The following is a 135,063-nucleotide window of genomic DNA, read 5'->3' as shown; positions in this document are numbered from 1 at the left end:
GATTTTGGATGGTAGATATGATATAGAGGAAACACCTATTAGAAAAATTTTGAGCGAAGGAATGACTTGATAAAAAAGAAAAAAAAAATAACAGCAGTTATATGGGATGTGTTAAGACAGGAAAAAGATGTAGATCAGGCATAGCTTTATTATGTGGAAGGTGAAAAGTGCTTACAGAGTAGAATGGAAAAAATCCAGGCACATTTAGGAGGAAAAATATACAGCTTTTCTAGTTTTTAATGGTTAAGAGTCTAAACACTTAAAGTCAGTCAGATACTATTCTTTGTTGGTGAATTCCTGAATTAGTGATGAGGAGATAGAAAGAAAAATAAGTTAGAGATAGTTCTTGGTTTTACTGTCTTTGATGATTGCTCTAAATAACAGTAGGTCTTAATGACAGATGAGAAAGAAATGTTATTTCAATAAATCAAGTTACCTATGGCTTTAGATTTAGTCGAACCTAACCATACCCGCTCAGAACAAGCTTTTTTTTTTTTTTTAATTCTTTTATGTTTATTTATTTTTGAGAGAGAGACAGAGTGTGAGTGGGGGAGGAGCAGAGAGAGAGGGAGACACAAAATCCGAAGCAGGCTCCAGACTCTGAGCTGTCAGCACAGAGCCCAGTGCAGGGCCTGAACCCACAAACCGTGAAATCATGACCTGAGCCGGAGTCGGATGCTTAACTGACTGAGCCACCCAGGCGCCCCAGAACAAGTATTTTTAAAACATGTTTAAGCCAGATTGTATGATGTAGCAAAGACATAGCAAACAGCTACAGAGTAGACTTAAATTTAAAGTGAAAGTAGGACACTTAGAACAGGTGAAGAAGTGATTTGGGAAGAGATTAGAGTCAAGAAAAAAGACTTGATTGATCCCTTCCAATACTTTGGATACTTCTCATGAAATTAACAGTTTAATTATAAAAAGAAGCTGGTCAGATTGGGATGACTAATTTACAGTCATTTGGGAAAGTAAAGCAAGTCTCATCTTTCTGATCCAAAATCATCTACTAACAACCATTATGTGTAATTTCAGGCAGTCTGAGAACAGAACCCTCACTTTTTACATTTTAAAAGTGAAACTGTACCACAGAGGAAGAAATAAGAATAAATTCAAAGAGAACAATCGGAATTAGAATTCAAATCCACATTTGCAATTCCTTAAGTACACAGTTAAGTTTTGTCGTCATCATAATAATGTTTTTTGGGGTTCCTGGGTGGCTCAGTTGGTTAGGTGCCCCCTCTTGATTTTGGCTCAGGTCATGATCCCAGGGTCAGGGGATTGAGCCCTGCTTAAGATTCTGTCTCTCCCTCTCCTTGTGCCCTTCCCTCACGCACACTCTCCCTCTCCCTCTTTCTCTTTCACTCCCAAAAAAAAGAAAAATGTTTTTTGTCTGTCTTATAATGTGGTTTCAACATTCATAAAGTCTGATATTAGATTTGTGGATAAACCTTTAAAAATATTAATCAAGTTTTAGTTAATTATAAATATTTGGATTAATTAGATATTAATTAATAAATAAAAATGAATAAATAAACATGGGTTTATGTAAGTAATGAATAAATACTTAGAGAATTTGTTCAAGATTAATAAATTGATTGGGCCTGACCAGCTCAGTCAGTGGAACGTGTGACTCTTGACTTCAGGGTCAAGGTTCAGCCCCAAGTTGGGTGTAGAGATTACTTAAAAATAAAATCTTTAAAAAGGAAAGATTAATAAATTGACTATAGAACAGCATAGATAATGGTGTATATTCATCTTGATAATATAATGTTATACATTTACATATTATACATTTTATATATGACACATATGCATATGTATAATACGTGTGTGTGTATATATATATGTATATACATGCACTTCGTATATTAGTACATGAATGTTATTGAAATTCTCACCTATCTTAACACAAAAAAAGGGAAGTGAGGAAGTGGAATGGTTTTCTGGGGAAAGACTGTTTTGAAAAATGAGTTTGCTTTTATTCATGTAGGTTGTAATTAGGAAAGATATATCCAGTGGGCAGCAGAGAAAGAGAATATAGGTTAGGGAAGAAAATAGGATGAGATGGTACTATGTGAATGGTTGAAACATAAAAATAGATTAGTTTTTAAGGTTGTAAATAAAGAGAGAATAGCACCAGAAACTGTCACTTCTTAGAACCTAGAAAGAAATGATTATGGTAATGTCTCAGGATTCTAGATTATAGGTAACAAGAAAACCTAATCTAAATTGTCTTGAGAAAAAATAAATTGGCTTCCATAATCGAAAAATCAGGTGAGTGTCACTGGATTTAGTGTTCAAATAAAGACACAGGATTTCTCTGCTCTGCTTTGCATTCCGTTGTCTTGGCATTACTTTCATATAGTGGTCTCTGGCACCTACAGGCCCTTCCCTTGGTGTGGTAAGATGGCTATGGTAACTCCAGCCTCAAATCTTCTAAAATTAAAGACCAGGGGTAAGGAGAGTTTTTCTTCCCCATCATTTATTTGAATAAAAGTCCTGGGCCACCTGTGAAACAGTCTCTGTGCAAAGGGAATGGAATGTTCTAATTGGCTTTAGTCTCTCTCATGCTGGCTTCACTGAAGCCACATGGGCTAAAAGTGGGGTAGTGGAGAAAAATTCTTTGTAGCTAGGAAAACAGTGAATATATGTAGAGTGACAAAAACCAATTTTCACTATGAATAGCTAATAATTATTTAGTTCTTACTATGTTCCAGGCACTTTACTGGATATTTTATATACATTTAATCATAACCAACCTGTGAAGTAGGTATTGTTAGCCCTATTTTATATAAGGAAGAAAACAGAATACAGTATCTGGAAGATCAGTAGGTAAAAGTTTCAATAAGAGGGTCAAATACAGTAGAGACTTTAAAGAGAATGAGAATGGTGATCCTATGAAAAAAAATTATTAGTTTTTTTTTCAAATGCAGAAATGCGTAAAGAAAACCGGGCCATCATCCAATCAGATAATCCTATGCCAAATATATAAGTGTATAGACATATAAAATACTATGAACATGGTAAAAACTTTAAACAGTACGGAAACATAAAATGATCATTAAAAGCCTCCCTTCTCATCCCAATGTCACTACCCTCACAGAGGTCTCCTTTGTCTTGCTCCTCTTCCTAGAAAAATGTTTTAAAATACACGAGCTTAAACATATATCCCTTTTTATTTATACAAAAAAGTGTGTGTTATATAATACTGCTAACTTTGCTTTTGTCATTAAACATTATAGACATCTTTCTGTATCAATACATACAGATTCAATACACACAGATTCATTTCATTTTTTAAATAGTTGCACAGCACTTTAGCATATTGCTGACTGCGGTTCTTTTATGCTAGGTGATGAATTAAACGGATGAACGAAAGATGACTACTTATTCCAGATTTGAGAATCACATGGTTTATAGGCTAGAATTTATCAGGTCACCCTGCAAAAGGATTATAAATATAGCAAACAAGAATAATAAAAGTCTGGTTGGCAAGAGCTAGGTATAATCATAGCTAGAATTGCAGGGAAATGTAAGTACCACAGCAGACACATATACTTTAGCAAATGCATACAGGAATTGGAGTGGGATGGGGTTGGAGGTCTTCAGTAATTGAACTCTATGGCCTTTCACAAGCCTGCTTCCTTTGCTTGTTATGACTTTGAATCTGTCCCTGGAAATGATGAGCCTGCTTCTCTCTTCCCTGCCAGGCAAGAAATCTTAGCTCTAGTCTGCAAGTGATTTTTTTTTTTAAAGTATTTATTTTGAGAGAGAGAGAGAGAGCAAGCAGGGGAGGGGCAGAGAGAGAAGGAGAGAGAGAATCCTGCAAGCTCCTCACTGTCAGTGCAGAGCTGGATGCCAGACTGGATCTCACCAACTGTGAGATCATGACCTGAGCCGAAATCAAGAGTTGGAAGCTTCACTGACTTGGCCACCCAGGCGCCCCAAGTCTGCAAGTATTTTTACGGTGGGACAAACCTGAGTAAAAGATCTGCCTCTCTCTCCCTCCTTGCTTTCCTGGGAAAGAGTCACAGGAGTCTGATCAGAGCTATCAATTTAGAAAACTGTTCATAAAAATTGCGCTTTTAAAAATAGGGACTTGGGTATTAGTTTTAATATCAATACCCAAGGGTTAGCCAGTATGCAAATGACCCAAACAGAACTTGGTATGATCTAGCTCTTGTGCTTTATCTATTCTTCACATTCCTGTTCACTACTGAGGCTTGTCTATTTCTTATCTATAAGTTGATAAATTATGCCTTCCCTCTTTCCTGCCTAAAATTTTTCTCATTTTGTTAGTGATTCTACCTCTTAGTTTTAATTCTTAAATCTAATTCTTTTTTTCCATTTTTTGTAAACCATTTAACCATTTTTAAGTGTATAGTTCAGTGGCATTAAGTACATTTATATTATTATACTACTATCACTTCCATCTATCCACAGAACTCTTCTCATCTTGAAGAACTGAAACTCTGTACCCATTAAATAATAACTTCTCATTCTTCTTCTCCCCTGCTCCCAGCCCCTGGCAACCACCACTCTACTTTCTGTCCCTATGAATTTGACTACTCTAGGTACTTCATGTAAGTGAAACATATATTATCTGTTCTTTTGTGACTGGATTATTTCAATTAGCACAATGTTAAATCTAATTCTTAACATTAATTCTTAGTTCTAGTTTCTTGGTTCTAACCCTGTTTCACATTATAAGTACATATATCCACAACATGAGTGTGTGATTTGTCGTAAACATTTTAATTTCATTTTTGATAGAACTATACAGAGTTCTGTAATAAACAGGCTTATGTAGTTGCATAGATATCTTGGTGTACATTTGTATGTATATGATAAATTCCCGTGACTAGGAATTATTCCCGAGGTAGATTCCTTATATGATACTTCCATTGAATCAGTAGCTTCTAACCCAAAATAAAGCACAGATGTGTCAGATTGGCGGAGTCTAGGCTACTTGCCTGTGTCCTAGCTGTAAGGAAGGCTAGAGAGGTAATAATTTTTTTTTTTATAATGGGGAAAAAACTCATAGCAGTCAAAGGTTTTGGAGTGGAGAGCAAAAGAATGAATGACAATTAGCACTAATTTACCTGCCCTTCAGTAATGTATGGGAGTATTTTATTTCTCCATACACCAGCCCTGGATTCTGGGTATTTTGCACTTGACCACTCTGATAACAGAAATATGGTATCTAGTTGTTTTAGTTTTCATTTCTTTAATTATAACTGAGGCTTGTTTCATGTTTTTGATTGCCTTCTGATGGTCTGTATATATATTTCTGTGAACTGTTCATTTATGTGTTTATCAGTGTCCATGATCAAATGACTTCATGGGGGACCATGCTGTCTTAGTTATCCTCTACTTCTGTTGTATTGCCAATCTTTCTCTCTCCACTGGTACTTCCTCCTTTGCTCCCAAACATACTGAGGTCTATCCTAGTTTAAAAGGCCTTTATAGCTACTATTCTGTTTCTTCCTTTAGCCTCTACACTTAAATATCATTATATGTACACTCATATACCTTTAACTTCTACACTTATGAGCTATGCCTGCTGATTCCATTTTATTGTATGCAAGGATGGTTTTAGTTGCAGAGGATATAGGAATGAACTAAATACAAAAATTCTTACACTTAAGGAGCTTACATTTTAGAAGGGGAAACGGTAAGTAAAATGCATAATATGGCAAATGGCCTTAAATAGGGTATACAGAGAAGGCTTTACTGAGGTGACTTTGGGGGAAAGATGTAAATGAGGGTAGAGGAGTAAACCACGCAGCTATGGGGGAGGGGCAGGGATTTCAGACAAAGAATACAAGTACAAAGGTCCCAAGGCAGGAGCATGCTTAGTATGTTAGAAGAAAAACAGAGGTTCATGTGGTTGGAGCAATTTGAGTGAAAAGAGTGAGGAAACAGGTGAGGTCAAAGAAATAATGGGTATATTAGGGCTCTCCAGAGAAAGAAGAGTTGACGTTGTAGTCTTGAGTCCAAAGGCTGGAAACTCAGACAAATGTTCTGTGTTGCAGTCTGGAGGCAGAATTCCTTCTTTAGCAAACTATGGTCTTTGCTCATAAGGCCTTCAACTGATTAGATGGAGCCCACTCACAGTATGCAGGGTAATCTGCTTTACTGTAAGTTGACTGATGTAACTGTTAACCACTTCTAAAAAATACATTTACAGCAACATTTAGACTAGCATTTGCCCAAATAGCTGGGCACCATTGTGTAGCCAGGTTGACACATAAAATTAACCATTAGAGGAATTAGATTAATAAAAGCATTGAACACCATTGTAAGAACTTTGTTTTAACTCTGAGTAAGATAGGAAGCCATTAGAGTATTTTCAGCAGAGAAATGCTGTGATCTATTTTAAAGCAGTCACTTTGGCTGCCATGGTGAGTACAGATCATGAGGGGTTAGAGGCCAACTAGGAGGTTATTATAATTTAGGTTAACAAATGGTAGCACCTTGAACTGGAGTCATAGCATTGGGAGTGGTGAAAATCAGATATTCTGAAGACAAAGTGTAAAAGCTTTCATTTTTAAAAATTGGATTTGGATGTAAGAGTCAGTGGTAATTCTAAAGTTTTTGGCCTGTGCAAGTGGAAGAAAGGAATTACCATTTACTGAGATGGGTAAGGCTGTGGAAGGACTGAAGTTGGAGGAAAGATCAGGAGTTTTATTTGGATCTCGAGTTTGAGATGTCTGTTAGACATTCAGATAAGTTGTCAAATAATCAGTTAGATATAAAAGTCAGGTTCAGTGGAGAGGTCTGAACTGGAGATAAGAAATTGTAAGTTGTCACTATGTAGTCAATATATTTGACTTTATAGTAAGCCATGAAACTAGGTGATATCACCATAGTGATGAGTGTAGTTATAGAGGAGGTACAGAGACTGAGCCCACAGTTTAAGGTTGGGAAAATTAGGAGAAAAGGCTGGTGAAATTTATTTATTCTATAATTCTGCAATTCCTTTCCTTCCCTAAACTGCCCATGGAAGTTGATCCTGACAGATTGAAAAGGAATCCCACAGAGTTCCATGTGCTCTTAGGAAGGTTGCTTCTTCCTCCCTTACAAAATGCTGCATCAAACTACAAACTGCCTAAGAGGCCAGTTCCAGAAAGAAGGCAACCATTTAAATTGCCTATCCACCTTCCCTTGAAAGACCATTGGAACTATTCCAGCATACCTTACATCCGTGTATACGTCAGTCTCCACATTTATGATTCTTAATTCCCTGTGTTAGTTCATTATTAGGTTTAGCCATTGATGATGGTAACTTACACGTGATAAAACTTTATTCTCTATCTGTGAATAGGTGATACAAGGCTGATATGACTCTCCACAAGGTCAAGAATCTTGGTTCCTTCTATCTTGTTGCTGCTTTGTGATACATGGCCTTGATAACATGGCTTGAGAGTATTACTCTTTTTATTTTTTTAATGTCTTTATTTTTGATGGGTGCCTGGGTGGCTCAGTTGGTTAAGCATTGGGCTCTTGGTTTCGGCTCAGGTTGTGATCTCGTGGCTCATGAGATGAGCCATGTGTGGGGCTCCATGCTGACAGTGTGGAGCCTGCTTGGGATTCTCTCTCCCTCTCTCTCTGCTCCTCCCCTCTTCTCGCTCTCTCTCTCAAAATAAACTATTGTTTATTTATTTATTTTGAGAGAGAGAGAGAGCACACGTGAGGACAGGGTAGGGGCAGAAAGAGAGGGAGACAGAAGGTTCAAAGCAGGCTCTGCGCTGACAGCAGAGAGCCTGATGCAGGGCTCAAACCCACAAACCGTAAGATCATGACCTGAGGTGAAGTCAGACGCTCAACTAACTGAGCCACCCAGGCGCCCCAGGAGTATTACTTTTATTTTCCAATTTTTTTTAAAAAATGTTTTTTTAATGTTTATTTATTTTTGAGAGAGAGAGAAAGAGAGATAGAGAGAGTAGGGGAGGGGCAGAGAGAGATGAAGATACAGAATCCCAAGCAGGCTCCAGGCTCTGAGCTGTCAGCCCAGAGTCAGACGCGGGGCTTGAACTCACGAGCTGCAAGATCACAACCTGAGCTGAAGTCGGACACTTAACCAACTGAGCCTCCCATGCACCCCTTATTTTCCAAGTTTTTATTTGTCAGTTATATTGTGATTTATAAAACTTTTATAAGAGTTAATAAAATGGCTTCCTCAAGTAACTCATTTACTTTTCATATTGCTGCTGTGGCTAACCACAACTGTTGGGCATTGTTATCTAACCCCCCAGAGTGTAAATCCCAGATTGGGACACTAAGTTGATGATGCTGTAGTATCTCCATGTGGGTTTCAGAATTGTTAATGCCCTATGTGGCCACACTAGTTTTGAGGGCACTTAGGAAACATAGTTTTACTCTAGGTAGCAAGGTGTACAGCAAAAATTCAGATTCTACTACCACAGAAGCAGGGATGAGTGAATATTGGAGGGGCAGCTGGCCATTTCTACCATTTCCCACCATCTGTCCCAAACTCTTAGTTCCTCCCCATCTAAAACTCAACCTTTTTGAACTCACAGTGTGTCATTGGCCAAATCTGCTTTTACTCTCAACTTTTACCCTCAACTTTTACTCTGAATGATTGCTTTACCTTGTTAGTCTAACCTAAATCTGGCTAAATCTAAGGAAATCTCCTTAAATCTAAGGAAACTGCTTTCCCCCTGGCCTCATCAAGTGGAGGCTGTTTTGCCTCCCAGAATCCTATATGTCAAAGGGCCTTGTTCTTCACTGATGTATCTGGACAATTGAGTCTCTTTCTCTTCCTCTTTAAAATTCCCTAGTCCCTTTAAAAGAAGTCCTACCAGATTAAACCATTCTTTATCCTGTCTTTTTGTAGTCAGCTGTAGGTCTCTTTTCTATTTTTCCTCATTCAATGAATATTTTAGCACCTGGCTAGCTGTCTTTATCCCCCACCACTATTATTATCATTATTCTCAGTGATTTAACATCCACAAATAAATCCATTCCTTTCCCTGGCCTCTTGGTTCCTTGATCTCATACACCCACTTTGACAGTCTTAACCTACCTTATCATTACCAATATCTACATTCTCTCCCCAAATCTGTTTTAAGCATCCCATTGTCTATGTATCTCCACTTATTTTTCTCTGTTTTACTTCCTCTAGAATCTTTTTTTTAAATGTTTATTTATCTTGAGCGGGGAAGGGGCTGAGAGAAAGGGGAGAGAGAGAATCCCAAGCAGGCTGTGTGCTGTCAGCGTAGAGCCTGATGTGGGGCTCTATCTCATGAACCATGAGGTCATGGCCTGAGCTGAAGTCAAGATTCGGGCACTTAACTGACTGAGCCACCCAGGTGCCCCACTTCCTCTTGAATCTTAATGTTGACAATTCTTCAGACTTTCGTAGGACTTCTAGACCATTGAAGCTATCACATTTTTATGTTCTAAGTCTTATCTTACACCGTGGTTTTGAATATGATCTTTGTGCTGATAACCCACAAACTAATATCTCATTGAGATCTCTAGCTCTGACCTCTCCCTTGACTCCAAACTTGGATATCCATTTTCTCCTTGAATTCTCCATTTGGATGTATAATGAACTTAACAAATTCAAGACAGAATTTTTTTTTTTTTTTTTTTTTTTTTTTTTACACAGAGAGACAGAGCATGAACGGGGGAGGGGCAGAGAGAGAGGGAGACACAGAATCGGAAGCAGGCTCCAGGCTCTGAGCCATCAGCCCAGAGCCTGACGCGGGGCTCGAACTCACGGGCTGTGAGATCGTGACCTGAGCCGAAGTCGGACGCCTAGCCAACTGAGCCACCCAGGCGCCCCTCAAGACAGAATTTTTGATATCCTCCTTCCAACCTGTTTCTCACTCCATCTTCCTCATCTCAGTAAATGGCAACTGCATTCTACCTGTTGAAACCTTAGAGTCATTATTTGGCTCTTCTTTCTCTTAAACCCAATACATCAACAAATCCTGTGGAATCGTCTTTCAAAATATTTTCAGAATGTGCCCACTTCATACCATTTGTGCCATTACTACCCTCCTCATTCAAGCCACTTTGATTTCTCTTGTGGATTAGTGAAATCTTAACTGGCCTCTCTGCTTTCAGTCTTGCTCATCCTTGATCTTTTTTTTTTTCATACCATCCATATTGCCACTTTAACAATGTAAGTCAGATCATATCACTTCTTTGCTCATAACCCTCTACTGGCTTCTCCATTCATTCAGAAGAAAAACCAAAGCTTTTATCGTGGTTTTCCAAGCCCTTTCATGATCTGTGTGTCCCTCCTCTTCGTTCCCAATTTCCTGCCACTCCCTTCACTCACTTGTGTCTTAGCCATACTGACTAATACTGGCTGTTGTGATCTGACTTAACCTTAAAAGCATTATGGCTGCTGTACTTAGAAGAATTTGAAGTGGTAAGTGTAGGAGCAGGAAGATTAGTTCTGGGTTTACTGCAGTAATGGATGTAGAAGATGATGATGGCTTTGGACTATGATGGAGGCACAGAGAAGTGACCAGATTTGGAGTATATTTTGGTAGCTGGACTATCAGGGTTTGCTGGGCATATTTTTTCCTCTTAAACCCCATGAATGTTGACCCATACTGGAACAAAAGCAATTTATCAATGATCAATGATTTTTAGTAGCAAAGGCATAGTTGTTCCCATCTGCTTCCCATATAAAGTTGCAAAATAAATCAAGTTAGCTATCCTCTAGAGATTTTCTTACAATTATCTCCCCTACCCCAGCCACTCCCTCTCCCCAAATACTATTGACTGGTCAGATCCTTGGTGACCAGAAAAAAAAGCCTCAGTGCAGTCCTCAGACAGCTTTGCACTTCCCCAAATTGGCTATGCTCGAATACTACTTTTCCATTATTCCTCTCTCCAGTCTCACATCACAATGCACATATCATGCAGATGATCTCAGCAGATGATCTCAGCTAAATAGGATGTATGGGGAAAATCTGTCTGAGCTAGGGAGAATCTTCCCAGTGTTAGAATGCCACCCTCTGATTCCTTGGCACCACGTTTCTGAATGGTTGCAGATACCTTTCTTGTAAACACCAGACTGCCTTTACTATTTATATGGGATTATAATATCTTTGGTAAGGAATTATTCTTAATTGTTATGAATTTCAGCAATTTGAGGTATTTTGATGTAGGATACATCATGTCTTTGCTAAAGATCTTTTAAGTGTCTGAGTGTAATTATATATTCAGATTGTATATATATTTTCTTATCTATTGCGTTGTCATTTCCAGAAGCAACTATTTCTCTGCCTTTATTCTTTTAAAATCCTTATAAGCTTGGCGAATTTGAATTATTGTGAAAAAGCAACATTTTGTAAATGTTTTTGCTCGTTTCCCCTGTAATTAGAGAAGTTCTGATGAAAGGGAGGAAGGAGTTTTGAGAAAAGTACAAAAGGTGCTCCTAAGGACCAAAAAGTAAGCTTGGAAAGAATGCCTAGGAGAAAGTGTGTTCTTGCTCTGGCTACTATACACAGATGCATACTTCTGAAGAACAGAAATCTCCCTAGGTGAACTAGCAGGAGGAGAAAGGTTTCTGACCCCAATAGCATATTGGTTGACCATAAAACTTCAGATTTTTTTCTGTGTTTTTTTTTTTTAACAGTCCCTATTGCTACTCTCACCCCGACCTAGTCTAACAAATTTATGAGCAGAGTAAGTGAAAAAGGTGCTCTGAAATACAGCTGTATTTACTACCTTGCTGATCTAAAAGTCTTCTTGGATTTGGGAGAATGAGAAATTATCTAAGGGAGGCCTACTGAATACTTAATCTATACTCAGCACCTCCTTTAATGTACTTAGCAGTAATTTTCTACTTGGTGAAGGGTGTTTTTTTTTTCCTTTAAATATACTTTCATTTTTTTTCTTTTTAGGTTAGTGATATTACTCAGAATTCTGTCACTATAAATTAGACTCAGACAATTTAGCATTTTCTTAGTTTATACCTTTTGTTTAGTTTTTTTTTATTATTCCAGTATAGTTAACCTACAGTGTTATATTAGTTTCAGGTGTACAGTATAGTGATTCAACAATTCTATACATTACTCAGTGCTCTTCATGGTAAGTGCACTCTTTAATCCCCATCACCTTTTTTACCCATCACCCCTCCCACCTCCTCTCTCATAATCATCAGTTTGTTCTTTATAGTTAAGAGTCTGTTTCTTGGTTTCTCTCCCTCTCTCTCTCATTTTTTCCCCTTTGTTTTATTTCCCACGTTCCACATATGAGTAAGATCATATGGTATTTGTCTTCCTCTGACCAACTTGTTTTGCTTAGCATTATACTTTCAAGACCCATCCATGTTGCTGCAAATAGCAAGATTTCATTCTTTTATGACTGAATAGTGTTCCATTATATATACATATATGTCTCACTTCTTTTTTATCCTTTCATCTATCAATGGACACTTGGGCTCCTAACATAATTTAGCTATTATAAATAATGGTGCAATAAGCATAGGAGTACATATATCCTTTCAAATTAGTGTTTTTGTGTTTTTTGGGTAAATACCCAGTAGTGCGATTACTGGATTATAGGGTAATTCTTTTTTTAATTTTTTGAGGAAGCTCCATTTGATTTATATTGTTTGATGACATGGTTATTTGGGGGAATATTACTCTTCTTTTTCCATATTTTTATTTGGCAATTATATTGTGCTTTTTATGTAACTTTTATAAGAGATTTATTACCTCTTCCTTAAATAACTCACCTACTTTTCCACATTGCCACCATGGCAACCATAACTATTGGGCAGCGTATCTACCTCCAGTAGAATGTACACCTCAGATTGCGGTGCCTGGGTGGCTAAGTTGGTTAAGCTTCTGACTCTTGATTTCAGCTCAGGTCATGATCTCATGGTTTGTGAATTCGAGCCCCATGTTGGGCTCTGCACTGCCAGTGAGAAGCCTGCCTGGGATTCTGTCTCTCCCTCTCTCTCTGCCCCTCCCCTACTCGTGCTCATGCATGCAGGCGTGCGTGTGCGCTCTCTCTCTCTCTCTCAAAATAAGTAAATAAACTAAAAAAAAAAAAAAAAAGAATGTACACTCAGATTAGACCACTAGGTTGTTGATGTCATAATATTTCCATGTGGGGTCCAGAATTAAGGCCATTAAAATTAAGGCCTTGATCCCTTGATCTGACCTTGGAAATTTATTCTAATGTATAAATCATTCAATAGGACCAATATTGATCTGCCATTAAGGGGTTTCCAGTTTACAGAGTCCTTTGATTTGGCCCCAGGACAGCATTTGGAAATTATTTACCTGGTCAGATTTAGTATGTTCAGGCAGGTTGTAGAGGACCTCTGGAGTCCAACCCAAGGCTTCCAGTCACTCCTTGGCAGGATTAGCACACTGATTAGTTTCTTCCTCTTTCCGTGTATTTGATGCCAACAGTATTAAAGGTGTTTCAGTGTCCTTAGAGTGCTAAGATGTTTTGTTTGCTTTTATTTTTTTGTGTACATGTGTTTGTTTTTAATGCAGATTTTATATTTTCCCTTCAACTTTTATTTTTACAGTGAATGCAATCAAGTGGCATTTTAAAATTCTGCTGAAAGTGGAGACATGAGACTGAAGATATCTCTTTTAAAAGAACCAAAACATATCCTTTTGATACTTACAAACCTTATTGTGATCATCTTACTAGAGTATTGTTAAAAGTTTTTTTTTTCTATTTTATATTCTAAAGAGTGGATTTTTAAAAATTCTTTTTAATGGCAATTTAGCTACATTGTTTTTGAAATATTTGAGATCATGTTTTGCAGGTAATTTTCCAAAGCAAACTATTTGCTCTAAATCTTACTTTCAAATTCTTATTGACATTTTTCTTACCCTACTTAAGTACTAAGCTTAAGTACATAAAACACAGTTTTTGTTTAGTCTAGTAGGATCTTGAAGAGCAGCTTTTTTTAAAACCAAATAATTTCTTTGCTAGTGTGATCTCGTATGTTTTCATTGAGCTCTGCTCTGTTTCTTCATACTCATGATAAAGTGGAGGATAAGCTGGGGAAATCTGAGCAGTCAGACCTTTATTATTTCATGTGGGAAGGTAGCAATTATAAATATTTTCTCAAATGCATGACCCTATATTTTGTTAGTAAGAATACCTAAAAATGTGTCAAGAAAATATGACAGGCCTCTCTACCTTCATTCTTAGTTATTTATATCAGTGCTTCTATAAGAATCATCTGTAGACTTTATTGCAGGTCTGTGAAGGGACACGTACAGAAATTAGAAAGTAAGAGGTAAGAAATTTTTGTAGCAATTTGACATTCTCACAACACCCAAATATAAGATCGTTTTTCTAATAATTCATTTATGTTTTATCTTACAAAATGTTTTACAATATATTTGAAATAGAGAAAAATGTGGTCCTTCATCAGAGATAGCAAAGGACTATTTGGACATTTGATCAAACTTTAAAAATTTATATTATCTTATTTTACCTTTAGAGTGAAGATATAATTCCCTTTGTTTTTCCTTAAATCATGTTTACTGTCTTTTCAAAATGTGCCTTCAGGAGTTTATGCTTTATACAATTTTACAGATTTTTGACTGTGTCCATTGTTTGCTTTTACCTTTTCAAGTTGAAGAATGATGAGTTTCTAAACTTTCTGAATCTGTTAGTCCCCTCATTTCTCCCATACTCACATCACTTTATATAAGGGTAAACTTAATGTTTTTTTGTTTTGGAATGGGTGTGTTGTGTGTGTGTGTGTGTGTGTGTGTGTGTGTATGTGCTCACACACACACACACACACATGTGTATTTTCTTCCTTTCTTGGTTTTACCTGACATTGTTTAGGCTATAGCAGTTGTATTGGAACACTTTTTTCAGTAATGATCTAGTGATATTCAGGTCCTTTTATTTAGATTATATTTTGAGTTCTGAATATTACAATGCCACATTATTACCTATTTGTACAAACTGTTAAACTCTTCGTATAATTTCTCTTTTACCTTTTTGGTTATTTTCTTAATCTATCATTTTGAAGTATTAAAAAATCTTAGAATATTCCAGAATAATTATAGCACATTGTCTTTTTTTTTTCCATTGGAGTTTATTGATTGCTCAGATAAACCAATAAAAACCAGTAGTGAGAAGCGATGGAAGTAAAAGGATTATACAATAACAAGAGAAAAAACAACCCAACTAGGAATGATCTGGTAATACAGAAACCTAGATATAAGGAAGAGAAAGGTCCCTCGTAAATGATGAGCTGAAATGCCTTCCCTAGATACACAGTTCTGCCAGGGTAAGCAGCTTGTTCTGATGGAGGAAGAGAGGGCTAAACTTGAACACCTCAATTTGTAGAAATCCTTGTGATAAATCAGAGACTGAACAAATGGGTTAAATAAGGTGGGAATTTTAGGGTTCATATCTATCTAGTGCTATGCACCATGTAGGTGCAGTAAATTATAATTGAATTGTTTCCTGAATTTAATGTAAAAAAATTTGGTAAGATTTTAGTTTTGGCAGTTAGGCTGTAGGTTTTTTCCTAGGTAAATTGTTATTATAATGTGTAAGTTAAGCAGGTATTTTACTGTTAGGTTTCAGTCTTCAACCCTTGATTTTTTAAAACTTACCAAAATAATACATGTTTATTCTAATAAATGATACAGATATATGTAAATTTAAAAATTATAGTTCCCTTTTCTTCTCACCTATCCCCCAACTGTTTAGTGTATATCCTTTCATACCTTTTGATCTGCTAGATGTCTTTGTGTATCATTTGGCTTTATTTATGGAATATTTCATACCACAATTTAAAATTTTTCATGTCACCAGATCTTTCTTTTTTTCCTCTTTTGGCATGCGGATTTCTTGCTTTCCATTCTTCTTACAACTGTTGTGGTAGATACTTATTTTCCTTTTTATGGAGAAAATATGAAAGTCATGAAATGAAAATATATATAGAACCTTGAAACATTTGACCTTATTTTTTCTTATACTCTGCATCTGTGAATTATTTTATTAAGATTTAAAGCTTTTGTGTGTTTTATGTCTCCTTAACACGTTGACACATCAAGAATTAGTCAGCTGTGTGGGCTGGACTACTGCTGAAGAACTGTATTCATGTAGTGATGACCACCAGATAGTGAAGTGGAACTTGTTAACAAGTGAAACAAGTCAGATAGTAAAGCTTCCTGATGATATTTACCCAATAGATCTTCACTGGTTTCCAAAAAGTTTAGGCATAAAGAAGCAAACTCAAGCAGAAAGCTTTGTCCTTACAAGTTCTGATGGTAAGTTTTTGATAAATGTTATATGCTCATCTTTGTATTTAAAAGACATAATATCTTAGTATGACTTATGCTTTTAGTTGTTTTACAAAGCTGATATTTGTAGATCTGCATACCTTCATTTACACATTTAATCCATATTCTGTGAAGTCATTTGGTTTGTGTATAGGCTATAAAACTATTGTCATGAAAGGAAGTGAATTAAACTGGCATATCCTGGGATTTGATCTGAGCTTTCTTTTGCCTTTACTTTTTCTGTGATCTCACAGAAAATAATTGTTAAACTATTATAAGTTTTGGTTCCTAATTTCTTCAAGTTTAACTTTATAACATAACCACACTAAAAAAACATGGGCACAATGCAACATTTAGTAAGCTATTAAATATTGTCTTTATTTTCTAGTACATGTTAATTTCTACTTAACAGAGTTGGAGATTTATTTAATTTGAGTGTAGCTTTATTACTGGTGAGTAAAAAGCATGACTTTTCTACTTTTTGAGGGAATGTTTTTATTTTCATAGAAACAACTTGAACTGTTTTTGTCTGTATTACACTTTACCTACTATGTCAATTAAAAATACATTCATCAAAAGTAATGGAAACTTATGTGGCTAACTTATGCACAGATAGAGTTTTTTGGTTCATCTAACTCCAGGGGTAGATCCTCAAGCACAGCTGCATTAGGCCCCTGTTCTTACCATCTCTTGGATGGGCTCTCCCCACAAGGTGAGCATGATGGCAGCCAGCAGCCCAAGGCTCATCCTAGAAAAGAAATGTCAGCAGAGAGGGTGCTGCTTCCTCATTATCTCTTGCAGGCAAGTGCAAACTTGGGTCATGTGCCCATGAAAGAATCACTTTAGTCAAGGGAATGGGATACTGGTTGACTGAATACAACAGGCCCCAGGCCACCATGGAAAGGGAAAGAGAAAGAGAAGAGAGCTTTTGTAACGAGGACAGGAAGGCATGTAATGACAAACGATCATATCAGATTCCACTTCTTTTACAGACACAACTTATGATAGTTTTTTTTAACCTTATTTTTTCTGAATGTTGATTAAATGAGATATTGTATGAAAGTAATTGGCACTTAGAAGATTAATTCTGAACCACAGCTAGAATTTGGCTTACCTCAGATGATAAAATGAAGGGTTGACTTTTTTAAAAAAAACTTTTAATTTTGATACAATTTCACATTTACAGAAAGGTTGTAAGAATTATACACATAACTCCTGCATATCTTTATCCAAATTCATTTATTGTTAACATTTTGTCCCATATACTTTATCATTGGCTCTCTCCCTCTCTTCTCCCCCACCCCCTATGACACTACACACAAACAAACACACACATGTCTTTTTCCTAAGTATTTAAGGTTATTTTATAGACATGCCCTTTTAACCATAAATACTTCAGTGCATTTCCCAAGAATGAGGATTTCCTGTTATATAACCACAATACAGTGATCAAAATCAGGAAATTTAACATCGATGTTAAATTGAATATATAGTTCATATTCAAATTTTAATAATTGTCCTAATAATATCTTTTATAGAAATTTGTTTTCTTTTCTGGTACAGAGTAACACATTGCTTTTGTCATATTTCTCGAACCTCCTTTAATCTAGAGCCTCCTCAGTCTTTTTTTATGATCTTGACAGTTTTGAAGAATACAGGCTTGTTATTTTTACAGAGTGTCCCTCAGTTTATGTTTGTCTGATATTTCCTCATAATTAGATTCAGTTTACATATTTTTTAGCACCAATAATTAGGGTATCAGATTGAGAGATTTGTGATGCTGGTTTGACCCAGCATTATTATTGGTGATGTTAACTTTGATTACTTTGAAAGGTTGTATTCACTAAATCAAGCCACTGTAAAGTTACCGTTTTTCTGTTTTAATAAATCACTTGCAAGAGGATACTTTCAGACTGCATAAAAGCGTTCTCTTCCTCCTTAAACTTCCTCCCACTATTTAAGCATCTATTGATGATATTTGGCTGAATCATTTATTACTAAGATGGTTGCCAAATGGTGATTCTTTTAAAACTTCATAATTCCTTCCATATTGATTAGTTGGTATTCTGTTGCGAGAAGAGCCTCCCCTCTCTCACCCGTGTTTGTTTACTTATGTCAGATTAGACTCATAATCTTATTTATTTCTTGAGTCTCCTGTTGCTATCATTTTTTAAATTTTAATGTGAAAATTGTCCCAGATTTGGCCAGTGGAGACCCATCAGGCCAGCTCCAATGAATTTTGGGGGGGGTGTGGTAATGTTTCCTCATTTTTTGAGCACTTCTTTGCTGGTACAAAATGTTTCGGGCTCATCTTGTACTTTCTCAATCCCAGTCCCCAAACTGTCCTTTTCTCCAAGGACGCCTGTTCTTTTCTTGGTGCTTATTGGTATTTAAAAACCAAGGTGAGAATGCTAGCAAATATTTCAATGGGGTGTGTTTGCTTCAAGGGCCTCTCAGAGAGCTAAGAAATAGGAATATAAATGTATATTTAAAAATGTACATATCTGGGGTGCCTGGGTGGCTCAATCAGTTGAGTGTCTGACTCTTGCTTCAGCTCAGGTTTCCTAGGGTTCCCAGCTCAGGTTTCTCAGGGTTGTGGTATTGAGCCCTGCGTAGGGTTCCACACTGAGCATGGAGCCTACTTAACATTCTCTCTCTCTCTCTCTCTCTCTCTCTCTCTCTCTCTTCCTCCCTCCTTCCCTCTGCTCCTTTCCCCTCACTGACATGTGCACTCTTTCACTCTAAAACAAGACAAAATAAAACAAAAATCCATACGTATCTATAGCTATTGAATCTATAGCTATTGATTTCTTTCTCCTGCGCTTCTTCCCTTCTTTTTCCTCTTTCCTCTCTTTGTTTTCTTTCCTTCCCTTTCCTCTGTTCCTTCTTTCCTTCCTTCCTTTCTATACTAAAAATCATAAGTTCATTCTGATGCCACCAATTCAACACCACAGGGTTAATTCTAGTCTTTCTTTTTTCTATACTTGGAAACAGTGAGGGAGGCTGGCTCCTGTTATTCTCAATATATTTACTCACTTGCTCAATTCTACAATACACAGTAGATTGTTTCAGAATGGCTAATCTATGCTACTGCAGAAAACTAGAGTTTAATATTTGTTTACTTTCATTTTTATCTTTATACTGAGTATATAGAGTTAAAGTCCTGTGTTCAAAAGTTACTTGCATTTTCCCTTTGTTTAACTGCTGGTATGTTACTCATTTAGAATATAGTTAAATGTATTATTTGTGTCTGTTTTCCATTTAAAGTTTCCTTTCTCCCCCATCTTTGTTGACTTGATTATTTTTTGGATATGTAAAACATTAATATGCATCATTCCACAAAGACAAAACTATATTTAAGAAATATACTCAACAATAAATTACCTAAAAAAAAAAAAAGAAATATACTCAGAGCAATGTCACTACTCCTCCTCACCCTATCCTATACATCCTGTTTCTGTTTACTCCTTGTAGGTAAACAATTTCTTTAGTTCTGGTTTATCCTTCATCCTTCCTGTTTGTCTTCTGGCAAAAGTAAACAGATAGTTCATATTTTCTCCTTTCACCTTTTGTATTACACAGAAGGTAGCATACCATATATTTTCTTTGCATTTTCCCTTTTTTTTTTTAACTCAATAGTATATTAGGATTGACTTTTATCTGGTGAATATGGATAGTAAGTATACTTAGTCTTGATAATTTCTGTTGTCTGAGTGTTTCTCTGAATTTAGATTACTTAATTACACTCAAAGAATAGTTGCTTGGATCTCTATTTCAAATTGGCTTTAATGCTCAACGTCGCTCCTCATCAGGGAAATACAAATCAAAACCACACTCAGATATCACCTCACGCCGGTCAGAGTGGCCAAAATGAACAAATCAGGAGACTATAGATGCTGGCAAGGATGTGGAGTAATGGGAACCCTCTTGCACTGTTGGTGGGAATGCAAATTGGTGCAGCCACTCTGGAAAACAGTGTGGAGGTTCCTCAAAAAATTAAAAATAGACCTACCCTATGACCCAGCAATAGCACTGCTAGGAATTTACCCAAGGGATACAGGAGTACTGATGCATAGGGGCACTTGTACCCCAATGTTTATAGCAGCACTCTCAACAATAGTCAAATTGTGGAAAGAGCCTAAATGTCCATCAACTGATGAATGGATAAAGAAATTGTGGTTTATATACACAATGGAGTACTATGTGGCAATGAGAAAGAATGAAATACGGCCCTTTGTAGCAACGTGGATGGAACTGGAGAGTGTGATGCTAAGTGAAATAAGCCATACAGAGAAAGACAGATACCATATGTTTTCACTCTTATGTGGATCCTGAGGAACTTAACAGAAACCCATGGGAGAGGGGAAGGAAAAAAAAAAAAGAGGTTAGAGTGGGAGAGAGCCAAAGCATAAGAGACTGTTAAAAACTGAGAACAAACTGAGGGTTGATGGGGGGTGGGAGGGAGGGGTGGGTGGGTGATGGGTATTGAGGAGGGCACATTTTGGGATAAGCACTGGGTGTTGTATGGAAACCAATTTGACAATAAATTTCATATATTGAAAAAAAAATTTTTTAATAAAAAAATCAAATTGGCTTTAGATAGAACACTAAAGGGAAAAAATTAAAAATGTAATTTAAAAGATACATTTGCAAAATTTAAATATATAAATATAAGTATATTATGACTTATGAGAAACTAACATTTCATTTTTTTAAGGTTTACTGTATAAAAAAAAAACAAGTAACATAACATGCCACAACTAGATGTGGGAAGAAAAGAGAACCAAAGCAGAGTAGTTGAGTATTTTCTTCTAAGCCAGGATGAGGAATATTTGGGATCTTATGAAAGAGAGGGAAAAGTATGGTAGATCAAAGAAAAGAAATAGAAGGATAAGATAGAAAGGATCATCCATAAATGAAAAAGAAATGTTCAAAAAAGAATAAAGTAGATGCCAATGGGAGGTGGTCAAGGGGTTTTCTGCCAGATAAACACTTGAGGTCATTTTATATATCAGTGCTATATTCTTTGTTGTATGATACTTAAAAAAAATGTTATTCTGGTTAAAAAACCATATAACGTGAGATGTACCCTGTTAACAAATTTTTAAATATGCAGTGTGGTATTGTTAACTATAAGCACAATACTGTACAGCAGATCTCTAGGACTTTTTCATTTTGTATGATGTTAACCCAGTTCTTAAAAAAATTCTTTTTTTCAAAATTTAATTTATTGCTCAGGAGATTCTCTTTTCTGGTTGCCACCAACTTTCTCCCCCAATGTTGGCAGAGAAGGTAGTGTTTTTGAATTTTCTCTTCACTCTTTCAGTGTTCCCTCCCCCTCAGCCCCTCTCTCTTCTTTGTAGTGGTAACATTCCAAAAGAGTTCCCTGAAATTCGCCAGCAGGTCCTGAAATACAGAAGGCGGACTTTTGCCAAGCATTTTATCTTACCAGTAATTCTCTCCCAACATTACTACTTCTTTTTGAATATTTCATGCAGCTGTATACTACTTTTTAGAAGATCTATTTCTATAACAATGTGTTAAAAGATTTACATTTAAAAATAATTGAATTATGTAAAATAGATTTGGGGAGCTGCCATGTAAAGGAATTCTGGTATAAAATCTTTTGTAAAGCTGTTAAACACTTCTTAAATTATATTTACAGAAAGATAATTTTTTTCTTATTTTTAAAATATTTTAAAAGTTTTTAATTAATTTATTTTGAGAGGGAGGGAGAGAGAGAGAGCGAGCGAATGAGAGCGAGCATGAGCGGGGGAGGGGCAGAGAGAGGGAGGGAGAGAACACCAAGCAGGTTCTGCACTGTGAGTGCAGAGCCTGATGTGGGACTTGAACTCACGAACTGTGAGATCGTGACCTGAGCGGAAATAGAGAAGTCAGATGTTTAACCAACTGAGCCACTCAGACCCCCCAACAAAAGATGATTTTTTAATACATTGTATTAGGTATCTTGAAGTAATTCCCATATTTTTTTACTAGTTAATTTGTCCATTTAAAAATCTCACTTGAAAAAGGATTTGTGTGTTCATTTCTTTTTATCATAAGTTGGTGGTTGGTTACAGATCTCTGTGGCTTTTTGCAACCGTCTGCCAAATCATTTCTTCTATTAAGCAATCTGCAAAAGTGCTCATGTGTCCTTTTTCCTAACACCCTATTCCAAGCTCTCTCATGTTTCCATGGACATTTCCTAAGGCATTTCTAACTTTAAGAAATGTGTTTTATATAATTTTAATGTTTCCTCTGTTCTTTTTCTCTTTTATAACATTTCCTTCTTTTTAAAAAGTTTATTTTTTATTTAATGAACAAAAGGTTAATTTTATACCTCAGGATATAAATATCCAAGTTTGTTATCCAAATCCATTTTTTGTTCAATAAATCAGTAAATGAATCATATTGATTATACTCTCTTCTCAACCCTACCCCTAGCAAATAATTGGGAATAAACTGATCTCTAGTTTGGTCTTGCATTTTAAAAAGATTATAGAAAAGTTAGAGAGCAGAACCAAAATAGTTAAATGGATAATCAGGAGTTTAAAAATACAGTATTTAATATGTGGGTGCATCTGGCTGGCCCAATGAGTAGAGCTTGTCACTCTTGATCTCAGGGTCCTGGGTTCAAGCCCCATGTTGGGCATGGAGCCTACTTAAACATTTTTTTTAAATTAAAAAAAATAAAAATATTTTATATATGTAATTTTATATTTATGCTTTATTCTGGGTATGCTATTCAAGCAATTTGTAACCAAACAAAATATTAAGGCCAAAGGTTTATTGAGCGCCAAATCTATGCAAAGAGCTGACCCTAGTTGTCCCAGTGTATGTCTTCTGTAAGGTCATAGGAAGCAAGAATAATTTTTAGCACTTGTCAGAAAGTCCGTATTAGGTATTTTAGGATAAGAAATATCAACGAGCGTACCTGGATGGTTCAGTTGGTTAAGCATCTGACTCTTGATATTGGTTCAGGTCTGCTTGGGATTCTCTCTCTCCCTCTCTCTCTCTCTCTCTCTCTCTCTCTGCCCCTCCTTTCCCCTCTCTCAAAATAAATAAATAAATAAATAAATAAATAAACAAACAAACTTTAAAAAATATCAACGATCTAAATACATAAAATTTTTCAAATATGGAATGGATTGAAAGGAAATTTCTGGATCCTTCATTTCTGGTTTAAGAGTTATTTGGTTAATCTCTTTGGTGATGGATTCATTCATTATATGCAACAGTTGTTTAGTATGTGGATATTCTGTGCTAGGCAGTAAGCTAACTTTTAGTGAGAACAGACCTGGGTAAAGTAAACAATGGCCACAGAAGTAGCTTTCCACTTTGTCATCTTTACAGTTTTCCTCTTTTGAGGCTTTCCCCCCTTGCATATTCTCTGTAAAGCAATGCATTAAAAAGTAAATCCCATATAATTTTGAGTTAGTTCATGAAGAGAATAATGACAGTTGAATTCAAAGTATTTTTATTACATTGAAAAATGTATAGGGAAAAGTAGATGCTGCTAGTGGGTAGTTAGATGAAGGAAAACGGTAGCTTATTGTTAAGGTCCTAGAAAATGAATGATGAGAAAAGAAAGCTATCGGATGGAATGACAAAAAAAAGATGCCAGTCTTTTTTTTTTTTAAGTTAGGAGATGGTTACTGAATTAGTTAAGCTTAACAAATGCTGATTATGTAAATGTATTATTGCAAATAAAAATATGACTAAAATATGGCCTTCTGCCCTGATATGAATCACAGCCCAATAAAAACTGCAACAGAGCTGCAAATAATGTGCACTGTGTGTAAAAAAGAGGGAATGACTTTGTTGGTAAGAATGGGTATGTGGTTAGTGAAATAACCACAGGGTGCTAGGTGTTAAATGTTTCAAAGTCATCTGTATGAGACTTTTTCCAGAGAAATGTTTTAAAGCCATCTTATGCAGCTTAGATATATTTTTAATGAATTGTTAATATTAAGCCAGATTCTTGAAAAGCCTTAAACTAAAAGTAAATTCAAACAAAATAAATTTTTGCAAGCAAAATTTGATTAGATAGCCACATTGATTCTTTGCGAAAAATATATTTTTTGATTTGGGGGAAGTTTCTAATTTCACTGTACTTAATTATATTATTATGAGCTATGTATTACTAGATTTCATGATTATTCAAAACCACACTGATCTTTTCTCAGCTTTCGGTAGTAGTTATTTGTACAGTTGATGTATCCCCTTGACATCTCTTAGATAGTTTGCTTATGTCCTTTAAAGTTGTCAGTTTTTACTTTTTGCCTGTATATGTGTGAACTTTTTGAGGACAGCAACCAAGTAGCCTGCTCCTTTTTGTCTACCTAGTGCCTGGCACAGTGTAAAATCATATAAAGCAAGTATTTTGAAATTTGGAATTATCAATTATTAAATTAGTTAACAACAAGACCATTAAACAGAGATGGCCCTAATGCCTTTGGCTGGCCTGAGCAAACCAAAATCTGTCTGTAAGCACTTTAAAGTTTTGAAATTGAAACCAAAGCACAACCAGTCATAAACAGCCAACTAGGCCTTAGGCTATAGCCAATCAATAATTTCCGTACTTTGCTTCTACCTTTTCCTTATAAAAATCTTTCCCTGAGCTCCTGTTGGTGAAATACTCTTAACCACTTTTGGTTTAAGTGCTGCCCAATTAGAATAGATTTTTGCTCAAATAAACTCTTAAAATTTTTTGTTATGCCTCAGTTTATTGTTTAACACCATTTAACTGTCCTGGCTCCTGTCCTCTACACCTTTACCAGCTTTTTGGTATCTTGCAAACAACAACAATGACAACAACAACAACAAAGACTGCAAAACCCTGCTGAATTAGAAGGCTTTCTTGACATTTCTCTTGGCCCCCTTTGGCCATATCCCAGTGAAGTTTTCTTGTCCCTCTAATCTATCATAATAGCATCATGTACATATTTCTATTACACCACTTGTTTCAAGATTTTCTAATTTTGTTTTCAGGCTTGTTTACCAATAGATTTGTTTGTTCCTTGAAAGTAGGAACAATTGGGGTGCCTGGGTGGTTCAGTCGGTTAAGAGTCGGACTCTTGATTTTGGCTTAAGGTCATGATCTTGTAATTCGTGAGTTCAAGTCTCATATAGAGCTCTGTGCTGACAGTGCGGAACCTGCTTGGGGTTCTTTGTCTCCCTCTCTCTCTGCCTCTCTCTCTCTCTCTCAAAAATAAATAAATAAACATTAAAAAAAGACAGTAGGAACAAGTATTTGAGTAGGAATATTATTTGTCTTTATGTCTCCGGTGCCTAGCACTATGCTAATCTAGCAGTAGGTACTCAACAGATATTTGCTGATTGAGAAAATCCAAATAGATTTCTCAAGTATAATTTCTTTTAGGTAAATTTCATCTGATTTCTAAGTTAGGAAGAGTGGAAAAAAGTGTAGAAGCTCACTGTGGAGCAGTTCTTGCAGGAAGATGGAATTATGAAGGAACAGCATTAGTTACAGGTAAGTTGTCTGCAAAAATGACATTTTAAACGAATTTTTTAAAGGAAAATTTTCTTTGAATCATATTTTCTTTAGTAATAGTGTCTTTCATTGTTTAAGAGCAGATAATTGGCAAAGCATTGAACTAACCTGCTAGATAATGTTATAATTCAGAATGTCATATTAATAATATATGATTTATGGAGAATATTCTGTCAAGACTTTTGAAATGGTCAGTTATGAGATAAATAAAAGTTGTAATTCTTTAAAATTTTAAAATTCAAAATATTCTTATTGAACTGACCTTTACCCCTATTCCATCTCTCTCCCATCTCCTGCTTTACTGCAAGTATTCTCATCTTTGTCTATGGTATTAGTTATCTATTGTCGCCTAACAAATTACCCCAAAAGGTAATGGCTTAAGACAGTAAACATGTAGTATCTTACAATTTCTGTGGGACAAGGAAGATTTAATTTGGTTGGGTAGTTCTGTCTCAGACTCATGTTGTTGGATAGGGCTTTAATAATGTGAAGGCTTGATTGGGGCTGCTTCCAAGATGGCTCACTCACATGCTCTTGGCAAGAGGCCTTAGTTCCTCTCTGACTGTTGGCAGCAGGCCTTACTTCCTCGCCACACGGTCTTCTCCGTAGGGCTGCTTGAGTGTTGTAACAACATGACAGCAGGCTTCATAAGTGAGTGATCCAAGAGAGAGCAAGATGGAAGACACAATATATTTTTTTGAACCACCCTTGGAAGTCATTCTCTATCATTTCTACCACATTCTATGAGAAGAAAGTCACTAAGTATAGCTCACTGTGAAGAAGAGAGAAATTAAGCTCCACCTATTAAAAGGAGGAATAACAAAGAGTTTGTGAATACATAGTAAAACCACCAACCTATTCCCTGGGCTTTCTTTTAGGACTTTTTTCAGTGAGTTGTTCCTTCTCTTGCCTATTTTTTCAACTTGTCCTTTTCCAGGGGTTTCTTTTTCAGCATATAAATGTATTCAGATATTATCCATCTTGAAAATGAGAATAATGAAATAATCCTGCCTTTAACAAATAATTCTGTCTAGATACAACTTCCTCTTTTTTCTTTTAGGCAAGCTGTTCAAAAGAGAAGGCTACTACTTCACTCCATTCTGTCCCCACTTCACTGGAATTTGCCTGCAACTCTTCTTTTGCACTGAAGGCACTTTTCTTAGAATTGTAGGGTAGAGACTTCAGTGAAAATGAAAGTATTATTTGAATAATATTTTCATAAGTCTTCTAAGATTAAAGGAAAAAAAATAAAAATTTTGGGCATGGAAGTTGGGCTTACTCTGATAAAATTGTTTCAGAGTAACTTCAATTAAATTTTATAGTTATGAAGCACTGTCATTTAATGAGTAAATTGTATCCGAATTTTAAATATGTGTTAATATGATATATTGATTTTTATATGCACATTTAATGTTTAAATTTGTTTTATATAGATGAAAATATCAATTATTCTTCTCTCTTTATAGCTGGAGAAGATGGACAAATAAAAATCTGGTCAAAGACTGGGATGCTAAGATCAACTTTAGCTCAGCAAGGTACATATAATAATCAATTAAGATGTCTTAACAGTTTCTTTTAAGAACAGACTATTATAGTTCTTAAGACAGATTTAGGTTGGGTTCAAAACCTGAAATCTCTTATTTCTGTTTACACTTTTTCCTCTTATTTTCCATGTTGCCTGATAGGCCATGATAACTGTATTATTTGAGCCAAGAAATAGAAGAAACACTCAAGGGCTTTTTCTTTTCTTTAAAAAAAATTTTTTTAATGTTTACTTATTTTTGAGAGAGGGAGAGAGAGTGAGATAAAGCACGAGTGGGGGAGGGGCAGAGAGAGAGGGAGACAAAGAATCCAGAGGCAGGCTCCAGGGCTTGAACTCATGGACCGTGAGGTCATGACCTGAGCTGAAGTCGGACGCTTAACCGACTGAGCCACCCTGGTGCCCTAGCTTTTTTAGTCAATCTATATAAATGCAGTTAAAGGCTAATGATTCTTTTAAAAATAATTCTGAGGCCTTATGAGCATATACTACCTGGAATAGGATTGGGTGTCTATTTAAGTAAATAATAGTAATAGAAAACATTGAAAGTATCTCCGTACTTAAAAAGTCCTAATAAGCTCATAATATTATCATCCTTTCTAAATTGTATTCTACATTTGGTGTCTACTCATGGAAGGGAGCAGATACCTTGAAGGTTCAAAACTTGGTAAACTACAAGTACTTAGAGCAACATCTTAGTTTTCTATGTTAATTGGAAAGAAGTGCCCATAAAATCAATCCAGTGGTCATTCCTGTTGGGATTTTGTGTGTGCGTGTGTGTGTGTGTGTGTGTGTGCGCATGTAGCAGATTTATTTTCCTAATTAGATTTTATCTAGTAATAGTAAAGCAGTTTTAATGTTGATCTGAACACATATCAGCTGATCTTTAGAGACAGGTTGTAAATAATTCTTTAGAATTATATGATAAAGTCATATTGTGAGGTATCTCCAGTTAATGACTTCCAAAAATTTCCAGATTTAATTTTTTAAGTCATGTGTACTCTTAGAATAGTGTTAAAATAGTTACATTTCCTTAGCTGCACATTAACCAAATTTTAGCAAAGGGCCACCATAAATAATAGGTAGTAGTTATTTAGGTAATCATAAATACTAGGTAATGGTTATCTCCTGAGGTTAAATATTTGCTACAGATAATCTCCAAATAGAATATTTATCCAAGAATAGAAAATTCAGAGTTCATAGAAACATATATGGGTGAATTTTAGTTAGGAAAAAATGTCAATCCATTCTTACTTTAGCAATAAAATGTACCTCTAGAAAATAAATTTTATTTAGATTTTTTAGTAAGAATGGGGATTTATTTTTGGCTTTATAATTTTTGTTAGGGCTAATTATTTGGCATTCTCACTATATGATGTCTGACTTATAAGCAACTGACAGAATTCTTCTAGAAATTATTGCCCCCTTGGAGCTGGGGCTATGGTTCTTTTCAGCTGTTGCTGCTGCTGAGACACGTCCTTTTTTCCTTTCTTTTCTCTTTTATTAAATTTGTTGTTTACAGAAGCCACAGATCTTTAGAGAAATTCCAGAAGTTTCTTTCACTACCCATTATAGCAACTGGAATTCTTGTCTAAGACCCTTCTTCACTAGTAGCCCTGTAAGGTTACTTATTTGTTTACTTAAATTCTTCCCAATCATCTCCTGCCCTTCTACTGCCCTTGCATTTACCATTTTGGACTTTCTGAAGTCTAAAGTTGAAAGTTAGGATATGTTTTTTAATATAAACAATGTTAATCATGGAGGATAGTTGACATAGTATTATTAGTTCGGTACGATGGTTTACCTGTGTAATGGGTCTGGAAACCAAATTGCCTCTTATTTTACTTTTATGGAGAAATATATTCAGAGTTCCCAAATTTGCAATGGCAATTTGGAAGCATAATATGTTTATAAATTAAGGGCGTTTTATAAATCTGAGGTCACAAACAGGTGGTCTATGGGCTGAATCTGGCACACTAGAATGGTACAGGATCGATATTAAAATCAGGACATTTCACATACAAATTTGGTCTTCTGTCTTGAATTCATGAAGATTTACATCTATATTTTCTTCTAAGAGTTTTATAGTTTTTGTGTTTACATTTAGGTCTATGATCCATTTTGAGTTAGTTTTTGTGTATGATATTTATTTTAGAGAGGGATGGGTAGTACTCCTTTTTTTTTCTTCCTCCAAATAGATGGGTAAATACATTCTCTTAAAAGCTAAATTACTGCTTAGGTCATATAATATAGTATTTATTATATATTCATATAAATAGTGTATAGTATAGTATTTATTATATAGTCATCATATCATGTAATATATTTTCCATTGACATTCCAAATAGCTATAATTTTCTTTCTTTCTTTCTTTCTTTCTTTCTTTCTTTCTTTCTTTCAATATTTTCATTTATTTTTGAGACAGAGAGAGACAGAGCATGAGCAGGGGAGGGGCAGAGAGAGACAGGAGATAAAGAATCTGAAGCAGGCTCCAGGCTATCAGCACAGAGCCCGACATGGGGCTTGAACCCACAGACTGTGAGATCATGACCTGAGCCGAAGTCGGACGCTTAACCGACTGAGCCACCCAGGTGCCCCAGCTATAATTTTCTTAACATCAAATGGCTGTGAAAGGGCTGATCATTTTTATCTTATTTGAATCTTATTTATTTTCCTCACTCAAGGTTTATATTAATTATGAGATTAATTAGCAAAAATAAATTATATAGATTTTCTTATTTTGGTTAACTTATTGGTATTTCAACTGAATAATCATCTTTTTTTTAGATTAAGAATTACAGATTTACTGTAGAACTATGCATCTAATTTTTGAGTTTTTGATCATTGGTGCCACCCACACTTTCCTAATAAGGCATAGACTTTTCCCATTTTATCTCTGGGAAAAATCATTGGAAAAATTAAGTTATAACAACATTGAAGGAAAAATATCAGGTTACTTATAAGGTATATTTGATTTATTAGAGATTACAAGTTTTGAGGGTGATTATAAACCTGAATATGAACTACTGAGAGCTGGATGCTGAAGGCACGAGTAAGGAGGCCAAAGTAGGTGGGGTCAGGGACTCCAGCCTCCTTTTAGGATAAAAATTGGAAATTTTGGTACGAAAATGAAATAACACAAACCTGAATTATCATAAAACTTGGAATTCAGCAAACAATGTTGAAAGCATCTTTGTGATTTTTACTACATGTTTATGTTAATTGTATTTATTTTTGATGAATAGAAAAAATTCTGAATTCATTTCTTAATGACTGGAGCCAGATGTACCCATAGAAAAAGTCGTAGTCATCACCTTTTTCTCTAATACAGAAAAAGCATTAATTCTAAAGGTTTTTTTTTTTTTTTTGAAAAATTTGACTTAGTTTAGAAACAATTCTTACTGGTACGTATAAGGAGTCATTTTTCCTTATTAAAGAAAGATAATGTATGGGCCAATGATAATTATAATTAAACCATATCTTGTGTTACATTGTACATTTTAATTATAGGCTAAAATTGGAATAGAGTAATACTGCACACCTTTGAGGACATTCCTCCTATATTATATTCAAATGGAAGAATGGAATGGCAAAAATGGAATCTATCGACAATGAATTTAGTACAGGAGGTAAACTGGAAATATAAATAACTGTTACACAATGCAGGATGCTGTGAGAGGACAGGAAGACAGAGATGAATGCTTTGGGGAGGAAAGAAAGTATCAGAAAGGCTTCCTGGAAAATATTTCTGGAATATCTTAAAAAACATTTTTTTTCCAATGTTTAGTTTTTTTTATTTTGAGAGAGAGAGAGAGAGAGAGAGAGAGAGTGAGCAAGCAGGGGAGGGGCAGACAGAGAGGGAGGGAGAGAATCCCAAGCAGGCTCCACGCTGTCAGTGTGGAGCCCAACATGGGGCTCAAACTCACAAACTGTGAGATCATGACCTGAGCAGAAACCAAGTGTGGGACGCTTAACCAACTGAGCCACCCAGGTGCCCCTCTGCTTTTTTTAAAGTAGGCTTCACGTTAAGTGTGGAACCCAATGCAGAGCTTGAACTCACAACCCTGAGATCAAGACCTGAGCTATCAAGAGTTGGACACTTAACTGACTGAGTCACACAGGCACCTCTAGAATATATTTTGATTGGGCTTTGAAGGATGAATAAATTAGGGAAGTAAATGGGCTTGTTGGCAATGGAGTGGGGCTGATTTGCCCTAGTGGCCCTCAGAGATGCTCAATTTCTTGTCTGGATTCCATCTGGAAGCCCCAGAATCCCCTCCTCAAGTTTTCTTGGGAGTCTAAGGCAGGTGGATCTCTAAGTCATGGCCAAGTAGTTGGAGCCATAAGACTGGTCTGGCTGATCACGGTCTCAGCTGGTCAGGGCTCCAACCCATCATGCCCACATACCACCTGCCACTGCAGGGGCTTCCTTCGGGTCTGTCTCTGAGCTGCCCCCACCCTTCTGGAGGCTTCCTAGAGCCTCTGCTGGCTGCAGACGTGGGGCACTTGCTGTCTAGAGGAGGAGTGTCTGTGATGGGTCCCCAAATCCATGTTCTGTGTTACCACCATGTTCCGATAAAGCTATCGAAACAGAAAAAAAAAATGGCAATGGAGTGGGGCTGTGGAGGAAGTTAGATGATCAAAGGTATAGAGGCAGAATAGCATAAAGCATGGAAGTCAGGTGAATGTGAACAGACCCCTTGGGCCAGGGGTAGGCTGTATGAGGGATAGTGTTGCTAGAGGGACCAAGACACTGATGGTCTTGGATGCTAAATGAAGCAGTTTTGATCTTATTCTATCAGAATACAAAACCTTAAAAAAATAAGCAAAAGAATAAGAGATAAAGACTATCTGTTAGGAACATAACCTTAGCAGTAATATGTAGGATAAATGAGAGGAAATAGAGATTAAATGGGGTGGCCAGCAAGAGACACATGAAAAGATGCTTCCCATCACTGTCCATTAGGGAAATGCAATTCAAAGCCACAATGGGATATCACCTTACATCTGTCAGAATGGCTAAAATAAAAAAGAAAAGAAACAACAGTGTTGGTGAGGATGTAAGGAACAAGAAATCCTCATGCACTATTGGTGGGAATGTAAGTTAGTATAGCCACTGTGGGAAGCAGTATGGAGGTTCCTCTTAAAAATAGAAATAGGGACACCTGGCTGGCTCCGTCGGTTGAGCATCTGACTGTTGATTTTTGTTCAGGTCATGATCCCAGGGTCGTGGGTTTGAGCCCTGCATCAGGCTCTGTGCTGAGCATGGAGTCTGCTTGAGATTCTCTCTCTCTCTCTCTCTCTCTCTCTCTCTCTCTCTCTCTCCCCCCCACCCCACCCCAACTCCTTGCTCTGTCACTCTCCTCCATTCTTGCTCTCTCTCTCTCGAATAAAAAATAATAATAAGGGCACCTGGGTGGCTCAGTTGCTTGGGTGTTCAACTTCAGCTGAGGTCATGATCTTGCCGTTCGTGGGTTCGAGCCCCGCATCAGGCTCTGTGCTGACAGCTCGGAGCCTGGAGCCTGCTTTGGATTCTGTGTCTCCCTCTCTATCTCTGCCCCTCCCCCACTCAAACACACACACACACACACACACACACACACACACACACACACTCTCTCTCTCTCTCTCTCTCTCAAAAATAAATAAAACATTAAAAAAATTAAAAATAATTAAAAAATAGAAATACCATGTGATGCAGTAGTTCAACTACTGGGTATTTACCCAAGGAAAACAAAAACACTAATTCAGAAAGATATATGCTCCCCTGTGCAGCATCATTTACAATAGCCAAGATACAGAAGCAACCTAAGCGTCCATTGATAGATGAATGGATAAGGAAAATGTGGTATATATGTACAATGGAATATTACACAGCCATAAAAAAGGTGAAGTCTTGTCATTTGAGACAACATGGGTGGACCTAAAGGGTATTATGCTAAGTTGGTTGCTAGAGGGAAGGGGGTGAGGGGATGGGAAAAATGGGGGGAGGGGAGTGGGAGATAATAGGCTTCCCGTTATGGAGTGAATAAGTCACAGGAATAAAAGGCACAATATAGGGAATATAGTCAACGATATTGTAATAGCGTTGTTTGATGACAAATGGCAGCTATGCTTGTGGTGAACATAGCATAACATATAGAGAAATTGAATCACTGTGTTGTACACCTGAAACTAATGTAACACTGTGTCAACTACATTCAGAAAAATTAAAAATAATAATAACCAAAAAATAAAATAAATTGGGGTGACCAGTACGGAGGTTATTGGGATGTTCTGTGCTAGTGTGCAATAAGGCTTGAACAGAGGCAGCGATGATAGTAGTTGAAAAAAGTGAATAGTTCTTAGTGGCTGAGAGGAATGGATATCTTGTTAAAGGGAAAAAATTCAGACAGAAGAATAAATGAGGGGTTAGTGTGGAAGTATGATAGTTTTGAATATGTAGAGTTTGAAGTCTTCAGGGCAAGTGGAAATATTGTGTTAGAGCTCAGAGGTAAAGGCTGAAATATTAAAGTGAGAGTCAGTTACGGAAAGGTGAAAGATGAAGCTATAGGGGAAGTTGCAATCCCCAAGGGAGAGGTGGGTGAGGCTAGAAACTAAAGATGCAAATGCATTCACTTAAACTTTTTCTCTGTACCGACCCAGTGACATATATAACCCAAAAGTTGCTATTGTGTGGAATAAATCCCACTTGATTTATTGTTAGTATATGTCCCTATAAGTAGAATGAAAGAAGAATAATTCTTGGTGTTCTAATTCTTAATGATTTGGCAACCCCAAAACATTGAGTTCTTACTATCATGAACAACACAATAAACAGCTGGTTGTTTATTGTGTTACAAAGTAATTTCTAGTAGTAGTAGCTAACAGATAGTGCTTATATAGTATCAGACTCTGCTCCGAGTACTTTACTTATACCCAATGTAGACCTATATTACATTGAAGGCAAAGATAGCTAATTCTTCAGTGTAGTAGTGAAGAGTTTTTTTCAAAGCATTCTTAAAAACATACAAAAACAACATTTTAGGGGCTACTTTTTAGTATGAGTGTGAAAAACATGGTATATTTGACCATGCACTTCCTTAAAACAATCGAAATACATTTTTGTCTCCTCTTCTGTGGTTTAAAATGCCTTCAACAGGTTGAAAGAATTTAGATAATTTGTTTTACAGAGAGATAAGGGTCTGACATTTAACACAACCCCAGGTGCATGTGGTTTCTTAAAAAATGTCAAAAGGGTCATGTGATCTTAGTGTACAAAGTCAGAAAAACAAGATCTTTTTGAGTGTCTTAACTGAAATGGAGCATAAATGAAAATTCCCAATATAAAAAGCAAGACATTATTTAATTCTTCTGAAACTACTTTTGTTTTTTTGTCCATTTTTTCTGTTAATGTTTGAATTAATAACATCTTATTACATATTTTGCTAAACTTTTTATAGTAAACTTATTCAACCTGAAGGCTATATTTGTTATTTTCATACTGACTTTGCGAAGTGAAGTGTGGCTCTGGGAGTAAGTCAATGCTTTAATAAGGATATTTTTTAAAAAACATTTTAAATATTACAGATTTGTTTGAAGTGCAAGTGGGATAGATTTCATCATAATAGAAACCATAATTTTCTTTATGAAGCTAATTTATCTACTTTCAGTAATAATCTTTATCCGAACTACCCAAATTGGAAATTGTATTGTATGTCTCCTTTCGGGAAAGAAAACTTTCATGAATATACTAGTTTTACACTTAACATTTTATTATAAATATAAGAGCTGAATAAAATGAAGACTTTTCTTAGTTCTTGATGTTATACCCATTTTGAATATTGGTGGTTAAGAAGATTTAACTAATGAGACTTGGCTATTAATCTTACCTATCATAACCCTATATTTGTTTTCTGATTGAACAAATGTGATTAAAAGCCTCATGTATTACAAAGGAATTGCTTAACTTTTCCTCTATAAGCTTATTTTGTTTTATACAATACGTTATTATATCTGTTTTTTAAACAGTATTATTGTTTAAAAAATATTTTTTAAACAGGAAGTGAATAATCACTAAGTTCCAACAGGGAAGATAAGAATTCTGAAGATTTGTAAGATTTATAAGCAAGGAAATGGTGACACAGCTTACTTAATGAGGCCACAGATTCAGTGTTAAAGAGGACAAAAATGTCCATAGCTCCTCATCCTATACCCCAACTTTGCCTTTTACCACAACTAAAGGGCTAGAGTCACATCCTGTATAACTCACTGGGAGTTGTATTTACTGAATTATTTCCTTGAGGATAGATGTTTGTCATAGTTTAGTAAACACCCCAGGAAAGTGTAATTTTACTGAATATATTCATGATGATCTTTAATTAAAACATATTAAGTTACTTTTTTTGAACAATAATTACAACTATAATACTGGGAATAAAGAAGGTACCTATATTTCTCATTGTATCAAATAATCTTTCCGCCCCTATTCCCTTCCAGTAATCATCAAGAACCACATTTGAAATATCTCAAATTTTGATTTACATTTTCTGAGAAATTTATTAGAGAGGAATTCTGTTCATTTGGAGATTTACTTGTGAAGCCCAGCCAGGTCAGCTCCTGGCTACTTCCAGAGAATATTACAAGAGAACATACTTACCAAGTACTGAAGAAGTGCCTTCTGAGGTTGGCCATCTGTAGGTTCCTCTGATAGAGAACAATCCTAGATGTCATAGATTGAATAGCATATTAAGACCCAATATAAAACTCAATAAATAGAAGGCATACTTTATGGTGGTTTTTTTTTGGGGGGGGGATTAGGTCTAAACTAGATTTTCTAAATCCCTTAAACCACTGAGATTTACAGCTGAATTATATTCTGATTAGGAAGAAAATGGCATAAAGGAAGTAGGGTGCCACTTGAACACAAACATTTATCTTACTGAAATTTACTCCCTGTTAATTACTGATTACTCCCTGTTGATTAGCATCAGTTGGGTTTGCATTTAAATAAACAATTAAATCTTATTGATTGCCCATAAATCCTCAGATTCAGATTTCATTTTAGTGAAAATGTAAATTACAGAAAGATTCATTTATTCATTCACAGAAAGCCAACTGCTACAATAGTCTGACTTAGGAGTTCCAGACAATATTTTAAAAGCTTGGCTTTAGAAATATAATAGGATTAATATTTCATAGATTAATTGTATAACCTTCATTCACTTTCCTAATGGATAGGTAACTGGGTCAGAATTTTGTTTTTTATTTTTAAAATTTATATACAAATTAGCATATACTGCAACAATGATTTCAGGAGTAGATTGCTTAATGCCCCTTACCCATTTAGCCCTCCCCCCTCCCACAACCCCTCCAGCAACCCTCAGTTTGTTCTCCATATTTATGAGTCTTTTCTGCTTTGTCCCCCTCCCTGTTTTTATATTATTTTTGTTTCCCTTCCCTTATGTTCATCTCTTTTGTCTCTTAAAGTCCTCATATGAGTGAAGTCATATGATTTTTGTCTTTCTCTGACTGACTAATTTCACTTAGTATAACACTCTCCAGTTCCATCCACGTAGTTGCAAATGGCAAGATTTCATTCTTTTTGATTGCTGAGTAACACTCCATTGTGTATATATACCACATTTTCCTTATCCATTCATCCATCGATGGACATTTGGGCTCTTTCCATACTTTGGCTATTGTTGATAGTGCTGCTATAAACATGGGGGTGCATGTGTCCCTTTGAAACAGCACACCTGTATCCCGTGGATAAATGCCTAGTAGTGCAATTGCTGGGTCGTAGGGTAGGTCTATTTTCAATTTTTTGAGGAACCTCCATACTGTTTTCCAGAGTGGCTGCACCAGCTTGCATTGCTACCAACAATGCAAAAGAGATACTCTTTCTCCACATCCTTGCCAACATCTGTTGTTGCCTAAGTTGTTAATGTTAGCCGTTCTGACAGGTGTAAGGTGGTATCTCATTGTGGTTTTGATTTGTATTTCCCTGATGACAAGTGATGTTGAGCATTTTTTCATGTGTCGGTTGGAAATCTGGATGTCTTCTTTGGAGAAGTGTCTATTTATGTCTTTTGCCCATTTCTTCACTGGATTATTTGGTTTTTGGGTGTTGAGTTTGGTAAATTCTTTATAGATTTTGGATACTAACCCTTTATCTGTTATGTCATTTGCAAATATCTTCTCCCATTCTGTCAGTTGCCTTTTAGTTTTGCTGATTGTTTCCTTTGCTGTGCAGAAGCTTTTTATTTTGATGAGGTCCCAGTAGTTCATTTTTGCTTTTGTTTCTCTTCCCTCTGGAGACGTGTTGAGTAAGAAGTTGCTGCGGCCAAGATCAAAGAGGTTTTTGCCTGCTTTCTCCTCGAGGATTTTGATGGCTTCCTGCTTTACATTGAGGTCGTTCATCCATTTTGAGTTTATTTTTGTGTATGGTGTAAGAAAGTGGTCCAGGTTCATTCTTCTGCATGCCGCTGTCCAGTTTTCCCAGGACCATTTGCTGAAGAGACTGTCTTTATTCCATTGGATATTCTTTCCTGCTTTGTCAAAGATTAGTTGGCCATACGTTTGTGGGTCCATTTCTGGGTTCTCTATTCTGTTCCATTGATCTGAGTGTCTCTTCTTGTGCCAGTACCATACTGTCTTGATGATTACAGCTTGTATGCCTCCTGCTTTGGTTTTCTTTTTCAAGATTGCTTTGGCTATTGGGGGTCTTTTCTGGTTCCATACAAATTTTAGGATTATTTGTTCTAGTTCTGTGAAGAATGCTGGTGTTATTTTGATAGGGATTGCATGGAATATGTAGATTGCTTTGGGTAGTATCGACATTTTAACAGTATTTGTTCTTCCTATCCAGGAGCGTGGACTCTTTTTCTATTTTTTTTTTTTTGTGTCTTCTTCAATTTCTTCCATAAAGTTTCTATAGTTTTCAGTGTGTATTTTCACCTCTTTGGTTAGATTTATTCCTAGGTATTTTATGGTTTTTTGTGCAACTGTAAATGGTATCAATTCCTTGATTTCTCCTTCTATTGCTTCATTGTTGGTGTATAGGAATGCAACCAATTTCTGTGCATTGATTTTATATCCTGCAACTTTGCTGACTTCATGAATCAGTTCTAGCAGTGTTTTGGTGGAATCTTTTGGGTTTTCCATACAGAGTATCATGTCATCTGCGAAGAGTAAAAGTTTGACCTCCTCCTTGCCGATTTGGATGGCTTTTATTTCTTTGTGTTGTCTGATTGCAGAGGCTAAGACTTCCAATACTATGTTGAATAACAGTGGCGAGAGTGGACCTGACCTTAGGGGGAAAGCTGTCAGTTTTTCCCCATTGAGGGTGATATTAGTGTTGGGTCGTTCATTTATGGCTTTTATGATCTCAAGGTATGATCCTTCTATCCCTACTTTCTTGAGGGCTTTTTTTAAGAAAGGATGCTGTATTTTGTCAAATGCTTTCTCTGCATCTGTTGAGAGGAACATATGGTTCTTGTCCTTTCTTTTACTGATGTGATGAATCATGTTAATTGTTTTGCGGATATTGAACCAGCCCTGCATCCCAGGTATAAATCCCACTTGGTTGTGGTAAAGAATTTTTTTAATATATTGTTGGATCCAGTTGGCTAATATCTTGTTGAGGATTTTTGCATCCATATTCTTCAGGGAAATAGGTCTATAGTTCTCCTTTTTAGTGGGGTCTCTCTCTGGTTTTGGAATCAAGGTAATGCTGGCTTCATACGAAGAGTTTGGAAGTTTTCCTTCCATTTCTATTTTTTGGAACACCTTCAAGAAAGTAGGTGTTAACTGTTCCTTAAATGATAGAATTCCCCTGGAAAGCTATCTGGCCCTGGACTCTTGTTTTTTGGCAGATTTTTTATTACTAATTCGATTTCCTTACTGGTTATGGGTCTGTTCAAATTTTCTATTTCTTCCTGTTTCAGTTTTGGTAGTGTATATGTTTCTAGGAAGTTGTCCATTTCTTCCAGATTGCCCATTTTATTGGCATATAATTGGTCATAGTATTCTTTTATTATTGTTTTTATTTCTGCTGTGTTGGTTGTGATCTCTCCTCTATCATTCCTGATTTTATTTATTTGGGTCCTTTCCTTTTTCTTCTTGATCAAACTGGCTAGTGGTTTATCAATTTTGTTAATTCTTTCAAAGAACCAGCTTCTGTTTTCATTGATCTGTTCTACTGTTTTTTTGGTTTCAGTAGCATTAATTTCTGCTCTAATCTTTATTATTTCCTGTCTTCTGCTGGTTTTGGGTTTTATTTGCTGTTCTTTTTCCAGCTCCTTAAGGCGTAAGGTTAGGTTGTGTATCTGAGATCTTTCTTCCCTCTTTAGGAAGGCCTGGATTGCTATATACTTTCCTCTTATGACCGCCTTTGCTGTGTCCCAGAGGTTTTGGATTGTGGTGTTATCATTTTCATTGGCTTCCATATGCTTTTCAATTTTGTCTTTAACTTCTTGGTTAGCCCATTCATTCTTTAGTAGGATGTTCTTCAGTCTCCAAGTATTTGGTACCTTTCCAAATTTTTTCTTGTGGTTGATTTCGAGTTTCATAGCGTTGTGGTCTGAAAATATGCGCTTTTTTGATCCTCTTAACTAGCTCCTTTATTATAAGGCATAATAATGAAAATTTATCAGTTTTTTTTTCTTTTCCTTTTCACAGGAACACCAGTATATTCAGTAGTGTGGGGCCCTGATTCAGAAAAGGTTCTTTACACAGCAGGCAAGCAGCTGATCATTAAACCTCTTCAACCAAATGCTAAAGTTTTACAGGTACTTCTCAGGTATTTGCAAATTGTTATCAGGACCTGCTGGACTGCTAAATAAGAGGTCACTTTCTTAGGAGTCTCTTTCTTCTGGGTGGTCTTTTTATGTCTGACTTTTAAGTGTGTGTTTTTATTAGCCTTTATTACAGAATAGGGGATATCTGGTTATGTTTCTAACAAGGTTCACTTCCTCCTTATCCAATTTACATTATTCTAGCAAATCATAAATGTGTTTAGAGTTACTAAATTGTCTCATGATTTGGCATGCAGGCATCTTTAAATTTAGCACAATCAGCCTCACATGTATAGATTTAAGACAAAACAGGGTGAAATCATAAAACTTTAAAAGTTTAGACTGTGTTTTTTTTATCATTATAACTAGCATCCTCCTCCTCCTCTTCAACATCATCTGTTCAATACACTTAAGCTTTCTCTAAGACCCTTGCATTCTTTGGTATTTTTAGAGTGGAGAGGTCATAAATGTAATGTTTAGAACAAATTAGGTATATATAATTTTACCAGTTATATAGAAGCAAAACAATGGTGGCAGTTAAGGCAAGTCAGAGTAGGACAAATTAATGGGAAACCTTAAGCCTATATTCAGTATTTTGATGTTTGATTTCAGTGTTAAAATGCAGAATCATATTTTATTTTGATAATGACACAGTGTCGTGTTGGTAATAAAAATATAGGCTTTGGAGTTTGTCACATGGTTTTAGGATGTTCACTTATTTATCTAAATGTAACTTTAGGCAAGTTATAAAATATCTTTGATTCTCAGCTTTCTCATCTCTTAGTTGTGATGCTAATACCCACTTAGTAGGATTGTTGTGAAGATTAAATGAATTAAATTGCAAAGTGCATAGGACAGTGTATACAATAAGCATATTGAGTGCATAGAGTAAGCACTCAATATAGAGTACTCATTACTTTAGTTATTATTATGAGTTATTATGTCATCTCTACCTTTTAGTCAGCCCCCAATAAATTAGAGCCAAGGAGGTCAGAAAAAAAAGATGTAGAAATGACTGTGTCTTGAGTAAGGGATTTGGTGTTAGAGACTGACCAACCACAATGGGTATAAAAGTGCTTTAAGAAGCAGCATCAGATTTAATAGCTGAGTAGGTAATAGATTTGGGGAGTAAGGGGATAGAAATGTTATTGAGTTTCCATATTGAGTTTCTACAAATGTATTGAGTTTCTACAACTTCTATGTAGGTTATGTTATATATATTTTATAAAGTCAACATGCATTTAAATTTTTACTGCATGCAGAACACTCTGCTAAGAACTATGCGACAAACAAGAAATAGAAGATACAGGTCCTTGCTCTAAGGCAACTAAGGTAAAAAATTTGGGCAAACAGAAGAAGCTGCAAAAGAGAACTAGTTCTGCCTGCCTTTAGTCAAACTCCTTCCACACCACTCAGACTCCAAAACTCTACTTTGAAATTGTACAGTAAAACAGGCAAGATGAATCTGTAGTTTGTAGTTATGTAATTTATTGAGATACCTGTAATTAGGCTTATATAAATGAAACTCAGGAAGTTAAATTATAGTTTAGTGGTCTAGTAGAACTTATGGGCCAGCATGTAGTGGAGGGAAAGAAAAGTATCCATTGTCAAAATTCAGCTAGAGTGGAAGAAGAGTTGAAGTATAATTAGTAACTTAATGCAAATTTTCTTTTTTTTCTTTTTGGTAAACTAAAGCTGTAGCAGTTTTCCTTGGGCATAAACACATTAAAATTTGTATTGTCCACAAAAGGAACGCCTAATTAATTCTTGCTTGTAGAATACAGTTCAAAAGTAAATACCTGATTTTCCTTTAAAGCTCTAGGGACTCTTCTAGAGACCCAGAAGTTGGTTTTATAGTGAAGAGACTTTTTAAAAATTTATTCAATCAGTGAAAATGTAGTGCATACATACTATATACCAAGCACCATGCCGTGTGTGACATAATGCAAAGTGAAACAGAACAGTTCCTGCCTTCAAGGAGCTTGCTTCTGTTCAAAGGAATTTCACAGATTGTGCAATTCATGGAGATATAATTGAAAACTGTCTATGTCTTATGTATAGTATGTAAGTATATGTAATATATAAACTGATAATCCTAAATCATAGAAGAAAAGTTTAAATCCTATTTTGTTCCTAACTTTTGAATATGCAAAAATTTATTTTTACAGCTTTGAAATGAGACTCTTGAGAATCTGTGTGTGTGTGTGTGTATCTGTATATACCCATATCAGTGTCTATGTTTTGTTGTTTTTGTCCTTGTAGTTTATTTGAGGACATTGTATTAAGTTGGCAGTAAATTGTGTGAATTACTGCTTTTTAAAATATATTATCAATACATTTGTTTTTGAGAGTGCATATTTTTTATATATCTTCAGTAAACAAGCTATGAATTATTGCTTCTTCTTAGAGCTTATTTGACCCTAATTTAATTTTACTCTGTGTACATTAAGAACAATAGGTTGGGAAGGGTCAATAGAGCCTTTAACATTGGTTACTCTTTGATGTGAAGTTAATTGGCTCAGACATTAAAATGTACCTTATGGTCTTCAAGGAAAATTAATTCTTTTTAAGTTGTATTATTCTGCCTAAACATGATAAAAGATAGCTTTTTAATTATGTGTGGTAATAACTAAATGGACACATGGATTGTATTTAAGAAGCAAGAAGGCATCCATGCTTACTTTCTAGATTGCCAATTTCTGGGTGACATACACATATATATATATGTATATATGTAGGCATTCTCTTTCTCTCTCTCTCTATATATATATAATAGAATATGTAAGTATCTGTGGAAAACATCCTTTTGTTATATGGTAAATGCAGTAGCAGTTTCTTATAGAGTTCAGTGACTAGAGACATTCAGGTAAAGAGAATGAAGCTTAGGAAAATATGCAGAGGAGAATGAACAGAGTACTAAAGAAGATGATCATGTAATAAAAGTTAAAAAAAAGAAAATTAGTAAATAAGAATAAAGGCATTATCTTTGATTGGATAAACTGTATAAAAGAAAGCAAGATTTGGATTCATAACACTGTTATCACATACATGTCAAACTTGAAATAGTTCAACAGCAAGAGATTTTCCATCTGGAGTCTAGGCAACTGAAGAGATTTATAAGGATGTAAGCTATATAGTGGATGTCATAGTGCTAAGTGTTTTCATTACTTTAAATTAGAAATCAAACAAGAAAATGAGATTATACATAACAGCTATGAAAGAAAGATAGAAATCTCCAAGGACAGGATGAGAGAATCATTAGGCAAAATGTCCTTTATTTAAAAAAAAGCAAACAACTTTTCTGTGCTCTTGAAGTTATAATTAATATCTTACTTTTTTCTCATAGTGGAAAGCTCATGATGGCATTATTTTAAAAGTAGATTGGAACTCTGTCAATGATCTAATTTTATCTGCTGGTGAGGATTGTAAATATAAGGTATGTAACATTTGAATCTATCACCTGGATGAAAGAATTGAATTTAGGTGAAAAGTATTCAGCATATAAGAATATGCTTTTAGTCCTTCACTTTAGCTACATCTTGTAACTATAATAATTCAACAAATTGATATTTTATAATTTTAAGTGATATTTTAAAGTGTTGACTTTCTCATTGACCTCTCTCATTGACCCATAGAATTTGATTTAATGAGTAGCAACATAAATGCAACTTCTAGTTTTGCTGAATATTTAAATCAACTCAGTTGAAGTTTTAAAAATAATTTTTACTGGCTTATTAAACATTGTTTATTTAGCTTCAGACCAAAATCATTTATAATAAAGAATAAGATTTAATGTAACTGGAATTAGAGGAAATTTAATTGAAATAAATACTTGTAGGGAAAGTTGATAGAGCACTTACTGAGAAAAAAAATTTAAGCAAAAAAACAACATCTCAAAAATTTATTGTTAAATTTAAAAGGACTCAAGGTGTGTAGTTTATATGATTAATCAAAGATGTGGTGAAATTGGAAAATTATTATGTTATCATAAAGTATTTTTTGCGATATATAGGTTTTAAAGAATATAGCTTTTCCCCCTTGTGTGGTAGTAAAGACATTTCATTACTATTATTATAAAGTAATGATTTATGAGTCTTTAATTGATACCTTACTGTAGGACAAACTTGTCTGTAATAATGTGGTGACTGTTATAAAAGATTTTTTAATTTGCTGTTTTAGGTATGGGATAGTTATGGCCGTCCTCTGTACAATTCACATCCTCATGAGCATCCTATTACCTCAGTTGCCTGGGCTCCAGATGGAGAATTATTTGCTGTTGGATCGTTTCATACTTTACGCTTGTGTGATAAAACTGGGGTAAGTTATAATGGTGAACAATCACAGATGTGCTGTCATAAATGTGGTAATGCATAACACACCTGGTTCTCAATCTTTAAAAAATATTTGCAGTGAATGCATTTGACTGCATCTTTCTGATTTGTCTTCTGAATATACTGGTTCAGTCAATTCCAGATTTATGGGACCATACAGTTTGAAGAATGGGTATATTCTTTACTATTTTTCTTTCTGGAAATACTTTAAGCATGGTTATGAAAGATGGAGAAGTAAAGATTTCTACTCAATCAAAAGGGAGAGTTCAATTTTAAACTTTTTTTTTTAAACTGTCAATATGTTTCATATAGAAATTTTGGCATATGTTTGGTATGGAATTGATAGTAAATTTTAAAAATGATCATCTTAAAACCAGAGAAATTGGGTTTTTGTCAAGAATTCATGTTTGAATACATGGGGGACTTGTTCCTCACAAGAGAGTGCTCTTCATCCAAATTCTGTTTAGAAATTAGGCAAACAGTGAAGCTCAAGAGCATTTACCCACTGTAGTTGAATAATGAGTTATTTCATCAAAGTGTTCCAGAAGCATCCGAGTTTGGAGTAGGGTTATTCTGTACTATTCCTAAATAAGAGGAAATCACATAATTGTTCTGTGGCTTATTTTCCTTGAATGCAAAATAAGACAGTTAACTTACAATTATTAAAGCTTTATAAATGATCTATTAAGTTTTCTGGTAATTTGTCTTGTGTCACATAAAATATGAAGTCTTCTGCCTGGCTTTATAAACTGTCTGAACCCTGGTGCCATAAAATCCATTTAGTCTTTTTTCCCCACAGCTCCCTAACTTGTATCTGTGCTCGAATCAGTCTCATGAATCTCCTCTGCCCATCATTAACATCCTTACTTATCTTTCCTTTCGTGGAATGCTCTCACCTCTGTCTTATATTTACTGAATTCTACCCATTTTTTTAAAAAAATTTTTAAATGTTTATTTATTTTTAAAAATTTTTTTAACGTTTATTTATTTTTGAGACAGAGAGAGACAGAGCATGAATGGGGAGGGTCAGAGAGAGAGGGAGACACAGAATCCGAAACAGGCTCCAGGCTCTGAGCGGTCAGCACAGAGCCCGACACAGGGCTCGAACTCACGGACTGCGAGATCATGACGTGAGCTCCGACACTTAACCGACTGAGCCACCCAGGCGCCCCAAATGTTTATTTATTTTTGAGAGAGAGAGAGAGAGAGCAAGTGGGGCAGGGGCAGAGAGAGAGGGAGACATAGAATCTGAAGCAGGCTCGAGACTCTGAGCTGTCAGCACAGAGCCCAACGTGGGGCTCAAACTCACGAACCACGAGATCATGACCTGAGCTGAAGTTGGACACTTAACTGACTGAGCCACCCAGGTACCTCCTACCCATTCTTTAAGGCCCATCTCTTGTTTGACTTCCTTTCCTGATACCTTCCATAGGTATTCATTTTTCTAACTTCCTCTTACCTAAGGTCTCTTATTTTAGCTATAACATCAAGATGTTGTATCAGATAATCTCATTTTTATCTGATTTTTCAGCAATGATTCTAAGTCTATAGAATATATACTCATTTTCACAATGTATTATCTTTTTATATTTTCCATTTTAATTTTATGTATATTATTGTTGACTCCTTAGACAGTTTATAAGATCCCACAGCTCAATGGGTCTTTGTTATCTGTATAACACAGTAGATACCCCATAATTCACCAATAAGTTGATTTAAACATGATTATTTTAAATTGCTATTTTGATGAAAATATTTAAAAATTTTAAAATGTGGGTGTTGAATTGATTTGAATAATTAATGACTTAATTCATTAAATACCAAACCTATTATTAGAATATTAACTATTCTGGAAAATTAAACTTTCTAAAAGGATTTTTTTTTACCTTATTTGACTGAATAGACTGAATATATTGTAATAATATTTTAAGGATTTGAATAGCATTTTAAATATGTTCTTTTATTCAATAGATGTTACTTTTATACTGCTCATTGTATACTGCTCATTGGAGAGTATTTTAGAAACTGGGGATAGGGAGATGTAAAGATTTTCACTCAAGTTGTGACAGTTTAATAGAGAATCGGTATAAGACTCATACTACAGTGTGATAAATGCTATACAAGAGGTTTATTTTGTGCAAGCACTATGAAGGTGTGGCAGAACTTAATTTTGCCTGTGGATATTGATTGGAGAGCTGAGACTTGAAGAATTAGTAGTCCTTCAAGGAGATAAGTTGGGGGAAGAGAGTTGCAGGTAGAAAGAACCTTTCGTATATCCCAGTATGGTGCCTTTTGTGCAATGTCAATAAGATTTTGCTTGGAATAGTACCAGGAGATAAGATACTCTTGGACCCGATCTGTGTTTGCCACGTAAAAGAGTCTGGCTTTTAAAAATCAAATTATTTTCTGTGGAGCACTCTTAGGAGTTGCTGTAGGGTAGAAAAGAGGTGAGGGGGTTGAGCTCCTAGTCTTCTTCTCCAGCCAAAATCAGAAGAGCTCTACATTAATCAGTTTTACTAGTTGAACATCAAAATAAGATTTCCTTTGAACAGCTAAAACAATGAAATTGGAAAAAATGGTGTGTGTCAGTCAGTAGAGAGCCATGGCTGGTGGGTAGTAACATGATAATATTCAAATACTGGAAATATTGCTTTGGTATCAAAGGAGCAGTGGTACAGGAGAGGGAAGAGAACATGCAAAAGCAAGGAATTATAGTCTGTTAGAAAAATTAGAAGCAGTTTGCATTTTATCCTCATGCAGTACTGGGCCACTGTTTCACTTTAAGTAATGACATTATCAGATTTGGCATCTTTAGGGAAGTGTACTCTGAGGTCAGCAGGGAGGATGGATTAGAGGGACAGTAGACTGTAGGCAAGATGGTTAATTAAAGGCTTTTGCAGTAGTACAAGAAAGTGATGTTGTCCTGAATGATAGGGAATAGCAGTGGAGATGGGAAGAAGTGGACAGGTTCAGGAGATGAACTCTTCCTATAAAAAGTGGGAAGAGTCTGGAGCACCAGGGTGGCTCAGTCGGTTAAGCATCTGACTTTGGTTTAGGTCATGATCTTGTGGTTCATGAGTTCAAGCCCCACGTTGGGTTTTGTGCTGACAGCTCAGAGCCTGGAGCCTGCTTTGGATTCTGTATCTCCCTCTCTCTCTCTCTGCCCCTCCCCAGCTCGTGCTCTGTCTCTCTGTCTCTCTCTCTCAAAAATAAAGAAACATTAAAAAAAAACATTAAAGGGATAGTGGGAAGAGTCAAGAATAATTACTGGAGTTTCGATTTGAGTACCTTATTGTCTGGGTGCTGGCCTGAGGATAACACCTTCTTATGGTGTGGTATAATTTGCACTGGGTTTGTGTGACATAATTTTATTAAGATCCCTGTGCAATCATTACAATAATAAAACAAGTTACTTAGATTTTAACATTCATAAGTATCACCTGGGCATTGCTAAAATGCAGCTTCTTGGGCCCCCACTTATAATGTGATGAATCAAAATCTCAGTAGAATGGGGTCCAGGGATTTGTATTTTTAAGAAGTTCCCTGGCTACCTTTGTTAGGTGTTCCTCAGACAACACTTGAAGGAACACTTAAATAAAACATGTGAGATATTTGATTATTTCTTCTGAGTTCTAAAAGTGGTAAAGCTTGCTCCAGTATACAAAAAATGCTTTAGAGATGAAATAGTAAATGGTAATGAAGGTGATACCAAAAAGAGTAGTCTAATTAAAAAGATAAAAAATCTCATGCAGTTTATCCTTCTGATTCTTCCTTAGCATGTGTCTCACTTAAAATTATTTTGAGGATAGGGGTACGTGGGTGACTCAGTCGATTAAGCCTCCAACTCTTGATTTTGGCTTAGGTCATGATCTCACAGTTCGGGAGTTTGAGCCCCACATCAGGCTCCATGCTGTCATGGGTTCTCTTTCTCCCTTTCTCTGCCCCTCCCCTGCTCATGCTCGCGCGCTCTCTCTCTCTCTCTCTCTCTCTCTCTCAAAATAAATAAATAAAACTTAAAAAAAAGGAAAATTATTTTGGGGCTATAATAATTTTGTTTTTCTCATAATTCGTAACTTAAAGTTGTGTAATTAATAGTAGTAATCATTCACCCAGGGGCATATTCTGTGGCCAATGTCTGTCTCTCTCTCAAAATAAACACACTTTTGAAAAAAAAAGAAAAAGAAATAACTACAGGGGCACCTGGGTGGCTCAGCGGGTTAAGCACCTCGCTTTTGATTTTGGCTCGGGTCATGACCTCACAACTGGTGGGTTTGAACCCCGCATTGGCTCCACACTGACAGTGTGCAGCCTGCTTGGGATTCTCTCTCTCCTCTGTCTCTTCCCCTCGCCTGCTTGTGCCTGCACTCTCCCTGTCTCTCAAAATAAATAAATAAACATAAAAAAAAGAAGTACGTGTTCTCTTCAACCTGGAAATGTCACTCTTACCTCCTTATTTCTTTTTTGTTTCTCTCATAATCTGCAACTTAAAGTTTAAATAGTAGTAATCATTTATCCAGAGCCTGGCTTTGTGGAAGAATTTCAATATTAGATATAAGAATCTGGTCCTCAGGAAAGATCTGTACCCTCACATTTGCTACAAATTTATCAGATTTCTATTTTGAGAGCTCTTCACAAATTTTTAGTTGAATGCAGTGTTTCCTAACATTTTATTAAAAATTCTTACCTAGGATTCCTTAACAAAAATTAGTAATTTTACAAAATAAACTTTAAAGAGGGATACCTGGGTGGCTCAGTCAGGTAAGCATCTGACTCTTGATTTTGGCTCAGGGCATGATCTCAGGTTCATGGGATCGATCACCCTGTCATGCTTGTCAGGCTCCATGCTGAGCATGGACCCTGCTTGGGATTCTCTCTCTCCCTCTCTCCCTGCCCCTCTGTCACTTGCTCTCTCTCTCTCTCTCTCTCTCAAAATAAATAAACAAACAAACATTAAAAAAAAAAGCTTCAGGTGTGCCTAGGTGGCTTAGTCATTTCAGCATCTGATTTTGGCTTTAGGCCATGAGCTCACAGTTTGTGGGCATGAGCCCCGCATCAGGCTCTCTGCTGTCAGCACAGAGCCCACTTCAGATCCTGTATCCCCTCTCTCTCTGCCCCTCCCTCGCTTCCATGCTTTCTCTCAAAAATAAATAAAAACATTAAAAAAAAAAGCTTCAAAGAATAAAGGTGATATTAACTTTCAGGTTATCTGTGAAATATTAGGTCTAGAGAAAATGTGGTTTTTGTAAACATTGTCTTTTAATGTTTTTCAAGAAATATTTCTAGTGGAGAGGAAAAAGCTCAACTGCTTGGAGACTGTTAATGACAGATTAGATTTTGGTTTGAATATATTTCTTGCAATACAAGTATGTAACCAGATTGATGACAGGAATATTTGAAAAAGCAGATATTTTAAATTGAAGTATAGTTGACACACGTTACATTAGTTTCAAGCATACAACATAGTGCTTTGGCCACTCTTTGTGTATATACTGTTGTGCTTACTACAAGTGTAGCTACTGTCCCCGTACAATGCTATTACAGTACCATTGACTATATTCCCTACGCTGAAAAAGCAGAAGTTGTTCTATTTTTGTGAATAGGTATACTGCTCTAACTCAGTTGTTATACAATAAATTTAATATTCCCATTAAATTTCACCATAAAATTAGAATTTTTATTTTTAAAAGACACTGACTAAGCTGATATGAAACTCTGGTTTCTATTTACATCTTCTATTTAATCAGGCAGTTACCTATATCGATTCAGAATTCATGTCCTGGCTCACTTTTGTGGACTGTGGTTCAAATATCAGTTTCATTTTTAAAGCCATTGTAGTGCTATTCTGGTCTGCCCTGTTTTTAACCCAGAGGCAAATTTGAAACCTAAGTGGTATTTGCTTCCGCACTGCAGTACAGTTGTCGTAGTGTTACTGTGTTGATTCTAGTGGGTTGCATGTATGGATGGGCTGCTTGATGATGTTGCAAAGCCTTCAGACACAGACTTAATACCTTTCTCTTGCTCCCTCCTCTCCATAATCCTACCCTAACTTGTTGAGAGGAGCTGCCTCTTCGCTATCATTAGTACAAACTGGGGATAGGAGACAGGACCCTACTTGTCAGTCTTCACAGTGCTCATTGGGGAGGGCTGCTGCTTCAGTATTGCAGGGCTGGAATGGTCTAACCAAGATCCACCTCATAGCCTTGGCAGCACCATGTGGGGAGGAGGAGGGATGTCACCTCTGTTCTTTGTGTGCAGAGTGGGAATGTTCCATAGGGTTCCATCCCAATGTCTCTTATGCACACACTGTAGGAGAGTGCCATGGCCTCTTTCATGGTGTGTGCCCAAGTAGGGTAGTTATGTCAAAAGGATTCCATTCTGCAACGCCTCCTTCTGCCTGGTCCCTTACCTAGAGAGAATGGGCATTTCTTGGTGCTTATTTTGCCTCATACACTACTTGGAGTTGATATTATACCATTTTGTGTAAAATATAAGAATCTTGTATCCATATGGCTCCATTTAGCTACTTCTTTATGCTATAGTTGTCATAAGTATCACATTACACAGCATGTTACAATTTTCGCTTTAAAAGTCATAGTCATTTTAAAGAAATTAAGAGAATAAAGATAGTCTTATATTCACCTACATGTTCAACATTTCTGTTTTTTTCACATGTAAGTCATAGTTTCACTTATTTATTTTTAAATTTAATTTATTTATTTTTAGTTTACATTCAAGTTAGTTAGCATATAGTGCAACAATGATTTTAAGAGTAGATTCCTTAATGCCCCTTACCCATTTAGCCAATCCCCCATCCCACAATCCCTCCAGCAACCCTCTGTTCTCCATGTTTAAGAGTCTCTAATGTTTTGTCTCCCTCCCTGTTTTTATATTATTTTTGCTTCCCTTCTCTTATGTTCATCTGTTTTGTATCTTAAAGTCCTCATATGAGTGAAGTCATATGATTTTTGTCTTTCTCTGACTAATTTCACTTAGCATAATACCCTCTAGTTCCATCCACATAGTTGCAAATGGCAAGATTTTTCTTTTTGATTGCCGAATAATACTCCATTATGTGTGTGTGAGTGTGTGTGTGTGTGTGTATACATATATATATATATATACCATATCTTCTTTATTCATTGATCCGTCATTGGACATTTGGGCTCTTTCCACACTTTGGCTATTGTTGATAGTGCTGCTATAAGCATTGGGGTGCATGTGCCCCTTCGAAACAGCACACCTGTATCCCTTGGATAAATACCTAGTAGTGCAATTGCTGGGTCTTAGGGTAGTTCTATTTTTAATTTTTTGAGGAACCTCCATACTGTTTTCCAGAGTGGCTGCACCAGTTTGCATTCCCACCAGCAGTGCAAAAGGGTTCCTCTTTCTCTGCATCCTTACCGACATCTGTCATTACCTGAGTTGTAAATTTTAGCCATTCTGACATGTGTGGGATGGTAGCTCATTGTGGTTTTGATTGTATTTCCCTGATGATGAGTGATATTAAGCATTTTTTCATGTGTCTGTTAGCCATCTGGATATCTTCTTTGGAAAAGTGTCTATTCATGTCTTTTGCCCATTTCTTCACTGGATTATTTGTCTTTTGGGTATTGAGTTTGATAAGTTCTTTATAGATTTTGGATACTAACCCTTTCTGTCATTTGCAAATATCTTCTCGCATTCCATCTGTTGCCTTTTAGTTTTGCTAATTGTTTCCTTTGCTGTGCAGAAGCTTTTTATCTTGATGAGGTCCCAATAGTTTGTTTTTGCTTTTGTTTCCCTTGCTTCCAGAAACATGTCAAGTAAGTGGTGGTGGCTGAGATCAAAGAGACGGTTGCCTGTTTTCTCCTATAGACTTTGATGGCTTCCTGTCTTACCTTTAGGTCTTTCATCCATTTTGAGTTTATTTTTGTGAATGGTGTAAGAAAGTGGTCCAGGTTCATTCTTCTGCATGTCGCTGTCCAGTTTTCCCAGCACCATTTGCTGAAGAGACTGTCTTTTTTCCATTGGATATTATTTCCTGCTTAGTCAAAGATTAGCTGGCCATGCATTTGTGGGTCCATTTCTGGGTTCTCAATTCTGTTGCATTGATCTGAGTGTCTGTTTTTGTGCCAGTACCAAACTGTCTTGATGATTACAGCTTTGTAATGCAACTTAAACTCTGGAATTGTAATGCCTCCTGCTTTGATTTTCTTTTTCAAGATTGCTTTGGCTATTCAGGGTCTTTTCTGGTTCCCTACAAATTTTAGGATTATTTGTTCTAGCTCTGTGAAGAATGCTCGTGTTTCTTTGATAGGGATTGCTTTGAATATGTAGATTGCTTTGGGTAGTATTGACATTTTAACAATATTTGTTCTTCCAATCCTTGAGCATGGAATCTGTTTCCATTTCTTTGTGTCTTCTTCAATTTCTTTCATAAGCTTTCTATAGTTTTTAGTGTATAGATTTTTCACCTCTTTGGTTAGGTTTATTCCTAGGTATGGGGTTTTGGTGCAATTGTAAATGGGATTGATTCCTTGATATCTCTTTCTGCTGCTTCATTATTGGTGTATAGATATGCAACCAATTTCTGTACATTCATTTTATATCCTGCAACTTTGCTGAATTCATGTATCAGTTCTAGCAGCTTTTTGGTAGAGTCTTTGGGTTTTCCACATAGAGTATCATGTCATTTGCAAAGAGTGAAAGTTTGACTTCCTCCTTGTTGATTTGGATGCCTCTCATTTCTTTGTGTTGTCTCATTGTTGAGGCTAGGACTTCCAACACTATGTTGAATAACAATGGTGAGAGTGGACATCTTTGTCATGTTCCTGACCTTAGGGGGAAAGCTCTCAGTTTTTTCCCATTGAGGATGATATTAGCAATGCATCTTTAGTATATGGCCTTTATGATCTTGAGGTATGCTCCTTCTATCCCTACTTTCTTGAGGGTTTTTATCAAGAAAGGATGCTGTGTTTTGTCAAATGCTTTCTCTGCGTCTATTGAGAGGATCATGTGGTTCTTATACTTTGTTTGATGAATGTAATGTGTCACATTGTTTGTTTGGCAGATATTGAACCAGCCCTGCATTCCAAGAATAAATCCTACTTGATTGTGGTGAATAATTATTTTAATGTATTGTTTGATCCAGTTGGCTAGTATCTTGTTCAGAATTTTTTGCATCCATGTTCATCAGGGTAATTGGTCTGTAGTTCTGTTTTGTGGGGTCTTTGTATGGTTTTGTGGGGTCTTTGAACAAGGTAATGCTGCCCTTATAGAATGAGTTTGGAAGTTTTCCTTCCATTTCTATTTTTTGGAACAACTTCAAAAGAATAGGTGTTAACTCTTCTTTAAATGTTTGGTAGAAGTCCTCTGGAAAGCCATCCAGCCCTGGACTCTTGTTTTTTGGGAGATTTTTGATTACTGATTCAATTTCTTTACTGGTTATGGTTCTGTTCAAATTTTCTATTTCTTCCTGTTTCAGTTTTGGTAGTTTCTGTGTTTCTAAGAATTTGTCCATTTCTTCCAGATTGCCCAATTTGTTGGCATATAAATGCCTAAAATATTCTCTTATTATTGTTTTTATTTCTGCAGTGTTGGTTGTGATCTCTCCTCTTTCATTCTAGATTTTATTAATTTGGGTCCTTTCCTTTTTCTTTTTGATCAAACTGGCTAGGGGTTTATCAATTTTGTTAATTCTTTCAAAGAATCAGCTCCTGCTTTCATTGATCAGTTCTACTTTTTTATTATTATTATTTCAATATCATTGATTTCTGCTCTGAACTTTATTATTTCCCTTCTTTTGCTGGTTTTGGGCTCTACTGATCTTTTTCTAGCTCTTTTAGGTGTAAAATTAGGTTGTGTACTTAAGACCTTTCTTCCTTCTTTAGGAAGGCCTGGATTGCTCTTATGGCCACCTTTGCTGCATCCCAGAGGTTTTGGGCTGTTGTGTTTTCATTTTCATTGCCTTCCATGTACGTTTTAATTTCCTCTTTAACTTCTTGGTTAACACAGTCATTCTTTAGTAGAATGTTCTTTAATCTTCAAGTATTTGTTACCTTTCCAAATTTTTTCTTGTGGCTGATTTCGAGTTTCATAGCATTGTGGTCTGAAAATATGCAAGGTGTGATCTTGATCTTTTTGTACTTGTTCAGAGCTGCTTTTCGACCCAGTATGTGATCTTTTCTGGAGAATGTTCCACGTGCTTTCAAGAAGAATGTGTATTCTGCTTTAGGATGAAATGTTCTGAATAAATCTGTTAAGTCCATTTGGTCTAATATGTCATTCAGAGCCATTGTTTCCTTGTTGATTTTCTGCTTACATGATCTGTCCATTGCTGTAAGTGGGGTGTTGAAGTCCCCTACTATTATCAATGAGTTTCTTTATGTTTGTGATTAATTGATTTATATATTTGGGTGCTTTCACGTTGGTGACATAAATATTTACAATTGTTAGATTGTGGTGGATAGACCCCTTAATTATGATATAATGTTCTTCTTCGTCTATTGTTACAGTCTTTATTTTAAAATCTAGTTTGTCTGGGGGCACCTGTGTGGCTTGGTAGGTTAAGAGTCCTACTTCAGCTCAGGTCATATTCTTGCAGGTTTACAAGTTCAAACCCCGTGTTGGGCTCTGTGCTGACAGCTCAGAGCCTGGAGCCTGCTTCAGATTCTGTGTCTCCCTCTCTCTCTGACCCTCCCCTGCTTGTGCTCTGTCTCTCAAAAATAAGTAAACATTAAAAAAAATTTTTTTTAATCTAGTTTTTCTGATATAAGTATGGCTACTCCAGCTTTCATTTGATGACCATTAGCATGGTAGATGGTTTCCTATCCCCTAATTTTGAATCTGTAGGTGTCTTTAGGTCTCAAACGAGTCTCTTGTAAACAGCATATGGATGGGTCTTGTTTTCTTATCCATTCTGATTACCCTGTTCCTTTTGATTGGAGCATTTAGTCCATTGACATTTAGAGTAAGTACTGAAAGATATGAATTTAGTGCCATTGTATTGCCTGTAGAGTTGCTATTTCTGGTGACATTCTCTGGTCCTTTCTAGTCTTTGTTGCTTTAGTCTTTTTTGTTTTGTTTTCTCTTTTCTCTACTCAGAGTCCCCCTTAAAATATCTTGTAGGGCTGGCTTAGTGGTCACGAACTCCTTTAGCTTTTGTTTGTCTGGGAAACTTTTAATCTCTCTTTCCATTTTGAATGACAGCCTTGCTGGATAAAGAATTTTTTTTTAATTTATTTTTTAAAAATGTTTATTTATTTTTGAGACAGAGAGAGACAGAGCATGAATGGGGTTGGGTCAGAGAGAGAGGGAGACACAGAATCCAAAGCAGGCTCCAGGCTCTGAGCTGTCAGCACAGAACCCGACACAGGACTTGAACTCATGAACTGTGAGATCATGACCTGAGCCGAAGCTGGACGTTTAACCAACTGAGCCACCCAGGAACCCCAAGTGTGAACCTTTCTTAATGACAATATATCAATTGTACAGATGCAGTACAGGCCTTTAAAAAGTTCTTCAATAAAAATTAGCAAAGGAGGAGCGATGTTGCAGAAATGGTGGACTAAGGAACTCCAAGAATTGTTCCCTCCACTCAAACAACAATTAACTGGCAAAAATGTCAGAATCAACTTTTTCAGAGCTCTGGAATCTAATTCAAAACTTCCCACAACTAAGGGGAATGTTTAATGAAGGAAGAGGCTGCTAAATTTGTTAAGAAACCATTGTGGCATTTTTGGTTTACCTGCCTACCATCCCCTGTTCCCAGCTTGGCAGTGGCTATGGGGATGACAGCCTGCATTCAGGTGTGGCTTGTTAGTGCCAGGGGGAACAATATGGGCTATGTTTTCAAAAAACTGTGGTTATGCTTTTTGACCTGTCTGGTGGTTCCCTGAGGGGCCAGCACAGAGGAGTGTCTTTGTTTTGCCTCCCTTGGAAATATCTCTGAGCTGCAGTGGCTTCCCAGGTGGCATCTGTTGAAAGCATGCTATCCATGGCTTCTGGGGGCAAGGGATGGTGAATGGTGCAAGTAGCAGATAGACCAAAAAGCTTGGAAAAGAGGAGCCTGAGGAGGAAGGTAAATGGAAAAGTAAGGGTTTTATAGGGCTCTTACAAATACTGGGGATTCTGTAATACAAAACACATGCCCAGGGCCAGATACACACTCAGAAAAAACTTGAGAGGATGCTAGGCTTGTATTATTGGCAGACCTTTGGGCTCTGCACAAGCAGGTGGTGAAGGCAAAGGAAAATTATGGGTGGTCTGGCTAAGTATTGAAGGAGTACCCCAGCTCACAGTCAATTGGCAAAGAGTAGGAGAATATTTTTTCTTTCTTTTTGGCTTTGTCAGATCACTAACTGACTACTTAGATAATGGAATGGAGACTTAGGTGACCATACATGAACGAAATACAGTCTTGCAAAAATAGTTTGAAAAATCACTTAAAAAAAAAAGTGGTGCCTGGGTGGCTCAGTCAGTTGGGCGTCTGACTTCACCTCAGGTCATGATCTCGTGGTGTGTGAGTTTAAGTCCCACTTTGGTCTCTGTGTTGACAGTTCAGAGCCTGTAGCCTGCTTTTTCCAAAGCAGCATTCTGTGTCTCCCTCTCTCTCTGTCCCTCCCCCACTAGCTCTCTCTCTCTCTCAAAAAAAATGAATAACATTAAAAAAAATTTTTTTTTAATAAATAAAATTTTTAAAAATAGTTTGAGAAGTCACTAAATAAGCAAATTAATGTAACCCTTAAAAAGCAGCAACAGCAAATCCTAGGGCGGGAGGAGAGTCTAATTTCCAGAGTTACCACATTATAATATTCAAAACATTCATTTTTCAACAACAAAAAAAAATCACAAGGCATGCAAAAGAGGCAGGAAAGTATGGCCCATTAACAAGGAAAAAAAAAAATAGAAACCATCCCTGAGGAAGCCCAGCACTGGATTAGACAAAAACTTTTTTTTTTTAATTGTTTAACGTTTATTTATTTTTGAGAGAGAGAGAAAGCGTGCACGTGCGCACAAGTGGGGGAGGAGCAGAGAGAGAGACAGACAGACAGACAAAGAATTTGAAGCAGGCTCCAGGCTCTGAGCTATCAGCACAGAGCCTGACGGGGGGGGGGGGGGGGGGGGGGCTTAAAATCCCAAACCGTGAGATCATGACCTGAGCCAAAGTCACACACTCAACTGACTGAGCCACCCAGGCGCCCCTAAACAAAAACTTTAAATGTGCTTAAATTGCTAAAGAAAACCATAAAGAACTAAAAGAAACCAGAGCAAGGTTTGAACAAATAGAAAATATCAATAAGCAGAAATTACAAAAAGTAATCAAATAGAAAATCTTGAACTGAAAAAAAAATGAGTTATAAAAGAATTATATTGTGAACCCAAAAATATGATCAGTCTCTTCAATAATGAGTGTCATACAAATAAATTCACAGTGTAGTAACATTTTTCACTCATCAGAAAATGGGAGCATGGGCCTCAAAAAGCAATAAAGGGAGCAATAAAGGGAGTACAACTTTTCTGAAGTATAATTTGACAGAATCTATTAAGATCTCTGAAACTTTTGACCCTTTCAAGGAAGTTTAAAAATGCATTGTGTATTCATTTGTTCGTTTATTTTCATGTTCATTAATTCCTTCATGAATATATATTGAGAGTCTGTTATATGCCAGCCACTTGTCCTAGGTGTTAAAGAAACAGTAGTAAACAAAATAAATTCCCTGCTTTTGAGAATGTCATACCAGCAGTTGAAAGACTATATACAAACAAATAAAATGAATATTTAATATGTTAAGTGGTAATGCATGCCATAAAAAAATAAGGCTGGGTAAAGAAGATGGGTGAGGTGGTCAGGGAATATCAGACACAAATTAAATATACATTATTGAGGGTTAGTAAAATAAATTATGTTATAAGTAAATTATTTATGGAATAAAAATTAAAAGCCGTAGTAGCATAATTTTTCCCTAGATTTCATAATAAATTTTATTTTTTACCTTTGATTTTGAAGAAATGCATGATTCAAACATGTAAAGTAGAAACTTTCAAATTAAATTAGTTGTTATAAATAAATAATACAGAGTATATTAATGAATTGCATTATATTACATTAAATGGGGCAGAATTCAAGGGAAAAGATCTGAATATATAAGGTACCTTTGGCCAGATTTTTAAATTAACCGATGTTGTTGCTTTTATTAATCAGCAGGTGGTGCTATTGCTTGTGTAGGATAACTTGCCATTCTCATTTTCTCTCTTCTTGAATATTCAGTCATTATAATAAAAAGACTTCCCCTCTGTTCATTCATTCTTCCATTCAATTAAGATAATTGCAATGATTCATCACCTGCAGTAACTGGTCTTACTGCTGTATGTAACTTTTCATTGTCAATTATATATGCCAACATGTGTAATTTAAGATAGCCTGCAATATGCTAATTCCTGGTGTGTGAGAGAGAATATTGATTTTAAAAATCATTAGTGTAACAAAGAAATGTAAGAAAATTTTCATCTGTCTTCTCTTCTACCTAAACTTAATTTGTGAACACACAATTTTATGAATTCATCCAACTTGGCTAAAGATATATGCTTTTGAGAATCCTTTAAACTTAGTAGTATATTTATATAGGAGTAGTAAAGAGAAGGGTGAGGTTGGTACTTTTGTAAGTTATTATAGTCAAGTCATGTTTTTAGTATAAATATCTCTTATTTCCTTGGTGGGAAACTGAATGCCTAAGCAGTTTGACAGAATACAGTGGAAAAAATGGTTTCTTCTCTTAAAGGGATATAACATCCTTTAATAAATAGGTCAATACTTTATAGATGCATTCTCAATTGTTCTCCATATTGTACTGTCCAGTGTGATTGCTTATTTCATTTTAATTTAATTATTGTATTTTATTTTATTTTAATGTGGGAGTAGTATTGGCATAGTTGTAGAGCTCTGGAATTAAGATTCTAGTGGTGAATTCACAAAGTTAAATGGGCTAGGCTAAGTGATTGCCTCTTTCCTTTCAATTCCACCATTCTGTGATACCTCTTCCATGGGCTTTGGACATACTACTTGCTTCCTCTCCTAAGCAGTAGTAGTATGTTGTTTGTTTCTTTGTGTTTTAATATTTATTATACTTAGGTTGTCACATAGGAAGAGGCAGCACTGCACATGGCATACTAGAAGTGGGAAAAACTCAAGCAGTGCTAGAGAAGTATGGCTTATCCTATAACTTCAAACTTACTCTACATTTTATTATAGTTGGATACAAGTAGCAGAAACCATTAACCAAAAAGAAGAATTGGCTAAAAGGTTACAGAGATATCTTCCAAAAGCCAGGTCAAAGAACTGTGCTCCTTTACAGCATGACACTGTTGTCCAGAACTGAGAAATTTACCAAGCAAAACAAAATCAGAGTTCTATTATGGAATTAACTTTTAATCATCTTAAAATCAACACCTAACACGTAGTAGGTGTCCCATAAATGTTGCATTTTAATGGATCATTGTACAAACAAAAGATACTGTTTTGGATTTAATGACTTACATTTACTTAATACAATTAATGTTACTCAATTAATGACTTACATTGGAGCATTTTGACTAGGTCATTACTAGAATTGATCCATTTAATCAGTTTGGTTGATGTTTTTGAGAAGGCTACTTTAAAATTTCTTTTTTAATTTTTTAAAAATGTTTATTTTTGAGAGAGAGAGAGAGAAGGACAGAGTGTGAGCTGGCAGAGAGAGAGGGAGACATAGAATCTGAAGCAGGCTCCAGGCTCCGAGCTGTCAGCACAGAGCCTGAATGGGGCTAGAACTCACAAACCCACTCACTGGAGCCTGCTTCCAATTCTGTGTCTCTCCTCTCTGCCCCTCCCCCACTCACTCTCTGTCTCTCTCTCTCAAAAATAAATAGACGTTAAAAAAAATTTAAAAATTAAAAAAAGAATAACATCCATATCTGTCCTCTAGGAGTAACTCACCCTCTATTGAGAGTACTGATATGTAAACAGATAATTAAATAACATAGTTATTTAATTGCAGAGGTTATCATTATTGTGGAATAGAGAAGGAATAGAATAATGGTAAATTTTTAGATATATCTGTACTTATTTAGGATGAGACTAAACTTGGTTAAAGTAAACATTCTCTCTGATCGAATAACTTAAAGACATTAAAACATCTTTTTTTTTTAATGACTAGAGATTTTTTTTTTTAATTTTTTTTTTAACTTTTATTTATTTTTGAGACAGAGAGAGACAGAGCATGAACGGGGGAGGGGCAGAGAGAGAGGGAGACACAGAATCGGAAGCAGGCTCCAGGCTCTGGGCCATCAGCCCAGAGCCCGACGCGGGGCTCGAACTCACGGACCGTGAGATCGTGACCTGAGCTGAAGTCGGACGCTTAACCGACTGAGCCACCCAGGCGCCCCTAGAGATTTTTTTTTTTAACCAAGAAGCACAAATTTGAATTTGCCTTTTTCTGATTTTGGTACCAAAAAAATCTAAATATAATTACCTACATCTACAAACACAGAAGTTTACTTTTGTTGACAAATGTTCTTTCAATGCACATATGCTCCCATTACGCATGGACCAATCCACGTAAGTATGACTCCTTCTACATAGTATGTCGTTGTTCCTCCACCCTCCATTTGGGGAAGAAGTGGTATAGTTTCCTCTTCTAAAATCTCTCTCATATTATCTTCTACATATATAAATGCCTCATGAACTAAACTCTTAATGTTCACATATTCTGATTAGTCATTGTCAAAGATACCAATCATGTAAAAAATTTTAAATCCTTTATTTTGATTTAAGGAAAGATATTATTTCCTTTTATTAAATCATTTCTGTTAAATTATCTTTCCTTTCTTCCCTCTTTTCCCTTTTAAAGAAATTCTATAGATTTTTCCATACTTTTAGGCCGTGTCTAATTACTTGCAGTAACATCTTTTTTAGGGTCCATAGATTTATAATCTAAAATTGATCCTTAAGGACTTTCCCATCAGGATTCTAAGATGTTCATATTTTCTCTGAATGGGGCACCACAGCCAATGGAATTCAGGTGGCCTCTAGAAGCTACCAATGGCCAGCATGGAAATGAGGACCTCCATTCTACAGCTATAAGAACCTGAATTCTGCTAACACCCTGAATAATCAAGGAAATGGATCTTCCCCTAGAGCCCTCAGAAAGGAATGTAGCCTTGCTAACACCTTGATTTAAAAAAATATTTTTTTAATGTTTACTTATCTTGGAGAGAGAGAGAGAGAGAGAGAGAGAGAGAGAGAGAGAGAGAGAGACTGAGGACTGAGACCCGAGTGGGGGAGGGGCAGAGAGAGAAGGAGATACAAAATCCGAAGCAGGCTCCAGACTCTGAGCTGTCAGCATAGAGCCCAATGCGGGGCTTGAACTCCCAAAATGCAAGATAGTGACCTGAGCTGAAGTCGGACACTTAACTGACTGAGTCACTCAGGTGCCCCAACAATACCTTGGTTTTAGCTCAATAAAACCAGTGTTGGATTTATGATCTATGAAAGGTTCTAAGTTTGTGGTAATTTGTTACAACAGTAATAGAAAACTGTATCTTTGCAACTGCTGTTCCAGGCCAATCTTAGCAATGAGTTATGTGGGTGGAGATGTCCTGGGTAAGGCTTTCGCCACCTTCTTATTGATAACAAAATTTCCCTTAACTTTATTGCTTGACTTAAGAAATTATTATTTCTTAAAAAATATTAGTGTTATAAGAGTAGCACATTAAACCTGTTCTTATCAGGTCCTTTTCTAAGTAATTTGGCCAGTTGAGAGCAGATTTTGGATGAGAAAAGCATAAAATACTACTACCCAGGGAGATGGCCCTTTGTGGGGAGGATTTTGACTGGCCATAGAACATGATCAAAGTTCTGGATATTTGGGGAGGTGCCAGTGATATTTTCCCAAAGCCAAAACCAAACTGGCCAGACTCACAATTTTTCAAGACTGCCTTTAGAAAAAAAAATACATTGCTAAGTCTCTCAAAAGCACACCAGCAATCAATTTTTGTACTCTTGCTCAGTGACATAGTGCTTCTTTATAGGCAACTCAAAATAACATTGATGTTTTACTTGGATATCATATTGTGAATACAGGTCACATTTATGTTCTATAAACTTCTTTTATAATTACTGCTTTTTCTGTTTTTTCTGTTCTTTGCTTATCTTGTTTTTAGAAATTATTTGTACTTAACCAAGCCAAAAGTTATTTTTACTTACCTTTTCACATTCCATATCCTAGAAAACTGTTAGCTGCAATCAATTTATTGCTTTGAATTAGGGAAAAAAAATAGAAAACCTCACAGTATTGTGAAGGCACAAATAGTGATAATATTAAATAGTTCAATTAGATATACAGAAAAGCTTGTATTTTGAAGAAAAAGCAATATAATAAAAATAATGAAAACAAAAAAATAGAAAAAATCATTCCCATAATCATTCCAAAAACATCAAATATTTTCATATTTGTATGTATCTATGTACCTTTCAAATCTTTGAACAGATTTTTTAAAAAAATTTATTTTGGGGCGCCTGGATGGCTCAGTTGGTTAAGCGGCCGACCTCGGCTCAGGTCATGATCTCGCGGTCCGTGAGTTCGAGCCCTGCGTCAGGCTCTGTGCTGACAGCTCAGAGCCTGGAGCCTGTTTCAGGTTCTGTGTCTTCCTCTCTCTGACCCTCCCTTGTTCATGCTCTGTCTCTCCCTGTCTCAAAAATAAATAAAACGTTAAAAAAATTTTTTATTTTGTTAAATAATCTTTACTCCCAACATGGGGCTCAAATTTACAATCCTGAGATCAAGAGTCACATGCTGTGTTCACTGAGCCAGCTAGGCACCCCTGAATGGATGTATTTTTTACATGGTCATGATTACTGTAAATACATTTTTTGTGTGTCCTTTACTTTTGTATACTTATTTTAGCTCAATATTATGTTATGTCTCAAAGTACTCAAACTAAGAAAGCAAAACAGGAGTATAATTTCAATAAAATAGGTTGAAGGGAAAGATAATGATAGAGGCAGCATTTTTAAAACTTGAGGTATAACATATACAGTTTCTTATGTGTACGGTTCAGTAAATTTTTATATATGTAAATATCCAAGAAACCACCACCCATATTGTTATGGAATATTATCAACAACCCAGAAACTTTGTTTGTGCCTCCTCCCAATCAGTTACTCCTCCATTGTAACTACTATTCTCACTGTGTCACCATAGATTAGTTTTATCTGTTTTTGACCTTTATTGTAAGTGGAATCATACAGTATTTTTACTTTTGTCTAATTTTTTTCATTCAACCATATGTCTATGAGATTTATCTATAGGTATAGTGGCAAAATTTTTGAATCCTCTCAACTTCTCTCTCATAAAACAGAGAAAGTAAGAGAATATAACCAAAAACCCACAGGTAGCAACTACAACAAAACTTAGGTGATGCTATATTACTGTAAGCTTCCAAATACAAGTGGTTTTCCAAAATATCATTAACAGGTATACGTGGTATCGGCATCTGTGTGTGAGGAAGCAGAGGAAAATCAGTTGGCTTCTAAGACCATGAAGAAAGAACTCCCAAATCACCAACAAATCCCGAAAAATGAGATGGGCCAATCTGAGAACAGCAGTTGAAATTGGGCAGAAATCTGTAGTATCATAGTCCTAGAACAGGATCATAGTCAAATTACATAATGTTGTGAAAGACAATGAAGGCATACCATAAACAGGCAAGCCCTGCCAAATAATTCAAAACAAGTTGAAGGATATTAAAAACATGACAAAAGTTGTGAAATAACCATGTAAGTCAAAACCAGGAAAATTAATAATTGAAGTGACTGGAGAAAAGGAAATTTTTAAGAGAGATGGCAGAACTCAAAAGAGAATTACAGAAATGGTAAAATTATTACAGAAGTGAAAACAAAACTAGAAGGAATATAAGAGCAAATAAATACAATGGAAAATGCCTTAAGGGATAAATAGAATGGGAAATGGAAGCCAGGAAATGGCAAAAGAGATACAAATTTTGTTAGAAAGTCATAGATACAGAAGGTAAAGATCCAAAGTATATATAATAGGAGTCGTCAAAGGAGAAGCACAAAGTAATGAATAGAACAAATACTAAAAGCTACCATTGAAGAAAGATTTCCTCAAACATAGGAGATTTAAAATTGATATTGAAAAGTCATACTAGATATGTAGGAGAATTGACCCAATACCCTTGTATATGCTAATAAAACTATAGGAGTTACAAGAAAAAGAAAAAAATCTTATGGGCATCCAGGGAAAAGACTAAGTCACTCATAGAAGGAAGAAAATAAAAATGTCATCAGACTTTGATAACAACGCTTTATGCAGGGAGACAGTAGGTTAACATAGGATACTCAAAGAATAGGTGAGCCAAAGATTTTATATCTAGCCATTCTGAACTTTACAGATCATAATAAGCAAGCTGGTATAAACATATGAGAACTCAAGGAATATTGTTCCCGTGAGTGTTTCAAGGAGTCTACTGGAGAATTGGCTTCAGGTTAACAATATGACTAGGCTTATAGTAAAATAAGTACTGATTGTGAGCAGTAGATATAGATTTATCTGTAGAACCAGGACAAAATGTGTCTCTGAAGGATACAGTATTGTATGTATTGGCTCTAGGCATCAACATTACAAAAATGGGGTAGAATGAGAAGTAAATGAAGAGTCAAAGTTGCTCTCTTAATAAAAATATATTACTTAAAATCAGATGTAGGGAAAAGGGAGGGGGGAGGATATCTCCTAATTTTCATGTTGCTTACAGTGGACAACCAACAGAAAAATGCCCCAAAGGTGGCATGAAGATAAAGGGATTTTTACAAAGGTAATTTGTATAAAGGTAATCATAAGATTAAAAATAGAAACCTTCCTGTATACTAGAATATATTCCAAAAAAGGGAGAGCAAATAAAATAGACCCACACCCCTTTCCTAGGTAAAGCTGGTGCACACACACACACTGACAAAGATGTAAGGGATAAAACAAAATAAAAAATAGTCATCTGTGTGGGGAAGAAGAATGGGGGAGAGAAAGGGTAGAAATGAGACTTGTTTGACTTTACCTTGCTCTATAATTTTTTTGGTGAATTGAACTTTGGAACCATGTAAATATTTTACTTAATTACAAAACAAAATGAAATTTAAAAAAAATTTTTATTTATTTATTTTGAGAGAAAGAGAGAGTAGATGCTTGAGAGAGTGTGGGAGAGGGGCAGAGAGAGAGAGAATCCCAAGCCGACTCCTTGCTTTCGGCTCATAGCACAAGTTGGGGCTTAGTCTCATGAACTGTGAGATCATATCCTGAGCCAAATAAAGAGTTGGATGCTTAACCGACTGAGCCACCCACGTACCCCAAAACAAAATGAAATTTTTAGAAAGCAGTTCCTAAAACTCAAAAGGATATTAAACAAGTGGCCCTAATTATGTATTTAGTTGTTTGTATGTCTACCTAGAGAGAAGGTATTACAAATGACTTTAAATGATTTGATTGTTGGCTCCTCGTGCTCACAGTAGATATTCAGACAATTGCCCTGCCTTTGGAAGAGAGTTTGGCAGTTCTCCTAAAGGTCAAAGAGAGTTACAGTAGACACAGCAATTCTCCTAGGTATATACCCAAGAGAAATGAAAACATGTCCACACAAAAACCTATGTTCAGGGCAACAACCTCTTTGACCTCTTACTTGAAATGTCTCTGAAGTCAAGGGAAATAAAAGCATAAATGAATTACTGGGACCTCATCAAGATAAAAAGCTTCTGCACAGCAAAGGAAATAATCAACAAAACTAAAAGGCAACCGATGGAATGGGAGAAGATATTTGCAAATGACATATCTGATAAAGGGTTAGTATCTAAAATCTATAAAGAACTTACCAAACTCAACACCCGAAAAGCAAATAATCTAGTGAAGAAACGGGCAGAACATATGAATAGACACTTTTCCAAAGAACACTTCCAGGTGGCTAACAGACACATGAAAAGATGCTCAACTTTGCTCATCATCAGGGAAATACAAATCACTGAGATACCACCTCACACCGGTCAGAGTGGCTAAAATTAACAACTCAGGAAACAACAGATGTTGGTGAGGCTGTGTAGAAAGGGAAACCCTCTTGCACTGTTGTTGGGAATGCAAACTGGTTCAGCCACTCTGGAAAACAGTATGGAGGTTCCTCAAAATATTTTTAAAAAATTTTTAATGTTTTATTTTTGAGAGAGAGAGAGACAGAGTGTGAGTGGGCAAGGAGTAGAGAGAGAGGGAGACATAGAATCCATAGCAGATTCCAGGCTCCTAGCTGTCAGCCCAGAGCCGATGCGGGGCTCGAACTCACGAACTGCGAGATCATGACCTGAGCTGAAGTTGGACTCTTAACCGAGCAACCCAGGCACCCCCAAATAATTTAAAAATAAAATTATCCTACAACCCAGCAATATCACTACTAGGAATTTATCCAGAGGATACAGGAGTGCTGATTTGTAGGGGCACGTGTACCCCAATGTTTATAGCAGCACTATCAACAATAGCCAAATTATGGAAAGAGCCCAATGTCCATCAACTGATAAATGGATAAAGAAGATATGTGGTATATATACACATATATACATATACATACACATATATACATATATACACATATATACATATACATACAATGGAATACTACTTGGTGATGAAAAAGAATGAAATCTTGTCATTTGCAACAACATGGATGGAATTGGAGGGTATTGTGCTAAGTGAAATAAGTCAGAGAAAGATAGATATCATATGTTTTCACTCATGTGGAATTTGAGAAACTTAACAGGAGACCATAGGGGAAGGGAAGGAAAAATAAGTTAAACACAGAGGGAGGCAAACCATAAGAGACTCTTAAATACAGAGAACAAACTGAGAGTTGATGGGGGTGGGGAGTTGGGGGGCAGGGAAAATGGGTGACGGGCACTGAGGAGGGCAATTGTTGGGATGAGCACTGGGTGTTGTATGTAAGTGATGAATCATGAGAATCTACTCCCAAAGTGAAGACTACACTGTATACACTCACTGTATGTTAGCTAACTTGACAATAAATTATTAAATACATATTAATAAATAAGTAAAATAAAATCTGCAACGTGCAACTTATCCCTAAAAACAAACTTCAAAGAATATATATCATGATACTTAAGTTACATTAAATTTTTATGTTTTCAGGGCCGCTAGGATGGCTCAGTCAGTTAAGCATCTGGATCTTGGTTTTGGCTCAGGTCATGATCTCCTAATTCATGAGTCTGAGCCCCATCTCAGGCTCTGTGCTGATTGTGTGGAACCTGCTTGGGATTCTCTCTATGTCTCTCTGTCCCCAGCCCCACTTGAGCTCTTGCTCTCTCTCAAAATAAAGAAATAAAAAACTAAAAAAAAAAGTGTTAGAAAAATTTTTATGCCTTTATTAAAATTAAGAAGTGATTTATTTAAAAAAATAAAACAAAAAATAAAAATAATAAAATTAAGAAGTGATTTTTTTTTTTTGATGACTCTAGTAACAAAAAAAAATACAAGCAAATCATCAGAACTTGGGTCTTTAATAGTTAAGAAATTTGGGAGGGAGGGTTGGACGATAAGGTTATTTTGTCCATATATAATATATATGTCCACATGTACATACATAATAATTTGTCCATAAATAATAATTTAACAATTATTGATAAGTCAAAAAGATCTGTTTATCATTTGTGCTTTAAAGAGACTTAAAAAAATTTTTTTAATGTTTATTTATTTTTGACAGAGAGAGAGAGAGCAAGAGAGACCGTGCATGAGCGGGGGAGGGGCAGAGAGAGAAGGAGACACAGAATCTGAAGCAGGCTCCAGGTTCTGAGCTGTCAGCACAGAGCCCGATGCAGGGCTCGAACTCACGACTGTGAGATCATGACCTGAGCTGAAAGTCGGACGCTCAACCGACTGAGCCACCCAGGCGCCCCTGAAGAGACTTTTAACACTCTAAGTCTCTTCTTTTCCCCAAATACGCCATGGAATATTAGATTCACATTTGTGTTTCAACCTCTAGAAAGAAATGAGGGAACCTCCTTAGGTGTAATTTAGTGATACTAATAAGAACCTTGAAGATGAATTTTTAAATATCCCTCTCACTTAACACTTATCTCTCTCTTTAACCAAACTATTCCTTACGTTAGGATGTACTCAGGCCAGCAGCATCTATATTGCCTGCTTGTTAGATGAAATTAACGGGCCCCACCCCACCCCATCCTCTTGAACCTGACCCTCTGGGATATGAGGGCCAGGAAATTTACTGAGCTCTTCTGGACATTCTTTTTCTTTTACTTTTCTTTCCTTTTCTTTTTTCTTTTCTTTCCTTTTCTTTTTTCTTTTCTTTCTTTCTTTCTTTCTTTCTCTCTTTCTTTCTTCTTTCTTTTTTGAGAGACAGAGAGTACAAGCATGTGGGGGAAGGGCAGAGAGAGAGGGAGAGAGAGAGAATCTCAATCAGGCTCCACGCTCAGCCCAGAGCTTGACATGGGGGTCGATCTCACGACCTTGAGATCATGACCTGAGCTGAAATCAAGAGTTGTCTGCTCAACGGACTGAGCCACCCAAGCACCCCTCTTCCAGAGATTCTTAAACACTGAAAAGTTACGACACTGGTTCTTAATTCTGTTTGCACATTAGAATCATCTGGGATGCTTTTTTTTTTTTTTAATTTTTTTTTTTTCCAACGTTTATTTATTTTTGGGACAGAGAGAGACAGAGCATGAACGGGGGAGGGGCAGAGAGTGGGATGCTTTTATAAAAGATACCAAAACCCAGGACTCCAACTAATTAAATCCAGAAATTCTTGGGCTGGAATCTGGGTCTATTTTTTAATATTCTCTATATGATTTTAACATACAGTCACTGTTCTATAAGAAAAGCAAAATCTGTGATTTGGTTTAAGACTATCATTAGCAACTGGCTCACTGTTCATTCTCTGCCAATTCATCTGCCAACTCTTGAGAAAAATTACATGACCTGTGCCTTAGCTACTAATCCAGCTTCTTGTAGTTACATTGTAAACTTGGTTTCTTACATTTGTTACCAAGTCCAAGCTTGTTCTGCTCACCACACAACAGGCCAATAAATTGAGAGGCTAGATATTGGGGCAAGGAGAATGACTCTGTTTGGAACGTCAGAAAATCAAGGAGATGGTGGACTATTGTCCCAAAGAGCCATCTCCCCAGAGCATAAGATTTGAGTTGCTTTTATGTTAGGAAGAGGAGAAGTTGAAAGGGGGGTGAAGTTAAAAGGTGACTGACACCATCTGAGAAACGTCACGTAACTTCTTTGTTCTTAGTCAGTTGATCTTTGCGTACAGGAATCCGGTCATCGTGTTTCTGTAAATCTTAAACACCGCAAGTCATTTCTGTTATGTACTTCCTTATCTACTTGGGTGTGGTAGATTTTGGGTAAAAAGCAGTTTCTGCAAACCTTAGCTGTAAAACGCCTAAGTGCGGGGCTAAGCAGAATGTTCTAAGCTATAGGTCACAGTAGCAAGAGAAGGAGAAGCAATATGGAGTCAGACATGCTAAGTTTTTCCCTGTTACACATTCATCAACTTCATTTTTTCCTCATTTCATTTTTATTATTAGTGAATTATTATTTCCTCATTCACTTTTATTATTAGACTTTCAGATAATACAGTAGGAAAATAACATAAAGCACTGGTTTTCAAACTTTAGTGTGCATTAGAATTACCTAGAGTTATTGTTAAAATAGATTGCTGGGCCCCACTCCAGTCTCTCTAATACAGTAGATATAAGGTAGGGCCAAAAATTTTGCATTTTCAATAAGTTCCCAGATGGTGCTTAAGCTTCTGGCCCAGTGATCACTTTTTGAGAATGACTATATAATGAACCTCCATCACCCAGTTTCTAGCAGTTATCAACTAATGACTAATTCTTATCTGTACTACCACCTATTTCTCCATGGCCAGGATTATTTTGAGTAAATCCCTAAGAGCATATCATTTCATCACTAAATATTTCAGTATATATCACTAAGAACACAAAGACTTTTAACCTAAACTCAATACCATTATTAAACCTAAAAACAACAATAATTCCTTAATATTAGCAAATATCCAGTCACTGTTCAAATTTTTCCAATTTTTTTTCAGTTTGTTGAAATTAAGATGCAAATAAGATACAATCATTGTGATTGGCTGATCTGTAAGTTTCCCTTCCACATTTTTTCCCCTTGTAATTTTCTGTAGTTGAAGAAACTGGTCATATCGTATATTTTCCCACAGTCTAGATTTTGCCATCTGAAGTCTCATGGTGTCATCTAACATGTTGCTCTGTGTCCTTTATTTCCTGTAAATTGGTAGTTAGATCTAGAGTCCTGATCAGAATCAGGTTTGATTTTTTTGGCAAGAAAAAAATAAGTAAAAAAACTAAGAAAAAAAAGTAAGAACTTCATAGGTGATATTGTATACTTCCAGCAGGAAGCATTTAATAATGTCTGATTGTCTCTCTTATGTTATTAGCAAATGATGATCATTGTCTAGATCTACTAATTCACTTACAACTGCAAATTGGTAATATTCTTTTTTTTGATGTTTATTTATTTTTCAGAGAGAGAGAGAGACAGAGAGACAGAGAGAAGGAGTTGGGGGGGTGCGCAGAGAGAGAGGGAGACAGAATCCAAAGCAGGCTCCAGGCTCTGGGCTGTCAGCACAGAACCTGACCCAGGGCTTGAACTCACTAACCGTGAGATCATGACCTGAGCCAAAGTTGGACCCTTAACTGACTGAGCCACCCAGGTACCTCATAAAATGGTAATATTCTAATTCTTATGTCTTCATCTAACTGCAGTAGTTCTACAAAAGAAACCTCTCCTTGACTGTTGGTTACCCTGGGGTATAGTTCATATAACAAAGGCAGAATAAATTCCTGATTATTTCTCTTTAACTATTAGTTTCCAAAAATATAAATTTGAACAGTGACTGGGTAATTATTGTTAATTATTGTTTAATGTTGTTGAGGTTAAGTTAAAAAAAGTCTTTGTGTTCATCACTAAATATACTAAAATATTTAGTGATGAAATGATATGCTGTCAGGGACTTGCTCAAAATAATCTAGGCCCTGGAGAAGTAGGTGGTGGTACAGATGAGCTAAGAATGAGCCATTGGTTGGTAACTGCTGGAAACTGGGTAATGGGTAAATGGGGATTTATTACACCAGTAGCCTTGTAGTCTTGTAGTCTCCAAATACAACCAATAAATGTTATTGTTAAGGTCATAAACTCACTAATTTTAACATAATTGGTGTATTCCAATAAATATAATGCTCAAATTAGCCCAATTTTAGCCAGGCTTTTTTTTTTTTTTTGTCAGAATCTTGTAGGCTTTTATCACTTCCCTTGTTTTCTAAGTATGACAAAATGTTCCAAATTCATACTTTATTTTTTCTGACCCACATCTCCTATCAGCTTTTTCTTTAGTGTGCCCAGGTTTATTTTGTGGAAACATGGAAAATGATATTGAGAGAAAACCCTAAAGTGTTAGGGGTGCTCACTGTTACGAAGTTGATCATTGCTTTTCTAGCCCTTTTTAGTGGACAGAGCTAGGAATTTTTTTTCACAAACTCAAACTGATACTTCCAGTTCAAATCCAGAAACTATAGGATTTTATTTACCCTCACCAGTCTTACTTCAGTATCTGCTTTCACCTGGCCAAAATCCTAGTTATTTAAAAACACTAGTGAAAATGCTCAGAATAGCCATACCAACACTACAAAGAGTTTTAAAATTTCTTTTTTACATTCTTTTGTTCGTAAACCTATTTTCTTCTTTTTAAATGACAATTTTATTGAGATATATTTCACATATTGTAAAGTTCACCCTTTTAAAGTGTAGAATTCAGTCATTTTTAGTGCAGAGCTGTGCAACTGACTAATCTAATTTCAGAATTTCAGAACATTTTCATCACCACAAAAACAAACCCATACCCATTAGCAGTCACTCCTATTCCCCTCCCCATGTCTCATGGCAACCACTAATCTTCTTTTATTTTCTCTTGTGGCTATTTCATCTAAATGGAATAATATAGTATGTGGCCTTTTGTGACTGGCTTCTTTCACTTAGCATAATGTTTTCAAGGTTCATCCATGTTGCAGCATGTTTTATTGCTTCATTCCTTTTTTTGAGAGGGAGATCACGTGCATGTGCCTGAGCAGGGGAGGGGCAGAGGGAAAGGGGGAGAGAATCTCAAGCAGGCTCCACACCCAGTGCCGGGCTCAATTCCAGGACTGAGAGATCATGACCTGAGCCAAACTCAAGAATTGGACACTTAACCAACTGAGCCACCCAGGTGCCTCTTTTCATTTTTCTTTTTTTTCTTTTCTTTTCTTTTCTTTTCTTTTCTTTTCTCTTTTCTTTTCTTTTCTTTTCTTTTCTTTTCTTTTCTTTTCTTTTCCTTTTCTTTACTTTTCTTTTTTTGAAGTACGCTCTATGCCAATTCGGGGCTTGAACTCACAATCCCGAGATCAAGAGTCACTCAGCCAGCTAGGCGCCCTATTTCATTCCTCTTTATTGCCAAATAATACTGCCAAACATTATATGAATATAACATTTTGTTTTTCCATTCATCATTTTATGGGCATTTGCATCTTTCAGGTTTTTGGCTATTATAAATAATGTCACTATAAACATTTGGTCATAGGGTTTTGGGTTTTTTTTAATACTTTCTTGTCAAGTTAGCTAATATATAATGTGGTCTTGGCTTCAGGAGTAGATTCCTGTGATTCATTAGTTACATACAACACCCAGTGCTCATCCCAACAAGTGCCCTCCTCAATGTCTATCACTCATTTTCCCCACCTCCCAAACCTCCCACCCCCATCAACCCTCAATCTGTTCTCTGTATTTAAGAGTCTCTTATAGTTTGCCTCTCTCTGTTTGTAACTTATTTTTCCTTCCCTTCCCTGATGGCCTTCTGTTAAGTTTCTCAAATTCCACATATGAGTGAAAACGTATGATGTCTTTCTCTGACTGACTTATTTCACTTAGCATAATACCCTCCAGTTACATCCACATTGTTGCAAATGGCAATATTTCATTCTTTTTATCACCAAGTAGTATTCCATTTTGTGTGTGTGTGTGTATGTATGTATGTTGTATTAATAATACATATATGTACATATATGTATATATTATATAATACAATATATGTAATATATTATACATACAATATAACACACTATAATACAATACAATATGTATTATACATATAATACAATATATGTATATTGTATTAATAATACATATATTATACATACATGTATGTATATATTATATATGTATATTGTATTAATATTATATGTACATTTGTGTATGTGCACATTATATGTACATTATATGTATATGTATATGTACATTATATGTACAATATGTATTATACATGTAATACAATATACATATATTGTATACATACATGTATGTATATGTATAATACATATATAATATATACATATATGTGTATATTATATATACACATTATTACATACTATATAATACATATATATTACATATACATATTATGTATATATTATATATGTATGTTGTATTAATATATGTACATATGTATGTATATATATTGTATTAATAATACATATATGTATACATATATATGTATATACTATATATACATTATATAATACAATATATGTATTGTATTATACTATAATATAATATATAATACAGTATAATACAATATAATATGTATTGTACATATAATATATGTATATTGTATTAATACATATATGTACATATATGTATATATTATATATATTATATAATACAATATAATAATACATATGTTGTATATTGTATTATATTATCCATTCATCAGTTGATGGACATTTGGGCTCTTTCCATAATTTGGCTATTGTTGGTAGCACCGCTATAAACATTGGGATACATGTGCCCCTGCGAATCAGCATTCCTGTATCCTTTGGATAAATTCCTAGTAGTGCTATTACTGGGTCATAGGGTAATTCCATTTTTAATTTTTTGAGAAACCTCCATACTGTTTTCCAGAGTGGCTGTACCAGGTTGCATTCGTAACACCAATGCAAGACGGTTCCCCTTTCTCCACATCCTTGCCAAACATCTATTGTTTCCTGAGTTGTTAATTTTAGCCACTCTGACCGGTCTCAGTGTGGTTTTGATTCATACATTTCCCTGATGATGAGCAAAGTTGAGTATCTTTTGATGTGTCTGTTAACCATCTGGAAGTGTTCTTTGGAAAAGTGTCTATTCTGCCCGTTTCTTCACTGGATTATTTTTTGGGTGTTGAGTTTGGTAAGTTCTTTATAGATTTTAGATACTAACCCTTCATCAGATATGTCATTTGCAAATATATTCTCCCATTCCATTGGTTGCCTTTTAGTTTTGTTGATTATTTCCTTTGCTGTGCAGAAGCTTTTTATCTTGATGAGGTCCCAATAATTCATTTTTGCTTTTATTTCCCTTGCCTTCAGAGATATGTCAAGTAAGAAGTTGCTGTAGCTGAGGTCAAAGAGATTGTTGCCTGTTTTCACCTCTAGAATTTTGATGGTTTCCTATCTCACATTTAGGTCCTTCATCCATTTTGAATTTTTTTTGTGTATGATGTAAGAAAGTGGTCCAGTTTCATTCTTCTGCATGTTGCTGTCCAGTTCTCCCAGCACCATTTGCTGAAGAGACTGTCTTTTTTCCATTGGATACTCTTTCCTGCTTTGTCAAAGATTAGTTGGCCATATATTTGTGGGTCCATTTCTGGGTTCTCTATTCTATTCCACCGGTCAATTTGTCTGTTTTTGTGCCAATATCACAGTGTCTTGATGATTACAGCTTTGTAGCATAGGCTAAAGTCTGGGATTGTGATGCCTCCAGCTTTGGTTTTCTTTTTCAACATTTCTTTGGCTATTCTGGGTCTTTTGTGGTTCCATACAAATTTTATGATTATATGTTTGTTCTAGCTCTGTGAAGAATGCTGGTGCTATTTTGATAGGGGTTTCATTGAATGTGTAGATTCCTTTGTTAGTATTAACGTTTTAACAATATTTATTCTTCCAATCCATGAGCATGGAATGTTTTTCCATTTCTTTGTGTCTTCTTCAGTTTCTTTGATAAGCTTTCTATAGTTTTCAGCATATAGATGTTTTATCTCTTTAGTTAGTTTTATTCCTAGGTATTTTGTGGTTCTTGGTGCAATTATAAATGGTTTATAATTTAATAATAATATAATAATAATTATTTATAAATATAATAAATAATAATTATTATAAATTATTTATGGTTCTTGGTGCAATTATCAATTTTTCTGTTGCTTCGTTATTGGTGTAGGGAAATGCAACTGATTGCTGTACATTAATTTTATATCCTGCAATTTTGCTGAATTCAGGTATCAGTTCTAGCAGTTTTTTGTTGGAGTCTTTCAAGTTTTCCATGTAGAGTATCATGTCATTTGCAAAAAGTGAAAGTTTGACTTCTTCTTTGCCAATTTGGATGCCTTTTATTTCATTTTGTTGTCTGATTGTTGTGGCCAGGACTTCCAACAATATGTTAAACAACAGTGGTGAGAGTGGACGTCCCTGTTGTGCAGATTTTATATTTGTTGTACCTGGAGTATGAAAGACATCAGAGGAATATAGGGTGATGAAAGTATTATCTAAACATCCCTTTCCCTTTTCTCCTCTTAGCTAGGATCAGGCCTCTAGGAGTTCTTAGATACATTTTGTTATGTTTAATTTTAGTAAGATGTTTCTTTCTGGCTGATTTGGTTCTTTTGGTAGTTTAAAATCATACTTTAAAGTAAATAGTTTTAAAATATGAACCTATGGTTTTAAAATACAATTTAAAATAACATCTCTGGGGCATCTGGTTGGCTCAGTCAGTTAAGCATCCAACTCTTGATTTCAGCTCAGGTCATGATCTCATGGTTTGTGAGTTTAAGCCTCACTCCGAGCTCTGTGCTCACAGTGAGCAGCCTGCGTGGGATTGTCTCTCTCTTTCTCTCTCCCTCTGACCCTGTCCCACTTGTGCTGTCTCTCTCTCTCTGTCAAAAATAAATAAATACACATTTTTAAAAAATAAAATAAGATCTCTCTTGCATCTACACCATGAGAATAAATTTAGAATGATAGATGTGCCATAAGCCTAGTCCAATCTATTATTACATATTAATAAATTGAGTTTCATTTGTCTATACGAACCACATAATTTTTATGTAAAATAGTAGTCATGCAGTATGTCATAATTCTGTTTGTCAAACATAAATGAATTTTTTTTATTGCCAGAAGTAGATTGTTTGTATTGTTGATATTGTCTTCACTTATTTTTAAAAAGATGACTTCAACTATTGTATATTTTCCTTTGTTGAACTTACTCTTCTTAATTTCAGAAAAGGAGGTTTTTAACATTTTTATGCTGCTGCTGAAGGGAAAGTTTGTTCATTATCTCCTCCTCGATAACTTTCTTATAGGGCCTTTTACTTAAGCAATAGGTAGAGGTTTGAAGGACAGTTGAAAAAAGTGTCAGTGAGTAGTAAGAGTCATTCAGCATTTTTATTGTATGTATGAACTTTATTGAGAATTTAAAATCTTTTTTGATAGTACTATGAATTAATGAATATTTTTCTATATTTTTTCCATTTTCTCCACATTTTTTGTCATTGAACCCATAGCTAACAATGAATATATTTGAAGCAACAATAATGTACAGCAAAATAAATATGCACTCAAGAACAGCCAAAATATCAACAACAAAAAAATCAAGACTCAATTTGACTTTAAGCTGTAAGGTTGGAAGAATGGAAAGGGAATGTATGCAAATTTAGTCAAATAAATAAATCATCCTTCTAGCAAATACATATTTTGCATCTGAAAAATGAAAGAAAATGCATGTTATGCCATCTTTTAAAAGGCTTTTTCTGACTGTCTTATTCACACACACACACACATATACACACACACACGTACGTCTCCTTTGTCTTAGATGATGCTTCTTGATACCTTTAGATAACTTTCTCAGAGAGATAAGTAGATTCTAGAAGAGGTTATATTACTACATTATGAAAGAAAAAACAAGAAAAAAAAAGGTGCATTAACCTATTCTTTCATGATTTAAAATGTGTGTCAGAGATGTCTTAGTTATATTGTGTCTTCAGTTTCAATTTTTAGTGACATAAAATTATTGATATATTATAATCAGCCTTTCAGTGTAAGGACTATAGAGGTCCTTAAGAACAGTAAGGTGTCTTTTTTTTTTTCTACAGACTTTTTATTTACCAATTCAGCATTATTACTTAAAAGTAGTGATGTGAATGGAAACAGTGTGAGTGTTTTACAGTTCTTGAGAGATTTTATACACTTTTATCATATTATTCTACAGTGTACTTTAAAAATTACATTTGTGTCTTCTGTTCAGTACACAATTATCAAGAAAAAAATTTCTCAATTCTAGGATAAACCACATTCTTTTTTTTTTTTTTTTTTAATTTTTTTTTTTTCAACGTTTATTTATTTTTGGGACAGAGAGAGACAGAGCATTAACGGGGGAGGGGCAGAGAGAGAGGGAGACACAGAATCGGAAACAGGCTCCAGGCTCTGAGCCATCAGCCCAGAGCCTGACGCGGGGCTCGAACTCACTGACCGCGAGATCGTGACCTGGCTGAAGTCGGACGCTTAACCGACTGCGCCACCCAGGCGCCCCAAACCACATTCTTTTAAAAAATTATCTTAAAATGTATGCTCAATTTAAAACTCCTTTAAATTTTTTTTTCCCAGTGAATTGATTTTACTCTCATTCTTTCTTCCCCAGTGGTCATATGCTTTGGAAAAGCCCAACACTGGCAGTATATTTAACATCGCGTGGTCAATTGATGGCACTCAGATCGCTGGAGCCTGTGGAAATGGGCATGTTGTTTTTGCACATGTGGTGGAGCAGCGTTGGGAGTGGAAAAATTTTCAAGTAACATTAACTAAACGAAGGACCATGCAGGTATGATTATGTTCCATGGTTGATTAAACCTGCCTTTTTTCACATTAGCTCACTATACAGAATATGGAGTTATCTTCGCTAATTGTATTTAAACCAAGTTTATAAAAATTCAGTCATATTAAATATATTTCACCAATGCCATTGGTGACTTTTTCATGACATAATATAAGAACCTTTCACTGATACAGAACCTGAGTACCCACAGCTACTGTGGTTATGGGGTTGAGGCAGGGATGGTGAAACTTGAAGCATTTAGGGACTATGTAGATTCAGTTCTGGAAGGAGGGAAGAAGCTGCAACAAGTTAGATTTAACTCCTGGACCTGACCCCATGGCAGGCCTAGCCTGCTAGTCACTGTCAGGGTTACATTATTTTATTAATTTATAATTGTATAAGCTTATTTAACCTGTTTACAAATTTTTTTTTTTTTTCCTTTTAAGAATTACCTAAGGCTAGCCAAAGTAGGAAAACAGTGGGAAATTCTTATTGGGAGGTAGGAAGTGAAAAACAGGTACTTTTGGAGTGAAATAAGATGGGAAGGTTGGGGGGCACCTAGGTGGCTCAGTCGGATGAGTGTCCAACTTCAGCTTAGGTCACGGTCTCACAGTTTGTAGGTTTGATCACCATGTCTGGCTCTATGCTGATGGCTCAGAGCCTGGAGCCTGGAGCCTGGAGCCTGTGTCTTCTCTCTCTGCCCCTCCCCCACTCAAACTCTCTTTCAAAAATAAATAAAGATTAAACAAAAAAATTTTTTTATTTTTATTTTTTTTTTTTAATTTTTTTTTTTCAACGTTTATTTATTTTGGGGACAGAGAGAGACAGAACATGAACGGGGGAGGGGCAGAGAGAGAGGGAGTCACAGAGTCGGAAACAGGCTCCAGGCTCTGAGCCATCAGCCCAGAGCCCGACGCGGGGCTCGAACTCACGGACCGCGAGATCGTAACCTGGCTGAAGTCGGACGCTTAACCGACTGCGCCACCCAGGCGCCCCAAACAAAAAAATTTTTTAAAGGACAGGAAGGTTGGGATGTAGCAGTAGAAAGTTGAGGGAAATGTTGTTCAGGTCAGAGAACTCCAGTAGGGGGGTTATCTATGCACTATAAGCTTCTTAAGTGTACAATACTGTTATTTCACTCAAGCCCAGTGTCTTGCATATAATAAATGCTCAACAAATAAATTTAAAAATTTTTAATTTATTTATTTTAGAGAGAGAGAGTGTAAGTGGGCAAGAGGGGCAGAGGGAGAATGAGAGAATCTTTTTTTTTTAATGTTTATTTATTTTTGAGAGAGAGACAGAGTGAGAGTGGGCGAGGGACAGAGAGAGAGGGAGACACAGAATCTGAAGCAGGCCCCATGCTCTGAGCTGTCAGCACAGAGCCCCACGCAGGGCTTGAACCCATGAACTGCAAGATCGTGACCTGAGCCAAAGTCAGATGCTTAACTGACAGAGCCACCCAGGAGCCCCAGAATGAGAGAATCTTAAGCAGGCTCCATGCTCAGTGCAGAGCCCAACAGGGGGCTCGACCTCACGACTCCGGGATCATGACCTGAGCCAAAAGCAAGAGTCAGATGTTCAACCAACTGCGCCACCCAGGTGCCTGGTCAACAAATATTTTAAAAGTTAGTTGACAAAAGATACGAGGAAGAGGCCAGAGACAATGTACCAATGGCAAACCCTCTGCCAGAGAAAGGAGAACTGTACCTTCTAACTCTTCTTCCTCCTATTGTATCAATTGCCTCTGTCTTCATATTCAGAATTCAGACTATTATAATTATTTGGAAGCATGTATCTTGTAATTTCTAGGTCTACTCAAATATTCTTTAGCCTAAGTATCCAGATTTTTTTATTTGGATAATATGGTCACTAGATTTGTAATAATTAGGTATGTTATAGTTTTTCTTTGTTCTGTTTACTTAGTTTTTAAATTTTAAACATTTTATTATGGAGTATTTTTTTTTAATGTTTGTATTTGAGAGAGAGAGAGAGACAGAGACAGAGACAGAGACAGAGAGTGAGTGGGAAGGGCAGAGAGAGAGAGGAAAACACAGAATCTGAAACAGGTTCCAAGCTCTGAGTTGTCAGTACAGAGCCTGACATGGGGCTTTTATTCACAAATCAGGAGATCATGACCTGAGGTGAAATCGGATGCTTAACCAATTGAGCCATCCAGGTTCCCCTTTTATGGAGAATTTAATACATATGCAGAAGTAGACAGAATAGTGTGATGAATCACTGTGTACTCATCACCCAGCCCTAACAACCAACCCGTGACCAAGCTTGCCCCAGGCATTGTCCATATCTACTTTCCTCCTTCCCCAATTATTTTGAAGCCAATTCAGATATCATATTTTATCTGTGAAATTTTCAATATACAGCTAAGAGAAGGACTCTTTTAACATAACCACAATACCATTATTATACCTTAAAAATAATAATTCCTTAATATTATCAAATATGCAGGAAGAGTTCAAATTTTCAGCTGTTTCCCACGTGTCACATTTTTAAAAGTTTGTTTTGAAATCAGGATCCAAAATGGTTTACATGTTGCAATTGGTTGACATGTCTTTTAAGTTTCCTAATATATAGGTTCCCCTTCCATCTCTGGTTTTACCCCTGCAGTTTATTTGCTGAAGGAACCAAATTGTTTGTCCAGCAGAGTTTACCACAGTCTGGACTTTATTGATTGTGTCCCTATGGTGTGGTTTGACATACTCCTCTATCTTCTGTATTTCCTGTAAATTAGTTATTGGATCTAGGTGATGTTATATATAAGTAGGTATTTCTGTTAATTAACCTGGGAACTAAAGCATTATTTATAGTGTTGTGTATATGACAAAACATGCCTTGTGAGTTCTAATCAATTGATTTGGGGACATAATTATTTTATCCATATAGTGCATGGGGGGCTATTAGCTAATAGTATTGCTAAAATAAATTCTAGCCTTAATTTCACAAATGCCCCAAGATGAGAATATATCTAGAAAGAGGAGTTCTTCTTACATAATAAAAAGGAGTCATCCTAGAGATTAGAGGATTTTTACATGAGATAAAATGAGCAGTGGAGGTGTTTAAATGACTTATCTAATCCAAATTGTTTTTGTACTTACAATAATGTTTGTAAATAATCTTTCAAAATTTTAGAACTAGAACACTGTTTTTATTGTTTTTACTTTCTCAGTGATTATAAAACATTTGTATTGCATTTTTGCTAAATTGGGCCTATTCAGTGGTTTTTCTTAAAATACTTTCATACACTCATTCACTAGATATTTATTGAGTGATCCCTACTTGCCAGGCATTGGACTAGGCAATGGGAAATATAATTGTGATGAGAACAAATTTGGTCCCCCTTTTCATGGAACCTCCTAGTTGAAAATCTCTTTTTTCCCCCCATAAATTCATCTCAAATTGATTTAAGGTAAGCAATGAAGAAAGAAGCTTATTTCTTTATGTGAAGTCAAGAAATGGACTGACTTGAGGAATTACTGAATTCAAAGGCTTAAATAACAAGATTTCATCATTTTTTTTTCCTTGACTTGACTTGCTTTTTCTCTGTATTGGCTTTTTTTTTTTTTTTTTTTTTTTTTACAAAACCTCTCCCTCTTTGGTGGCCTTGATATTTCTATAAACTTAAGATCCATCAAGAAGAGTGCTTTTTCTCCTTCCAGTAATTTCAACAGAAATCTCAGCCTTGGGTCTCATGTGTCAAGTCTAGGTTTAGAGTATTTAGTTGGGAGATGGAGGGGAGGATGAATCAACCCCATCTAAACTTCTTGGTTACTGAGAATAATGGAGAGAATGGTTCCCCAGAGGGAAACCAAGGCATATTTACCAGAAAAGAGCATTTGATTCTGGGAAGACAAAAACCAACATTTATCTGCTATGGCTTATCCTTCGGCTGTTTAGCAACCCTACTGTACTAGTTATGTATTGTTGCATAATAAATCACTCTAAAACATAGTGGCTTAAAACAACAACATTTGTTATTTCTCGGTTTCTGTGGGTCAGGAATCCAGGCATGGCTTTGCTAGGTTTTCTGGCTTAGAGTCTCTCACTAGGCTACAATCAAAGTGTTGGCCAGGGCTTTAGTCACATCTGAAGGCTCAACTAGGGGGGGGATTTGCTTCTAAGCTCATTGACATGGTTATTGGCAGGATTCTGTTTATCATGATCCGTTGAACTGAGAGACTCAGTTTCTTCTAGACTGTTGACTGGAGGCCACCTACAGTTCCTTGTATGTAGCGTCTCCAAAGGACAGCTTACAACTTGGCCATTTGCTTTATCAGAACAAGCAAGTGAGAAGGGCCAGAGCAAGTGTGAGCAAGATGTAAGTCACAGTTTTGTTTTTTAAGTTTTTATTTATTTGAGAGAAACAGAGACAATCTGAGTGGGGGAGGGGCAGAGAAAGGGAAAGAGAGAATCCCAAGCAGGCTCTGAGCCAGCACAGAGCCCAATGCAGGGCTTGAACCCACGAAACTGTGAGATCATGACCTGAGCCGAAACCAAGAGTTGGATGCTCAACTGACTAAGCCATCTAGGCACCCCATAAGTCACAGTTTTTTATAACCTGAACTCAGAAGTAGCATCTCATCACTTTTACCATATTCTGTTCACTAGAAGCAAGCTCCTAGATCCTATCCATACACAAGTGGAGAGACTTCTACACTGATGTGAATAACAATAGGTAGAGATCACTGACCACCACCTTACCAGCTACCTACCAGATATACTTACACTTATTCATATACATATAATTCAGAAATGCATTACTAACTAATGCAGCTATTCTGTATGCAATTGAAAACAAACCCATCCCTCCCTAAAAGAAGATAATTTAGACTCATCTACTTACCCCGTTCAGTTCTAAATCTCTGGTCTAGAAAACTATAAGTAAATGTGAGTTTTAATTATTCTCCTCCCTCTCCCCATATTCCTAACTTACACTAATGAAGGGAAAACAGAACAGCTGCAATTAAAACAGTTTGGAAAAGAGGAGAGAGAAAACAACACACCATGATTACCAGGTCCATAGCTAAAATCCAGCTGGCCAGGAATATACTGAGAACTCTTTTTCTTTGCAGTAGAGTTAGTTTCTTGGTTAATTTAGCAACTCTGGTATGCTCTTCTGGGAAGATCTCCTGCTTGGGAGAATTCCCTTTCTGAGGACTATACATTTTATTCACCCTTTAGATTTATTGTAAGATGGGGTCACAGATTGTCACAGGGACTGAACAATCACATTTTTTGTTTGCCTGGTTTAGCGTTTTACAATTTCCTTAGAAGCTTAGTGGACTGTTGGTTGATTTGTGTTTCATTAATTCAGAAATCAGAGATTATGTTGAGTCCTAATTGTTACATGTAGACCTTGACCTGGCAGTTGCTACCGGCAATGCCTCATTGCCTTACCTGTCTCCTTGGACCTCAACTTTTCTGTGTACAATAACCTAGAGTGAGGAGTTTTCTTCCTCTTCCCCTTGCCTTCAGGCTGAATCTTAATGGATGATTCTTTCTGAAAGAGATAGTTGATGTCTCCGTTAGGAGGAAGTACCTAGAAGGGAGAAGGTACAGGTGGAGATGAAGCATTTCTCAAGTTTCAACTTTACTTTTCTGTCTCTGCTGACACTCAGTTTAGCATGGGGCACAGCTTTGGCTCCTAATAGTTGCTATAATTCAAGATTATTTGATTTTTAGTCACCTTATCTGTTGTAAAGGTAAGAGTTAACAATAGAGTGATTTTGAGGATTAAATGAGTTGATGTATGTAAAACAATAATGAATGGTAACTATTACTATGATTATATCTATGTATAGGATTAAATGAGTATTTTACAAATGTGGAAACAGAATTTTTGGATTTATGTCAATCTGAGGAGTCTAAATATTGTGGTCAGGTAGAAGTATTGGGTGACACAGTATTAAGAGGTTAATCCTGGAGCTTCCCTGAATTGAACAGAGTAAACGGGTGCATTTTAAAATTCAGCACAGGACCTTTCTGATGTGGGATTGCCATAGTTTTGAAATTATAACCGCAATTATCAGAATGTCTTTAGTTTTGTTATTATAGCTGGGATGTTTTATTCCTGTTTAAGTTCTAGTGTTCCAGATTCACAAAAAAGGGAGTTCCCCCATGTGAAGCTTTAGGCAAACATGAATTTTAAGAAATCTGTTTGTAAGTTGAATAATGGCAGAGGCCTATACAATTGTATTATTAAATATTGAATTTTCCTAAACTTGTATTAACAGCCAGTTTTTTTCACTACGTATCATATTGCTGTAAAGAAACTAACATATAACTTCCTTTAAAAACATTCATTTCAGGGTACCTGTGTGGCTCAGTTGGTTAACTGTCTAAGTTTTGATCTCAGGGTCACGAGTTCAAGCCCTACATTGGGCTCCACACTGGTTGTAAAGCCTACTTAAAAAAAAAAGTGGGGGAGGCGCCTGGGTGCCTCAGTTGGCTGAGCGTCCGACTTCAGCTCAAGTCATGATCTCACAGCTCGTGAGTTTGAGCCCTGCGTCAGGCTCTGTGCTGACAGCTCAGAGCTTGGAGCCTGCTTCGCATTTTGTGTCTCCCTCGCTCTCTGCCCCTCCCCCACTCATGCCATGTCTCTCTCTGTCTCTCAAAATAAATAAACATTAAAAAAAAAACCACTTTCATTTTCTTCCATTAGCTTTAAAATGTTTCTAGGAGAGGTTGGTATTTTGGACCTTTAAAAAGGTCTCTGGGAGCCTAGGCTTATGATGGTGTCATAAGTTCACACTTGGAAAAAGAGACATACCTATGGTTCCACAGAGATCAATAATATATGTCTATTTAATATAGTATTTAAAGGTAATTTTTAAAAAGACTCATCTGGACTCAAAAACAAGGGAAACATCTCTTAGGTCCAGAGATGGAACAAAAATGGAGAGTGTGACGTCTCCGATGTGCTTCACTCCTGGTCCAGAAGCAGGGAGGCAAAGGCAGTGAGTGGCTCTCACTCAGCAGAGTGGCTCTGCTGGCTAATGGAACTGAAAGTACTTGATGTGAGACAAGTGGGCTGATCTAGGTCTCTTTAAAATTAGAGCATGGGGATCTGTAAGGTAGTTGTAGTCTCCCCTTTGTGAAAGACCTAAAAAAGCCTTGGACTTAGAGAGACTCACAGAGTCACCACCTACAGTCATGGTCTGCTTAGTTCTAGGGGGCCTATTCTAGAGCCCTGGAGTTGAGCAGTATGCAACCTGCAGCACACATCTGTGGCTTTGCAGACACAACCCAGCCTTTTCATTGAAAGCACTCTTCACATTTTTGTTCCAAGTAAAAACTGGCTGATTCCTGAGACTGGTGTTACTTCCACAGCCTTTTCAAGTAGAAGTGCTTTTCTTCTTTCTGCCATGTATTACTGGGTTTGGAGATTAGGTGAGAGTCTTCCTTATCCATCATTGCTGATTTCAGACCACAATAATTTCTTCCTCCCAAAACAACCCCAGCTCCTTTAAAGCACCTACCATCAGACTACTCTTCATTTTGCAGTCATTTCCCCCACTTATTCAAGAGTGAAGCAAACATATCAGTGTCTTTTTTTTTTTTGCCATTAGTCTAGCATTACTCTTTTTTTTTTTTTTAAATTTTTTTTTTCAACGTTTATTTATTTTTGGGACAGAGAGAGACAGAGCATGAACGGGGGAGGGGCAGAGAGAGAGGGAGACACAGAATCAGAAACAGGCTCCAGGCTCCGAGCCATCAGCCCAGAGCCAGACGCGGGGCTCGAACTCACGGACCGCGAGATCGTGACCTGGCTGAAGTCGGACGCTTAACCAACTGCGCCACCCAGGCGCCCCTAGCATTACTCTTTTTATTAAGACTTTCAAAAAGTGTCTAAAAGATGAAAATTTATTTTAACATAACCATGGTAGCATTTCACATTTCTCCAGTTGTTTCCTAAATATATCTTTCTGTGATAATAGGTCCCACTTCTCCAATTATTTTCTAAATATATATTTAGATGGTTGGTTTGTTTACATCAGGAAACAAAGTTCCACATTGCATTTAGCTAATTTGTCTCTTCAGTCTGTTTAAATGTGAAGCAATTTCTCCTCGTTCTTATCTGTTTATTTAAGAAACCAGGTGGTTTGTTTTGCTAAAACTTTCACATTTACCTGTTTGCATCTCTATGGGATGATTCCATTTAACATGTTCATCTAGGCCCAGTATTTCTTGTAGACTGGTTATTAGATTGAGAACCTTGATAAGAATAAAGAACACTTTGTAAGTAATGCTGTGGACTTCCTATTGCATCACATCAAGAGACACACATGTCTATTTATCTCTCTTTTAGTGATGTTAGGATGAATCAGTGTCTCCAGGTGTTGTGAGTCTGATTCATCTATCATGAAGAAAAAGCCTGAAAAGCCCATTGGGCTTTTACTTTAATATTTTTAGTAGCCATTGATAATACTGGTCTAAAACTATGTTTCATTGGGATTTGCAAAATGATAGTCTTGTAATTCTATCATTCCTTCTGCATTTGTTAGTAAAGTTCTCCCATAAGACATTTGCCTTTTCAACCATTTGGTTACCCTGAGTTGAGACAGTTCTGAAGTATTTTCTGTATTTACCATTCTTCAGATAATGAGTTGATTTCCCAATGAATCTTGTTATTGTTATTATTGTTGTTGTTGTATCTTGTTATTGTTATTGTTTGTTGATGTTATCATTATAAACTTGCAGATTTTAACATTTTTGTTGTGTTTCAATCTGTTGCAGTCATTATTCTATTTAATATTCAAATGGTCCCATCTTTGACCAATTGGCTCCTATGTTCTTTTGAGATGACTTCAATAACTTGCTTGTATTTCTGATAAGATATTATAGGCTTCTCATATATTTCCTGTCCCAGACTTGGAATCAACAGTTTTTACAAGAAGGACTTGCTCCTTTTGGGAGGGAAATGTTATCTAGAGACCATAATCCTGGTGTGTGCTGGGTGTGCTCCTTGCTGCTGGTTTGATAATTACTTCTAGATAATATGTGTTTGTTTTGTTTGTTTGTTTGCTTGTTTGTTTGTTTAGTAATCTCTACATTCAGCATGGGGCTCAAACCCTGGGATCAATAGTTGCGTGCTCTTCCAACTGAACCATCCAGGAGCCCCAAAGTGTATTGTTTTTGACAGATAAAAATACATCATGAGTGTATACTGAAGTTTCAAATTCAAATTTAAGATTATAGAGTTTTACTCTTAATTTCTTACTTATAGCTCTTTTGTAAGAAAATTTTGGTTTCTAAAGACATTAGTGGTACTGTGTGTGTATGTGTGTGTGTGTGTGTGTGTGTGTGTGTGTGTGTGTGTGTGTTATTTCATAATTTTGCTTATTTATCTTTGTGATAGAATTCTAAAAGTAAGATTTCTGGGTCAAGGAATATATGTATGTGTAATGTTGCTATCTCCATCATGGTTATAGCAGTTTTACTAGTTTGGTGAGTATGGGAGTTGAGCAGATAATAAAAATACAGTATGCCTTATAGGTAGAAGTGCTTTAAAGAAGTAGTTAAAAGAAGTTTGACTTTATCTTTCTTTTTTTCCATACCCATTCATTCTTCATTAATACTGTAATTGTCATATTATATTTAGAAAGATGATAATATTTTGAGGGGAATTTAAAGAAATGCTAACTTATAGGTACAATTAATCTCTTTTTCTCTATTTTTACCTCTTGCTACAGTGTCTTCCCCATTCTGGTATTGGCAAAAGATTAGATAAATTTAACTTGCTCAACATTTTTCTTCATTTGCTGCAGATTGTCCCATCAATATCAAGGTTGTTAGCAGATACTGCCAAGTGTTAAAATCCTTGCAAACTTTGTTCTGTTACTGACTTTGTAACAGTTTGACTATTATAGGTGAAATCTTTGTTAGTTGGTGCTTAGCTTTCTTATACATTATCTCTGTGTTTTTACATGTGGAAATACTTGTGCCCCTCTGTGAAGCTTGACTGTGCAGTTGGTTTCTTTACTAATACCTCCTACTCCATTTTGACTTTTTAAAATTATTGTATCTCTTTTTTTTAGAACTTAAATTTTAAAGTAAAACCTAGCCCTAAGAAGATATTTTTCTGTTTGGGGTAGAAATCGCACAGTCTCTTTCCAACTCCTATGCATATATATATAGCTATATCTCAATGTTATACCATTTTTCACCTTATTTCTCCATTGCTAGACCGTTCAAATTGGCTTTCAGGTTAGAAATATACTTACTTCTACTTATTTCTAGGACATTTTCTGTGTATTTCTTTTGTTGGTTGATTTTTTAACATTTATTTATTTATTTATTTTGAGAGAGTGTGTGCATGCATGCATGCATGCCCGAGGAAGGGAGGAGTAGAGAGAGGGGGAGAGAGAGAATCCCAAAAAGGCTCCACACTGTCAGCACAGAACCAAATGCAGGGCTCCATCTCATGACCTAAACCACAAGATCATTACCTGAGCCGAAATCAAGTCAGATGCTTAAACTACTCAGGTGCCCCTGAATTTTTTTATGCTTCAAAATCTTACTAATTTACCTGGTTAAAATTTTGATGTATTTTAATGTTGTTTGTTGGTATTTCATTTTTCCTTGTTTAGGTTCGTAACGTTCTTAATGATGCAGTGGATTTACTGGAATTCCGTGATAGAGTCATTAAAGCATCTTTGAACTATGCACACTTAGTTGTTTCAACATCTCTTCAATGTTATGTGTTCTCGTAAGCATCTTGCATTTCTTAAAAATCCAGAGTTTTGTCTGTGATGAGGTATTTATTTTCAAGCTTTCACATCAACATGGGTTGGTTTAAACTTAATTTGCTTAAAACCTCACTTATTCCAAACTTAACTCCCAACCAAGAAATGGTTTAAAAATGAGCTATGAGCACTAAAAATAGATCTAATAAAGTTTGTGCATCAGTTAATAATCATTTTTATAATAGAAAATACCTTCTCTGAGATAGTGTTTACTCTTACTTTACTCACAGTTCTAAGGAATTTAGTACAACAACTATAACTTCATAGCCCAGAGGAGCAGCTGATAAATGGTAGGAAAAAGACCCACCTAACCACTGGAAGAGAAGGGACAGTTAGTGGCCTGACAATAGGCTGAAAGATGTTCAATAGGGATACAAGGAAGTATTCAAGCTTAATATCATAGCCCAAAGTAATCATGGATATTCATAATGATAATCCAGAGTTGTCCAGAAATGATGGAAGAAAATTTATTCAATCTACCTGTATTTGAAAATGGAGAATAATTCAGTACATCCAAGAAACTTGTGCCTAAAACAAATATACATGGTATTTTTTAAAGTGTAACTCAATATGTGCTGAAAAGTGTCAAACTGGCTTTCTGGAAATGAACAAACAAACCCAATTTGCCGTGTTTACCTACTTCTATAATGTAAATACTTCTACCGTGGCCAGTTTAAGCTACCACTATGATGTCACTGAAGGCCGTTATATAGAATTGCCACCATATGGACACAACAGATGTATATAATCTCAAGTGCATAGATAATAGTAAAATGTAATAAAATAATCTGGAAGGAATAAGTTTGGATTATTATTATCTTTGTTTTTGAATATAATACGTTAAGTATAAGTTTATATAATTTAATTTTAAATAATAGGTTTTTTTTTTTAAGTTTATTTATTTTGAGAGAGACAGAGAGCACCAGTGGGAGAGGGGCAGAGAGAGAGGGAGAAAATCCCAAGCAGGCTCCACACTGTCAGCACAAAACCTGGTGTGGGGCTCGACCCCATGAAGTGTGAGATCATGACTTAAGCCGAAATCAAGAGTCAGAGGCTTAACTGATTGAGCCACCCAGGTGCCCCAATAATAGCTTTTAATACTTGGCTTACAAACTTCCTGAAAATACACCACTTGGTACAAGCTGGCTCTAGCATGCCACCAGCTGACTTCTCAACTATCCACAAAACTAATGTAACCACTCTGATACTTTCAAGAATTGTGAATAGTTAGGGACTGTTTTTTACATTTTGTGCTTCTATTTGTAACATTATGTGGTTATAATCATTGAATATAAAATTGAAGATAGGGACTACATGTGTCTTAGTCACATCTATACACCTAGTGTTCAACATGTAGTAGGTACTTAGTAGATAAATGTTTTTGGATAAATTAATGAATCAAAAAACATGAAGGGTAGTAGTGTCTTGAATTCCTAAGCCCAGTAATGTGCAAGACAAAGGTATACAGTTTTATTAACAATAAAAATTGGTATAATTAATTGTTAAAAATTCTCACTAACTATACATAAGTCTACTACTAATCAGAATGTACAACTTAGGACAGCAGCCAAGCCTGGAAGAATTAAATGGGAGAAGCAGAGAAGAGAGGGGATAAAGAAATAAGCAGCTCAATTTAAGGGAAATATTTTTCTTACATGAAAGTGAACAACAGTATGACTTTGGGAAAAGTAAAGAAAGATACCTAGTTAAACAGTTGATATACAGGGAAGGGATTATCGGATGTGAAGAATTTTCACAATCACTTAGCGCACATAGTAATGTGAATAATTAATTTTCATGGGGTTGAGTCAAATATAGAAGATCTCTTCAGTTTAGGGTTCGTTTGAAGACAGTAGGTCTCTTAACCACCCCATGTGAGGGGTTTATTCTACTAGTTTATTGGCAATGACAGAATGTTTGAATCTGGAGGATTAGTATCATGTGTTACTTGCATCAGAGGTGGCTTTTTAAAATATTTACCGAAAGTTTAGCAGCTGTTATTTAATTTTTTTTGTCTCTTTACTTTTTTTTGTCACCCTAATCTTCATATACCAGTTAATATGTGACAGAATATAAGATTGCTTTTATTTTTTTATAAGTTAGTCTTGCCTCCCCATCTTTTTTGGTCATGGTCTAATTTACCCTGTGTGTTGAGTATGACTGTTCCCATTCTCCAAGATGAAGAAACTGAAAGACACAGAGAGTATTTAAGTAACTCACTCTAGATCAGATTACTTCTTTCCTAAAGGAAGAGCTAGGGTTTGAGTCCAAGTTCTTAATAACTGTTGCCCTTTTTTAGTAATAAAAATATAATTTTTAAGACAAACATGTAAGCAGTATAGTGGTTTATATGAAAAGAAGTTCCAGAAAAAGGAACATGATATATAAGTATTCTTTGTTAAATTTTCATTTGAAGTTTCATATCATTGTATAGAAAATACTCTTGCTCTATTTGACAGTGTGGTTTAAGGAGCTTATATTTCTGTGGCAGATATATATATATATATACCTATCTCCATTGTCATAACTCTCAGATATTTTGCAAGGGGACATTAAAAAAATCCACAATCACTATTCTTACCAAAGAATGAAGGTTAGTTTTAACGACTATGTACATGAAGCATGCTATGATATTTTTTCTAATGTACAAAAGCACATATTTTTATCATACCTGTGACCCCAGGCCTAGTTATTATTAATAGTTTATTCATTGTTTTGTTTTGCGCATGCCTTTACTTATTGAAATAGGTATCAGACTCTTTGCATTAGCCAATATTAATTTCCCACCAGTGCGCCCACTTACTGCAGCCTTTCCCTTCCCCCATTTTCTGGATCTGAATATGAGACTTAATCTGATTTAAAGAATTGGTTCCATGAAAGTAATTGAGAGGAAGTCAGAATATATAGGAATGATAAAATATTTTAAACTGTGCAACTTTGATTATTTGGGGTGAGTCTTTCAGTTTGTAAATGTTCTCTCCCCCTTTCCTATCTTTGAATCCCTATTATAAAAACTAAAGGAATTGTTTGTTTATTTACTTATCAATTTATTCAATAAGTATGATCATTGCCTACATTTATATAGTATTTTACAGTTTACAGAATGCTTCACAGAAATCTTCATTTAGCCCAACAATGACACTGGGAGAGCTACAGGAAAAATATTCATGTTCATAATGTTAATTGTTATTATAATGTCTCTTTATTCACTATCTAGTATATAACGGGCAGTTAGCTAGACACTTTGAGTCGTCATTATCTCAATTTACAAATAAGGAAATTGATGCTTAGGAGGTTGACCTTATTAAGATCATATGGACAATAGGTGGTGAAACTGGATTGCTAATCCTGATCTGTCTAGCCAAAAATTCATCCTTTCCTCACTGTGCCATGCCGCTACTATATCAGATAAGAAACATAATGGGGCGCCTGGGTGGCGCAGTCGGTTAAGCGTCCGACTTCAGCCAGGTCACGATCTCGCGGTCAGTGAGTTCGAGCCCCGCGTCGGGCTCTGGGCTGATGGCTCGGAGCCTGGAGCCTGTTTCCGATTCTGTGTCTCCCTCTCTCTCTGCCCCTCCCCCGTTCATGCTCTGTCTCTCTCTGTCCCAAAAATAAATAAACGTTGAAAAAAAAATTAAAAAAAAAAAAAAGAAACATAAAATGACTTGCCCAAACCACATAGCTAATAAATGACAGAACTTGCACTTATGATTCCTCAATTCACATATTGTGATGCCTAGAGTAAACATTTATTGAATGTTTACTACTGAGTACTTACTACTTACACAGAATTTGGTTTCACTTACAGACATGTAAGTGAATGATTTCAGAACAATGTGCCAAGTGCTGTAATAGAAATATATACAGTTACTGTGAAACTGAAGACACTATTTAAAATGAATACATATCTATTTATTAAAAAGCATTTGGTATTTTAAATGTTAATAAGTGTCCTTTTTATTTGTCTTTTAGTACGAAGAACTGGAATACACCTCTTATATTTGATCTAAAAGAAGGAACTGTTAGTTTAATTCTGCAGGCAGAAAGGTAATTTGTTTATCTTGTTTGACTATTGAATTTGGGGTTGAAATATTTCAGATTGCAGTAAAACACTGTATAAAGCATGTCATTTACAGAATGGTATATTAGTCATTTGGAGTCAGTCTGTTTCTATTTATTTTATTTTATTTTATTATTTTATTTTTTAACGTTTATTTATTTTTGAGACAGAGAGAGACAGAGCATGAACAGGGGAGGGGCAGAGAGAGAGGGAGACACAGAATCTGAAACAGGCTGCAGGTTCTGAGCGGTCAGCACAGAGCCCGACGTGGGGCTCGAACTCACAGACCGTGAGATCATGACCTGAGCCGAAGTCGGACGCTTAACCAACCAAGCCACCCAGGCGCCCCTGTTTCCATTTATTTTAAAGAAGAAAAAGTAAGAGAATAAGCTGTTAGGTCAGTGGTTCTGAAACTTTTTGCTCTCAGAATTTCTCTACATTCTTAAAAAATTCTTGAGGGTTATATATAGGTTTTATATATATGTATATATATATATATATATTAGCATTTACTACACTAAAATTTTTAATTGAGAAATTTAAAAGGTGTTCATTTTTTTGAACACCTTTTGTTTTTTTAAAAAACAAGGTTTTAAAAAAAAAGGCTTTAAAAAAACCTTTTGTTTTTTTAAGTTTATTTATTTATTTTGAGAGAGCGAGAACAGAGTGAGGGCAGAGAGAGAGAAGAGAGAATCCCAAACAGGCTCCGCACTGCCAGTGCAGACCCAACACAGGACTCAAACTCACAAACAGTGATACCATGACCTGAGCCAAAATCAAGTCAGATGCTTAGCTGACTGAGCTATCCAGGTGCCCCTTTGTTCTTGTTTTTGGTTTTAAATATTGGTTGAAACACATTGATTTTATGAGCCACTACTAGGCTGTGACCTGAAGTTTCAAAAATAATATTCTTTACCCACACTTTCAGTGTATACAGGACTATAGAACACCGGGCCAACAAACTAGAGTAAGGTTGAAATAGCTATGGCTCAGGAACCCACACTTTTTCATGAAAACTGTCATCAATCAAGTACAGTGATATCCTATTGAACCATCAGTTTTAGAAAGCTACAATCCAATGAAACCTGGAATAAAGTTTGAAAATAGAATCAACAATTACCTAATATAGCTACCTGTGAAATCTTTGCACTAAAACCGTGTACTTTATTCCTTATTCCTTTACTCACCACCTAGGCAGTCTCTTAATAGTGTTGTTATCAGGTTTTCTAGCCCACGGCCTTTTATAAATAGCAAACCAGAAGGGGAATGCTCGTGGGCTGTTAGAGGCTGGCACAAGGACAAGAAGAAAAGTGACTGCCTGGCAAGCAGCATAGAGAAAACTAAAAGCACAGAACTGTATAGCTGAATAGCTTCATTATTCTGATGCATGAACAGATTCTCCTGTATACCAAAGCTGTCAGTTAAACAGTTACTGAAGAGTATGGTCATCATATTGATGACCTTGAGTGATCAAGAAAATTGTGTCAAATTTTGTACCATCTGTTTAATGAAATTGAAATATATTTCTTTATTTAGTTATATCATAAACTTTTAATATGAAAAAGACGTCTTTGCCACTTAAAAAGGTAAGATTTCAGCTATCTAAAACACCATATTTCTGAAATTATTTTTATTCAAATAGTTCCAAATTTATTCATTTACACATTACTTATAAGTGTATTTATTGAATATGCTCTTAGTAAAGGCATTTGTTAATGGCATAACTAATTAGGCAGTTAAAGAATAATTTCCTTACCACCTATTGGCTTGTCTTATTTCTGTACTGAGAAAACTTTGCTCCTTGAAAACTGTTTACTCACAAGGAGGTTAAAAACTTATAGTGTCTTTTTCAGGATAGAGAAAGGTTTTAGTATTGAAACAAAGAAAGAATTTATACTAATATGATGTATCATTTGTCAACATTAGCAAATATTGTTTTCATACACTAATGGGTAAGGGCCAAAGCCTTCAATCAAATAAACTACATACCAGTACTCAAGTATTAATTTAATTAAAATGTATATATTTGTTCCATGGCAAGAAAGAACAATGAGCAATTCCTGGATCAAGAAATAGTTCTGAATCAAGGATATTAAATTTTTGAACTTAAGATCTTAAGAAGTAATACTGTGTTCAGCATTGAGGAAATAGGCATTCCAATATAGCAATGGTATGATTGTAAATTATTACAGCCTTTCAAAGGGCAGTTTAACAATAAAGATTAAAATTTTCTAAGTAGGAGTGCCTGGGTGGCTCAGTCAGTTGAGCGTCTGACTTGATTTTGGTCATGAGCTCAGGTCATGATCTCATGGTTTGTGGGTTCAAGCCTCGTGTAGGGCTCTGGACTGACATATGGAGCTTGCTTGGGATTCTCTTTCTTTGTCTCTCTCTCTCTTTGCCCCTTCCCCATTCACGTGTGCGCTCTCTCTCTCTCTCTCTCAAAATAAAACATTGTATAAAAAAATAAATAAAATTGTTTAAGTATATGCCCTTTCATCCAATTATTACATTTCTAGAAGTTACACTAAGGAAATAAGGTAGACATACAGAGATGTGTATACACTAGGCATTCTTTAAAACAGTGAATAATTTAGGGGCGCCTGGGTGACTCAGTCGGTTAGGCATTGAACTTCAGCTCAGGTCATGATCTCATGGTTCGTGAGTTCAAGCCCTGGGTAGGACTCTGTGCAGACAGCACAGAGTCTGGGGCCTGCTTCGAGTTCTGTGTTTCCCTGTCTGTCAGCCTCTCCCCTGCTCACACTCTGTCTCTTGTGAAAATAAACATTACAAAATAAAAACAAAAAAATACAGCGAATAATTTGAAATAAAATAAATGTCTATCAGGACTGAGTTAATAGGGGTGCCTTGCTGGCTCAGTCGGTTAAACGCCCAACTCTTGATTTCTGCTCAGGTCATGATCTCATGGTTTGTGAGATCAAGCCCTACATCAGGCAGACAGCATGGAGCCTGCCTAAGATTCTCTTTCTCCCTCTCTCAGCCCCTCCCTTGCCCTCTCTCTCTTTCTTAAAATACATGAATAAACATTTAAAAAAATTTAAAAAGCAATGACAATAAAATTAAATTATAATACACCCATACTTTGCCATAAGTTACCTCTTTAGAGATAGAATTGCAAGAGATCTTTTGCTTTCTCTTTGTTGTTTGAATTGTTTTTTGCAATGTTCATAAATTTTCAAAGGAAAAAAATTTGATTTAGATTTTTCCAAAGAATACACTATTCTCTCATATAAAAATGAAAACAGAGTAAGCTTCTATTTGAGAATGTATTTTTATCCTTTTTTTTTTAGACATTTTCTTCTTGTAGATGGTGGTGGTATCTATTTATATTCTTATGAAGGCCGGTTCATTTCTTCTCCAAAATTTCCTGGAATGAGAACAGATATTCTGAATGCACAGACTGTATCTCTGAGTAATGATACCATAGCAATAAAAGACAAAGCTGATGAAAAAAGTAAGTGTATTTCTATAATTTTCCATGTCACATTTCCATGAAATTTGTTAACACTGTAAAATTTCCTTTCTTTTATTTTCTCATCTATTAATATATTCACTTTATATGAAAGAATTATGAACTTCCTATTTGTCCTAAGCATAAATTAATTAAAGAACTAAAGTTGACATATTATACCCAATTGATAGAACAGATAAGTACTGTCACAACATCAAAGCTTATTGGTAAGTAATAAATCTTTATGTATTTAGTACCTGTTGGTAGAGAGTTTGAGTTCATGATTGTGAGTCCTAAAAATGTCTTGTTACTTTTTAAGTTTTGTGATCTTTTAAAATGTTCCTTTTCCTTCATTTGGTAACAGTAAATACAGTAAATATTGTGTTTCATTGTGCTATGTATTTTGCTTATATGTATGTATATTTTTATAAATATTTTTATATTTATATATATTTTGAATTAATTAAATAGAATAAAGTTATGAATTTAAAATTTTCATATAAAAATATAGATTGCATTAGTATTTAGAAAAAAATATAAATATGTCTGATGTTTTGGAATTCCATAGTACAGTGACACGATGTTTTTAGGGCATTGCTCTATCTCAATGACATTTATCCAACAGATACTGAGTACTTGCTATGTCCAGGTATTTTTCTAGAAGTTGAAGATACAACAGTGAATAAGGCACACAAATAAACATACAAATTATAATAAGTAGTCAGCTAATGATATGTGCTGTGAAGAAAATGCAAGGCGATGGAATAGAGCATGCTGGAGGTGAGGTAGGGGAATGACTATAGGACAAGCAAGGGCAAAGGTTCTGAGGTGGGGATGATTGGCATGTAAAAGGAACTGCTAGAAGTCCATGGGACTAGGTCAACATGAGCTAGGCAGAGAGTGGGAGGAGAGGACAGAAAGATAGATAAGCAGGAACCAGATCATATAAAGACTTGGCCATGGTAGGGATGTTGGATGAAAGAGAAGAGGCACGCATTTTTGTCCTGGATGAATGAGATGGAAGATGGGGAAGGAGGAAGTTTAGAGGAGGTCCACAAACTGAATTCTATTTTGGTCATGGTAAGTTTGAATGCTTCTCAGACATTCAAGCAGGAATGGAGGGTAAACAGTAGGTTAGACAAGCCTAGGACTCAGGAGAGAGTTGGGGACTAGAGATACAAATTTGGGAGTCACTGGTGTACAGATGCTGCCATGGCACTGAAAGAAATCATCCAAGAAGTAAGTATAGGCAGAGAAAGGACCAAAGACTGAGCACATCAATACTTAGAGATGGATGAGAGGAAGCAGAGCCAGTGAGGTAAGAGTGAGAGTGAGTTATTCCCAAAGCCTAGTGGAAAAAACATTAAATAATTGTTTTTCTCTCTTGGTACATATTGCCAAATGTTGTTTATCACTGTGACATGTTACAAAAAAAAATCTGACGTGATGGTTAATTTTGTTAGTTTATGCTGTGGAAACCTTAATTCAGGAGCTAAGAAACTCCGGCTTTTTAATTTTCAGTACTTTCAGATCCCATCCCGTCTCATACTGGTAGAAATATAATTCTCCTAAACAGAGTTTGTGTCTTCATGCCTTAGACCTTCTCTGAGAGAGGACATTGGTGATTGTTTTATTTTTGAAGGACTTCCTTTCTGGCTAAAAAAGAGAATCAAGTAAGATAGTATCTAGATAGCAGACACATTTACGATGACTAATTGTTAATAACTTGGAGGTCAGATTTTTTTCTCAATAAACTTAAATTTGAAAATCCCAGTGATCATTATGAGTTGTCTGTACTTTTCTTGTTCAACACTGCATATTTTAGACAGAAGGTGTAATAAGGAACTTATATTTACAACTGAATATACCTTATTCTGAATATTTATTTATTTATTTATTTATTCATTTTATTTATTTATTTAGAGGAGAGAAAGCACGAGCAGCATGAGCAGGGGAGGGGCAGAGAGAGAGAGGGGAGAGAGAGAATCCCAAGCAGGCTCCATGATGTCAGTGCAGAGCTCACACTCACCAACTGTGAGATCATGACCTGAGCTGAAATCAAGAGTCCGAGACTTCACCAACTGAGCCACCCAGACATCCCTATTCTGAATTTTTCTATATTTAATTCATATCTGAAACATATTTCATTACTCTTTAATACTTTGATAATTCATAGCACTTTAGAGCTAGAAAGAATCGTCAACATTTTCAGAAATATGGATTATCTGCCAATAAATTATCTGTTTTACTTACATAAATTTTGATTGTTGAAGAAGATAATCATGCAATTCTGTTTGGCTGTAAACAGAAAATCAAAAAGACCAAAATAAAATTATTATTGTAAACTGATATAAAATGAGTAGGAAAATATTTTCCTTATGTTTCTTTTAAAAGAAGCTAGTATTCATTGATGGTTAAATAGAAGTATGTGCTAATAATAGAAGGCACAAGTGAAGTACCTAGAATCTTTAACCTATGAAATTTTCCTTCAAGGGGGGCCGTTCACATACGAAAACAGTGCTTCCTTCCTAAGTTGGGAGCTCCTTTATAAGCAGGATTCTTGGACCAAGTACAGTATTCTACCACTTTGGGTGATTGATTAAGTAGTGGAGATACTACTGCTTTTGACTTCCTTCTCCTCAAACACTTGCACAGATAGGCTATGGTATTAGTCTGGATGACTCTTTGAAACAAATGTCTGGATAAGGGGAGAGTAGAAGTTAGAGAGCAGTTACTTATGTTTAGAAGCAACTCTTTCAGCCCCCAACTCCTTAGTTGTTCTATCTACCAGTTTCTGCTCCATACTAACACTAAAATACAGGTCCAGCCTCCCTTAGATCAGGGCCACCTACAGTTGTGGAAAGAAGTATGCAAGTCCATCCATATACCTCCATCTCTTTGTAATATGTGCAGTCATCAAAGGATGGAATGCTTTTATTTTTAAGAAGTTACTAGTTTGTCTAGCTATGAAAAGAAAATGGGTTTAGCCAAGCCCAAAGCATTTTTTTGTTGGAAGCCAAAATGTAAAAATTTTTGTTGCCATGCTTAATTAAAAATTCCGTTATGGTATTTTTCTTTTTAACTTTTCTGAGCAAAATTGGCAATTTTAAAACATAACTTATTGTTACAAAATTATTTCCTCTGTGAATATAGCCAGTGACCTCAAACTCAACATTCCTAAGATTTACTAACAGCTAATAATATACTAGAAGTGTGACCTCTGGAATTTACCTATCATGTCATACATATTTTGGCATTTTTATGATCTGTATAACTTGTTCAATTCTTTGGCTGACTACTCATGCCACTGTCGTTTCATGCCATTTCTGTCCATTTTTGTAAACTTTTTGCATGTTTGATCATATGAAATTACTCCATTGGGGATGAATCTTGGATTGGAGTAATTTGGAGATCACTTAAAGAGAACCACCAAAACACTCCCAACAATCTTCCCCTCACCCCCTGAAAATCTTTTTAAAAGAGAAAAGAACACTTTTCTTTGTACCACTGTCATGTTTGAGATTAGAAGAAGCCTTTGGTGAAACAAAGGAGGGGGCAGAGGCAGAATTTGCTCTTGGCTGCTTCAATGCAATATCTCCTGTAATTTTTACAACTTGACCTACTTCAAGTTGTAAAGCTGAGGTTGGAAATAGAGAACTTTGAATTATCATTATTTATATAATGATTGATGTCATGAAAGTAGATGAAATCAGGGAAAATATGTGCTGTGAAAAGGTGACTTAAAACAAAAGCTTAGAAGAAAGGGTCACCAGATAAAGAGGAGTTAGCAAAAGAGAATGAGGGGTGGTCCAAAATAGGAGAGGGTCAGGAGAAAACAGTGTTATATGTAGCCTGCATAAGAGTTTCAAGAAAGAGGATGGTCAGGAGCACCCAATGCTGCTGGGAGGTAAAGACTAAAAGTAGACTCTTGAAAACTGAAAATAGACTCTTTGATTGGGAAACATAGGGGTCATTGGTGATCCATGCGAGAGCCTTTGCATCATGTAGTAAGGTAGAACAGCAAATTGTAATAAGTTGAACAGTGGATAGGGGTTGTAAAAGCTGAAATGCCTATTGTTTGAAGAAGTCTAGCATTAAGAGAGGCAAGGAATTAACAGATTATTCAAGAGTAGGGAAGATTTTTTTTTTTTTTTTGAATGAAGGTAACTTTGAAGTGTTTGTAGTACTCAAAATGAATCAGGCAAAAAGGTGCAGGTAAAGGTCCAGGAGAAAATGGGGATGGTTGATAGAGTAATATCTTAGAGAAAGCTGGGCAGGTAGAATGACAATGTATAGGTGAAGAATGTGGTAGAGGTAGAGGAGTATGGGTAACAAATACCCATTCACTTGAAATCAGAGCATGTGAAGTAAGGACCAGGGCTAAGTAGCTTTGGAGATAATTGGAGGGAAATTGAGCTGTTACAGGTTACCAAAGGTTTCATTTTTATATAGCGGAATTTTAAAATTTACATGATCTCATTGAATATTTCGTGGTTTCCAAACAAATGTTTTGTCTGTCTTAAAACCAACTCTTGATAATCTATGGAAAATATTTAATTTCAAAATATCTGCTCCATTTCAATAGGGGAGTTATTTCCCTCAGCTATCAGTTAGGAAGAGAAATCATTGTTAATAAAGCCGTCAAAAAGAAAAATTAGAATTAATGCTATAATAATGGTGATCCAATTAAAAAGTAATTATTTTATGGACTGCATCTTATTTGCATGTATTCTTTTTCCTAATGTAACTCTAAAAATCAATGGGCTTGCTGGGGATATGGAAAAGATAGTTCTGGAACCTTCCCTCAGGACTTCAGAGAAATTCTCAGACTGAAAGCTAGCTGAGCTCTCAAATTAAGTGTTTCTGACAAATGTGGTTTCTTTAAGAGATTTCTCCAACGCTGGATGCAAAGATTTGGGGGAGGGGCCATGGCTGGCTCTATTGATAGAGCACACAACTCTTGATCTCGCCCGTGTTAGGCATAGAGCCTACTTTAAAAAATAAAAACAAAATTCTGATCGAAACCAAACATTCTGGTACTGTGGAACTTTGAATTGAATATTCTGTGGTAAGGCCATGAATTTTAATTTGTAAAATAATATTGATCACTTACAGAGATTCTCGATTGTTGGTAGTCCATCTGTTTTTTACCCCAATGGAGTATACTGCAATTAAATTGTGATGTTAAGGGAAGAGTCCTCAACAAGATTGCCTTGACTTCAGATGTCAGCTGCAAGTCTTGGTGCATCCCCAGACCACCTTTACTTCTAACCAATTGGCTGCGTATACAAAGGCTCCCATGACTCTCTCAGCTTCAATAATTTGTTAGAATGACTCAACTCAGGAAGTTTCTATATCTATGATTACAGTTGTGTTATAAAAGATACACATAGTGAGATGTCTAGGAGCTTCTATGCCCTCTTTTCATGAAATTAAAGTGGTCACCCTCCCAGCACATCCATATATTCACCAACCAGGAAGCTTCAGTGAACTTTGGTGTCCAGAGTTTTTTTGTTTTGTTTTGTTTTATTACATGACTAATTAGGCACAATTACAAAAATCACTGGTCATGTGATTGAACTCAGTCTTCATTCCAGAGGTCAGGGTTAGGGGGAGAGCTGAACATCCCAATCCCCTAATCACGTGCTTGGTCTTTCTGGTCACCAGCCTGCTATCCTGAAGCTATCTTAGGGGCCCACTGAAAGTCACCTCATTAGTGTAACAGTGACACTCCCATCATTCAGGAAATTCCAAGGGTTTTGTGTCCATTAACTCAGGACAAAGACCAAACAAATTATTTCTTACACCACAGGCCACTCCTGGTCTTTGACCATAGATCCCTTATAGCAAAAGGATCATTCTCAAAAATAGTACCTGTATGAATATGCCTAAAATTTGGAGGAGTCAGTGTGGACTAGGGATAGGAGGCATTTATTTATTTATTTATTCATTCATTCATTCATTCATTCATTCATTTTATTTAATTTATGTTTATTTATTTATTTTGAGAGAGAGAGAGAGAGAACACAAGTGCAGAAAAGGAAGAGAGGGAGAGCGAATCCCAAGCAGGCTCTGTACCATTAGTGCAAAGCCCAACACAGGGCTCGAACACACAAACAGTGAGATCATAACCTGAGCCAAAGTTGGACACTTAACCAACTGAGCCAGTCAGGGGCCTTTGGATAGGAGACTTTTAACTCAGATATTTCCAATACATTTGTCCATCAATATCAATATTACAATCTTACCAACAATGACAGTGCTATACTGTATTGAAAATGAGTGAAAAGACACTGGTACTTTACCAGAGTCACTCTAGTCACTAATAATTAGTCCAATACATCATCACATTATATAACTAAAATGTCTTCCAAGGCAAAGCTACTCAGGTATATAGAATTACATTCAGTCTTGTCAGGTTGCAATAGCAGGTGGGGTCTCAGCAATATATAGCTTCACTTTTTCTTTTTTCTTTATTCAAGTATAATTAACATACAGTGTTATATTAGTTTCAAGTATACAATATAATGACTCAGTAATTCAATTCATTAGCCAGTGCTCATCATGATAAGCGTACCCTTAAGCCTCTTCACCTATTTCACCCATCCCCCTACCCACTTCCCCTCTGGCAACCACCAGTTTGTTCTCTATATTTGAGTGTTTTTTTGTTTGTCTCTTTTTTTCGTTGTTTTTTAAATTACATATGAATGAAATCATGTGGTATTTGTCCTTCTCTGACTTATTTCACTTAGCATTATATACTCTTGATCCATCCATGTTGTTGTAAATGTCAAGATTTTATTTTTTTTAATGGTTGAGTAACATTCCATTTTATATATCTGTGTATCTATCTATCTATCTATCTATCTTCATCTCACATCTTTTTTATCCATTCATCTATGGGTGAACACTTGGGTTGCTTCCATATCCTGACTATTATAAATAAGGCTGCAGTGAACACAGGGATGCATATATCTTTTTGAATTAGTGTTTATGAAAACATAAAGACTTTGGGTAAATACCCAGTACTGGAATTACTGGATCATATGGTAATTATATTTTTAATTTTTTGAGGAACTTCCATACTGTTTTCCGTAGAAGCTGCACCAGTTGGTATTCCCACCAACAGTGCATGAAGAGTCCTTTTTCTCCATACCCTCACCAGCACTTGTTTTTTCACGTGCATGTGTGTGTGTGTGTGTGTGTGTGTGTAGCCATTTTGAAAGGTATAAGATGATATCTTGTTTTGATTTGCATTTCCCTGATGATTAGTGATGTTAAGCATCTTTCATGTGTCTATTGGCCATCTGTATGTCTTCTTTAGAAAAATGTCTGGTCATTTCCTCTGCCCATTTTTAAATGAATTATCTTGGGGGGGGTGTTAAGTTGTATAAATTCTTTATGTATTTTGAAAATTAACCCCTTATTGGATACAGAATTTGCAAATATCTTCTATTCATTCATTAGGTTGTCTCTTTGTTTTGTTGGTGGTTTCCTTCACCGTGCAAAAGCTTTTTATTTTGTTGTAGTCTCAATAGTATAATTTTGCTTTTGTTTCTCTTGCCAGAGGAGACATATCTAGAAAAATGTTTCTATGAATGATGTCAAAGAAATTACTGCATATGTTTTCTTCTAGGAATTTAATGGTTTCAGGTCTCACATTTAGGTCTTTAACCCATTTTGGGTGTATTTTTGTGCATGATGTAAGAAAGTGGTTTCATTCTTTTGCATGTAGCTAGTGTCCAGTTTTCCCAACACTATTTATTAAAGAGACTATTTTTCCCATTGTACATTCTTGCCTCGTTTGTTATATATTAATTAACCATAAAAGTATGGGCTTGTTTCTGAAGTCTGTTGATCCATTGGTCATATTGTTTTGATTGCTACAGCTTTGTAGTGTATCTTCAAATCTGGGATTGTGATACCTCCAGTTTTTTTTTTTCTTTTTCAAGATTGTTTTGACTATTTGGGGTATTTTGTGGTTTCATACAAATTTTAGGATTTTTTGTTCTAGTTCTGTTGAAAATGCTATTGGTATTTTGATAGAGATTGCATTAGATCTGTATATTGCTTTGGGTAGAATGGACAGTTTAACAATATTTGTTCTTCCAAACAATGAGTGGGGAATATCTTTCTTTAATTTCTTTCATTAATGTTTTATAGTTTTCAGAGTACAGGTCTTTCACCTCCTTGCTTAAGTTTATTCCTAGTATTTTAATATTTTTGATTCATATGTAAGTGGGACTGCTATCTTAATTTCTCTTTCTGCTACTCCATTATTAGTGTATAGAAATACAACAGAGTCCTGCATATTTTTGTATCCTGCAGTTTTCCTGAATTCATTTATCAGTTCTACTAGTTTTTTGGTGAAGTCTTTAGGGTTTTCTATATATAGAATCATGTCATTTACAAATAGTGAAAGTTTTACTTCTTCCTTACCAATATGGATGCCTTTTGTTTATTTTTCTTATCTGTTGCTGCAGCTAGGACTTTCAGTACTATGTTGCATAAAACTGGTGAGAGTGGACATCCTTGCCTTCTTCCTGATCCTCGAAGGAAAGATTCCAAATTCATTCATTCTACAAGGCTAGAATTACCCTGATACCAAAAACAGATAAAGACACTACAAAAAATAAAAGTATAGAACCTTGATGAAAGAAATTGAAGGTGACATAAATAAATGGAAAGATATTTTCTCTTGTGTTTTTTGGAATAGTTATAGAAGAATAGGTATTAACTCTTCTTAAATGTTTGGTAGAATTCACCTGTGAAGCCATCTGGTCCTGGACTTTTGTTTTTTGGGAGCTTTTTGACTTTTGATTCAAGTTCATGGCTATTAATCAGTCTGTTCAAGTTTTCTATGTTTTTCCTGCTTCTGTTTGGAAAAGTTATTTGTTTCTAGGAATTTATTCATTTCTTCTAGGTTGTCTAATTTTTGACATATAATTTTTAATAATATTCTCTTATAATCCTTTGTATTTTAGTAGTGTAAGTTGTTATTTCTCTTTTCATTTCTGATCTGATTCATTTGTTGATCTTATCAAAGAACCAGCTCCTGGTTTCAATGATCTGTTCTATTGTGTTTTTTAGTGTCTATGATATATATGTATATATATATATATATATATATATATATAGAGAGAGAGAGAGAGAGAGAGAGAGAGAGAGACTGCTTAATGGGTATAGAGTTCCAGGGTTTTAAAAAAAATTTTTTTTTTTTTTTAGTAATCTCTATACCAAATGTGGGGCTCGAATTTATAACCCTGAGATCAAGAGTTGCATGCTCTACTAATTGAGCCAGACAGGTGCCCCTCTGCTGTAATCTTTATTATTTCCTTTCTTCTACTGGCTTTGGGCTTTGTTGTTCCTTTTCTAGCTTCTTTAGATGTAAAGTTAGGTTGCTTGAGTTTTTATTTATTTATTTTTTGCTTCTTGAGATATGTGTATATTGCTATAATCTTCTCTCTGAGAATAGCTTTTGCTGCATCCCAAAGATTTTAGACTATTATGGTTTCATTTGTCTCCATGTATTTTTTTTAAATTTTCTCTTTGACTTCTTGGTTGACCCATTCATTATTTACTAGCATATTATTTAACCTCCATGTATTTGTGTCCTGATTTTTTTCTTCTGATTGATTTCTAGTTTTATACCATGTGGTTGGAAAAGATGCATAATATGATTTCAGTCCTTTTTAATTTGTTGAGACTTGTTTTGTGGCTTGACATGTGATCTATTCTGGAGAATGTTCCATGTGCACTTGAAAAGAATGAGTATTCCATTGTTTTGGGATGGAATCTTCTGAATATATCTGTTAGAGTCATCTGGTTCAATATGTCATTCAGAGCTACTGTTACCTTATTGATTTTCTGTCTGGATGATCTATCCATTAATGTAAGTGAGGTGTTAAAGTCCCCTACTATTATTGTGTTACCATAGATTTATTCCCTTGTCTGTTAACAGGTGCTTTATATATATGGGTGTTTCCACGTTGGGTGCATAAATATTTACAAATGTTATATCTTCTTGTTTGATTGTTCCCTTTATCATTATATTCCTCTTTGTCTCTTGTTAAAGTCTTTTTTAAAAGTCTATTTTGTTTGATATAAGTATTCTACCCCAGCTTTCTTTTTGCTTCCATTTTCATCATAAATGTTTTTCCAACCCTTCACTTTCAATCTACATGTGTTTAGGTCTGAAGTGAGTCTTTTGTTGTCTTCACCTTCTTAAGCATCTGGTGTATTTGATCTATGAAACCATATCAGCTTTTAAATTTTTATTTATTTTTATTTATTTCATTTATTTGAAACAACATATAACCCTGTAAGTTAATTATATTGGAAAAACAAACAAATAATACTAGCTTTTGCGCTGAGACTCTTTTGAAGAATTAATATAAAATTGGATTCCCCCATTGCATGCCCATTTAGTTATTCTTTTATTTTCAGCTATTATTTCTCTTTCTCTCCATTTGTATAGAACTAGTGGGCTATCTCTACCACTAGGCAGTATAGCTGCACTCACATTTAACCCCAAATTTGCCAGATGGAGTGAAAGCACAACCTACTCCATCAGGTCCTTAGAAATATAGACATGAAGGTTAAAACAGCCTAGGAATCATCTCTGCTTCTGATAATTGTAGTTGTATCCTTTGTCCTGTGACCACTGTATCAAGTTAAGAAGAACATTGAGGTGATGTGGGGAAGAAAGAAAAAAGTATAGGTATCATACCAATATTCTCCCACTGTGGGAAAAATTGCATAGTTATACTAGCATCCTCTTCACCCTCTGTTCTCTATTTCCACTGAAATTGTAGAGGAATTTATCTAGTATGGACACACTCTTTGTTCACTTCATGTTGAATGTGAGTACACACTCATGAAGGCGTGTAAGCTAGTTCTTCATGCCTATATTCCCTCTCTTCTCATTTTAGACAATCATTGTTTTTATTGACCATTCTAATTCTAATTACCAAACCACTACTCTCAGAAACTATATCTCTGCCCATTGTTGGACATGATGAGCTGTAAAGTGTGTTCCTTCCTTGATCGGAAGAAATTTGACTCAGTGGTCCATATCTGTGTAATATCTTCTCCACTTCTTTTATAGTACTCTGAGCATTTACATCTACCACTGGGTCAGCAAAGTACAACCCAGAGTCAGTGTCTATTTCTGTCAGGACCCACTTGTAGCCCTCCAGGGCTACAGACATCAATCTGACTTGCCATCTATGTACAAGGATTCCCTCCCACTCCAGGAATCTTCCCCATAGCCATCTGCAGCCTCTAAATCTCTCTTGTTGGCAGACAAAACAGTTCTTGTTGTCATTTTGTGCCTCAGAGGGTACAAAAGGAATATGTCTAGATTTGGCCCATCCCTGCATTGTTTCAGTCCACTTCCTTCATTAACTCAAGTGGCTACCTCAAGTGAGCACACCAGGGTATCTGCTCATTGATTCTAATCATCTTCTGATGCTGGAAGGGGGTTCTTCTGATGGGCACTGACGTGGCCCACTTTAATGCACCCTTCAGATTCCCATAGTGATTTTGCATGGGGCCATGCCCAGTAAGGGCGCCCCCCTTTATAGGCTAACCTTCCATTGCCCTTTTGCCTGACCATAAAGGTAAACAGCATGCAGTGCAGCTCGCCAACCCCATTTGTTTTACCATTTTTAGTCAGAGTGGTGGCCTTCCAAACAGCATGTTGTGTGTTCATGATGAAACTGCCGTCTATCAGCCGAGCAGCTATTTGTTAGTCAATTGAGAGCTGTTCACAGGGCACCGTTCAAGTGATGATCGAATCCTGCAGCTCTTCACATGGTTCCAGAGTCATTCCTGGGGAAAAGAGTCCACCTGCTCAGGAATATGCTGTGTAACTCCGTGCATTCCCCTGCTGGTATGCTCCTGCACAAACCATTTCCATTTTGTTATAGAACTCTTCTGGGCACTGCCTTCCTCATTAGAGTGTTTGTCTGATATCACCCAAGACATCCTGCATATTTCAGGTTTCAAGATTATTTTATGTTCTTCATTCAGAGGCAGTTTCAATTAATGTCTGATAGCAAGCTAGTAATTGCTCCTCCAAGTGGAAATTGTCTAGTTCAGAGTTCTAGTAGCTGCCACTGGGAGGTGCTCACAGGTTTTTGTCATAAGCTCCGGTCTATACTCCACATGAGACTGCTGTACGGAGAATGTATCTTTATTAGCACTCCAGCTTCTATTCTATACCATTTGATATTAAAGGCCTGTATGTATCCAGGCATTGGTTTCTGTTTTGTATGTCTTGTTAACATTGTTTAAGTGGTAGATTTTCCATGCCTTTTGTTTTGCAATACTTGATAGGGGAAACTTTCTCCAGTTCGGTGCACTATCTATCCCTATAATATATTCGGGTAAAGGAGACACAACCACTTCACATAAAGCTTCTTCAATATACCATTTTTCATTTAAACATTCAACTTAATCCCATTAGTTCTTGCATTTCTCTATCCTCTCAATGTAATTGACTTCCGGTAGGGCTTAACAGGTTTTAGTTTTACAACACTAGGTAGCAGAAATATTCCCAAGTCAGACATAATATATATCCCAGTCCCATTAAACATTCAGGTAAGGGAGACACAGCCTCTTCATATAATTCTTGTTTAAACACTCCAATGTTCATTCAGACTTCACCTTAACCATATTAACCCTTGCTTTCCTATGTTCTCTCAATTTAATTGTATTTCCCATTAGAACTTCACCAGTGGGTTTTGGTACCATAGTGCATCGAACTCTCATATCAAAGAGTCCTAGAAACTTCTCTGTTCTGCCCCTGACCATTTTGCCCACTCCTGTGCATAAGACCTTGGTCCCCAATAGAGTTTTGAGCCAAGGAACTGGTCCTTTTCATCAACCCATATATTGATTAAATTGAGTAACCCCAGACAATTGGAGGTGAGGTTTTTCTTTGCTATTTTGCCATACAGCTTTCCAGATTCCTCCAAACTAGGATGAATAAAGCAGATTTGTTTAAAAGCCTTCAATGTTGGGAGACCAACATGAACATGGACTCCCCTTGGTTCACCCAACCTCTGGTTTTTGACCCCACCGATGTTTGCTGTATTCACCCTATTTCTTAGTTTTTGACCCTGCTGGAATGAGGGCCTTGATGGTCCTATGTCTAATATGCCTTATCTCTAATGTTCCTTTCTGTCATTGTCTAATTATTTTAGCCTTTTTTATAATTTGTTTTAGCATAACTTTCTCCTTGGGAAATGGCTTGGGAAATGGCTCTTGAGATAGTGACTGTACCTCATGCTGACCAGAATCAGGATCTTCTCGAACACATTCCTTCAGTGGGGGCCCTGATACTAGAGGCTGTATTTGAGAGTGGCCAGAATCTATATTTGACCCATCTCTTACTTTCATTTTACCTATTAGATATTATAATAACTATGGGACTGTATATTTTTCTCTTTTCTTATTATTTTGCATTTTCTTATGCATCTAGTGAGCCAACTCCCCCAGGAGATGGATCCATCATCTCAAATTCCATAGGTGACTTTTAACTTCTCACAGCTAATTGCAACGTAGCTGCTGTTTCATACCATGGGTGACCTTGTGGCTTCTAAGAGTCAGACATTCCTCATCCCCATTCTTTCATTCTTTCTCTTCCCAAGCCACATGTTTGTTTGTTTTTTAATATTTTAATTTATTTTTGAAGGAGAGAGAGAGACAGAGCATGAGCGGGGGGAGGAGCAGAGAGAGAGGGAGACACAGAATCTGAAGCAAGCTCCAGGCTCTAAGCTGTCAGCACAGAGCCTGACATGGGGCTCAAACTCATGAACCATGAGATCATGACCTGAGCCAAAGTCAGACACTTAACTGACTGAGCCACCCAGGTGCCCCAAGCCACATGTTTTTATGAGTTAGGGTTGGTGTAGTGAATCCTACCCTTCCAGACACCAACTATTCCATTTTTACCTTAACTGAGTGTATTACAATTAGTTTCTCATACTAATAACCTGGAGTTAACCCAGACTCAAAAGCTTAAAGGCAAAATTTTCCTCAAGACTGCCCTCACTTTGGACACTAGCCACAAGTCTCAGGGAGTCCTCAGGCCACCCATTTTGCTGACTGACTGGCTACAAATTCAGGGACTCCTATGACCCCTTCAAATTGGATAATTTGCTAAAATGACTCACAGGTATCAGGAAGGTGCTATGCATAGAATTATAGTTTTATTACAAAGGATACACACAGGATGAGGCCTAGGAAGGAACACAGAACTCCTGTGCCCTCTCATGGAGTCAGGGCACATCACCCTCCCAGTATATCAATATTGTCACCAATGAGGAAGCAACACTGAGTTTTTATGGGATTTTATTACATGGGCATGGTTAATTAAATTATTAGCCACATTGATTGAACTCAACTACCAGCCCCCTCCCACACACCAAATTCTGAAGCTGTCTAGGGCCCACCAAGAGTCTCCCCATTAGCATAACTAGGACATTCCTGTCACTCAGGATATTCCAAGGGTTGTTGAAGCTTCCTGCCAGGAACACAGGACAAAAACAGGGCAAATTACTAATTACACCACAGTAGTATACTGACCACAGGGAACGGAACAGTGCATAACACCTTGCCTAGTATTATAGTAGGCACTTGACACATTTTTCTTTTGTAAAATATGATTGTCTATGATCTTATATTCGTCTGTATCAGAGTTCTGAAAATTAAAAATTACATCTAGATTTGGACTTTCCATGGTCAATCCTGTGGAGAAGTGAAGCCATACCATTAATAACTATTCTAATTAGGGAATGTATGTTTAGGAAGAAGTATTCTAAGAAATATGACCCTGTTAATAAGTAGGAATTTAATGCTGCTGCTCTTCTATTCTGATAGATACTGTATGGTCCAAAGAGTTAAATAATTTCTCATTAGGATTAAAGTTTACCAATAAAAATTCTAATATAATATATTAACTAATGCTTTACTTTTTTTTCAAGTAATCTTCCTTTTTGAGGCATCAACTGGAAAACCATTAGGTGACGGGAAGCTTCTTTCTCATAAGGTAATGGACATTAGCTATTTCTAAAGTTAATTAGCCACTATTTACTTCCTTTTTTAAATTTAATGTTTTCATTTTAAGGAAAATAAAACATAGAAATTAGTCTTACATTTAAATCTGGTATGCATCTACATAGAGTATTTTGCCTAAAAAATGTCATAAAGACTAAGCACTAGTAAACTCTGTAATAGAAAACTAATTGCAAATTAATTGGATAAAAGAATCTGACTTACATGTCTATTTTTCAGGCTCTTTACTGCTTTTTAATAAAATGTCCCATCTTGATTAAACTTTTAGCACCTATCAGTATATGAAAATGTTTTTATATTTCTAAACATCTTGCAGTTTTCTCATTTCCTTAGCCAGCATTTTCTTTAGGTTTTAACACTGTAGTTAAACTGGAAAAAAAGTTCCATAGAAGTACGAAAAGACCCCAAATTGTGAATTGCTTATTGGTTTCTGATTTTTAGCATTAAAAAAAACAAAGGACGGTGGCACCTGGGTGGCTCAGTCGGTTAAGTGTCCGACTTCAGCTCAGGTCATGATCTCACAGACTGTGAGTTCAAGCCCCACATTAGGCTCTGTGCTGACAACTCAGAGCCTGGAGCCTCCTTCAGATTCTGTGTCTCCCTCTCTCTCTGCCCCTACCCTGCTCGCACTCTGTCTCTCTCAAAATAAAATAAAGACATTAAAAAAATTAAAATAAACAAAGGAGGGGCATCTGGGTGGCTCAGTTAGTTAAGCCTCCAACTTTGGCTCAGGTCATGATCTCACAATTTGTGAGTTCAAGCCTTACTTCGGGTTCTGTGCTGACAGCTCAGAGCCTGAAGCCTGCTTTAGATTTTGTGTCTCCCTCTTTCTCTGCCCCTCCCCCACTCATGCTCTGTCTCTCTTCTCTCAAAAATAAATAAACATGAAAAAAATTTTTATTTTTATTTATTTATTTTTTAATTTTTTTTTCAACGTTTATTTATTTTTGGGACAGAGAGAGACAGAGCATGAACGGGGGAGGGGCAGAGAGAGAGGGAGACACAGAATCGGAAACAGGCTCCAGGCTCGGAGCCATCAGCCCAGAGCCTGAAGCGGGGCTCGAACTCACGGACCGCGAGATCGTGACCTGGCTGAAGTCGGACGCTTAACCGACTGCGCCACCCAGGCGCCCCGAAAAAATTTTTTAAATAAAGTAAATAAAGGAACACATTTTATTTATTCTAGTAAGAGATATATTTGGGTCTAAAGATGTTTTTAACTTTATTGTTCAATGCCACTAGTGAAGCCTCACTATATATTTTTTCTAATTTTTGTAATTATTAGTTTTAAATTTGAATAACATAAATTCAAAAGGTTTAGAAATGAAAAATTATAGAAAAGTATACAGTGAAAAAGTCTCCCTCCTACACCCCTTTTTGTCAATCCAATTCCATTTAATAATGGTAATTACCATTATTAAACTCCCTTTTCCTTTCAGAGATTTTTAGTGCATATACAAACAATTTTGATATATGTTTTTAACTCCTTTTTTACAAAAATGTAACATACAAGTCTGTACATTGCTTTTCTCACACAACACTATTTCTAGTGATCTTTCTATATCAATATATGAAGTGTTTTCCTAACCCTTTTCCCACAACCATACAGCGTAATATTTTATGGACGTATCTGAATTTATTCAACATGTGCTCAAATGATGGACATTTAAGGTACTATCATAACACCTTCAAAAAACAAAACAAATCCTAGCAAGTGTAAAAAAAAATTTTTTTTAAAGTCTTAGCAAGTCTTAAGACATAGTAAGCAGTAAATAAATCCCTCTTGGATTTAGTTGAAATGAATCCACACTGAACCATTTCCAAGTTATAAAGAAATTCATTTCAATAGCTAGTATAATAGTGTAATAGATTAACGTCATATGCCAGAAATACTTTGTTATGTGGACAAAAATACTAATCTTAAAGTCAGAAATCTGGACTTTAAATTCTAAATATGCTTGTTACCAGCTTTTTCTGAGCAAAATCACTTACTGGCTATGCATCTCAGTCTTTTTGTCCATAAAGTAAGTATGGTGATACCTATAGCACTAGGTTGTTTCCTGTTTCACAGGAAATAAATGTGAGAGAATCTATAAAATTTAAGTGTCTAAAACATGAGATATTTTCATAAATGTATTCTTATAAATCTTTAAAATATAGGCTCTTAGAGTACATTTTGTTATGGAACATAAATGTAATTAGTAGATCTCTCTTGTGATATTCAGACTTGCCTCACCCTTTCACTTTAGTAAAGGTGGGACAGGAGAACAAAAGTATTTCTCAGCTTCCAGAGTTTCAAAAATATATACATTATATTATAGTGTTTTAAGGGGCATCTTTCCCCTGTAAATTAAAAAAAAGTAACTGTGCTTTAGCTTATGAATTAAATCAGTAGTTTAAAATTATTTATCAGGGACAGTTTATCATTCTAAGTAAGGGAGTGATATTTAATTGATCTTTAAATAAACACATTTTTATAATTAAATAATTTAAATGATCTGATATCAAGCACTAAAACTAATCTAATATTTTCATTTTTTCTAAATTTTAGAATGAAATTTTGGAAATTGCTCTGGATCAAAAAGGACTTACCAATGACAGAAAAATTGCCTTCATTGATAAAAATAGAGATCTCTATATCACCTCAGTGAAACGATTTGGGAAGGAAGAACAAATTATCAAACTTGGTAAAATAATTATAATACATTTAAATTTTTGATTGCTTGAATTAATCTCTGAATAATGCATTGAAAGAAAGACTTGCAAATTAAAAACATGATGGTTCTAGGTAAAATATTCAAATATTCCCATAAATTTTTAAGTGAATTTTTGCAAATGTTTTCACCATTATACAATCAGAAAATAGAGTCATACCTACCAGAAATTAGATGGGGTCCTGTGTGTCAGTTGATTTTTAAAATATTTTAATACTTATTATAGTGGAACTAATCGTACATTAACATTCTTTTTAAAATAAGGAACAATGGTGCATACTTTGGCATGGAGTGATACATGCAATATCCTTTGTGGACTTCAGGATACTCGATTTACAGTGTGGTACTACCCCAATACAGTTTATGTCGACAGAGACATTTTGCCTAAAACGTTATATGAAAGGGATGCAAGGTAACTGCATTTACTGTTGGAATTGTTTATAGTGGTAAATAACTCTAAAGTGTCATGTTTTTGCCTTTAATGTCAATCCTGAAAGGTACCTTTCACTCTACCAAATTGTTCACCTAAAGCTAGCTTGATGAGATTTAAATTTGGGGGTCAAGTTGAAAGTGTTGTATAATACTATTATATTTATTTGTTCCTTCTATGGATATAATTTTCCCTACATAAATATAATTTTCAAGCCTAATGTTTAAAGCCTAATGTAAAAAAACTCAGGTGTGTTTTTTTTTTTCAGTGTGGTTTAGTGATTTTAATATGGACATTTTTAAGATTTTTCAGTGGTACATAACGTGTCAATCTTTATTCTTTTTCAGATTATCATAAATTATTAATTATTGTCATACTTTCAGGAATTTATGTGTCTCTAGAATTGAATTTCTATATTAATATTAAAGATAGAAAAGTATATAAGGTTACTGAAGAGTTACTTTTTTTTAAATTTTATATGCTTCAGAAAATACATGTATATTCCTTAATTCTCTAGGAAATAGCAAGATCTCTCACTCTTGACAAAATAAGAATACAAAACTTCTCAACTCCAAAACTTAGCTTAACTTTCAAATCTATTTTGAGTTCATTTAATATTCAATTCACAACTTTAGCAAAACCAGAGAAGCATCATTTTAAAAGTATTTAAACTAGTGAAGTTAGTCACTTTACTTCAAGTTCATCTCTTTTTATTATCAGAAAATAATCTTAGAATCAGCTTAATTTTCTATTCATTTATACTTTCAAAAACTGAAGCTGTTTTTTAATCATTTGTATAATTTACCTTAAGACTTAGGGAAAAAATTTTATTTCAAATGCTTTTAGGCATAGCTCCCAAATAATAATTTTTGCCGCATTAAACTTTTATATTTTGCTCCAACTGGAGCAAGTTAGATTCAAATGTTTATTTAAACATATACATTCTCCCTGAAGTTAACTTTTTTTGGGAGTGAATTTTAGAGATTTGGAGACTTTATATCTGTGTCAAGTGTAAACTCCCCTAATTAGTATATGAAAGATTTTTCTCAGAATATAAATTATACTTTGCTTTTTCCCAACAGTGAATTTAGTAAAAATCCCCATATTGTGAGTTTTGTTGGAAATCAGGTAACTATAAGAAGAGCTGATGGCTCACTGATTCACATCAGCATATCACCATATCCTGGTATTCTCCATGAATATGTAAGCAGTTCAAAATGGGAAGATGGTGTAAGACTTTGTCGTTTTGTTAAGGTACTTTATTTTATTTTAGATCCATGTTTGTGTATATATTGTGTATTTACACATATCTTTGTGCAGGATAAGAAATGGTAACAGCTGGGCACCTGGGTGGCTCAGTAGGTTAAGCATCTGACTTTAGCTCAGGTCATGATTTCATGGTTCATGAGTTTGAGCCCCACATTGGGATCTGCACTGACAGTGGGGAACCTGCCTGGGATTCTTTCTCTCTCCCTCTCTCTCTGCTCCTCCCCACTCACTCGCAATCTCTCTCTCTCTTTCTCAAAATAAATAAATAACCATTAAAAAAAAAGAAATGGTAACAGCTAAGGGCTGGAAAATTGCAAATGAGATCATGTCTTTTTTTTTTTTTTTTTTTTTTTTAATAAGTGAAGACATGAGCAACACAGGGGGGTAGATATTGCTGTGTGATTTACTCTTAAAGAAGCTATAATTTAAATGAGTAGTTTCTCTATACTGGCACATTATAGAAATCTTCTCTGGAACTTTTTTTTTAAAAAGTCAGATTCCCAAGTTTTATCCCAAGAGAGCTTCTAATTTATTAGATCTGGAATGAACCCTGGGCATATTTTTAAAATTCCTCAGATGATTTGTACACCTAAGGTTAAGAACCTCTACTTTAATTTTTTTTTAAAGTTTGTTCATTTTTGAGAGATAGACAAAGCATAAGTGGGGAAGGGGCAGAGAGAGGGAGACACAGAATCTGAAGCAGGCTCCAGGCTCTGAGCTGTCAGCACAGAGCCCGACATGGGGCTTGAACTAATGAACTGCGAGATCATGACCTGAGCCGAAGTCGTATGCTCAACCCAACTGACTGAGCCACCCAGGTGCCCCTAGAACCTCTACTTTAGACCAGCATTTCCCACTTGGTTGAATCCACTTGGTTGAATCCAGTATTTTCCAAACATATTTGACCACAGAACTTTTTTTTTAATTTTTTTTTTTTTTACATTTTTATTTGTTTTTGAGAGATAGAGAGAGACAGAGCACAAGGGGGAGGGTCAGAGAGAGAATGACACACAGATTCTGAAGCAGGTTCCAGGCTCCGAGCTGTCAGTACAGACCCCAAGGTGGGACCTGAACTCACAAACTGCAAAATCATGAGCTGAAGTTGGATGCTCAACCAACTGAGCCACTCAGGCGCCCCTGACCCCAGAACTTTTTAATTTTACATGGGTTAGCATTGCTTAAAATAATACTTTTAAAATGACCTTTAGATGCTTTCCCTTACAATGAGTCGTTGATAGAAATCTGCTGTAATAGCATTGTCTGAGAACCTCACTATTTCTCTGGCTCCTTGTAAGTTACATTCTTTGACCTCATCAGAAATACTGGAGGGTTTATAACCTTGAATTATCTTAAAAGTGTATCATAAGTTCAAAAATAAATCTTTGATAATTAGAAATGAAATTTTGTAATAATTTGTATTCAAAAGAAGTTCTCTATGTGTTATTAATATATTTCAACAAAGTACCCATGTGAAATTTCCACATGATTAATTTATTAAATTATTAGTTTTTTCAGTGCCATGCTCAACAATTTTTAATTTTTTCATTAAAATGTTAACTTTTATATATTTTAAGTCACTGTTTATTTTAAGGCAGTTCTGCTTCTAGTTGAAATAATTGTTCTCCTATTTCACTTTAGGAGCAAACCATGTGGGCTTGCCTAGCTGCTATGGCAGTTGCTAATAGAGATATGACTACCGCAGAAATAGCCTATGCAGCAATTGGTGAAGTAAATAATGTTTACTTACCTATATGTTTGCAGTTTTTCTTCCCTTTCTGTTACTCTACTTCATATATTTTTTCTTTTTTTAGATTGATAAGGTTCAGTACATCAATTCTATAAAAGATCTTCCATCTAAAGAATCAAAAGTGGCTCACATACTAATGTTTAGTGGGAACATACAGGAGGCTGAAATGGTACTTCTTCAGGCTGGCCTTGTTTATCAAGCGATCCAGATCAATATTAATCTCTATAACTGGGAAAGGTAATAAAAGTGTTCTTCACCAATTCTAAAACCCAATTGATCTTAATGGTTTCTTCTATCTACCACTTGGTAAATTACGTTTTCCACTGTACTTAATAGTTTCCTAACATCACAGAAGAATTTATTCACATTTATATTTGTGAGTAGTTTGCCATTGAAGATTTATGCCTTTGCTAAACTTGTGATCGGTTAGAAGTTGAGGTGTGAAGAAGAGAATCTAGGATGTCTTCCAATTTTCTGATTTCAATAACTCAGATTGAATGAGTTATTCAATAACTAAGATTGAATTACTACCAATAGATGATGGTAGTAATATTGGCAGGTTTGGAAGGCAATATAGTGAGTTCAGTGTTAGGCATGTTGGATTTGAAATTTTGTGAAGAGATATGTGATAATAGTTGATTAATGAACCCGGAGCTCATGAGCAAGATTTGAACTGGAGATGTAGATTTAGCAGCCATTAGCCAAGTGGAGGGCAGTTGAAGAAAAAAGAATGGACACAATTGCTCAGGAAATGTGTGGAGTGAGAAGATATCAACTACGTTTATGGGTTGGGTGAAAGAAAAGAAATCTGTTGAAAGATTTGAATAAAGCAGTCAGACAGGCAGAGAGAAGAGCCATGAGAAATTTGTGTTGCTAAGGAAGAAAGGCCATCAGATTTGAAATGAGGAGTGCTCAGTAGTAGCCTTCTCCTCTACATGAGGCTTTGACACATTGCTTTCTGAGAGTGAGGGGCACACTGCTCTTTGCTGTGGCATATCAGGTATATCTCCTCATTCTCTCAGGTATTCATCTCTCAGGGAAGAGGCTGCAGTGCTTATACACACCTGAAGTTACTATGTTATAAAATTGGCATGCTGACTTTTTCAGGTTTGACTTGTCTTTCATCACTTTTATCTATCTACCCCTACCCTACCATTTGTTAATAAGCAGATCCCAGTCATCATATCACTTTATTTATAAGTATTTCAGTATGTATCTCAAGGTTTTTAAAAATCTAACCACAATATCACAGTCACACTTTAAAGAATTAACAGTAATTCCTTTCGGTGTTCTTATTTCTCTGATCATCTCATAAATGTTTTGTTTTGTTTTATGGTTTGTTTGTTTGATTCAAGATCCAAAAAAATTTCCATACATTATGACTCCTAGATATGTTCTTTTCTTTTAATCTATAGGTTTTCCTATTTATGTTTTCTTATAATTTTCCCACTACAGAAACTGGGCCTTTAGAGTTTCCTATAATCTGGATTTTGCTGATTGCATCTCTGTGGTGTCATTTGACACGTTCCTTTGCCGCTTGAATTAACCATAAATTGGTGTTGAATCTAGAAACTTGATTAGATTTAGGTTTAATATTTTTTTTCCCCTTTTGGGAACACCTCATATCACAGAGGTAGTGTTGAATATATTTTCACAATGACTGGTTGTCTTTCTTTTTGTGATGTTAGCAGCCATTAATAATCATTGCCCAGATCCATTAATTAATTAAAATACTGGAAGGATAGAATTTAAGTATCGGATGACAAATATATTAGACTTCTTTTAAGATCCCTGAATTTCTATATTTGTTTAAATCCTTTAGAAGGGAGCACATTTCATTTTGTTAATATGTTTACTCCATTTGAGAAGCAGTCTTGCTGATTTGTGCTTCTGTTATTCATATTTGAATTTGAAAATTACCTGCAACCTAATAAGTTGCAGCCCTTGAAGAGTTGTAGGTAAGCAGGTCATCTACTTGATGTTCACTTTGGACATTTGGTAGTAATCTGTTCTCAAAAATGGAAGTTAAGAGAGATAGACATTAGAAACTTTATGTATTAATAAAAAACAATTTCTCTGTTTCTACCAGTTATATAAAGTGATTTTGCTTCATTAAAGTTATGTAAAAGATCATATTTTGAAGTTACAAAATCTTTTTATATAACTTCCTTCTATTTAAAATCAGAGAGGATACATGGATTTATTCCAGCCCCATAATCTAATGTCACATTTGTTTGGTTGCCAAATAACCATTTTAAAGCTAAAGACATGCTGTTCCCATAACCCTTATATAATTTGGAGTGAATTTCCTTCTCTGTGTGATAAAGAAACATTTCTTACCCAGTGTATGCTTTCAGAGAACATTTAAAATAGCACATATAATTTGAATGTTTACCTTTAGCTATTGCTCTTCAATCAGATAATTAATACATATTTTATATAATGATAATGACTATAATATAGATAATACTTAGCATCTAGTATCTAAATGTGGTATTAGACATTATATTTTATCCTTCATACATACTTAAATGTACTAATGTTCCATGACAATGATCTCTTTGGAGATAATTTTCTTTTTGAAAAGTCCCAACCGAAAAATGGTTACATATTCCCCACTTGGATACTTCTAGTTTTGTACAATCAAAAATTCCTTCCCCAGTCATGTTCAGTCATAAAAAAGGAATGGGAAATGGCATTTTTCAGGTGCCAGAGGACTGGTTCACCAGAGTCTCCACTCACACATCCACACTGGAGTCAGAGCCTTAGGGATATATGGAGGGTGATATGGGAGAGGATTAGAAGGATTAAAACATCATGGGGCGCCTGGGTGGCTCAGATCATTGAGCATCTGACTTCGGCTCAGGTCATGATTTTATGGCTGGTGAGTTCGAGCCCCGTGTCGGGCTCTGTGCTGACACCTCGGAGCCTGGAGCCCACTTTGAATTCAGTGTCTCCCTTTCTCTCTGCTCCTCCCCTGCTCATGCTCTGTCGCTCTCTCCTTCAAAAATAAACACTAAAAAAAATTGTTTTAAGTATCTTAGATATGCTGTGTATATTAATTGACAGTTGATAGAAAACCAAGAGAAATATTAAGACAATATAAAAAGTTATGAATTTAAGTCAGGTGTAATACAAATGATAATGCCAAAATTCAGCACAATGATTTCTTATAAAAGTATATGTACATATTGCTAAATCCATGGATCAGGATTTGCTACCCATTACAATCTCCTCACAAAGTTCCCTCATTCCTCTGTGACTTTAAGTCTTTCAGAGAAAAAGAGGGACACAGAGAAGAATGTAGAAGTACTGCAATTTAGAGAAACAAGTGAAATGCAAGAGGGCAAAAACCAATTTATAGAGTATCAAAAGAGGAGAAATAGAAGTAAAGATGCTTTAATCCTTCTTTTTTTAATTTTTAAAATGTTTTTATTTATTTTCGAGAGTTTCGGGCGTTTAACCAACTGAGCCACCCAGGCACCCCTAAAATACTTTTTAAAGTGACTATTTAGGTCAAACCAAAGCATGCTAAAAATGAAACATTTTCCTACTGAAGGGTCACATGTTGCAAAAATCTAGTCAGTAGTCAGTATTGTCTAAACAACGGATTTACAGTATTTGGCTCTGATACATAAATCATGACTGGCCTATTCAGAAGTCATATATCATATGAGAAAACAAGGGAACTTGAAAAAGGATATACTTTAGCTATTATGATGGCCATTTCCCATACTTTAAAACAAGATTATAGTGAACAGTGTAGGAGAGCTATACTATACTGGATTTTTCCTGACTCAACTCATACGAGTTATGCACAGGATCATGGGCTGAGATACTGTCCAAAACCTACATACACAAATAGGCCAAGAACTGAAGATTAATCTTTTCATTTCCCTTGAAATTATCAATACATAGATTTTATGTCTTTGGTATTGTACCACTGATTTTAGCAATTAACTTAGTTCTTGCCTGCTATTTAAATAAAATATTACCTTGAAAATAACTTAAGTTACATTGAAAGATATTAATTGGATTATAAAATTTAAATGGGTATTAACTTATTCTAAGAATCAAATGGCAAAAGATTTTGTCAGATTTTTATTATCCACAAATTTTAGTTTTATAGTATTTTAAATTTGCTGTGTTATAACATAAAGGATATCAGTATTTATTTGAATATTGACCAGAATACATTCTAGACTGTAGATAAATAAATTCTGGAGCAGAATAAATTATAGACTTAAAAAAATTGTCAAGATAGTGGAACCACTTACACGGGGGGGGGGGGGGAGTTCATTCACTTGAATTTTACTATGGTTTCAATTAATTTTTCAATGAACATTTACCATACATAGACTATGGTATACTCACCAAAGAGAAATGAAACCTAGATCTCCCTTCAGTTAATGTACAGGTTATGGAAGAAACAGACTCGTAAATAATTATAATATCTGTAAGCAGTGCTGTCATAATAGTATGCATAAAATGTCATGGAGCACAGATAAGATAATGGTCTTTTATTTCTACAAGGAGGGCTGGTCAGGGAGAAGAGATGATGTTTGATCTGGACCTTGAAGCATAAGTTGGAATTTGCAAGATGGATGAGGTAGGGAATGGTGTTCCATATTGAAGGATGAGTGGAAAGGGAACAACATAGACCATTTGTCTCACTCTGTTACCCCAAAACTATAATCCAAGCAATGCTGATTATCTGTTTTGTTTCTCATTATAGGGCACTTGAATTGGCTGTAAAATATAAAACACACGTTGATACAGTTCTTGCTTACCGGCAAAAGTTTTTGGAGACATTTGGTAAACAGGAAACTAATAAACGGTATTTGCAGTATGCAGAAGGTGTAAGTATTATACAGTATTTTACGATAATGTATATGCTTTGTAAGTATATATAATATTCATCTTAATAAGACAAAATTGGAATAATTCATACCATAATCTCAAAATCACTTTTTGCCTTATGATATTATAGTCTTATTTTGACTATATAATTATATTACTGATTTTTTTCTGGAATCTTAAAGCCATGTTTTGATGAACTCAAATCTGTTTTCGTATTTAATTTGTATTAAGGTTGGGTGCTAATTGATATTTTTAGATAAGCAATATAAATGGCTGGGATAAAGGTTTCTAACTCCTAAATTTTGTCTTCCACCAGCTGCCCCTTCTGCTCCAGGGGAAATATATAAGCACAGAGGGCATTGGCCAGAAAATGGATACTTTGTCACTTTGCAAAATTCTAGGGAGCTAGTTTGCACCTAGAGTGGAGCCTAGCCCAGGTAGACTTCACTGTCTAGAACCAAAGAAGGCTAAACCATTGCCTCTCAAATCCCTACCAGAATCTCAGGTTTCATCACTATAATTAGAAGAAAGTCATTCCAGTATGTATCAGCCCATGTGCATTTTGCCTAAGTGCCTAGAGCAGGACTATTGTAGCTACCTGCTTAGATCCATCTAGGCTCAGGCTACAGAAAGAGAGTTCACCTCTAGCCATGCAGACCCAAGAGACTTACAATCCCAAGACAGGGGCAACCTTCCTCCCACCTCTGTGAACCAGTTGATTTTCTCAGCCTTTTATTCATTTTATTAAAAAAATGTTTATGAGTGCTCACTCTGGGCCAGGTATTATGCTGGATGCTGAGTCAGATATGGCCTCTGTTTTTGTGGAGCTTGTAGACTGTGTGGGAGTGCTACTCCTTGGAGATGGAATAAAATGGAATGTTCTGACCTGTCCTAAAGGGCAGAGTAAATTAGAGGAACCTTAGGAAGAGGAAAGAAGGTACCTACAATTTCTACTAAAGCCAACATTATACATTTATCATATGACTTGATAAACTCAGTCTTTCTCCTCTTATGTAGGGAAAAACAGTTCTTCCCTGCTATGAGTCTTTCACCTGTAAGTCTTCTTTACTATTCACACAGAACACTTCACTTCTGGTCACCTAACATGTGGAGGTTTCCCCTCATGCCAACAAGCAGTCTCCAACACCAGCTGTGTGTCCTACAATTTAACTCAGCTCTGATACTGCCTAACTGGAGATGGTATCAGATTCCACAGGTAAAGGGCTCATTCCCACAAGATTGCCCTCAGTCCTCATCAGATGCTGTTACAAGCTCAGATTATCACCTGTGCTTCTGACTGACCAGCTATAGATCTGCAGTCCCAGTAACCCCTGCCTTAGGTTTCAGATGCAAGTCACAAGTCCAGGTTGTTACCTGTACTTCTGACTGACTTGCTATAAGTCAGAGGCTCCCATTCCCCCTTTCTGGTTTGGTTAGTTTGCTAGAGTGGCTCACAGAACTAAGGAAACATTTACTTATGTTTACCAGTTTATTAAGGGATATGATAAAGGGTACAGATGAACAGCCAGATGAAAAGATACTTAGGGCAAGGTCAGGGAAGGTCCTACCCTCAGGAGCTCCTGTCTCTTCAGAGTTAGGGTGTGTTACCCTCCCAGTGTGGATGTGTTCACCAGCCCAGGAGTTCTCTGAACCCTGTACTTTGCTATTTTATCGAGGCTTCATCACATAGGCATGATCAGCCATTAACTCCATTTTCAACCTTTCTTCCTTCCCAAGGGAATGGGGGCAGGACTGAAAATTCCTAGCTTCTAATCATGACTTGGTCTTTCTGGTGATCAGCCCTCATCTGGAAGCCATCCAAGGACTCTCCCAGAGTTGTCTCTTTAAAACAAAAGATGCTTCTATCACTCAGAAAGCCTCGTGTCAGGAACTGAGGTCAAAGACCAAATATTAGAACAAAAGATGTTCCTAGTGCTGTTATCACTTAGGAAACTACAAGAGTTCTAGGAGTTCTTTGCCAGAAACTGGGAGCAGCGACCAATATATATATTTTCTATTGCCTCACACCATATTTAGAATACTGAGTGTCATGATCTGCAGTTTTGGACTTCAGAACAGCTCTCAAGGTAGTAAAGCCTTTGAAACCATTCTTGGAGTTCTGCAATGCAACTTCAGCATCTAGATCCAGGACAGACACAAGTTGTCTGTTTCTTGGTAGGAAGAGGTGTATTTTACAGATGCTCCACAGACTATTTGTTTCATTTGAAGCTTCACTATTAAAAATGAATCCTCTAGGAGTTTGGGCTATGAGAGCTTGCTCTACTACTGGGACAAACTCAGGGTCCCTGGGACCTCTGAGGACTACACTCTAATCCACAGAATAGGACAGCAGCCATCACCCCTACAGTGCTAAGCACCCTAGAGAATCACCAATCACCTGATCTTTTTGTCATGGTTTTGAAAATATGATGATATGTTAAAACTGAGCACGCATGTTAAATTTACTTTATGGCATAAACTTAAGCAGATACATACTACTCTGCTTCCTCTTCATCATCCTTGCCATCAATATATTTTTCAGTATTTTCACATTAGGTGCTTTGGAGGACATAGAAAATATAACTCTTCCCCACAAATTTATAATTATTATAATTTATATTATAATTATTACATCATTATAATTAAAATTGTATTTTAGATAGTAAAAATTTAACATTTTTATCTTCTTTCTTATTATCTATGTATTCAACTGTCAACCAAAATGTAATACTTCAATCACAAGAGTGGCAGAAATTTTCAGAGATTTTTTTAATCCTGAAACTATATAGGTTACTTTGACTCCCTATGGTCCTACATTCTAGTATCCTTTTTTTTCCTCATAAATGTAATTTGGAAGCTAACTAGAAATTATAAAGCAGTATTTTAAGATGAAAATTATTTTTTACTCAAAAATTTCCCACTATTTATCTACCTTAGCCAAAATTTTGATTATATAAACATTTTATTTGCTAAGTGTTAAGAGAGCATTTTTAAAAACTAAGAAAGTTATTCTAGATATCTAGTGAATTCTGGTGGGTTCATAGTACATAATGTGGAAGCTTATACGAAGTCAAAAGTTTCATATATGTTTGTATTCATGAGCCCTGAAATGTTATTTGGGCATTTCTAGTTTAAAATATGGAAACCTGGGATTTATACAAGGTGGACTGTCTTCTAAGATCCCAACTAGAGTCATTGTACCTGGTCTACAACAGTAAATATTTGTAAAATAATTTGTAAGTCGGCCAATAAAATTCACTTGAGGAATATACAATCTACCAAATATATTGTGTACAAGAAGAAAAGTAGAAGAACCAAGAAATGTTTAAAACATTATTCTAGGAGAAAGAAAACAGTGGAAATATAAACAAACAAACAACTTGGGAACAGACTTTCAGAAAGTATAGAATTTTGAAGAAGATGCAGAAGAGCCAGCACTCTAGTCAGACAAACCACGTTAGGCATAGCTACTACCTGAGCTCTTTTGCAGGTTTTAAGGCCTTGTAATCTTATGATTATATATCTATATATGTATCTATCTATATCTATATCTATATCTATATCTATATCTATATCTATATCTATATCTGTATCTATATATGTATCTATATATGTATCTACATATATATCTATGTATCTATCTATGTGTCTCTACATATCTATCTATATGTCTCTACATATATATCTACATATATATCTATATATGTATCTACATGTATAGGTATCTACATCTATATCTATATCTATTATGTATCTATATATATATTGGTAGGTGATAGTTCATCTGGTAGGTAGTTACTTATTCATTCAATATTTATTGAGTACTTTCTGCAGACAATGTACTCCCCTTCTATTTCAAATAGAAAAGTAAATATGGCAGACACTGACCCCAGCTTTATGAAGCTTGTATTCAGTGGAAGCTATAGTTAATTATACAGTTGTTAATTTCAATTGTGATCATTGGCTTGAAGATTCTATAAAACTTGATGGGTGGGGGTGCCTCAGTTGGTCAAGCATCTGACTTCAGCTCGGATCATGATCTCGCAGTTCAGAAGTTCAAGCCCCACATCAAGCTGCCTGTTGTCAGTGTGAAGTCTGCTTCAGATCCTTTGTTCCCCCCTCTCTCTGCTCACTCCCCGCGCACGTTCTCTCTCTCAAAAATAATAAATAAACATTAAAAAAAAAACTTGATGTGTAGGGAACCTGATCTAGAGTGGTGGGGATTAGCAAAGACTTTCTAAGCAAGGCAAACAATATTTGAGCTGAACTCTAAAGAATAAATAGTAGAAGCTGACTGGATTTGGGGTGGGAGAGGAAGTGGGGGTGGGCATGTTCCAGGCAGAGAGAAAGCTCTTAAATGGGAAACAGTAAAGAACAAAAGGGAGATTAACTTGAGGGTTTCATAGGGCAAATTAAGGATTTTGGACTCTATGCTAAGACATATGTGAAGTCATTAAAAGGAAGTAACATGATTGCTTTTCCCTTTTAAAATCCTGATTCCTCAAAATAAATGGAAACTAAAGAGTTTTCCACAAAATTATCTTGAGTAGGGTTTTATCAGTGTTAAAGGATATATATGATAATAAGACCAAATGTGTGAGGTCTTGAAAGAACGGGAAGGAGTCCCTTGTAACTGCTCTGGGTCCTGGGTACTGAGTAGTTGGAATATTGATTGGGACCAGACATTGGAGGGTCTTAATACCATGTTAAGAGAATAGACTTCATAATGCAGGCAATGGGAAGGCTTGGAGGTTTGCAATCAAGAGAATGATTTGAAAGATACCTTTTGGTGTAGAAGATGGATCAGAGGTAAGGGTGGTGACTAGGAGATCAGTTAGGAGATTACTATAATAGTTTCACCAGGAGATGGTTGGGGTGGTAGTTAGGTTGGTTAGGCAAGACATTTGAGAACAACTTCAACATTTCTGGTGTGGTTGACTGGTAGATGGAGAGGGATGCCATTAATCTAGATAAGGAACAGTGAGAATATACAAGTTTTAGACCTTTTGAGTTTGAATACATGAAAATATACATTTTTTTTGTTTGAAGTCCCTGTGGGATATCCAGATGGAGATATCTAATAGGCAATTGGAAATATAATTGTGAACGTTGAAGGATACTGACAAAGAGGAATCAGGGCATGATAAATAAATTTATGGTCATGACCATGTAGGCATAGTTGAAAGTATGAAAGTTGATGTCATCTCCTAGGAAAGTATAAAAAAGTTGTGGTTGGAATCCTGGTGAATACAAATACTAACAGCTAAGAGGTTACCTAGGGAGGGGTACCTGGGTGGCTCAGTTGGTTGAGCGTCCAACTCTTGATTATGGCTCGTCCCCTCCATGCTGAGAGTGGAGCCTGCTTGAAATTCTCTCTCTCTTCCTCTGTCCCTCACCCTCTACCCTTCTCCCCCACTCACATGCACACATGCTCTCTCTCTCAAATAAATTTTTTAAAAATTAAGTAAAACAAAGTATAAATTACTTAAAAAAAAAGAGGTTGTCTAGGGAAAAGAAACAGGAGGAAAAAAAGACTGAGAACATTGAGAAAGGAGAGCACAAACCAGAAGAGAATGGTATTATATAGTCAGAGATTTTTCAAAGAACTTTGGTCAGCAAGATCTAGGGAATGCTTCTACATCAGGACCTTTTTCTTCCTTTTGTCAGTGTGCTCTTCCCCAGATATTCCCATGGACTCACTAATCTCCTTTAGGTCTTCACGTCAAATTCTCAGGGACATCTTTTCCTACCACTCTGTTTAAAATACAACACCCCCTTCCCCCAACTCTACTCCTGGCACTCAGTATTTCCTTTCCCTGTTTCCAAAACTCTTACCACTTCTCACATTTTATATATTTTTAGGGGCACCTGAGTGGCTCAGTCAGTTAAGCCCCCACATTCAGCTCAGGTCATGATCTCGCGGTTTGTGAGTTCAAGCCCCACGTCAGGCCTTTTTAAAGGGGCGCCTGGGGGGCTCAGTTGGTTGAGCATCTGACTTCAGCTCAGGTCCTGATCTCATGGTTCATGAGTTTGAGCCCCGCGTCGGGCTGTGTGCTGACAGCTCAGACCCTGGAGCCTGCTTCCAATTCTGTGTCTCCCTCTCTCTCTCTGCCCCTCCCCTGCTCATGCTCTGTCTCCGTCTCTTTCAAAAATAAATGAACATTAAAAAAATTTAAAAAAGAATGCAACACCCCCTTCCCCCAACTCCACCCCTGGCACTCAGTATTTCCTTTCCCTGTTTCCAAAACTCTTACCACTTCTCACATTTTATATATTTTTATATCTTCCACTATTATTTGTCTTTGCTTATCTTTCTATGAAGACTGTGATTTTTATCAATTAATTCACTGCTGAAGCCTTGCACCTAGAACAATCCTTGGCGTATAGTAAGCACTAAATACTTATTGAATGAGTAATCGAATCATATGTAGGATGAGGAATGAAAACACTTGATGGTGGCTTTAGTGAAAAGCTCATGAAGTGTGGTAGGAGCACAGTCACATTATCGTGTTCTGAGGACAAAATGAGAGTCAGGAATGAGAAGAAGAACGAGGGTGGTAGTTTGCAGGGAGACAGAATTGAGGGGGAAGGATGATGAGCAGCAGCCAGTGTAGCAAGGAAATTGAAAATGTGAGTAATATAACTGAAGGCAGATGTCCCAGGGGAGTGGAAGAAGATGGGATCAGGGATGTATGTGAAGAGGTCGGCCTGAGACAGAAGGGAAAGAGAGATGAATACAAATGTAGGTAAATTTGTGTGAAGAAGGAGATTAAGCAAATTCATGTCTGATGACCACTGTATTCTCTGGAAAGCCATTTGGTATGATTTTGAAATTACTTCTATGTGAATAAGAAGAATTTACCAGGGACTAGAATAAGAAGTGCCAAATAGTACTAACACACCCTATAATAGGAAAAGATGTGTCTTGGTGTAGAGATCAGTCACTTGAAAGCTGTCATGATGAGTACATCCTTATCTAAAACCCACTAGTAAAAGTATTCTAGTCCAAGAACTAAATTAGCATTAGAACACTGTTCTAAAACTGGATAAATGCCAAAGTGAAAGTGAAGCATTCATTTTCAATAGGATAACTATCAACTGGCTCCCTCATTTGTACTCTAGCAAGTGATAGAATAGATGGCATCAATTTACTTGATGGACTTCTGGTACAACAGAGCAACAGTTGCTCAGTGTACGGTCAATATATGGTTTTATTGTGATTGATCTGAGAAACATATGTAAGTCAATTTAAGGCTGGAAGAAGGCCAAGGCATTTATCAAGTTTTGTCTTTCTCTTTGCAAATGTTTTGTTAGACATAGAGTGTTTTGCCATTTAAAAATATCAAGTTCTGGCCTGATTGAAAAATGGGTCTTTCAAATAGTCTTAACATTTGCTCTGCCTTTCAGTGAGCGGTCACTTGCATCTTACCACAGACATTCATCTTCTATGAGTGAGAGGGATTCTTTTAATTCATCCATTTTATATATTATAGACTAGTATATGGAATGATCTCTTTTTTAAAGTGGCCAAAATATCCACAAATTACCATGCAGAAATTTAGATGAATATCCACAAATTACCATGCAGAAATAAAAAAGAACCAATACTTTATCAACTTCCAGCATAAAAGAGGCACAAAGCCCTGATAAGGTTAAACTTATCTCCCAGTTACTTAAAATAAATCTGCTCAGGCAGCAAGTAGTACCTAAGTCTGGTTTAATGCTACTTATTTCACTCAATTCCCCTATATGAAGATAAAAACCTATTCACTTTTGGCTCAGTCTCAGGGGTTGGGGCTTATTTCATTGTAAATCGGAATTAGGTTAATCTAGGACCCAATTTTTCTGTACCTTGCCTGGGACAACACACATCCTAAAGTAGTCATCTCCAAATTTTTCTAAACAATAGAATGCTTTTTCCTAAAGAAATTGTTCACAGATGTCAGGGCAGAGTCCATAGCTAACAGCAAGTATAATCAGCTTAGGGGAAAGGCAGGGTAGAAGGCATGGCTGGAAAAATGGCCCCATGTCAGTGGGGCATGTGACTTGATCTCCCGGTTTTGAGTCTGAGCCCCACGTTGGGCATAGAGATTAAAAAAAATGGAAACATAAAAATGGTACTTTTCAGTGATTGTTTTTACATGTCCCCCAGCCTTGATTATGCACTGCACTTTCTTTAATATCTTTTTGTTGTTGTCTAAACCATCACCATGTCTGTATTACTTTAATAGTAGTTGTAAAGGAGTCCCTTTTTCAGAGTATGCTCAGGAGAAGCAAACGCTCCCCTATTCTTACTCATACCTAGGCTCTAATGGAAACCTCAGTGAAAAAAAAAAAGGTAAAATGCTAACCCATTTGAAACATGGCCTCATGGCTAGGGCCCTGTCCATTTTTCCTCTTGTTTGGAGGAGAACAGTCCACCTTCTCCCCCTGTCCCTGAGGCACCTATGCAGAATCTGAAGGCTCCATGAGACTATTTAGATGTAGTTTTATCAACAGCTACAACTAGATTTTGGTGTTTTGAATCATGATGAGAATCTTTCCTTTTAATTGTGGTAATTGTTTTGTTTGGTCTTATTCTTAAAGGTATTTTTTATTTAAGCATTATTTCTTTTTTTTTAACATTTGTTTATTTTTGAAAGACAGAGAGAGACAGAGAGTGAGTGGGAGAAGGGGAGAGAGAGGGAGGGAGACACAGAATCTGAAGCAGGCTCCAGGCTCTGAGCTGTCAGCACAGAGCCCGATGTGGGGCTCGAACCCACGAACCTGGAAACCATGACCTGCGCCGAAGTCGGATGCTTAACCAACTGAGCCATCCAGGCGCCCCTTAACTTGTCTTTCATGCTCTCTTTTTTCTCTAGTGATTTAGAAGCCATCATTCTATTTTTTGTTTACTCTTGGTTACCTTGGATTAAGCAAAACTGTGTTATACTATATCAGTATTTTTCTTCTTTTCTTCTTTTGCAGCTCCAAATAGATTGGGAGAAAATCAAAGCCAAAATTGAGATGGAAATTACCAAAGAACGAGAGCAATCATCAAGCAGCCAGTCCAGCAAGCATATAGGTCTAAAGCACTAAATTCCTTGCTTACCATTAAGAAATTTTACCTTTTGAAACATTCTGATTAACCAAGGATAATTGTATTTTTATTGCTAAAGAAAAAGGCAGAATCTTTAAGTATAAGTACTTGCTGTGTATTTACCACTAAAAATACATTCAGAAAGACTAAGCACAAAATAATTGATGCAGTTTCATCTTTTATATAGTTTAGTCCAATAATTAGCAAAATATTCTCATATGCTTATGATACACCTATGTAGTATTGCTTACATTCCAGTTTTTGTCCATTATTTTATCCCTGAATCATCAGCATGAACAAATATTAATGCTCATAATAAAACATTGGACCCTTTAAAATGTATGATAGCATTAATTTTTATTTGACCACTAAATCATAAGATGTTCCAAAAGTTTACTTATACAACAAAAATACATGAGGATGGATTTATGAAAATGTATAACAGTACATACATTTGTACATCAGTATTCATAGGATTATTAACAGTAGCAAAAAGGACAAAAAAAGATGTCTATCAACAGATGAATGGATAAACAAAATATGGTATATACATACAGTGGAATATTATTCAGCCTTTAAAGGGAAAGGAATTTTGATGCATGCTACAACATGGATGAACCTTGAAAATAATGCTAACTGAAATAACCAGACTACTGAATGATCCCACTTATATGAGGTACCTAAAATAGGGAAGTTCGTTGAGACAGAAAGGAGAATAGTGGTTGCCAGGCATTGGAGGGAGGTGGATATGGGGCATTCTTGTTTAATGAGTACAGAATTCCTGTTTGGGATGAATGAGTTCTGGAAATGGACAGTGGCGATTATCTCACAGCATTGTGAATATACTTAATGCCACCGAATGGTACAGTTAAAAATGGTTAAAATGGTAAGTTATATATATATCTGCACCATAATTTTAGAAATATATCTAGAATGGACAAGAAATATTTTTCTCATTACTCTCCTGACTTGAGAATGTTCACTCACCAGGGTCCTGGAGTCTGAATTTGTGACAATCTCCTTAAATGATAAACCTGTTTGACTACTTTCAGTATGTCCTAAAATATTGCCACAGAAGCTTTTGAACATGAACCCAAATACTCCTTAGAAAGTCCTCCATAATGTAAATTTTGGAGAGGCATATTATAGAGTGGGTATACGCATATTCACTGGAAAATGATTACCTCTCTCATTTTCATTTTAATTAATGTATATTTATTTTATGAAAATGTTCTTGTCTTTTCAACATATTTCTTTTCTGGAATGCTGAAATATTCTGTTCTTCAGATGCTAGGTACAAGAGTGAGTTTAGTTTGTGAAATATGATTGAGCAGTTTACTTATAAGTTGTATTTATTTATTAATGTTTTCTATATAATGTTATATTTCAATAAACAGTTTAAAAAGAAAAATGAGGGGTGCCTGGGTGGCGCAGTCGGTTGAGCGTCCGACTTCAGCCAGGTCACGATCTCGCGGTCCGTGAGTTCGAGCCCCGCGTCGGGCTCTGGGCTGATGGCTCAGAGCCTGGAGCCTGTTTCTGATTCTGTGTCTCCCTCTCTCTCTGCCCCTCCCCCGTTCATGCTTTGTCTCTCTGTGTCCCAAAAATAAATAAAAATGTTGAAAAAAAAAATTAAAAAAAAAAAAAAAAGAAAAATGATTAAAAGGGTAAATTTTATATCATATTTATTTTACTACAGTTTTAATAGTTAAAAAATATTATGAAAAATGTCTGCATTCTAACAATTCGGATACTAACAAGGTGTTCTACAATTCAATTCTGATACTACCCAGAGTTAGTGTCAGGTCCCACAAGTTAGAGGACAGCATTCCCAATTAGACTGTTCTTATTTCAATTGTCAGCCACATGCGGGGACCCCAGGATACCCACACTTCTGAGTTGGCAGCAAATTTGGGGGTTTCTACCATGCCCCCTTTGGGCTTGGTACTTCGAATGACTCACTGAAATGCTTTACTTTTAATTATAGTTTTATTATAAAAGATATAACTCAGGAGCAGCCAAGCAGAAGAGATGCATAAAGTCTAGGAGAAAAGTGAGGTCTGGGAGGGGTGGGGGATGGGGTTGGGGCATAGAGTTTTTCATTATGCCTTCTCTTTGTAGAGAGAAGAGAATCTAGGACCGTCATCCTCCCAGAACATTGATGTGCTCATCAATCGGGAAGCTCTTGTAGGACTTGCTGTTCTGAATTTCTTATCAGGGTTTTATTACATACGTGCAATTAATTAAATCACTGCCCATGTGATTGAAATCTTCCTCTCCCTGGAGGTCAGGTGGTTGAAAGTTTTAGCACTCTAACTATGTGGTTTTTCTGCTGACCGGTCCTCATCCTGAAGCTATCTAGCTTCCATAACACAGACACACAAAGACACACACACACACACACACACACACACACAGTCACCTAATTAGCATAAAAAAGGTGCTCCTATCACTCAGGAAATTCCAAAGATTTTGAAAGCTCTGTACCACCCACCCCCTACACACCCCACCTCAGACCAGATATATTCAGACCATCCCCTGCTCTTTGACCATAGGATCTTCTATGGCAAAGGTACATACCTAACTGAGCATAAAAAATGTAGCAACATTTAGAGGAATCAATGTGGGGTAAGGATAGGGAGCTATTGATCAAGTTCCCAGTATGGTTATCTGTATCAGTATTATCTTCCCAACAATCCAAGTGGGTTATAGCATATCACATTATGATAGACATAAACTGAAAAATTAGAGCCAAAAGATTCTGGCACATTACTAGAATCCCATGCAGTCTCTAATAATTAGTCCAATAATCATCATATACAATGACCATAATGTCTCTCAGAGTGAGGGCACTTAGGTTTACAGGCTTCATTCCATGTGGTCTTGTCAAGTTCCAAAAGCAGGAGTGGTCTCAGCTTCACACTTTCAGGCATTTGTTATAATTGAGTTAAGAGACAATATCTCTTGCTCTGAGCTTCTTTCCAAGCATTAATATTAGAAACACATTTTATTCACACTGCACAACACATTTATTCATACCTTTATTCTTAGCCACTATTCCTCCTCTCCATTTATACCCAAACCTTTTCACCTTTGGAAGGGACCTTAGGTTAAGCTTGACAATACAAGTCTAGTAAAGG

At 36.0% G+C, this 135,063-nt stretch overlaps 1 protein-coding gene across 1 annotated transcript; it reads left to right on the top strand.

Annotated features, from left to right (window-relative positions):
- Positions 1–15,128: 15,128 nt before the first annotated feature.
- IFT80 (intraflagellar transport 80) lies at positions 15,129–132,268 on the top strand. Its single transcript, XM_047100413.1, has 19 exons — positions 15,129–15,188; positions 16,010–16,268; positions 25,663–25,773; positions 27,261–27,329; positions 39,995–40,104; positions 43,457–43,546; positions 44,290–44,427; positions 78,284–78,463; positions 89,062–89,180; positions 93,190–93,264; positions 96,586–96,749; positions 111,737–111,801; positions 114,379–114,514; positions 114,806–114,953; positions 116,054–116,225; positions 117,879–117,968; positions 118,052–118,224; positions 122,723–122,846; positions 131,815–132,268. The coding sequence occupies exons 1-19, from the start codon at positions 15,129–15,131 to the stop codon at positions 131,923–131,925; spliced, it is 2,394 nt and encodes a 797-aa protein (XP_046956369.1). The 3' UTR covers positions 131,926–132,268.
- Positions 132,269–135,063: the final 2,795 nt, after the last annotated feature.

This window comes from Lynx rufus, unplaced genomic scaffold (genome assembly GCF_022079265.1).
Source record: "Lynx rufus isolate CCGP_SWC_20201006 ecotype Redwood Valley unplaced genomic scaffold, mLynRuf1.p SCAF_5, whole genome shotgun sequence".
In the NCBI taxonomy this organism is placed as follows: domain Eukaryota; kingdom Metazoa; phylum Chordata; class Mammalia; order Carnivora; family Felidae; genus Lynx; species Lynx rufus.
This window is presented reverse-complemented; position numbering and strand designations above follow the sequence as displayed.

Bases quoted from the DNA above. Each gene is read 5' to 3' on its own strand.
- IFT80 (XM_047100413.1), top strand. From the start codon at position 15,129: ATGGAAGTAAAAGGATTATACAATAACAAGAGAAAAAACAACCCAACT. The intron at 43,547-44,289 runs GTATGTAACATT...TTGCTGTTTTAG, and splicing joins GTGAGGATTGTAAATATAAG to GTATGGGATAGTTATGGCCG. The intron at 96,750-111,736 runs GTAAGTGTATTT...TTTTTTTTCAAG, and splicing joins AGACAAAGCTGATGAAAAAA to TAATCTTCCTTTTTGAGGCA.